The sequence below is a fragment of the Lotus japonicus genome, chromosome 4 (assembly GCF_012489685.1).
Source record: "Lotus japonicus ecotype B-129 chromosome 4, LjGifu_v1.2".
NCBI lineage: Eukaryota > Viridiplantae > Streptophyta > Magnoliopsida > Fabales > Fabaceae > Lotus > Lotus japonicus.
In genome coordinates, this window is record NC_080044.1 from 24,624,714 (window position 1) to 24,768,892 (window position 144,179).

General features: G+C 37.0%; 5 protein-coding genes and 3 pseudogenes across 5 annotated transcripts; 5 read left to right on the forward strand and 3 right to left on the reverse strand.

Annotated features, from left to right (window-relative positions):
• Positions 1-10,857: 10,857 nt before the first annotated feature.
• On the reverse strand, positions 10,858-18,911 carry LOC130714220 (uncharacterized). The gene is made up of 15 exons (XM_057564114.1): positions 18,687-18,911; positions 14,857-14,973; positions 14,617-14,772; positions 14,327-14,533; positions 14,150-14,242; positions 13,942-14,061; positions 13,116-13,463; positions 12,952-13,026; positions 12,614-12,871; positions 12,163-12,533; positions 11,905-12,069; positions 11,681-11,791; positions 11,523-11,598; positions 11,352-11,447; positions 10,858-11,267 (listed from the first exon to the last, which is right to left on the reverse strand). The coding sequence occupies exons 2-15, from the start codon at positions 14,968-14,970 to the stop codon at positions 11,172-11,174; spliced, it is 2,286 nt and encodes a 761-aa protein (XP_057420097.1). The 5' UTR covers positions 14,971-14,973; positions 18,687-18,911; the 3' UTR covers positions 10,858-11,171.
• LOC130712526 (uncharacterized) lies at positions 15,071-17,267 on the reverse strand. The gene is made up of 2 exons (XM_057562359.1): positions 16,697-17,267; positions 15,071-16,389 (listed from the first exon to the last, which is right to left on the reverse strand). The coding sequence occupies exons 1-2, from the start codon at positions 17,265-17,267 to the stop codon at positions 15,071-15,073; spliced, it is 1,890 nt and encodes a 629-aa protein (XP_057418342.1).
• Positions 18,686-29,335, reverse strand: LOC130714219 (uncharacterized; annotated as a pseudogene).
• Positions 29,336-52,017: 22,682 nt separating this feature from the next.
• On the forward strand, positions 52,018-54,939 carry LOC130714859 (replication protein A 70 kDa DNA-binding subunit C-like). Its single transcript, XM_057564827.1, has 9 exons — positions 52,018-52,426; positions 52,523-52,790; positions 52,924-53,403; positions 53,507-53,636; positions 53,752-53,906; positions 54,036-54,156; positions 54,263-54,445; positions 54,533-54,607; positions 54,682-54,939. Exons 3-9 carry the CDS (start codon positions 53,294-53,296, stop codon positions 54,886-54,888), a joined length of 981 nt encoding a protein of 326 aa, XP_057420810.1. The 5' UTR covers positions 52,018-52,426; positions 52,523-52,790; positions 52,924-53,293; the 3' UTR covers positions 54,889-54,939.
• On the forward strand, positions 52,289-53,254 carry LOC130712527 (uncharacterized). The gene is made up of 4 exons (XM_057562360.1): positions 52,289-52,426; positions 52,523-52,727; positions 52,924-53,020; positions 53,110-53,254. The coding sequence occupies exons 1-4, from the start codon at positions 52,289-52,291 to the stop codon at positions 53,252-53,254; spliced, it is 585 nt and encodes a 194-aa protein (XP_057418343.1).
• Positions 54,940-58,266: 3,327 nt separating the features above from the next.
• Positions 58,267-60,224, forward strand: LOC130713992 (uncharacterized). Its single transcript, XM_057563844.1, has 4 exons — positions 58,267-59,042; positions 59,220-59,315; positions 59,526-59,609; positions 59,755-60,224. The coding sequence occupies exons 1-4, from the start codon at positions 58,907-58,909 to the stop codon at positions 59,886-59,888; spliced, it is 450 nt and encodes a 149-aa protein (XP_057419827.1). The 5' UTR covers positions 58,267-58,906; the 3' UTR covers positions 59,889-60,224.
• LOC130712528 (uncharacterized) lies at positions 59,934-65,068 on the forward strand (annotated as a pseudogene).
• A 26,388-nt stretch (positions 65,069-91,456) lies between these two features.
• On the forward strand, positions 91,457-100,346 carry LOC130712529 (putative disease resistance protein RGA3; annotated as a pseudogene).
• The last annotated feature ends 43,833 nt before the right edge of the window (positions 100,347-144,179 follow it).

Sequence of the window (144,179 nt, forward strand, 5' to 3'; positions counted from 1 at the left end):
AACAATGATCCTATATATAGCAATACTTAAAAGATAAAAAGTTTATGCGATTGGTAAATAATATACTTGGAAGATTTGCTGGAAGAGAAAGTTCTTCAAATCCTCGAAAAAAGCATTTGAAGGTTGTGATGAAGGTTGTTTATAATTCCAAGAAGTTTGGAAAGCCTTAAAATTGTGTCAGTGATCGAATGATTGCTTTTGGGTAAATAGTCAAGTTGGTCCCTGAATGTGTCAACCGCCTTCATGTTGGTCCCTAAACTTCTAAAATGCATCTCACGGTCCCTAGATGTGGTAAAATGCATTCAAGTTAGTCCATGGCGTTAAAAATCTTAACAGACGTTAACGGAGTAGCTGACATGTCATATTTTTTTCCACTTGGAAATTCCATGTTGGAAAAGAGATTTGACCGAAACATAAATTTTCAATTTAGTCCCTATGGTTAAAAAAAATACCTTTCTCTCCCTCATCTTCCTCCTCTCCCCACCACCATCACCCTCTCTCCCTTCCACCTTCCTCCTCAGCCGTCCACCCACTGCACTACCACCACTTTAAAATCCCAACTCAAAATCCATAAACCAAAAAACCCCCAAATTGCGGAATGTATTTTGCCACATCCAAGGATTGCGGAATGCATTTTAGAAGTTTAGGGACCAACTTGAAGGCGGTTGACACATTCAGGGACCAACTTGGCTATTTACCCATGCTTTTGCTAAAGAAGGTTTTGATGATGCAGTTGCAGACCTTGATGATAAGATGGTGATCTCAGCTGCTATTGCTGATGCAGAGATACTACATTGTTTGTATATCTTGAAGTTATGCTGATATAATGGGTTACAAATGCTTCAAAGCTTTGGAGTTTATTGACGATGATCTTATTCCTTATTGAACTGTTTTGGTCGGTTTTACAAATGGTCGGATTTTGCCTAAGGGGTATGTTGAGATAATGAAGTTTCTCTGCAGAGATAATTAAATTGAGTAAGACCGTCAAGATTTGTTTTCTAGTAGCTTATTGTCCAACTACTTCCAACATTTTAGTTAGTTGTCAGTCTCTAAATGATCTTGGTGAAGTCATTTCAACTCGTCATCTCTTGATAAAATTTGCAAATAGAGATTTTTATTTTGAAACTGAATTTGCAAATAGAGATTCAAAGATCATTTCAATTCGAGGGAATCAAGAAGTAGCAAGGGGTTGTTATAACATGAATTTGAGGCTAGATAGAGAAGAAGGTTTGAAGCTAACTTTGGAAAAGTGCTAGTCGACTTGCACAATGTGATATTGCTAGAGTTGGATGCAAGGATTGATGCTAATGGAAATATTGAGGTTGATGGTCCTCATCCTGAGGGTGAATTTGTTAGTTTCCAAAACCAGAGATTCTAAAAATAAGTATATTCGAATTACATAAATTTGGAGGTTGAACTTGAAGAAATGAAGAGGAGATTAGAGGACTTGTTGACTTTCAAGGAGATTAGAGCACTTGTTGACTTTCAAGGAGAAACATGGGACCCAAGCGTCAAACAGTGATTGAAGAGCAAGTGGATAAGTTGTTAAAGGTGGATCCATCAAGGAGATTCAATATGGTTCTTTTTTCGCAAACCTAGTCTTGGTGAAGAAAGCAAACAAGTGTCGAGTATGTATTGACTACATAGATTTGAACAAGTCATGCCCTAGGGATCCATTTCTTTTACCTAATGTTTCCAAGTTAGTGGACCAATTCTGTAGCTTTCATGTCTTGTCTTTCATGGATGCTTATTTTTATTTTAATAATATCACCATGTATCGCCTGGACGAAGAGAAAATTACTCTCATAATAGAAGAAACAATTTTCTGTTACAAGATGATGCATTTTGGTTTAAAGAATGTTGGGGAACTTATTAGAGAATGGCGAAGAAGGTGTTTTAGAGAACTTGGAGAGAAGTTGAAAGTTTATATCGATAATATGATCATGAGGAATGTGATAACTTGGGATCATGTGACCAACTTGGATGTAATTTTTTAGCAATCATAAAGGCATAATATAAGGTTGAATTCTCATAAGTGTGTGTTTAGTGTTCAAGTAGGAAAGTTCCCCATGTTCATGTTTACTTGAAGAGGAATTGAAGTGAATTCAGACAGTGTAAGGTAGTTCTAGAAATGGAAAGTTGATATCACGGCAAGTGCACGGTTATAGTATAGTAATAAAATACCGATCTCACTATGACTAACTAACTACTAATTACCTCACTTAAATAATTATCTAGACTATTGTTTAGTTAAGATTGTTATGTTAGTCTTAAATAATAAAACGCAAAAAAAAAAGATGAAGATGAAACTAGTAATTAAGATGAAGATGTAGAATAAAAGATGGTTGAAGTTTAATGTAGACGGCTTCGTGAGACGCACCAATGAAGCTAGTTGTGGAGGGGTTTTGAGGGACAATGACCACATATGGATTAGTGGTGTTTGCCAGCGGCTAGGTACTTCTAACATTCTCTTAGCAAAACTCCGGACTATTTGGACTGCGGTTGATATTAGTGTTCGACACAAGTATCAACGGGTTGTTATTGAGAGTGATCCGCTGATGCGGTTGATAGTTTGATTATGTACGAGCATTTAGCACCTCCTTATTTTGATATGGTGCGTGGTATTCGACGTGTGATCCCTCCTCAGATGGTGGTGACGTTCCTGTCTATCCTCTGTGAGACGAATAGTGTTGCAGACTGCCTAGCTTAGCATGCTCATGTGTTTGGCTTTAATTTGGAGTTCACATTCTGGATGTCCCTTTATTTGAATGTCGTAATCTCTTGTACCAGGACGCGGTTGAGGTTTGGGTTCCCTTAGTGTTCCTATAGCTTCTTTCTTTTTTGGGGCTTGCCCCTCCATGTAAAAAAAAAAGAATAAAAAGAATAAAATAAAAAATTCATAAACAGAGAAGGGGATTTCTCCTTTTCAAAAAATCATTCACAAAAATTATAATTCAATCATTCACATTAACAAAGAAAAATAGATTTTTTGAAAAGCAAAAATTCATTTATGTTTGTCTATAAATATAATAAGTGTTTTTCATTTTAAGAAGTGATTTTAAATTGATCCGATAAAAAAAATCAAATATAAATTAGGGACATTTTTTACCATGTAAAAGTTTGAAGAGAGTATTCTGTTCCTCCATTTTCACGAAAACAAAGTTGTTTGTGTGTGTTTTGATAAGCACGTTTGGTTGAAATTAAAAAAAATAATGATTTCTAACTTTCTAAAAGAAGAGATGAAATTTTAGAGGTTTTGAGAAAAACATAAGTTAATTTGTGTCTTTTTTTTTTGCTTCATCGGAAAAGGAAGTTAATTTGTGCTTTTTTTTTTGTTACATCGGAAAATAAACAACAACAACAACAACAAGTTAATTTGTGCTGGACTACACTAAATAATTTTTTTTTTATTTTCTCTCGTTTATCATAAATCATTTTCTTGATAACCTAATAAAGTGAGTTTGTTTTAGATTTTAAAAAAAGGGATCATTTTTTACTTTTGAAAAATTTGATTTGATTTAAGTGATTTTTTTGGAAAGCAGAAGTTTATTTCTGTTTGTCACTATAATAAGTGATTTTCACTTTAAGAAGTGATTTTAAATTGATCCGATACAAAATATTTCAAATTGATGCCTACTTGAAAATGGAAAGGTTCAACGATGCGGTGAGGGTATTCCGCAGAATGACGGATGCTCGTCTGAGGGTGGTTGCTAGCTTTGGTAACAGGGTGTTTGATGAATTGATTAAGAATGGCAAAGCTATTGATTGTGCGCAGATTTTGAGAAAAATGGGAGAAGAAGAGGTCAAACCAGACCCCACTTGCTATGTGGTTGTAATCAAGGGACTGTGTGCTCAAGGTTTGTTGGATACAGTGTTAAGGTTGGTGAACGAGGTTAGGAGGTATGGTGTTATGATTGCTTTTTCTTGCTTAGATTATGTGTATGAGGTTTTCGAGGAAGCTGGAAGAGGTGAAGAGGTTGAGAGACTGCTAGAAATGATCAGATATGGACACAAGCCTGGTGTTATGGTTACTTTTCCTTTCTTAGACATGTGTCTGAGGTTTTCAAGAATGCTGGAAGAGGTGAGGAGATTGAGAGACTGCTAGCACCAATAAGGCCTCCTTCTCAAATGACAGGACAACATTACCCACCATCTGAGCCTCCTCCACAACAAATGGCAGCCCATATGCCATCAGCTGGACCTATACCTCATACCTTGGGACATGCTTACTACTCCCTCCGTTCCAGAAAGTTTGTAGTTTAAGGTTGTGGCACAAAGAGTAAGAAATCAATTATTGATAGTATAATTTGACTAAATTGCCCTTATTTAATTTTACTAGTATAATGTGCAACTATTAAATTATACTTAGATAGAGAAGAATGTAATTAATAGATAAGAGTTGTGGTTGGTTAATATGAAAGGTGATAGGTGAGAGAAAATGTATTAAATGAGGGTATAGGTGGAAAAAAATGGGTAAAAATGCATTGACATTCTAAAACAACAAACTATTTGAGATATTGAAATTATACCCAAAACTAAAAACTTTATGGAACGGAGGGAGTTCCTTCCATCTGAATCTCCTCCTCGCATGAAAGGGGTAGCCCATCAAATGACAACTAATCATTATACACCATCTGGAACTTCACCTCTAATGCCAGGGCATCAACCTTATGGAGCACTGATTGGGCCCCAACAAACAAAAGAACATCTATATCCCCCATCAGGATGGACTCCTCCATGGGCAGGGCAACATCATCCACAGTCATGGTCGTCTATTCCGTCACATGGTGATGGAACATCTGCTACAATGTCAGCACCATATAATACAGCCCCAGGAGCATATTTTCATTTGACAGGACCATACAACCCAGCATCAAGGACCCCTCGTTAATTTGTAGTATGATGCTAATTACTGGTGTTCGGAAGAATCACTAGGTATTTCTGAACTTATATATCTAATGAAGCTATTTAAATTTTTGTAGTGACATTTATATTCTTCCCATTTTATGGTGTTGTGTTATATTCATCTTTCTATAAATGTCTATTAGTTGTGGGTTATGATTCAATTACACTTTCAATTTCGTTTACATCTTTTTTTATAACTATTTTTCTCTTTTCTTTCAACCGGATTACCAATTACATCACTTATTTTGCATTGATTTTATGGACTTACATATTTTGCTTGCTGGTATTGTGTTATGTTATCTGTTGGTATTGTGATGTTGCATAGCTTTGTTGTTGATATCACAGTGAGCCTGTGATCTGAGTTTGCTACAATTTGGGGTTCAGATGTTAAATTTATATGATTTATTTCCACGAGTTTATATTTGAATTCTATAAAAGTATCATCACTTTCACTAAACTGACTTGCCACCTCATTCTTTTTTGTAATATCTTAATAAATGTTATATATCTCCATGTTTCCGTGTGAAGGAGGGTGATCATGTTATTATTGGGCAGTGCAGGTTGTTGACTGACGCTCCTCTCCTGTGAATGTGTCTCTTGAAATGCAGTCTACAACTTCTGTGACTTCACTTTGTTTTAGTTTTGTATCTAACTTTTTTTTTTTTGAAGTTTATCTCTCTTACAGGCCATTGTCAACTAACTGTCGTTTAACGTATTAGAAAATTAATGACGGGCCATTGTTTATAAAGAATAGGACTTTGGTTCAGTTCTAAGTTACAGTTCGCAAAAGATTAATGATTCTGAGGAATCTAGAGTTTAGGGGTTCAGAAGTAACCTTTCAGAAATAAATGGTTGGTATCCGTGGGTACTTTCTAATTTTGTGATTAATCAGCACTGTTGTTACTATCTGAAATTTTCACTGTGATCAAGTTTTAGAATTCGACCATGACAACAGACAAGACCTGGATTCTTAGAAGAATGGATCATTAAAAAATTGATTGAATTTGTTTCTGAAGCAGCTGCCTATAAGTTCCTCCCTCGATGGAACTGGAGAAGTTAGTGGACAGCTTATAGGACAGGCAAAAAAGTGAGTCTATCTTATGGAATTTTTAGTTTTAAAAAGGATTTTCTCATTATCTATGTACTCAAGATTGAGCTAGCAAAGGAGTCTGAGTAAAGAAGCTTGGAGAATTATTTGAAAGAGCTGAATGAAGAGTTGTGTGTTAGAAGGGAATCTCTGAAGATTGCAACTGAGAATGCTAAGAAAGCCTAAAGAAGGAAAGTTAGCTGTAGAACAAGAGTTAAGAACATGGAAAGCTGAACAAGAGAAACAAGGGAAGGAGTTAACTGTGGCTGTGCATGATTCATTAAGCTCAGAGGAAAAAGCTCCTCCAAATGACACTGATTCTGGATCAGCCTCGGATGCAACCGGCAAAAAGAAGAAGTCATTGTTTCCTTCAAAGGTTGTCATGTTCTTTGCCAAGAGAAAAACACACCCAACCAAGTGAATTCAATCCTTCAACTGCTGAAATTAAAGCACCAAGTCTTAACAAAGTCCTACTTAGCTTCTGAAGGGGTTATTTGTTGCTACTTGCTAGCTTGCCAATTGTGTCGACAATTTGTATTAAGTTTTTGCAAGAAGAAAAAAATACTCCCTCCGTTCCAGAAAGTTTGTAGTTTAAGGTTGTGGCACAAAGACTAATAAAACAATTATTGATAGTATAATTTGACTAGATTGTCCTTATTTAATTTTACTAGTATGATATGCGACTATTAAATTATACTTAGATAGAGAAGAATGTAATTAATAGAGAAGAGTTGTGGTTGGTTAATATGAAATGTGATAAGTGAGAAAAAATGTATTAAATGATGGTATAGGTGGAAAAAATTAGCAAAACATGCATTGGTTTTCTAAAACAACTAACTATTTGGGATATTGAAAGATGGTCCAAAACAACAAGAGTATCATTTATTTGGTGCTTGCTTGGGTACCCATAAACTTAAATGAGTGTAGCATACACTAGTGACATGTACCAATAAAATTAGTATATTTAAGATGATATGGATAAGTGAGTGATCACTTGACACTATTTTCTAATTTATCTTTATTCATTAAGTATTTGCTTAAAGTCCCACTTTTATTTAGTTAACTCAATAATGACCCCACTTTTATTTGTGTTCTTCATGTTTTTCATCTTCTTCAAACCTTCTTTACCAGAAATCCAGAACCCAACACACTCAACCTCACCTTATTTTCCATTTTCTCAATCTTCTTCGTTTTCAATTCAACCCCAAACGAGAACCCAGAAACCATTCAAACCCACTATCACCCCCAAAACAGAAAAGAAAAAAAAGCATAATCCCTCCCCTGCGTAGCAAAATCTTCTTGGGATCCATTGTTCTTTCTTCCAATTCTCTTTGTTTTTTCAGAAGGCCAAAAATGAATATATTAATAGTAGCAAAGAGGGTGCTATGGCCCAATTGTACAAGAGAAACGAAAAATCAGATTTACAATAGAATTCCAACATCAGTGGGGAAATAGAGAGAAACCCAACAGTGGAGGCGTGGAGCCAAAGACCCTCAAAGCTTAGGCACAGCAAGGAACACCAACAGCAGGGTGAAATTTCAGCAACAACAAATCTACCAATCGAAGCATGGACCCAGCCAACACGGAGGCTGAAAAAGAAGGGGTGCTAACTGGAAATTCTACACACGCCAAAGGTTACCTGCACCCAAACAGATCAGAGGATTTGAACCCCACTCATACGAGGAGCACTTGAAGTTATTATATTTGCATTCTTTGTGCTTTCATGTAATCTGTAACTCATTTGGATTTTAAGAAGAAATGTAGAATTGAAGTTGGGACAGATTTTGGGTATTCCTCGAACCCAAGCACTCTGAACCCTAACTGAAACCTTTTTATGGAGCCCCAATCCACGAAATAGATGTAGATGCAGTAAATTGCCTGGAAAAACAACAACGTATTAATCAAAATTCGAAAATCTGAGGCAAAATTGGGAAGAACAGAAGGAACCCTAAAACAGAGGCAGAATGAATAAAGGGATGAACATATGTGAAATGAAGGTGAAAATATTAATCTCATTCAAGATCCATATCACTTAACAAAAGGAGTGAATTTGAAAAACAAAAGGTTATGGGGGTTAGTTTATAATTATAATAAACCTATAGGGTTGATTCAGTATTTCATGAAGTCCACAGTATTATTAATCAATAAATCCAAGTGTAATTTTCCTAATGGTACATGTCACTCCTGTACTTGACCCATAATTTTTTTGCTTGTACCAGAGGAAATGCCCATTTATTGTATATAAGCTGTAGCTGATCTATCATTCAATATTTCAATCTCCATTTTCGAAATTACCATTCTGAAGAGAAAAAGGCACAAGAGTCCACTTTTTAGGACACATATACTACAGTAACAATAAATAAATAAATAAATAAAATATATATATATATATATATATATATTCTAAAGATTTGCTTGACTTATTCTCAAATGGAAATACATTTTGTACCATATTTCGTCATGATTTGCTTATGTTGCTAATGAGAAATACGACAACATAAGAGGTTCAACAACGAAATTAGAATGATATCTAATTATTGAGAAACGTTGCGGTGCAATTTGCCTTGGTTAAGAAACATTGGTTAGGCCAGTGAAGCCGTTCTTAAAAACAGGTTCTGGTTCTAGTTTTTGAAGGTTTGTTCAGGTTTGATTATCAATTCAATCTGGATAACAACAAACCATGAACTGTCCGACTTTAACACTTATTTTTTAACAGTCAATTTTTTATTGGTTAAAATTTATTTAAGTTCCAATCAAATCGACAGTAATGAATAATGTTATGTTGACACCTTTAAAATGAGGTGGAGAGATGTGAAGGAGAAGAGAGATAGAAATAAAAAGAAAAAGTAAGAGAGAGAAAATATGAGATGTGATAAATGATAAGAGGAGAGAGATAAAAATAAAAATGAGTGGAAATGAAGTGTTTAGAAAATAAGGTGCGTATATATAACTAGTTTTATACCCGTGCATTCACGGGTGACATTTGGCATATATTAGTATTCATTTGATATAGTTTATAAAATTACAAACTATAGACAACAATGCAAGTTTGACTGCTATAGTAGAAATTATATTATACATAAACATCTAAGCTATTTGTACTAATTAGACATGTTGTCTTTAAAATTAAAAGTTAATGTTAATGAACTATTCCTTGTACATTAAAACATTAGTAGCCTATTTGAAAGACTTTTTTTGTAAATAAAGTATAAAATGTGTCACATGGATTATCTAAAGATATCGAAATTAGAAGACACCATAATAGGTCCAAATAAGCACATTGTCACATTCCAAAGTTTAAATCCAAAGTTGTCATGATATTGAAATCAATGCACATTTATAAGCAATAAAAACATCATGTTGGCTTTCATAGTGTGATAATGAATTTAAAGAAAAAGACTCTTTCTGCTACATGTTTTAAAAGCCTCATCATTATGAATTTAACATTGTTTGACATGATCACTGGACAGTGGCCGGTTCTTCCTTGATACACAACTCTGCAGTAGATTGAAAATACCTGAAATTAAAGAAGATAGTATATAAGAGAATGATTGTGTAAGAGATAGTTTATGTGTTGTGTCTTTATTATGTAGTATAAGATCAATAATCATTTAATGCATTTAAATAACTCCATCGTGTCACTGCTACAGCTTGATGTCTTTCATCATCTATTTGGAATAATGATTTAATTTATGAATTCTATTTAGGCTATTATAATTGTAGATAAGAATGATGTTGCATGATGAAGTGCAGGGTGGCTTGTGCCTAGGTAGAGAAGTTTCTTACTCTGATTTTCTTTTCCGTTTTCCTATAATGGTACTGTGTAATTCCTATTAGGCAGAACATTCAAAGCTAGTCTCTCAAATATTCATATCAAGTGAAATAATTCATTCAGTTCCTATCAGCAAGTGATTGGGTTGACTAATGAAAATAGCTTATGAGTTTGACCTGTCTATGCTCTAATCTGGACTGTTATAATTGTAGATAAGAATGGTATTGCTTGATGATTTGGTTTAAGAATAAGATGTCTTGCTGCGTAATAATCACTAAATGAATGAGTTGTAAGGAAGTGACAGTATAATTAAACTATTCTAATAATTAGAACCCAAGCAAAAGATAAGGAACTCACAACACGTAGTAAGACAGAAGAGTAGGCACATGGAGATCTATTTCGTTACCAATCAATTTAAGTTGCAACCATCCAAGTCCATTGTTTTTCATCATGCTAAATGCCTTACCTGTAATATAAATTAAATTCGTCATTGCAATGTAGGATAGAACCATGTGGAACAATTTTCCAGCAATCATAAGAAGGAGAAGATGAAATCTAACCTGTATAGAGTGCCAGCAAATTTGTTGTATCTAGTACAGTAGTCAAATGTTTCCAAATTCTTCTTTCACTACTACAGAAAAGGCTTTTCGCCACGGTTCCGCACACCCTTTAGCCACGGTTTAACCGTGGCGATAGCGAGCGTGGCAATTGCTCTATTGCCACGGTTCAAGGTTGAACCGTGTCAATTGGTTAGCCTATTGCCACAGGTCATCAAGTGTAACCGTGGCAATAGAGTCCACATATGGCCACGATTACGTACTTAACCGTGGCAATAGGGTACACATATGGCCACGGCTACGCGCTTAACCGTGGCAATAGAGACCTTATTGCCACGGTCCAGTGCCTAACAGTCTATTGCCACGGTCCAGTGCCTAACCGTGGCAATATGTAGACTCTATTGCCTAACCGTGGCAATATGTGGTTCACCTGGTCTGGGAAATTGCAACATCCAGATTTTTTTTTTTTTATTTGACCTGTTCTATGCATAAATTGCAGTACATTTTTTAAGAAATAAATTACTTAAAATCTCATGTTCAGAATAACATTAACATATTCTAGAAGATAATTACTCAAATGTGCCAACAACAAAACAATACTAAAACCCATGTCACTTAACAAATTTGTCTAAAAATACTAATTGTTGTTGAGAACACACTCTCTCAAGAACTTAAACCAAATAAGCTACATCAGTTAAAAGCATGAATTAATAATGACAAAACATGCAGCTGGAACAACAACAAACAGCAATGAGGTTGACTCATCATCAACTTCTTTTATTGATGAAAAAACAGCAGCTTGACAAACCCCCGGCCACTACTTGAAATCACCAAAGCTTAGCAGTCCACACTAGGCAAAATTCTTTAACACATAAGTAGCCCACTCTTCTTTAATTTCATTTAGTTGATACTCATCGTAGAAGCCAAATTGACAATCAGAGAAGTACTGCAAAATGATGGTAAAAGTAAAAAAATTTAGAGTCACACTAAAAAATAGGAAAAATCAAGAAAGTTAGTCAAAGTTCCATACCGCTTGTGGAATTGTAGATTTTTTGTGCGCAATTATCTCCTTTAGAAAGCTTAGTACATAGTACCCACAATCTATTTCATTAGTTTGAGCAGGGCACTACAAAAAACAAATATAAATTTATATAAGTGATTTGGTAGATCTAATTGATTTCTGTAATGTAAATATACATACCTTTATCGTATTCCATTTGGCTTTGGACCATGTAATCCTCTTGTCATTGCAATTAGCACGGTAGATCATCATTGCGCTAACAAATTGAATGAAAAACTCATGATTAAATATGTTGAATAGCATTTCTAACATAGCATGATAGATCTATATATGCTTACTTATCAAACATCTCTTTCATGACTTTGCGTTGTTTCAAACTACCATGTATAGGATCCAAGTAAAATAAGGTCCCTGTAGTGGCATTGATCACAACCAACACCCAATATCTCCTACAAGCAAGACATGTTAAATTACCAAATAAAAAATGCAGTAACTAAGCTTCATATAAATTAATCAAGTAACTATGAATTAATATTTACAAATTTCATCCAATATTTCTCACCCTATATTGATCGGTGCAAGATATAATTGGTTTGGGTGTGCATTTGCCATAATTGTATCCGAAACATATTGGCTTTGATGGTTGACCCCATATGCCGTTCGATGAGGACTCAAAAAGGCAAATTTCTCACACAAATTTTCAGCCACACAATGATCAAATAAGTACCTTAAATAAGAATATACAAATCAAATACAATGTTAAAAATTTGTTTATTTAAGAAAATGAAAAACTTGTTCTCACTAAAGTTTAGAAAAGTACCTGATATAAACACAAACGACTGAAGCACCTAATTCACCATGCTGAATGATTTGATGGAGTTCCTCACAACCAATATGCTCATACCCCATATTAATATCATGAAACATTTTTGGATCAATTGGTATTTTAATTTGTTTGCCATCGATAACTACCTTTTCTGAATATATGTTGAGAAAGTTACAACTGTTAAGTTGATCGGCACTTATCCCAATGCGAGATTTGTGTTGTTTTGGCGATGCAAAAGATTCCCTTGTGCATCTTGTTTCCATCACCTTCTCTTTCACAATCTCCTTCTCTTCCACCTTGTCTTTGTCATTCTCTTTTGCCTTGCTTTTATCCTTCATTTCATTCCCTTTAGATGATGGACAATTCTGAAAATTGTAAATTTATGTATCATCAGTGATTGCAAATATATTTTAGCTAGCTTTGTAAAATTATAACATATACATACCGTGCAATCCAGTTGAATGAGGCTGATAGGCCACGCCACAAAATTACCAATTGCGTCGTGGATGCTAATCAAATCATCATACTCATCGGGCACTGGTAGTTCTGCATCATCCTCAATCACAGCATCAATACCAACTTTTACACAACCGATTGGAAGTGGGCGGTTATGAATTGTATCACCAAGTGTGTTATACACTTTTCCCTTAGCAACCACGCGCCAATGAGGCAACTCCAACCACAAGGAACAAGATGTAATACCCTAAATCAATGATAAAAAAAAGTAAATTCTTGAAGAAAATTACATTCAATAACAAATCACAACATTGATAAACAAGTTACCTTAGGGATGTCATTAGGTGTTAGTGGTGTAAACATATCCATGTCAACGAATGGCTCCTCCTCAACCTTCTTCCCCTACACGAATGAAAAAATTATTAATGTTGAACTACACTTAAAGAAGTATCATTATCAATGTATTAAAAAATACAAACAAAGTCAATTACCTCATGAATCTCAACAGGTGATGCAGGTGATACATTAGGCGTGCAACTATCTCTTCCACTGGCGTAGTGTACGGCCCCTATGTCCTTGGTGATCTCCCTCTCATGCAACAATATATTGACTTGTTTCTGTAATGTCTGCACCAAATTTGTCAAGTGTGCAACTTCTGCTGGAGTCTCCTTTTGGTTTGGCTTCTTTTGAACTTTCTTGAAGAAGGTTTTCTGACATATTGGAAAGGTTGCACCCCTTACACGACCTGGGTGCTCAGCCGTCTTTAGTGCTTGACCGAGGATATCATTTGGTGTACATTTATCTTTGCCCTCTTGTGATGCAGATTGTGTGAGAATCTCCTAAAATATATAAAATTACTTAAGTACAAAACAATCACACAAACTTTTCCAAAACACACAATTTTACAACTAAGTTAAGTTTAGACTTCAAGCATGTCCCTATTCCAAATAGCTAAGGGAATCTTGCACTTGGGCAGAATAATATAAACTTCCACTAAATGAAAAAGAAGATCATATAGAACAGTGTTCTAACTACCATATGAAACATTAAGCCATCATGACAGTGCATTAAAATTAGTGAATAATATCATATTCTATAATCCGAGACATGCAATCTAAACATATGATACACAATTCACTGCACATAAAGGGAACTATAGTAAAATGCCAACTACAGGATATGAATTCATGAAAACTAGTCAATTCATGGCCAAATAAAACTATCAACAAAAGATACAACTAGAAAACAGCAAAACCAACATTCTTACTAATAAATAAGAATTAACCTTTCATTTTACTTGTGAATTCATATACTTACACATGTACTCAAAACTTCTTGAACATCTTCATTTTGAATCTTGGCCTTCTTTGACACACGAGCACGCTTCCACAAGCAATGGCGAGGAACGGATGTCTCGCTTGATCCAGACTCCTGCAACTGTTAAGACAACCAAAATAATCACAAATAACACTTGACAATGAGATTTTTGTCTAGAGAGGAAAGTGCATTATGTGTGTTTGTATACCATCTTTTGCTGAAGGCAAGCATATCCCGTACGCCTTAGATTGTGAGGGTACTTAGGCTTCAATACTCTTTTCCTATTCTCTTCACTTAGTTTCTGTTTCAAAACATTGTACATGTATCATGTCATATTTATTCAAATGCAATGAAAACAAGGCACACCACACAAATGACTCTTCACCTGGAATTCTTTAGATTGATGTTGAGCAACAAATTGCATCCAGACATCATGATCAATCACAAGTTCATAAGACAGCGGTGGATGTTCTATCACATTACCATCTTTATCCAAAAAAAAATTCCTTAGAGTTTTCCTAAAATATCTAGCCAAAGCACCTGCTTCTTTAAGTACATAGTCTTTGCGCAATGGGTCAATCACAAAAGCAACCTACAATATCGCAAGTTCGATTAATGTTAAATATGTTTACATAGATAATTTCAATGTGCAAATATTAAGAGTATGTATCTAACCTCTACTTTTTCCCATATGATGCCTTTGATTTGTTCATCAACATCGGGCCACCAATTACAAGTAATTGGAACTTCTGTCCGAGCAAGAAACCCAATATACCCAACAAATTTTTGTTTGTTGGGCTCAATTGGGACACCATCCGGATCCCAACCAACCTAATACATTTAAATATTAAACATATAAATCTATGTATGAATTTAAAGAATAAACAAAAAACAACAGGTGTATTAAAATGTTACCTCAAATTTTATTCCTTGACTTGTTGCACGGCGAACTTCTTTCATAATGGTCCTTCCACGCCTATTTAACTTAATCCCACCGGTGTCACCACTACTTTGCTTTGAAGGAGTCATTTCCTGAAACAACATGTCAATTGATCATGAGACAGATATAAGAATGTGATATATAAAAGATATTTAAACATAAAATCATTGAAAGAAAATGCATACTTTTTTAACTTGTTTTAGTAGTTCTTTTCCTTTTTTTCAATATGCGCATACGTGTGTTTTCAATTTTATTATGGAAGGCTATATTCATCCAAATTCCCTCATCATGATCATCTCTAACATAGTAACTATCATCTTCATCTGAATCAGTGTCAACTGGTTGTGATATCCCCAAGAAAGGGTCATCTTCAATAGCATTATCTTCCTGAATGTATTGTCCATCATCGTTGTTGACATTTATTTTATTTGATAATAAAACAATGGACCTTTTACTGTCAGCAGGATCAGGGACATAGAATATTTGCTCTGCTTGAGAGGCCAAAATAAAAGGATCATCTTTGAACCCCACCCTTTTAAAGTCAACCTGAATGAACCCTGAATCATCAATTTGTACACCGGCATTATTGTCAACCCACCTACAACCGAACACAGGAACCCGGAATGTTGTGTAATCTAGCTCCCATATGTGTTGAATTACCCCAAAGTATGACATGTCTGCATATATAGGGTTCCTATCGTTGGCGCTAGAGACATGCATAGATCTAGCAACAAGAGTCACCCCACTGTTTTGGATTGTACTCCGATCATCTTGGGCTTCTGTATAAAATGTATAACCATTAATTACATAGCCGTTGAAAGAAAAGACATGTATACTTGGACCCCTCGACAACCATTTCAACCTCTTTGAAACCGAGGTAGGATCTTCTTGCCACTCCTTATAAACATGATTCTCGAGCCATTTTATAAAAGTCCGATTGTGCTCCTTTGCTAACCAATTATCAGACCTATTGAGGTTCAACCCCTTAATCACTTCCTTGTGCTTGTCAACATATGGAACAACTTCAGCTGCATTGTGCAAAACATATAAGTGTGCTTGTTGCCATTCTTTGGCTTGTATTGTTAATATCTCGCTTTTAAAGAGCCCTTCCCCTTCTATACTTCGTATGTGATGAGACTTCGGAAGCCCTATAGGTTCAACATTGGACAGGTATTCGGTACAAAATTCAATAGCTTCTTCGACTACATACCGTTCAACCATACACCCCTCAGGTCTGCTTCGGTTTTTTACATAACCTTTTAAAACCTTCATATAACGCTCAAAAGGGTACATCCATCTCATATAAGTTGGCCCGCACATTTGTATCTCTTTCACCAAGTGAATGGTTAGATGAACCATTATGTCGAAAAATGAAGGTGGAAAGTACATCTCAAGATCACACAAAGTTGTAGCAATTTGTCTTTGCAATGCTGATAACTTAGAAGGGTCAATCACTTTGCTGCAAATTTCCTTGAAGAAGAGACACAATCTTGTAATGGCATCTCGCACTTTTTATGGCAAAATGGAGCGTAAAGCCACAGGTAATAAGTTCTCCATAAGAACATGACAATCATGAGTCTTCAATCCCTTTAACTTAAGGTCTTTCATTGATACGAGGTTCTTAATATTTGAAGAATAGCCGTGCAGAACTTTAACCCCACTAAGAAATTTACACAAAGCAATTTTCTCTTTCCTGCTTAGGGTATAGGCTGCTGGAGGTAGATACGTACATTTCCCCTTCTTCACCGGTCTTAATTCATTTCTTATGCCCATGCTAACCAAATCAAGTCTTGCCCGGCACATTTAGCAAAGTACCAATAACACTTTCAAAAACATTCTTCTCAATATGCATCACATCAAGAAAATGTCTCACATGAAGTGACTCCCAATATGGAACCTCAAAGAAAATTGACTTTTTCTTCCATCCACATTTAGGAATCTGTTTTTTGAAAGTCTTACCAAATTTACACTTCACGTTCTTCACCTTGGCAAACAGATCACTACCCTTCAATGGCTTTCTAGCTCTACCTTCTTCTTTTTTACCATTGAAAGCTTTTGTCCACCTCCGATAACGATGTGTTGTTCGCAAGAATCTACGATGCCCGAGGAAAACATTCTTCTTACAATGTTCTAATCGCATTGAAGTTGTATCCTCTTCACATATAGGGCATGCAAGTTTTCCTTTTACACTATATCCCGACAAGTTGCCATATGCCGGAAAATCATTGATCGTACCAAACAACATTGCCCTCAACCTGAAAGTTTCTTCCCTTGACCCATCAAACACCTCCACCCCTACCTCCCATAATTTCTTCAGATCTTCAATTAAAGGAGATAAGTATATGTCTATATCATTTCCCGGTTGTTGAGGCCCAGAAATTAACATTGATAACATCATATACTTGCGCTTCATACAAAGCCAAGGAGGTAGGTTATAGATCACTAGTATCGCCGGTCACGTACTGTGAGTGCTACTTTGGAGGCTATGTGGATTTATTCCATCGGTAGACAATGCAAGCCGTAGGTTTCTTTCCTCTTTGCCAAATTCAGAATAGTCAAAATCAATTTTGCTCCATTGGGGAGAATCTGCCGGGTGTCGAAGCATTCCATCTCCTTCTCCTCTATATTTATGCCAAGTCAATTGTTTTGCAACTTCTGCACTGCGGTACATGCGCCTAAATCTAGGTATTATAGGGAAATATCATAACACTTTTGAAGGACTTGAATTTTCCTTCTTATATCGTGGAGCTTTACATTTGGGACATGACTTAAGAGATTCATATTCATTTCAAAATAATATGCAATCATTAGGACATGCATAAATCTTCTCATAACTCATTCCAATAGAGCACAACATTTGTTTAGCCTCATATGCTCGACCGGGAAGAACGTTTTCCGCTGGAAGCATATCTTTTAAGAGTGTTAGTAGGTTGGTGAAGCTCGTATCAGTCCATCCATTGGCAGCTTTCAAGTTGTACAGCTTTAAGACCGCAGATAGTCTTGTGTATTTAGTGCATCCGTCATAAAGAGGTGTCTCCGCATCATTTTTTAGCCTCTCGAACATTTGAGGACAATCACGAAGATCCTCTTCAACCGCCTTTGCCATTTCATCAACACGGTCACCCTCACATGCATCTTCCTCTGCTCCAAATGAGGCAGATCTCACACTATCTGCTGCATCACTAGAATCAAATCTGGACTCGCCATGATTTGACCAACATATATAGTTTTTATCAATTCCCTTGCGAATTAGATGGTCTTCTAATTCAAGTGGATTAACTCGAATACCATGCCAACAAACTAAACAAGGGCATAACAAACTATTTGGGTTCTTTGCATTTTGAACCGCAAATTTAACAAACTCTTTCACCCCGGCAGCGTATTCATCGGATAAGCGATTAGCAAACATCCATTTACGGTCTATACCTACGTGGTGGACAAAGGTTAATGTCTACATGCTCAAAAAACTCTTTAGTTTGGGTGAAAACATTGATATTTAACAATCCATCCATCCATAAAGATAAAAAATAAAAATAAAAAACTAACCATGTGATTGACCTCTATGAGCTCATTTAGTGAACATTATTGCAAAAGTTAAAAAAGAAAAGAAATATTCACTCCTCTCCTATTCTGTTTTTGATAATATTAAACTTGCACATCAATTATAGCAATAAACTAATTCACTCATCTCCCATTCCAACACAGTCAAAATTCAAAAGAAAAGATATACATGCCCAATTACAGATAAAGTATTCACTATGAGTTAACTGCTAAAAAAAGTAGGGTGTAGAGGAAAGAGTGAAACCTGGATATTTAGAATCAGATTGGTCCTCCAAGTCAGTGGAAACCAGTTTGGCTCTTCAATCTACAACTTTGAATAAATCTATTCAACAGAGCCAAAAGCAATAATCAAGGCACAGAGCAGCACAAAATAACACATCAGCAACATCAAAATAAGGTCATCAGCAACATCAAAATAATGCCAGCAGCAACATAAAACTGGGAAAAAACAGTGCCATTGACAGCAGCAACATTAAATCTATTTGTTAGTTTTTTGGGTATCATATCTATAGAGTATTGTTACCAGCTTAAATTAGAGTTGACATGCACTGAAAAGTCTTCAAACGATAAGGGAAAATTACAAGTTAGAGTAGAAAAATATTTTTCACAATTTGAAAGAAATAACAATCTCTAAATACATGAAAATAATAGTTATACTCTTCTTTTGTAAGAGGAGAATTACATCCTAAGAGAATTTCTCTTGAGACTCAATGGCTATTGGGCAACTTATTCCTCTTGAGACTCACAAAGCAAGGCCCAAATGTACAGTAGGCTAGAAGGCTTGCAAATTTTATTCAGTGTTTTATTTATACTATCACAGCAGCCTTAAACTTTTATTCAGTCTTCAAGCATAATGAGTATTGAGTGAGAGAGGATCAAAAATCAAACATCCTAATTGAAGAAGAACAATGAGTATTGAGTGAGTGAGGAACTGAAATAAAAAAACCTATACACTATCTTGCAAGGAACATGCTTAAGAATGTTTCAGGAGTAAAAATGAAGAGAGAATACAGAGAATTCATTGATGAATCGAATACATAACAAAATACATAAAAACAAAGAGTACTGCTTTAACCAGAAGAGTTCTTTTTTTTAAGGCCAGAAGGGGGTTGACACAGCAGAATGTTTCTTATATCTGACAGCTATACATATGACTATATATTTCAGAGAAAACTTGCACATTATCTTGTAACTTGTACGATGTGCAAGGTGGTTAAATCTAGTTTTATTCTTTTCTCAATAAATCTGGGTTTTGAATTAAAGTGGGTACTAGGTGTACCCAAAAACCAAATACAAAGATATATACCCAAAAAACAGGGCCAACAAAGACTTACAAGATGTTCCTAAGTCTGCTGCTAAAAAGAAAAGCCTACCCCTCTAAGACTACGTGACAGCAGACATCACTAGAGAGTGCAGGGGGAAATACATGACAGATTCTCAAAACAGCAGTTACAAGCAAAAAATGCAGGGGAATAAACACATAGAGCCAGTCATCAGATGTTGTTTCCATACTCCAATCTGAGCAGTGAAACACAACAGCACAAGGCTAGGCAAGGCTAACCAATTCAATCTGAAAACATAAAAACATTGGAGGGTGAAACCCCAATTATGTGATTCAATTTTGTTATCCTTATTGCAAAAAAACTAGAAGGGCTGTGATGAAGGAGTACAATACAATTAAATTCAATTAAGAGATTCAAGGACATACTGAAAAGTATAACAAAACATAAGATTACCTGACTGTAGTTAGAACGAATAGGCTCCAGTTCAGCTGTGGGTGCAGCTGCCTCAACATCTGCCAAAGATGAGTAACCAAGATGGACGGCTGCCCATCGCAGGAATGCCCGAAGGTCCAGCTTACTTATACTGCCAATAGGATTTATATCTGCTGAGCTGCAATCGTACTATAAGGAGGGATAAACTTTGTAAACTAGGGTGTAATGGACCACAAACATGAAAAAGTAGAGAAATTAATTGACAAACTACAAGCATATTCATGAAATACATTTTCTGTTTCAATTTCCTATTTTCACCCATAATTACAAAAATAAAACATGGTTTTCACTTTATTTCCTATTTTCAAAGATTTAGCAGTTTTCGCCATTTCTCGTACAAATCTTTTTAATCAGACCGAAAGAAAGCCAGAAATTAAAGCTACATATAGATACCTTTGCAATTTTGACAACTATTCATGACTAACTGATTGCAACTTCATAGATTGTACATGTAGAGATACCAATCTTGCAAGGAACATAACAAGAGGGAGATGAGAAAGGTACCTGTGGATGGTACTTGCAGTGAGAACGGTGAAAGAGTACGAAGACGGCGGAGGAGAAGAGGGAAATCGAACAGCTACTGTGAACGACAGCGAACAACTACTGTGAAATCGAACAGCTACGGTATCTGACAGCGAGCAGCTACTGTGAACGACGAAGCAAGAGAGAGATCATTGAGAACGAGAGGGAGAGGAAAAGAGGGAAATCGTGTTCTCATACGTGTTCTTGAACTGAGTCGAGGCGGAGGAGAAGAGGGAAATCGTGTTCAAGTGAGTCTTTGCTTGGGTTTCTAACTGAGGAGAAGAGGGAACTGAGGGTTAGGGTTCTGTTGGGGTGGAGAGTGCGTGTGGGGAGGGAAAAAATTTGGAGTACTGGAGCCAATTTGCTGGGGTTTCTAAAAAACATAGCCTATTGCCACGGTTCATAAAAATAATAATAAAATATTTCCCCATTTTGCCACGGTTCCGTGTATAACCGTGGCAACTGACCTTTAGCCACGGTTCCGCCTATAACCGTGGCAATTGGGGCGTGGCGAAAAGCCATTTCTGTAGTAGTGTTTGTACACCACATTCTTGGTACAATTCATTACTTTCTGTTCTTCATCTAGAATTAAAATTTTGAGACCCTTTCTTGATTTCACCCGTGAGAGAGCCACATATAATTGCCCATGCGTAAAAACAGGTCGAGGAAGGAAAAGTCCAACATGTGATAAAGATTGTCCCTGACTTTTGTTGATCGTCATAGCAAAACAGGTACAAATTGGGAATTGTCGTCTTTCAAATTTAAATGGGTAGCCCGAATCATTAGGCACCATACTCATTCTTCCAATGAATATTTTTTCACCAATATTAGTTCCTGTTAACACAGTGGCACCAATAACATTCGGCAAAAGATCATTAACTATGAGGCGGGTTCCATTGCATAACCCAGCTGACTGGTCTATATTTCTCAATAACATTATTGGAGCCCCTTTCTTCAAACTCAACTTGTGATTTGGAATTCCAGAGCACTTTATATCATTTAAAAACTCAGAAGTAAACCACTCAGAGTGTATCTCTAAATCTGCATCAGACCTGCAAGTTGTATCTGAACTGAAGTACTCTTTTGGTTCACCAGGAATTAAGTTCAGGATAAAATCATTCATCATCTGAACTGATTCAAGAGTCGGACATAGTATGCATCTCTCTTCAAAAAACTTGTAATCCTTCATGTTACTCAAAAGATCTGGATATGCAAAATTAACCAAATCATGAATAGGATTATCACCTGGCTCAACTAATAGATCAGTAGGTATGTCTACATTAGCTTCTCCACTCTCATCTGATTCAAATTCACCATTGCCAATCTGAAGAATCCAATCAGCAAATGCCTTTATATCGGCTGCAAGTTCCGGGGATCCAGCAGTTCTTAATCTCATATTTGCAGTTAACTTCAACACCTTACAGTGCTTCCATAATTGAGATGAATTGATGGTAGCTTTAACAATATCTTGTCTTGACCCTTTCGGGATAACAGGCAGGATCTGCCTAAAGTCACCTCCAAGCACTACCACTTTGCCACCAAATGGTTTTTCTGCGTTGCTTTCATCCTGTACTCTCATCAAATCCCTCAATGTTCTGTCCAGGGCTTCAAAACAAAACTTGTTCAACATGGGCGCTTCATCCCATATAATCAACTTAGTCTGCAAAAGCAAATTTGCCCGTAAGCTTCCTTGTTTAATATTACATGTAGATACATCATTCACCTGTAGTGGAATACACAATCTTGAATGAGTAGTTCTCCCCCTGGTAGTAATAACGAAGCAATACCACTGGAAGCTACATTCAGAACAATCAATCCTTGGGACCGTAGAGATGCTGACAATGCGTTCCAAATAAATTTTTTCCATGTTCCTCCGTATCCATATAAAAAGAAAAAACCACCACAGTCAGACAAAACAGATTCCAATATCTGATTGTAGACCTGCTTTTGCTCATGTGTCATTAAATTTAGCAAATTTGTGCACTTGGCAGACATCTCATCTCTATCGTAGTTAAGTTCATCTACTATGAACCTGTTTTCAAATAGATGTAGATCGGAAGATTCAGGATAAGGTAAACAATCAAACTCCTTGAGAGATCTCCCGTTACTCTGGAGCAATTTTTCAATCTCTATCAGACACATGTTTCTTAAGTCATCATCACTAATTTCCAAGTCTGAAAAAATAAGATTCGAATATAAAATTACTTGTGGAAGAAATGTACATTAGTAGTTACTTATTTAAAAAAACTAATTTCATATGGTTTAAATGAGTTCCTTAAGTTACATACCTGGTATTTGAAGAAGTCTCCTTCTTTGATATAAAATGTCGTCTGCTAGCAATTTCCATGTAGCTTCCCACACTACATCTGGTTTGCTGATGGTTTTCACTAACAATAACATGACAAATAATCGTCTTAATTGGTGTCCAGACCCAAGATCACTTGCCTCTTTTATTCCATCTATGTATTCTCTATCATCTTTCAACAATCCCAAGATGTAGCACGCTTCCTTGTAGGTCTGGTATAGTATCCCATTAACAGTTTTTATGCTGTCAAAACTTGTACATCCCTTTTGAATTGTAAGAAGGACCCGCATATAGAATAGTTCTCCGGTACCCATGGGAATATAATTCAACCTCCCAATTGAAAATCCTTTCTTTCGGACAGTCCATATTCTTTTGTCTTCATCATAAACAAACCTTTGGGGAAACTCTGCATATGTTAGGTCCTTCCCAAGATCGGATTCCTGATTTGCTTTGAACCACGCTGTAAACTCAGTGTCCATATCCTGGTTCCTTTCAACTACAGTGTCAATCCATTCATGATCCTTGAAAGTAACAGACTGCTCATTGGGAAGGTGAAATGATAATCTGTTAACAGGAGGCCACTTGTCATGAATATAAAATCCAAATATTCTCCACGCTGCTTCACAGGGAGACAAATACCTGCAGTCGTAATACTGCTTTATCTCATCAACACCTTTTTCTTTATTTGAATCTTTATCTCTATTAGAAATTTCAACAGAAACTCTATCTGGACCTTTGTTTACATATTTAAACAAATATTTTATGGAGTTTGACTTGTTACAGTACTCCACGTTGATATGGGCCTGATACCTCATGAGGAGATCTGGATTATAAGGTACAACATACCTATTATCCATCACAATGTCTTTCTTTGTAACACTAACTCCAGTATCTCTTCTCCTGTATTTAGGATAGCCTTCCTCATCAATTGTAGTTGAGTTCTGAAATTGTTTTGGGAAAAATTTCTCACACTTTCCATTTTTCATACAGCCAGAATTCATATTAGCAAACCCACATGGACCATGCATCATATAATTTGAAACTGCTGCTGACAAAGCAGGATATAACACAGGATCCGGTAACTCAGCTGATATTACCTTATCAATGTCATCCCCTGTTTTAAGCTTCCCTTCACCTTGCAACCATATTAAGATGTGGGCATGTGGAAGCCCTCTTTTTTGGAACTCAATTGTGTACGTACCTGCAGTTAAAGGTTTTGAAAGATGTATGTAATTAACATAACAATTAGTTAATTACATGAAAAAATAAAACATAGAAAAAGAAGAAAAAAAAAATGCTTGCCTGCTTGTACTTCTCCAAATATTTTTCCTTTCTTCAAATTGGACATCAAATCATTCAACTTCATTTTGAAAACTCTAGCCACAATGTCAGGTCGGTCATCTGCCCTGAGACCTCTTGGAGTTACAAAATCCTGAATTTCTTTCCAGTTTGCATTGCAGGTCATGGTTATAAATAAATCTGGATACCCAAATCTTTTGCAAATAGCCATGGCATCTTGACAATTGTTGAACATGTATCGCATCCCACCCGTGAAGGAAGGAGGTAAAATGATACGTTTTCCAGCAGAGGAGGGTTGGACATCTCCTCTAGTTACAGCTTCTTGTAAGCCTTTAAAAATATCTGAACGAAACTTCTGTTGATTATTTCTGTAAAAAGACATTCTATCTGATTCAATCATAGTGTAGCAGTCTACAATAAATTACTGAAATAATCGACCTGTGCTCACTAAATGCCCATGCTCTATGTCCCTTTGTTGGATCCGGTAAGAAATAAATTCCCTGATTGCAACTTTGTATCTCTTTCGGGAATCGTCTTGCATGTGATCTTCTCGTAGTGGTATATTTTCCTTAAAACCATCTTCTCCATATGGAAATAATAAAGGATATTGAAGAGGAATGTAAGAAGGGTGTTTTTCAGGAAGTCGTTGAAAACCTCCATCGGTACCCTTGACAATAATATCTCTACCTTCATTCACAGAGTCTAGATCGCCTACAATTAAAGATGCCACCTCATCAGCTGTGGGCATATTATAAGTTCTTGGATCCTTAGTTCTGTTACGATACAATTTGAGATAGAAATTTGAAGAACCATCACTCTCGACAAAGTCTCTAACTCTTCGAAACATCTTTGCCAATTCATTGTCTTTGTCAATCATTGCAGTCAAGTCCTTCAGTAAGGAAGGATCAAGTGGACTTTTCCTTGTACTTGAACTGATGTAAAAAATGAAAGTAAGAATTTAGCATCAGCAACCATAACTTCAAGGTATAGTTTTTGTTTAAAAAATTTTAAATAATTCACAAAATACCTGAAATATTTCATTCTATTTGAAGACTCATTCTGAGTGTCATATATATAGAGTTGAGCAAACTTAGGAGGAGCTCCTTCAGGAGGTATCAGACTTCCAATCCGATGATAATTTTGACCACTTAGTATAAACTGAGGAGGGCCATTTCCATCATTTATACCTGATTCTACCTTGCCTCCAAGTGAAGTGAACGAAAATAAACTGTTGTACGCTCTGATATTCTCCTTGAAATTCTTGTATCTGTCATCTATCTCATTCATCAAATTATATAGTAGCTGAGGAGGTTTTCTTAGGAATGGAAGTGTAATTTTTCCTTTCATGCAGCAAATCTTGAATTTTGGAATTTTGCTATGATCAGATTTAACTGCCCTCTCTTCATACCACATAATAGATTGACAATTAGAGCATACATAAGATGCATCACCCAAATAAAACACCTCTGCAGCACAAACTTTCTTAAAATTAGCTGACTGCAATGAAAGGGTATTATTAAAGTACCATACAATGTAAGAATTTTACCTGTCGTTTCAGCCTTTGCATACAATTGTGAATGCCTTTCTGTAGTTTGGTTATCAGGTAATGTACTCGTCTCACCTTGCTCCATGTCTTCTGAATTGAAGCCGAAACTCCTTCTTGAAACTTGTTCAATAATAGTAGAAGGAATTCTCAAGGTACTTTTCCTTTGACGTCTACGTGAGGTGCTAGCAGCAACTGATGATGTGAGTATGGTACTTTGATCTGAAATGGAACTTTCTTGTGGTTGTGTAGATGATCCTGTACAATAAATAATATTTTTTGAGAATGTGAAACTGATATTGACATAAATGTCATCTATTAGGCCATTTTGAAAATGAAGTTTAGTTTACCAACTCCATGCGATGAACCATTATCTGAATTGGACGGATTTGAAATACTGCCTGTATGCATAACTACATGTGCAACTATATTAAAATTGCTGAAATTAAGTTGAATAATTTTTTGAGGTTATCAGGTAATGGACTCGTCTCACCTTGCTCCGTGTCTTCTGAATCATTATCAAAACTCCTTCTTGAAACTTGTTCAATGATAGTAGAAGGTATTATCAAGCTACTTTTCCTTTGATGTCTACGTGAGGTGCTAGTTCCAACTGATGATGTAAGTATGGTACTTTGATATGAAATGGAACTTTGTTTAGGTGGTGTAGATGATCCTGAACAATTAAAAATAATGGTTGAGAATGTGAAAGTGATATTGACATAAATGTCATATATTAGGCCATGTTGAAAAATGAAGTTTATTTTACCAACTCCATATGATGAACTGTTATCTGTATTGGACATATTTGAACTATTTCCTGTATGCATACCTACATGTGCAAGCATATTAAAATTGTTGATATTAAGTTGAATAATTTATGGAGAACAATTTCACTATTTAATTTAAACATTTTAATACAATGCATAAATTACCTAAAGGAGAACAATAGGTTAATACAGTCCACGATGTATTTTGAGTTGGGCTAGCATACACATATTGCATTTGGGAAAAGCTCGGAAATGCATCTGGAGTTAAAAAAACTTGATCAACGCCTGCAAACTCAGTGACAACGCAAAGTTATCAAAAATATCGTACTTTTATATTGGATTAGTTGATAAAACTAATATCATTATACAACCTTGTGCGTGATTATTCATTTCAGATTTGTTCTTCATGATAGCTTTCCTTCTCAATCTTGCATAAGACGCAGCTTGGGCCTTATAGGTCGCAAAAACATCATTTCTTTGTCCAATAGGGCCTAAAAAGGATTGAAAATTATGTATGAAGATTCCTGAAGCAATTAAGAATATAGAAAAGTAGAGTTAAGATTATAGACCTGGAAAATAACCAACATTATTTACTCCTGGTGAAGGAATTTGAATATTAGTGTTCAATACTGACAATGGTGAAACTTCACTACATGGATCTGCAATGTTAAAATTATGTTTCAATTGAAAGTGATTAGAGATAACAAAGACTCATGCTTTCAAGTATGAAGTGATTACTAAAATGAAACTCAATAAAAGAAGCAAGCTGCCAAATTCCTACTATGGAATTTTAAACTGGTTAAGATGCTTCTATCCTTGACATATAAAAATGGAGTTAAACATGTTTCTATCCTTGAGATATATTAAATAAGTAAATTATAATAGTAGAAAAAAGAAAGCAAACACATATTTTGATTTAGAATTGAAAAATGATCTAGACTCTTAAATCAATTATAATAGGATCTTTCAATCATGCAGTAAACTACCTTTATTCTTATGATGAAAAGTCGACGTTAAACAAACCTTTTCTTTTTCTTGTTTTTTGATAAGTTGTCTTTGTCTGAATGTTTGATAAAGAACTTTGTTGAGTAGATGAATCTCCTGCAATGATATTTTGTACTGCAGAAAAAATAAAAATCATGTCAACACTTTTCACAATATGGCAAGCTTTATTAATTTAGTGAAGTGTGTTCAAATGCAGAAAATGTTCCTCAAAATGTGGCATATGAAGAAAAGGAAAAAGAATCTGATCATTCACACTACTATAGGTGTTGATGCTCAAAGTACACTATATCAGGAAGATGATTGTCTACTTATTGTTTTTTTTTTTGCAATATTAAATGAACATTATATTCATGATGGGTCAAGTGGCATTACTAAGAATAGCATACAGATCCTCAAAAGAGGAATTACTAACCAACATGTGTTTCTTACCTAACAGCCCCAGTTAATAGTAGATACCATTAGAAACAAACTATCCCAAAGGACTTAGGAAAGAAAAGAAAGTCAAAAGTCAATTCAAATAAGCACCCTTCTATTAAGGGTACTCCTGCAAGATGCCATGGCCAAGGCAGAGTCACTTTATAATTCATAGAAATAGATGACACTCATCCCAGACGTATGCAAGTTGAATTTTGTCATTATGCAATTGGTAATTCACTGCACCTGAAAGCAATACTTGTGCCTACTTCCTTCTCATATTATCAGTTCAAAAAAACAAAGGGTAAATCATCTTTGAATACCCAAAATCATCCTCATTATATATTATATGCAGTTCTTGAATTGAGCACCCGATTGTCTACTTATTGTTGTTGAAGCCTCGAATGGAGTTACTATAGATATTCATATTCTATTCATCACTAATGTGATCAAACCATAAAATAAAGCTATTCAGGTTTGTACTAACTTGATCTCATACCTGAATCCAAAGATGCCAGTGGAGACCTCATGGACTTTGATCCCTGGTGGAACTCTGTATGTTTCAAAGCTTCATCATTGTAATTCAAGGGGATTCGCAACGGATCCATGTGCAACGGTGCTGTATTTTCATCAACTGAAAAACAAATAAATGTTTAATAAAATGTTAAATTAACTTGCATTATTGAATCTAAAAAGCAATTTTTATTCAATTCAACACTACCTTGTATTGAAGTAGTTTTTCTATTGCTGCTATTGTTTTTCATTATAATCATTCTTCTCATTCGCGCATGTCTAGCCCGCTCCTTATCCATTGGCTTTACTTATAACTTGAAGTTCAGGAAAAATGCTAATGATTCAGGAATGCTAATGATTCAGGAATGCAGTTAAGATAGAGGAAAAAATATGGCACTGATGAAAGAGTAACTCAGTAATGGAAGCAAGATTAATTGTATAAGATCAATGCAAACTAACGATTCTTGGATGTATAATTAAAAACCAACTTACCTGTCTTGCTAAATTTCAAAGCACTGCCTTCAAAAGTCCATCTTACAAAATCAAGGGTTTCAGTCCTTTCTATTATTGCCCAAATCAAAATCGAAACCAAGCATTCAAGATGATCATCAACCTCCTGTTTAAGTTCTGTATGTTTCGCAGCCGATTTGTGGAGAAATAATTAAGATCAAGGAGAATTGCATAGATGATCAGGTATCTGCAAAAGCTTGAACCGTGATTGAAGAACGAAAAACGCGTTAGAGAAGACAACCTGATTTTTTGCTTTTTGAATTAAATATTTTAATGTAATTAATTTAATATGTTGACCATTCACCAAAATCAACCTGATTATATTATAATAATTTTTTTGAAAGTATTTAATATGTTTGTTTGAAATTGAAAGTATTTAATAGTTTGACCAAGGCATGATGTCGTTGCTTTTAATTTTGAAATAGATATCACTTGATTTTTTTTTAATTTCCTTATCATTATTAGTTTTTGAACGTCCTTGTCATTGTTACTATTTTTTTTTTAAATGATATTATCACTAAATCAACTATTCAATATGTTGTTTTAAAAAAAAAACATAATCAATATATTATTGGGTGGCAAATCAGTTTTTATATTTGGAATTTTTTTTATATACCAAATATAATATATTAATAACAGAGTTAATACAAAATTAAATATAAATTTCCTATTTTGAAACTAATTCATGTTAATATTCCAAACTAATCGGGGTTTCTATTTTTATGCAGAAAAATCTAAAAAATCTGTTTTTGATTTAGGGGATCCTAGTGAGAGAAAGAGAAGATTTTTTTTAGAGATAGAAACTGAGTCTGTGAACAATCTAACAATATATTATTTGTTAAAAAAATATGTCCAAAGGCATTGCTTTTGCTCTATAAACCTCCGACCGAGTTAAAAAGATAATTAAAAAGCCTCAAAGGAAACAAACTGATATGGGGTTGTTAATATATTGGTGATTTATATATAATTTCTTCCTTATTTAAATCTTGTTAGGGTGAGTAATTTCAGGTGAATCACGTAGTATTAATTGAGGAATAAAGGAGAAAGAGTTTAATTTTGAATATAAGTTGTTACAGAAAATTAAACTCTTTCAATATTAAAATATGTTGGGTATTAACCATTTAACAAAACTACATGATAGTGCTGTTGTTTCGCCAACAAATTGAAGAGTTCAACAACAACTATAATTTGGCTTCAATTGAGGTGTGAAAAAAGAGCTGAATCATAGTCAATTAAAATCACCAAAGTTATCCGAAAACAAATCCCATGAACAAAACAGCACTTAATTATCCAAACTTAACTAAAAACCATAAAATAATTGTTTGAGACTAAAATGATTAAAAATCCAACATAATATGAAAGCAAATGTAAATTGATGAAAGTCCATCTTCAATCCTTCTCCTGTTTGATGACCTTCTTCAGCTTGTTTGTAGTCTTCTCCCGGGGATGCAAAGTATCTATCTCATCCACCAATCGTTTTGCAGGAGTAAGAACCTTCTTCTTAGAGCATTCTTCGGATTGTGCAGAAGTAGCAGAATCAACGATCTTAGTAGCATCAATATCCTCAAAAGTTTGTGAAAGGTCCTGTAGTTAATATAGTGTTATCAACAGTTGGATGAAAACAAATTTAAATTAATTATATATTGTTAAAAGATTTTTGTGAAAAAACCTTTGAAAGGGAAACCAATTTGTCATCTGCCACGTTAACAACATTCACGCCAGAGGCAGGTTTTGAAATTGAGTCTGATCCTTTTTTGGCAGCAGATTCCTTTAAAAAAAAAAACAAAATTAAAACGCTATACAACAACAATGCTAAAGCTGAAAGATATATGAGTGCTTTTATTAATATTCATGTACCTGACTCAAGAGCAAAGTAGCTGAAGTATCCAATCCTTCGGAATCAGACAAAGGGACTTGATTACTGACAACTTTTGTCTTCAAAAGATCAGCACTACACGGACTTTGATCTAACTGTTGAGTTAGCAGAGTAAAAGATTAGAAGCTAAGTGTAATGAATATAAGCATACAAAATTTGCACATTGAAAAATATAACAGACCTCAGATCCAATCTTATCATGTGAAACTGAACTCCCAGAACATTCGACAGCCTTAAAAAACGGTAAGGATAGTGAGATCTAATGCAAACAACACTTTTAATCAAAGTAAACTTTGATACAAAAACAAATAGAAAACTAACATTTGCAGTTTCAATTGAGCTTACAAACTTTGCAATGTTATCAGGATTGCTACAAATCTTCTTCACACGGTAAGTTGACTCATATCTAAAGTTGACTGCATCGCTACCCTCAACTTTGAAAAGCAATTTCATTCCCAACAAACCCTTAACCTCAGGAGGGGTTGGAATAGGCTCGTTGGGCTGTCAATTGTAATTAAAATCAATGAGAAAATATGACGGTAAGACTAATGGAGTATGACTGTTTTAAATTCCAGCAAACTACCTTTTTGTAGATATCAATTAGGGCTTGACACGTTGTTTTCAAAAGGGAAGCAGCATCCCGATCAAATATTACAAAGGTCGCCGATTCAGAGTCATCAACAACAGACACTCGTATGCAGAACCTTTGTATTTCGACAACACATTATTAATAGATCAATGTCATTGATCACAATAATAACATAATGAAAACCATTAAAGTTTTAGAAGGCTAAAAAGACATATGTAAATACCTAGATGTGACACTGGCTCTGACCACGTGCCTGTTACAGTTTGCACAAAAATATAGTTTAGAGTCCTCTGATACAGACTTGTTGCACTTGCAAGCAATGTAATACCAAGAACCACTTTCCTCAATATCGCTGATTGTGGCTATGACAATGCAGATAGAACGTTGGAAAAATTAATGAAGGTTATAATCTACATAGCAAACATAATACTATATTAATGAAAAAGGGTTGTGCACAAAGAAACGTTACCATCTTCCATTGCTTAACTTCAGAAATTGTCTTTCTGGGTCCTCCTTTCAGAAACTCATCTTCCTCTGAAATTTTTTCTGGATCACTCAATTGAGTTAGAGACATTTTCTGAATTGTCTATGAAGCTGGAAGTTGAAAAGGAAAATTACTTTGTCAGTGATTTAAAATAATATCAAAAGTATAAATAATGAAAGAGAAAAGCTTGAAACCGTTGTTTGTACTCTACTGCCTCTGGAAAATCAGGATTGAACGGAAGTTTTGTGGTGTTGTATGCATTCTGCAAGTTGATCTTACCTGTGAATTTAAAAAGGATAATAATAACATAAATATTATATATACAATGTCATGGAAAACACTTTTGTAAAAAATAAAATAGATTGAAACTATACCATTAAACATGTTGACTTTTGCCATGTGAAGAACTACTACAACATTGTCACCATTTCCAGAACTTAAGAAAGCATTCAGCGAATCAACATACGATCCGAATAGAGTACATTTAATTGTTTTTCTGCAGATCGTCGTAATCTCACAATATAAGTCAAGATATTTCATATGAAAGCAAACACATGCCATAAATACAAATCCCTTACCCTTCAGATTCAATCTCAATATGATTCTGTTTATTAATTTGCCCATAACGTTCAAATGTCTTCTCCGTACCGTATCCTATTAACACACCCATGAAATCTGCCACAATAAAATAATTAGAGATGGAAAAGGTGAAAGATCAATGTTTATGGAAATAACGAATGTATTAAGACTTACCAACTAAATAATTGACATCAAATCCTGGAGAAAAAATATCTTCCAGGCGTGTGAAACTGTTGAACACAGAATGTGTTACCCTGTTGGCAGGCACAGGGATGACTTTTGTATCCAATTCAAAAGTCAATTTGTGTGCATGTCGAGCAGGTCTGAATGGGCCAGTTGAATCGGTAACATTAAATTTGCTTATTGAGTACACCGATCCTTCAACAATTGCTGAATCGAACTTGTAAACGCGTTCCCGTTTGACAGATGCATGAATTTTAGATCCCTGTTAAAAGAAACATAGAATAAGTTATTCTCATGAAAAAGAACTTAAGAAATAAATTTAAATCATAAGTCTATCAAACCTTATTATCCATTAAGACAAAGTCCATCAGCAGAGGAAGCCTTGAGCCATCGTTGCTTGGTACAAACCATTTGTGTACCACCTTAGCAACAATTGTGGCTGAACGGGATGATGATTTTGTTAAGTCTGAAATAGGTAAATATGCCATGACTGAATGAGTTGCGTTTCGCTCAAAGAAGAGGAATGAATCGTTCACAGAATGCAGTAACATATATAGGGTTTTGTAGTCCTAATTTCTGATTAAATTATAACTTATTTAATAATTGATAGTACTAATTCAAAATTTAAATTTACAATTTCCACTTCTAACAAATCAGGTTTGATTTGTTACCAATTTAAGAGGGAAATTTGATTTACCATGATTAGTCAAACGTATATGGCCAAAATTTAAGCAGTATGCATATCACAATTAAGGGTGAATTTCCTAATTTGAAATGGAGTAATTTAAGGGCATGGTAAAACATGTGAAATTAACTGACAATTAGGTGTTGAAATGGAAGCAGTTTCGAAATTCCCTAATTTGAAGCAGTTTTGAAATTCCCTAATTTGAAGCAGTTTTGAAATTCCCTAATATGCAGTTGGAGATAATAATTTAAATTTTTGAAAATTTTCCTAATATGTACTCATTAGTCATGCATATGATTGTTAGAGAGTATATGTCAAGTAATCCCATCTTTTAATTTCAAGTATATATTTATACTTATACTGCTCAAATTTATATACAACAAAGTCAATCAAAAGTTCAATGGGGAACAAATGAAACTAACCAAAAATAGAAGCATGACCGTAATAAAAAATCAACCCATGTATGAAGCTTCAGCATGTATATTGCCATTGTTAATAAAAAATAAAAAATCCCTAAATGCTACATGAAGAACAAAATCCCTAAATTAAGGCATGAAGAACAAAATCCATAAATAAAGTGTTCATACCTGAGTTTCTTCATCCAGCAGTGGATTGGTGTGAAGACTAAAATTGATGCAAGCATCTGAAGATCTGGACATCGGTGAATAAAATGAACAATTGGAAGAACATGACGCTATGCTGTCAGAAAAATCAAATTAAACAAAAGGGGTTTTAGAGTGCTTATAGAGAGAGAGAAAAAAAAGCATTGAATCAATGAGAGAAGAGAGAAGAAAGCAAACCACGGTGAAGTGAGATATTACTGCAGAGAAAAGCGCAGATTCGCATGCTTGGAGACTCGGGTAGGAGATTTGTAGACCATAATCGCATGATCTTCCAGTTCGCCATTGATTGAATCTTGTGCCGGATTGATTTGGGGCTCCGGATAAGAATTGAGTGATTCGTTGATAATCATTAACGATGAATGTTTAGAGGAGATGGGTTTTATGTGGATCTGCTTTAACTCTAACTTACAGCATAACCTGTAGAAAATAATCCCAAAATCAAGGGTTGAAGAACAATAATCCAATCCCAAAATCAAGGATTGAAGAACTAAAAACCCTAAAATTGCACCAGTAATGAATATACCTGAGTAGATGAGGCCGTGAGAAACAAAATCAAGAGAAGGAGAGGGAGAGAAAAGGAAAAATTGAAAAAAAGAAAAAAGAAAATTTCTTGGAATCTGCCACGTGGAATATGGTGAAAATAGGTTAGTGAAATGCCACCTGGATTGGTGGGACCCTGAACTATTCCTATTTCTATATATTATGGATTGTTGGACAGTAATACCAATATAATTTAATAGACCCTATATGAATTTTAACCTATCAAGAAGAGTGTTTGAAAGAGAGTGTAAAAGAGTGTGTTTCTAGCAGTGACATCATACACCTTCCGGTCACATATATAAACAAAAAAGACATTTTAGGTTCATTCATTTAATGAAGGTGAAATTCTGGTTCTCGCACAGGACAGATGTCGAACGCGATGTTGGGACAATCGGTTCGACAATTGCACAACAGTACCGAAATTACGCCACAACGTTTAATATAGTAGAAACAACACAGTAGCAACAATAAATCACTAAAAAACACAGAGAATTGTTAACCCAGTTCAGTGTCAAACCACCTACGTTTGGAGGATACCAATCCAGGAGTCAATTCACTATCAAATAATAGCTCTCAGGTCACATGAAAGTCCCTCATATACATAAGTACTCCCCCTTAGTATAGAGCCTCTTCAATGTCTACCACTATTACATAAGTGAATCTAGCTTAGCCCTTCTCCTCTATGCTATGAGAAAACTTCTCCTAACTCCGAATAATCACTGCCACAACGACCGATCCCTTACAAGAGATTGAAAGATAGATCTCATGATCAAACAACAATTTGAAGAGATTACAACTCAACTAAACAAACCAACTCTAAGCCATATGATTATCAATGGAGGCAGTAGAGAGGTGTACAAAATAACAGAACAAGGACTCACAAAACAAAACCCTAAAAACTCAATCCTTGGGTGCCCAACGCACACTTTGCAACTAGGGTTAAGCCTCCTTAAATAGTCATTCTTCAGGTCTTGATTTTCAATGGGCTTGCACGAAAATGGAGTCCACAAAACAGATATGGAACAAATCTTTTAAATCAGTAACAAATCTTATTAAATAAGATTTGAACAAAAGATAACAACTTTCACAATTTAAACCAAATCAAATCCTCTTCAACAGATTTGATTCCACTATATTATATTCCAGATAGCACAGAGAAGCTTCTTCAATAACCCTAACTTGATTATCACGAAATCCATCCAAAGCTTCTAGAAAAATCAGCCAAACACACAGCAGATCTGCAGGGACAAATGTCACAGCACGATGTTACAACATCTGGTCTCACATCTTGGCACACACATACATTAGCTAAAATGCAGACAACATAAAAAAAGGAACAACAGAAGGAAAATGCCGTGTGGCACGAGGTGGGGTCTCGTGCACCACGCACGAGGTAGTTTCTAGCGGTTTCAAACCGCCAGAAATGTGAAAAGCTTGCGGTTATTTTAGCACCGCATGTTAGTGGCGGTTTTAAACTGCCAGAATTGTATTAAATTTGGGTTTTTTCCTGGCACCGCAAGTCAGTGGCGGTTTAAAACCGCCACTAATTGCTACTCGTGCACTCTCGTGCCTAAGTCCTTCGTACCAAATAGCACTGCTCTTTAATGAATGTATCTAGTCATTAATATGTATCTAGGACGTCACTCATAACAATATATTTTATTTAAATTCACCTTTTTAGTCAAAATTATATATTAAATTCAAATTATTATTTTAATTTCGAGAAAACCAGAACTTTTCATTCTCATAAGTACATCACTACATGGGTGTTTGTGTTTTACATGGCATGATATGCTTTATTAGTGCACATATGGAATGAAAATAAATCAATATTAAATTTACTTGAATTAACAAACTGTTCAACTTGAGGACTTTTTATTTTTTCTAATTTGGCTTAGTTCCAGTTTGGGCCCCTGATGTTTCAGAAATGTGCGATTTGCGTCCCCCGTGTTTAAAACGTGCGGTCAAGCTCCCTAACGTTTCTAAAACATGCGATCGAAGCCCTTCCGTCCATATCCGTTTGGTTCCGTCTGTTGACCAAATGGAGCTGCGTCCACGTGTAATAAAACGAGCGAATTTACCCCCTGATCTTTCATCTTTGTGCAATTTGTCTCTCTAATGTTTAAAACGAGCGAATTTACTCCCTCATGTTTCAATAAAATTTAAAATAAAACAATTTAATTAAAAAACTAAATAATATCAGAATATAACTAAATATAAATTATAAAAAATCCAAATCAGTTCATCTTTTTCACCTGTAATCTCACTCTCTTCACCATAGCCATTTATGTGTTTTTTGTTTGTGCTGGATCTGTTTTTTCATGAAAAATGGAGAGAAATGTGTGTGTTTGAAAGTGGAAGATGAACTAGGGAGAAAATTGTTATTACTATTCTTGATAAATGTGTTGTTTTGTTAACGAACAAGAATTGAAGGTTCAATTTTTTTTTCTTGAATTGTTGTTGATTTGAATCTGTTTCAGGTTGTGTTACTTTGATAATGAATGATTTGTTTTCATTCAAGATTAATGATATGTTTTTTTTCTGAAACAAATTAATGATTTTTTTTGTTACAATCTTTTAAAGATTTATTTTTTGAAATTCTGTTTTAAAACATTAGGGAGGCAAATTGCACAAAGATGAAAGATCAGGGAGTAAATTCGCTCGTTTTATTACACGTGGACGCAGCTTCATTTACTACTTGTCTTGTTCATTGGTGTGAATATAATACCAAAAACAAACAGAGTAGAGAAACAGAGTGAGACCCAATCTTCTTCGTTGGGCATTCTTCATCTTCTTCTCCTCTCGACTCCACTGAAGATAATCAATTTCAAGTCAAAAGATGAGCTCGATCAATGAAATCCCAAAACCGAAACTGAAGCCGATGATGATCCGAGAAGTGTGGGCCTTCAATTTAGAATCTGAATTCCAACTCATCCACGAACTCATCCATCATTACCCTTTCATAGTTGCCCAGCGTCATCTTCAAGCCTGCCGAACCGCACAACCTTCGCCCCACTGATACCTATCGTCTCATTAAGGCCAATGTTGACGTGCTCAGCCTCATTCAAGTTGGCCTCACCCTCTCCGATGCGGTCGGCAACCTACCCGAGTGCAATCAAAACCGGAGAAAAAACCACGGCCGTTGTCAAAACCGACAACCTGAGAATAAATACTATGTGAAAATTGTAACACCCCGATTTCGGTGGCGTCACTTTAGTAACCAAAAGTAAACTTAATGCGGAAAAACGTGAAATATTTTTTTTCGATAATAACTAAGACAAGACTGAATTAAATAAAACCCAAAAGCGAAAAGCAATAGAACTAATATACAAAATATAAACAGCCCCCGCTGTAAGTAACAACCTCGTCACGAGTAACCTCCAGTGACGGAAAGAAAAGTGCAACGCCCGTAGGCAATATATACAAACCAAATGAAAAGGGTGAAGTGCCCGCAACACCATCCCTCAAAACTGAGAATCAGCTGACCCAATGGCCTGAAAATAAGACCTCCTAAGTCCAACCAACTCTCTGTGATTCCCGTAAGGAAACCACACAAAAAGCTATAGGCGGATCTACCCTGTCCCCTAAGTAACAAATGAAGCAAGACTGTCAGAGCTAAAACTCTACTCCTACACTAATCCTAACTCGAGGAGCTCATACCAACACTCAAAACTATGTGCTAGCATGATCGTCGTCTGAATCAGAATCCAGAACGACCAAGTCTACCAGCCCTATCCGTCCTCCCCTCGCAACCGCAGTGCGCTCCGATGCTGGACTCACGGGCTTAGGGCCCGAACCCTGATCATCAATGATCGCAACAGAGGGTGCACTAGACCCTGCCGAAGGCACTCCCATTGGAATCTCCTCTGAGGGATCCTCCTCCTCTGAAGATGACGGTGGCGGCGGTGCTCCTCCGAATCCTGGTCCACAGTGAACGCCCAGTGGCAAGTTGAAGCTGATAGAGCATCGCCTCAACACTCCTGACCTCAAGAGTCCTCCACTGTCCACGTGGTCCTCCATGATGCGCCCCGAATACGTCGCTCGATGGCTCGCGGGGTCAACCACCCACGACCCGGGGTCGTCCTGATCGATCATCTCATACCTAATCCCCCCCGAAGGGTGGACCATGGTGAACCAGTCCGCAATACTCATCTGACAAAAGGCGTTGTCCGCCAAAACACACACAGAAGACGCGAGGGTCAACTCTAAAGAACTATGTAGATAATAAACCCAATAGGTACAAATAATAGATAGCCACTTAGGCTTATAGCTAAAGATGTCATTCCTAGGGTTGCATGTTCCACAATAACATAAACACAATAATAGCAGATAGCATGTTCCAAATAGGTTTAACAATTACCAATCACACTCAACAACTAAATTAGTATGCATGTTGCATGATATGTATGCAAGTTAACCCAGTCAACCACATGCATTCCGGAAAGGGATGGACATCAAACGGATCAGCCCTTACACCAGCCACGGTGGAGCCATTTCGGCCCGCGTGCCTCTTACTCCAACAGGGGTAGTCAGATCAGCAGTAAAGCCGTAGGTCTGCCATTTCGGTCTGCTACAAGAGACGTCTACAAACGCTCTTTCACGGCATTCCGGGTCTTATGACCATTTTGGAAACCGACGAGGTCCAGAGTACGTCCTGTGTTAATACCTCATTAATGTTGCATGTATGCAAAATGATTAGTCAAACAACGTCTCCGTCCTCACTCGACACGTCGCCACGTGTTCTAGGGAAGTTAAAGTCTCTAAAAGCTTACCTTAAGGTAAAGTCGATTCTGCGACCAAAAGACACACTTCATAACGACACATAGCTGCTCCAACAGCACCACAACAAACGCTGCTCCAACAGCACAATAACAAACGCTGCTCCAACAGCACAACAATAAACGCTGCTCCAGCAGCACAACAACAAACGCTGCTCCAACAGCACAACAACAAACTCAACACTTGGATCCGACGACACTCCTCGTTTTTCCAAAACTATGATTTGACTTCCAATGCCTTCCTTCGAGGTTGTTATCATTACTTAAAGATTTTGAGGTTATTTAAGGTCTTATGAATTTTCTTTATAAAATAGATTTCATTTTGTCTTATCGCAAGTCTTATACATTTTCAGGATCTCCCAATCCCAAGTCGCTTCCAGAGGATGTCTCGATCCACTAAACAAAATTAAGGCCCGAACCTCGTTCGTCCTATCAAACTTTCTCAAAACTCTCAAAATAAAATCGGCATGACCTGCCCGCTATTCTCACCATTCAGAAACTCAGATTCCAGTACAGAGCATATTTAAATTATCACAATCAACAACATGTCATATATCAATAAATCGCATCATAAACACTTAGCACTTAGCATATAAAGCATGCACCACACATCCTAGATTACCCACATAGCACATAGCATGTAAGACAATCTCAAAAACATTCAGTAGATGAATCATCTACATTGTCAGCCGAAGCCTCAGAAAACATTTTCCAATCACACACAATTCCAGTGCATAAACAGTAAACAATGTCGAAACATCGACCCTAAGCATTAACTAGAGATTCAGTGAGAAGCCCTCACCTGAAAGTTCTCCAGAATGATCAACTAGTGCTTCCTCGCTCTCAAAGTGTTGGTCCTCGGGGAAATCCTCAAAAGCACCTTTACAATAAAATCACAGAATACTATCAGAATCTATCGGAAACTAAGCTATCGATACTTACTAAGGTTACTCGAAGTAATCTATACCCTAAGGTACGATAAACTAGCGCGAAAGTCAAGTTTTCGGAAAAGGAAATTTTCCTCCTCCCCCCTAATAGGGCTCGGCCACTTTGCGCAATTATGGGGCTCGATTTTTCTTCGATCAACCTTGGTTGCTATGCTTTCATAAGCCGTAACTAAGGGTATTCTGAACTCGGAAAAATTATCGGATCAAAAACTGTCGCAGGGGTATTTTGGTCATGATTTTTAACTTAGGATTTTTCAAAACTGAAATCCCAAAAATAAAATTTTGCAGGGACGTCACCAACGACGTTTATGACAACTAATCCTACTAGCACTAAGCTAAGACGATAGTTTTCAGCCTAAAGGTTGAAGCTTTACACCAAAAGCTCCAAAAATGGGTATTTTAGGCTCAAATTGATTCCGGCGGAATTCCGGCGACATAACGGAAAATCTAACCCGACAGAAGTGATCTTGGGCGCATAGGGAAGAGGTTTAGAATCAGAAATGAAAGATTCAGGATAGTTTTGCAAAAACCCATAAACTATCCGCTCAGAAAATTCTACAGAAAAGCTATGGAAAAAGCGATCAGAGGTAAGGATTAGCGACTATACCTCGAAGCCTTGAAGTAGCAACTGATTGATCGACGATCAAGCAAACGATGAAGAAAATCTTCTCTTCTCCCTCCCTTGTAGAACTCGCGGCCTTGATGAAGAAAATGGAGGAAAATTTGAGTTTTTCTTCCTTTCTTTGCTATATATAAAGGTTGGAAATTCGCGGGAAAATGAAAGTTTCGCGAATCTGATTTTTCCGGCGTCATTCTCCGTGAATTAATAGATATGTTTTGGCAAAAGAATTCCAAAACTATAAAGAGGTCTCCTTGTATTTTTGGCAACTAATGCATAGTCGGTATAAAACTATTTTACCCGATAAGTTGCTTTTTGCATCGAATGTCGGAATAGAAAACTTCATTCGGAAGAAAGATTGAAATCATCAAGAGAAATGGGTGTACGCGTGTAGAATATTCATTTGAAGCTCTGAATAGATAAAGTCTTCATTGTCGAGAAATTCTAGGGTTTTGAAATACCAGGGATTCGGTTTCGGCAAACTTCCGATGATTGGAATCGGACGTTCGTAGATCCTAGAGTTTCGCCTCGAAATGATGGTGATATATGGAAAAAGAGAAGTTCTAACATTTCTCTGAAGATTTTTGGAATTAACTGCCAGCTTGCCTAAAAGTGAAAATTAGCTATATACTAGGGTTTCTGACCTAGGTTTAAGCGTGTAACGATCGTGCTATAACTTTTATCGATCATAATGAAATCCTTGAACTTTTCCTGAACTTTCTCCTTCATAAATATATTTCATTTAATAAACTTTCGTTCAGGTTTCCCTTCACATTACATCAACCCTAATCGTGAATAAGAAGTTTATTCACCTAGCATAAACTTAAAAACTCGGGCCTTGGGTTCTTGCTTGACTAATTCAGTTCTAATCAACCTATTCTATCCACAAAACTCTGAGTCTCTCCTTGATGTTCTATCCTAATCAATCATCTATCGATGCCTCGCATAGACAATCCTCTCAAGCCAAAAGATAGGCACAATTCCTTGATAACCTAAACATTTGCTAAAGGCATTAAGAATGCAATTCAGACCAACAAACCCCAACCCTTCCTCTATTCCTAGTAGCAAGTATAGAAGAGGTAATCCCACAACAAGTCCCTAATCTATAACAAACTTCCGTTCTATTATAGAAAAGTATAAAGCTAGCACATGTTCTAACTTGAAACATAAAGCATGGATATGGGATTCAAGGGTTTACTCAGAGGATTCATGAATAGAAATAGGAATTAAGATTAAAACATCATAAGTCTTACAAAGAACCCAAAGCAAAAAGGGGTTTTAGCCAAACATGGCTATGAAATCCATACAAGAAGATAAAGATGAAACCTGAAACATAGGGCTTAGAGAAAGCTCCTGAAGCTCCAGAACTCAAACCCTCTCTTCTAACTTATGAAAATATGATAAAATGACAAAAGGTTCCAAGAGAAATGTCTAAAAACCAATTTATAGGCAAAACAGTCGAGTCTGGGCGCTCAGGCGCCAATTCAGAGCGCCTGAGCGCCAATTCCAGCCCAGAAACATGCTCTCTGGAGGTGTCTGGCCCCTAGGCGCCAATTCCCAGCGCCTAAGCGCCAATTCCAGGAGGTTCAGAAAAATATAACTAGCGCCTAGGCGCCAATTCCCAGCGCCTAGGCGCTCCAAGCTCGCTGAAAAGACTTTTTAGCTTCTTTGTAACTCCTCTTCAAGCCTCTTTAACCCCTCCTTCAATTCCATGCTTCTTGGCCTTCCTCATCTATCAGTTTCAGACCTGGTAACTTAGGCACAAAGTAAAAGAGATATCTAGAAGCTTCAAAGAGTTAATTAGCAAGGAGAACCTTCAATTAAAATAGAAAAGATATGCAAGTCCTCTAGCTAATCAAAATGCATGAAAGGTCCTTATAAAACTACAAAAATAAAAAAACAAAATAAAAACACAAAGAAAGATAAAAATGCATGATAGTGCATGAAACACTACATGAGACTCAACAAAAAGACTCAAAACAAACTAAGAAATGACCCTAAAAACACTACTAAACTAGGGTCATCAGTCATCCAATGAGAAAGTCGGCTCCAAAATGGACTAAACAAAAGACCCCTATAGTCCGACAGACTCTCTGTGATTCCTCATCAAGAGAACCACACAAAAAGCCATGCATCGGGAACCTACCCTGTCCCAAAAGTAAGACGAATCAGAGGTCTACACAAAATATGACGCTGCCTAACCTACCCTCCCAGTACCGCTCAAAGCTCCTCCTCCTCTCCCTCGTCGCTCGGCGAGTAGCTGTCCACATCGTTGTCGGAGTCCGAGTCGGAATCCACCGTGATCATCTCGGTGTCCAAGTCCACGACCTCCCTCCTAACTATCCTGCGCACCGTCCTAGTCAAGCCCGTCTCAACATCCACCTCTCCAGTAAGAACATCCTCATCCACCACCCGAACCAGGGGTTCCACACGATAGCCGCGCGGTGGAGTAAAAGGAAAACAACGTGAGGCAGATGGAACAACAAACTCCCTCTTCGGCTCCACAAGCCTCGAGGACGACGCCACGTCGGTAGGATCGATAGCAGTAGCAGGAGGTGGCGCAACAGGTGCAGCAACATCAACCTCGATCTCGGATGGGTCCTCGTCATCGGAAGAAGATGAAGTCGGAGGTGGTGCAGGTGGTCCTCGACCAGTACCTGGTCCACAGCGAACTGAAGGCGGCAAGTGAAAGCTCAGCTCCATGCGTCGTAGCACTCCCCTCATCAAACGTCCACGCTCGTCTGTCCGGTCCCCCATGACCCTTCCCCGGTACGTCGCTCGATGATCCACCGCATCGATCACCCAAGCGGTGGGGGCATGACGGTCCACCAACTCAAACCTGATCCCCCCCGAGGGAGAGACCATCGAAAACCACTCCGCCATCGACATCTGGCAGCAGGCCGACCGCCCAAACACAAACATGAAACCAAAGCCAAGGCGCTAGGGTCAACTCACGGAATAAAGTAATTATACACTCAACATGTGATTGAGGTATAGATATATATGTTGATATATATATATTAATAATCCTAGCATGTTATTGGCTCTAACAATGCTTCAATAATTCAAACAGCATACAATTCCAGTCAGAGTGAATGTATGCGTGAAATGCAATTCAATATGATCCGGATAATTCAATTTGGGATGGGCACCACGAGTCTGCTCGACACAGGCCTAGTGTCGACAACTCTGCTCGGGTGTCGCTTACAAACCCATGCATAGTCGGATCAGCCCCAACCACCCTAGGTCGTGCCACTCTGCCCGCTATGCCGAAGATACATCTATGTGTTCTTCGATGAAGGCATTCCCCAACCTTTGTGAAGCTTTCCCGTTCTTCACCGAGGCTCAATCTTTCGATCGTACAAACCTCGAATGATGCATGATGCAATATGGTTAGCCAAACATCGATTCGTCCTCACAACGCAGGTGTTTAGCTCAAAACTCAATCTCAAAACTCAAGAGTTTAGTGTCGGTCAATACAACACAACTCCAACAACAAGAGTACTAAAGTACTCGGTAACTTTCACTTGTCACCGTGGCTCACCCCCCTGGTGTCCAGCAATTCTCCAGAACCCACAACAAAAGTCGACTTTTCCCCGTCTTTCGCAATTATTTTCCCCTTTAGTTTTCCTATGTTTTATTCGTTAATAAAAATGTTTCGAATTGAATTAGTCAAGTTATGAGTTTAGTTCTTGAATACTAAATTCTCTAAAGTCTCTAGATTTCGAAAATTCTATTCATTCTAAGTTTTCCAAAAACCCACCAATGTAAATCCCGGGGAAAGTCTAAGTATACCAACGAACGGCTAAGTCTCAAACCCCTGTTTGTACTTGCCTAGGGTTGTTTCCCCAACCCGAAAGATCAAAAATAACCAGTTCAGTGATTCTCCACTCCGAAGTCACGTCAAAACGCACAATTCAATAACATCTCAATATCATAAGTTATGGAAAACATCATAACATTAATTCATCATCATAATCAATATCAAAGTAAAGCATAAGTCGACTTTATCGACGCCTATCATGCAGTCTTAGCTAATAGGTAAGTTGCCCTAACCTAGAGTTGCTCCAGCCTCTTGGTCTAGGTTCTCTTCACACAAATGCTCTGAAAAACCCAAAGTTCCTTCAACTGAACCTCGGAGAAAACAAAGCAGAAATCCAAACAAAATCGATTAGCTCGATCACAACACAACTAATTAACGATAGACAAAGAATTGAAGCTTCAGAATACAACAATCGAGTACGAAAGGATGGGTTTTCGCAAACGAAAAACTCCCCCCCCACACAAACATGCTCTCGGCCACAAGAGGAAAAAGGCTCCGGCTCTTTTTCTTCGATCTAATTTAATTACAAGGTAGTTTTAGGGTAAAACTAGGGTAAAGAAACTTTCGGAAAAATTTTAGAACAACCGGGTCAAAATACAGCTATTCAGGGGCGTTTTGGTCCAAAATAAAAGCTCAAAAACTCAAAGTTAAAACTTCGGAAAACAAATTTGATAGCGATGTTCCTAACGACATTTGTAGCAACTAATCCTAAAGGCACTAAGTCGGATTGCGACTTTTCGACATTAAAGTTTCGATATGTGCACAAATGGGTTTTCTAAGCAGTTTTTCAGATCTTTGCCAACTCGATCAAAATCGGCGAACAACGGTGAGTGTTCTAGCTTGTTGGGCAAGTATAGAAGATATCCCAACAGAAAAATCAGGAAAATCGGACAGTTTTACGAAAAGCTCGAAACTTTGAGCACAGAAAGAGATATAGAAACGCAGTAGAAACAATGATCAGAGGTAAGAATCAAGCTAGTTACCTCGATACCTTGAAGTAAGGACAAACAGCTCGAAGATCGGTCGAGTTTCGACGAAAATCTCCTTCCTCCTTTCTCTCCTCAAACTCGCGGCTTCAATGGGATAGAATGGAAGATATTTTTGATTTTTTTACTACTTATAGGAAGGTGAAATCGCGGGAAAATGAAAATTTCGCGATTCCGATTTTTGCAGCACGTTCATCGGTGAATTCTAAGCGAGATTCTGGCGACATAATCCCAGAACTCAAAACAAATCTCCAGAATTAGGGGAAAACGATCCAAAAGCGGTACAAGTTAATTTGCCCCGAAAAACTACTTTTTGCTGTGAAGGTCGGATGACAAAACTTCGTTCTGAAGAAAGATTGGAAACATCGAAACAAATCTGGCAACGCGGATGGAAACTTCGTTAAAAGCTCCGAATAGAAAAAGTCTTCATTCAGTGATTGAATTTAGGGTTTTTGAAGAAAAGAAATTAGCGTCGTCGGTCTTCCGAGAATTGAAACCTATCGTACGTACAGTCCAGAGTTCCGAAATGAAACACTGGTCGAAGGAAAAATAAAGAGAACTTCTTATTTTTCCAAGGATTTGGAATCTCACTTAAACGTTGCTTTAAGAGCGAAATTAGCCTATTCTGGACACTCTCGCCATAAGGCAGGTGTGCAAACGACTCGTACTAACTCTTAAAACAACTATGAAACATTCCTCAAGCAATTCCTGAACTTTCTTCTTCATTAATCTTTCCCAAACAGCAAACTCCTGTCACGCTTACACTGATCATACGCGTGAGTCGGAAAAGTAACTAGTTCTGTAAATCCAGGTCTTACAATCATCAACTTTTGGCCTTTAGTGGTTGTATTATGTATAGCATGCTTTCACCTAGGAAAGTTTCTTGTTTAGAATTAGAAAGCTAAGATACATATTTAGCATTGACTGGTCAGTATATATAATCAACATTTTATGGTATTGTGTTATATTCATCTTTCTATAAATGTCTTTGTGGGTTATGATTCAATTACACTTTCGATTTCGTTTATATCTTTTTTTTATAACTATTTTTCTCTTTTCTTTCAAATGGATTACCAATTTCATCACTTATTGTTTCTTTCTTTTCTTCCCATAACTCTTCTCTTACTCTATCTTCTTGTATAGTGAAGTGTTGGTGAAACTTAATGCTGAAATTAATTGACCTAAATAGATCGTATAGATATAGATACAGATTACAGCATGTTCTGATTCAATAATGTAAAATGAATTGTGCACCTGAAAGAATTGAAGAATACATGTGAGTCTGTTGTTTGACCGTGAAAAGACATCAGAGGGGTGGAACTGCTCTCTGCACCTAATAATACGTTCTCTGGATAAATTGTCTAATGGAGCAACAGTTTATATATTACCAGTTGAGACCAGGGTCCCCTCATTAGACAAAGTTAACTGATCTAACCCATCATAGGACGGTTAATAACAAAAGTCTAATCTACCATCCATCATAATACATGTAATTGAATTAAATTAATAATTCACATAATTGATATTAATAACCAAAACAAAATATATCTTAGTTAATTGATAATGTTAATCCACATAACAAAAGAGATAGTTAATCATAAATAAATCTAACATTCTCCCACTTGGATTAACATTGTCAATTAATATAAAATATATGTATCATTAAACGAAATATCAATTATGGCAAAATACATGTAAGCCAAAGAAATACAAGTTGTGCACCAAAAGTTACTCAACAAAAGATCATATCCGATAGGGATAATAATCATATGTAACAAAAGCTTATATTTCAATTATGGCAAAATACATGTAAACCAAAGAAATATAAGCTGTGCACCAAAAGTTACTCAACAAAAGATCATACCCGATAGGGATAATAATCATATGCAACAAAAGCTTATATTTCAATTATAAAACAAAGATGGATATATGAAGCACAATAATGACCAGAAGTGCTAATTACCCAAGCATCTAAAATGCTATAAGAGATATGATAACGAAACCAACAACATATCTCATAAATTACAATTCAGACTCCCACTGATCCTGAACATCAAAAGACTTTAACCACATGAGTTATGTGATTCCAACAATAAAGTCTTAGATCAGTGAATATACCATTATTAATAATGTATCTCAATACGAGTTTGAAATTTTATCACAGAAGTTCTTTAGGTACCATCAAAGCCACATACAAAATTCCACAAAGGTCTAAGTGCATTTTAGCCCAACAAAAGTAAACATTACATGTTGGCTAAACAACAAAATGCTCTGCAGAAATCGACATATAATTAATTCAAGATTTCCTAAACAAGTGACTATAAATCCATGTGAAGCTAGAGTTTAACAATAGCATGGACAATACTTGTTTAAACAAAAGGATATCTTGAACTAATAAATCACAAAATGTCAATAATAAGCAAGCACTTATGACCATTGGTCTAAAACAAGAGTATAAGTACCTTAAGAATGCAAGAAATCATACTCGATAGGAGTAGTGATCCTATGCATCTAAGTTACTTTTACATTTTACCATACAGAATGTGGAATGTTGGCAAGGATCACAAGCACAGTAAAAATACATGTCAATGTGCTGTACCAACAAAATAATGTTGGCCTAAATTGAAAGCACCTCAAAATTGCATGCCAAATGTGCTGTACCAACCGAATAATGTTGGCCAAAATCAAAAGCACCGTAAAATTGCATGCCAAATGTGATGTACCAACAAAATAGCCCCAAACCCTTATTAAAAGTGCTTACTGAGATCCAACATAATATATATATATATATAAATATATATATATATATGGGGGTTGTTAATTTACACCCACTAGGATTTTAGAAGGAGTAAGTTAACAAGCTACACCTTTTTTCTATGGACTAAAAAACCAAATTGTTTAATTTTAAAATAACAAACGTACGGGGTATAATTGTAAATTGATTTTCACTTTTTTTTTTCTGCAACGCCCCCTAACTGCTTGCATCTGTTCGTGCCCTATTCCGTTTCACTATCTTCAACCAGTATCAAAGTGGTACCCTCTCGCCTATGCCTAATTTTCTGGAGAATCACATGAAAAGGATAGAAATATGTGAATTCCTCTTGCTGATTGTTTTTTTTTCATCATATAATTGTTTATAACATTATACAATTTGTACGTGTGTTTATCATTTTCCGTTTGTAGTTATACTTTTGCTCATGAATAAATCAACTTTGAACTATGATCAAGATGACATCTCAAGAAAGTGATCACGTCACATATTGACCTAGAGAACTTTATGCGAGAAATTTTGAGGTTTTTTTTTTAAAAGAGTTGCAGAGATGAAAAACGGAGGAGAGAAAAAAGAGGAAAAAGAAGCTATTTAATTTGAAATTAATGAGAGAGATTAATGAGGAGAGAAATTGTTATTTTTTAAATTTAATAAAATTGAATTACATAAATAGCCCTGAAGTTAATTATCTTTAAGAACAAATTGGTGGAGTTTATTGTCCATCAGAAAAGGTGTTGAATGTTAACTTACTCCTTCTAAAAAACAAGTGGGAGTAAGTTAACAAACCCCTATATATATATATATATATATCGGTACACTAGAATGAGAATGAGTACCAAAATCTCCAAAAGAGTATGTCATATAATTATCAAAGTACGCATAAGAGCATATGACAATAAAATAGCTCCAAAAATATACCATTATAACACAAAAGTGGACACAAAATATATGGTATAAATATATTAATAAGTAATCTGAAAAAAAAAAACAATTGTGTGCACACTTCCACTAATCTAATATACCATTGATAATATTAGAAATTCATTAGAGCCAACTCGTACCAAAAATGCTCTTAATGATACAACTTTTAATAGTGGGTTAATGACTTCATGGCAAAGTCAATGTAAGTCTGGAACTCACAGTCTTTCTCTCTTCTAGGATAATTAATTAGAGAGAAGTACAATAATGCAGAGTTATCACGAGAAGTGATTACTAAAGAATCACAAGATGAAGCTCAACATATATACCACAAATTCTTATGATATTTGTGATGAAACTAACCACAAACTCAGCATATGAGATTAAAGAGATTATAAACGTCCATTTAACATTTCTCAACATAAAACCTCCTTATATTATCACATACATAAAATCGTTAAGAGGTTTTATCAAAGAGGCAACCCACAATTTATAAACAAATGAGTGAGATTAACATCCCTAATATTTTAAATAAAATATGAGATCACTTGTATGTTTTCAACAAACTCACTCAAAGTTCAAGTGCTACAATATAGACAATCACTAAACACACTTGATCACAAAGTTGGGTTACCACTAACAACAGCGGAAGCATATAGGACCTATTGTTAATCATTGTAGAGGATATGGTAACATGTAGTCTCTAACTCCCACTGTCACTATATATTGTGGATAAGAAGCAATAGGTCAATGCCAATATGCTAATTTAATAGTTTGACAAATTATCTTAACAATCATAGGGAGTTAATTGTATTCCAATATTCCTTTTGAAAGATTGTATTCCAATATTCTTAAAAGAGACTTAATAATATCCTCAGTATAGGTCCCACTATAAAGTGATATCTAGTAGTATATCACACATAAGTGTGTCAATTTTCAAATTTAACTAATTGAGCAATTAATGGAGTGAGAGACATTGCATAACTTTCAGTTGGAAAAAAAATGAGAGCAAACAAGTCTCTCCCACTTGATAGAGAAAAATAGTTGAGTTAATCATACCGAAATAAAACAACAGGATACTTTAAGTATTTTTAAATTAAAAGAATAGTCAAAACTATTTTCTCTAACACACAATGATCATGTCAAGCAATGTCATACCGATAGGGTATATCCATTACTTACACAATGCAATAATAAGGAAAAATATATCAATATATATTTTATTTAATATAAATTTGCTTTGCGATAGGCAAATGCAAATCTTTAAGATAAATATTGTAAAAAATAAATTTTCCAATTAATGTAATGTATCTAATCTTATGTCCCAAAAATTCTAATACCGATAGGGTAGTGGAATGAATTGACATATGTTAACAACGCATAATACATTACAAACAAAACCACACATTACACTAATCATAATATACCGATAGGGTACATTATCATTAATGTAAATATACACAAAACTCCATGAAAATTCTTTAAAGAATTTAGATAATATAATTTCCCCAAATTCTGAATAACTGCGCCCACGATAGGTGAGATCGCAATTACACAAAATATAATAAAGCGCATGTAATCACATCAAAGTATTATGAATAACTGCGCTCACGATAGGTGAGATCACAATCACACAAAATATAATAAAGTGCATGTAATCACACCAAAGTTTGTATAAACCATAAGATGTAATTTATATACAAAGATTATAGGTTTTAATTATATAAAGACCTAGAATATTAGTTCCACATACAAACAAACTAGCAAATAGATTATATTAAAAATATTGCTAGCAAACTAAAGAACTTTCTCCATAATTTTAAGGTCCATGAGCCTATAGCATAGTAATAAAAAATTACTATTCAATATTTGGTTTAAAAATAGGAGCGCACAAAAGAATTTTAAATTTTTAACATGAAATATATATGTCAAAATTTAACCATGAGAAAAAAGATAGCTAATCACAATTTATATTTAACTGCACTTTAATAAGAAAAGTAATAACCAAATATTACAATGGTTAAATAGTTAATTAATTGTCCAATAAATATTATTTTAATAATATCTTAACAAAATGGACAATTAAAGTATTTTGAATTAATCATTTACTATAAAAAAGCAATCCCTTGGCTCTACACGTGTCACATTCCTAACACTCCCTCACAATGCTATCCTACGTGGCACGTTCTTATCACCCACCAAAAACACCCTCTTCAACCAATTCTTACGTGCCTAACAATCATTTACATTAAAAAAAAAACAAAAAAAAATATTAATCTAATCATACTAGATTATTTTCAAATACAAACTACTATGCCTAAAACTACTCCGCAAATAAGTCGAGACTCCTGTTACTTCAACATAGTAGTTCAAATTCAAACAATCATCACTGTGCCACGTGTCAAACACATGTTGCTTCAAAAAATTCTCTCACCAACCAATTCTTACGTGTCCGTACAACATCTATGCTAAAATTAAATCAAATTTATTCAATCATTTTCAATTTAACTAAAACACCAGTTATCAATTAGCAGACTCTCACACACATAAAAACTGCAAAATCAGTTATCAATTATTGAGAACAAATAAAAAATCTGACACCATCCCGCCTATCTTTCCTCAGCAGTTAAATTTTGAATTACAATCCCTATAAACATAACACCACCAACAATTTGTTCATAAATTCTCAAACAAAAATTTCTCTTCTCCCTCTGTATTTCCTTCTACACATGAATGCATACCCATTTTATCTGCTTCATGAATAAGAAATTAGCCATACATTCTGCCCTAGACATGGACAGAATATCTTCCATAAGTCCAGAAAAGGAAGAATGCAAATTTAATGCTAGAATCTTACGCTTATGGACACTCCCATCATACAACAATCCTGAAATCACTTCAACCATGGAATTGGTGTTAATGGATGCCGAAGTATGTAAATCTATCTACTCAATCTACTCATATGGTTTACAATACCAAATTCAATTTTTAACCAGTATCACTAATTGTCTTCTTCTATTTTTCCAGACCAATAAGATCCATGCATCAATACCAAACAAACTGTTAGATGAATTCATTGGGAAATTGCGGGAAGGCCTGGTATACAGTTTCAGATTCTTTGATGTCGGAAACAACGTTGGAAAATACAGAACAACTCGCCATCAATATCGTCTAAATTTTCAGACTGAAACTGAGGTTGACCTTATACCAGACAAAGAAATACCCTTCTACGGTTTTTCATTCGTCAACTCAAACGAATTTACCAAGCCAAACTTTAACTACAACAATCTAATTGGTGACTATTCTTCACAACGTGCTATTGTTTTTAACCTTCTTAAATTTTTCATATTTAACTTTATTTGTCTTCTGCTAAATTTTTTCTAATTTAAATTTTCCATTTTTAACTATTATCTTACTAAACTCTGTAGATATCATTGGAATAATTGTTGGCTGTTATCCTGTTATTGAATTCGAAAAAAATGGAGACAAATGCAAAAGGATGGTAATTGATCTTCTTATTGACGGGTAAGTTCTATCTTAGTTTTCCGATTAGTGCTTTTATTATACAAAATGTTCAATATACAAATCATAACTCTGATTAACACATGGTACAGGAAAAAGTTTGATTTTACTCTATTTGGTCACTATGTCGATGAATTCAATTCATACTTTGATAATGATGCATCTAAAAACAATGTTCTGGTGGTACAATATGCAAGGGTTAAAACTTTTAGAGGTATTAAAAAATCTCATACTTAACATCTATTTACATCTACGCCTAAATTTTGTTTCATAATCATGTTTATTCAACATGTTTGCTTCGGAAAAACTCAATTGCAAAACTCCATGTACTCCACAAAACTGTTCTTCAATCCAGAAATTCCAGAAGTGAATGAGTTAAGAAATTGGTATGATACATAACTGTTAAATTAAGTTAGTACAAAAAATTGATTATAAAAGTAAATCTTAGTTTTCAAAATAATCTAATTAATTCTTTTTCTTTTATGCAAGCAAAAATGAAAATCAGGTCAAAACTCACAGCCTATCCCAGAAATCTAACTATGCACAGACATCTGCTGAGGAAGATTTTCTTCATAAAAACAAAAGAATGTTAATTGAGCAACTTCAGGATTGTGAACATGTATGTATCTATTTATAAAACATTAATATGATTTGATTTTCTTGTCAATATTTTCAACAATCTGTTTTTTAACACATTAATTAAAATCTAATAATTGGAGTCAAATTATCAACAGGAAAAGTATGTAGTGATTAAGGCCACCATTAAACACATTGAAGACTCTGATGATTGGTGGTATCCTGCGTGCAAATGCAATCGGTCACTTATTCAACGGAGCAAGTTGTACTATTGTGAAAGTTGCAAACACCACCTTTTGACAGCAATCCCAAGGTATTTTTCATTAACTAAAATTTTTGTACACTGAATCTTGAAAAAATTCTAACCTTCAATACATGTTGTTACATTTGACATTACTGTTTAGTCACATCACATCTAACGTATAAATTAATCTCAACCTAGATACCGAATAAAGATCCGGGCTACTGATGAAAGTGACTTTGTATCCTTGGTTATATTTGATGAAGAGGGATCTCTGATATTAAACAGAACATGTTCTGAGTTCATTGACATACTTGATAAGGTATAATTACAATACTAATGCAATTAAAAATCATATTATTCTTTAAATTAAATTCATTATAATATTAAAAATTACTAACAAATATGAAATTAATTTTTTTTTTCAGAACAATACCTTGCACATTCCTCCGGCACAACTGCTTGAATTGGTGGATAAGACATTCTTATTCAAGGTTGAGATAAAAAAAGAAAAAAACTCTAAGTATGAAGCATGCTATCGTGTTAACAGACTTACAGATGATGCTTCAATTATCAAAAAGTTCACTGAACTCTTGAGTCCAAAAAATTTGGTAATTTATCTATGTCTACATGTTATATACTAATTTATAATTTAATATCAAAACAAACATTAAACTTATTAGAATATTTCTCATTAGGAGGTTGACGAATCATTCCCAGAAGTCATCAAAACAAATCCACAAAAAACTGAAATTGCAAAAATGAACTCAAAGGTATATAACATGACTTTGAAATTTATAACTTTGAATAATTCTTATTTAAGTAATATGATCTTTCAATATTTCAGGATTTGATGACTGATTTTACTGCTTCAATTGATGACGAGCTTAAGTCTGAAGAAGTTAAACAAAAGAGAAAATATCACAGCCCAAGTGTAACTAAGAAAGCTCCTTTCAAGAAGACTTATACCCGCAAAAAGGGTACTGCTGATGGAGAAGCATCTGATGTTCCTAACAACAAAATCATCCAGAAAATCAAAAAAGAGAAGATCTAATGTCATTTCTAAATATCTGGAACATGATAAAATAACCATTTATTTGTGCTTCTACGTTTATATTTTATTGCCAATTGTATGTTTTAAAAATACTTCAAACATACTTACTTAATGTGTTTATAATGTTTTAATTATATTTTGATTAAATATGTATTATTTTATTATTTGGAATCTTTATTGTTATATATCTGTTATGCCCCCCACCAATATATTGTTACGTGTCCCCTCCAATTTATTATCATGTTTATGTTTTCACTATATCTTATAAAAGTTATAACTTAAAAGTAAATGGTTATCCAAATATCTTTCAGTTAATCTATAGAAAATTCAAAAAAAAAATATTATACTTTTTTTATAAATAGATGAGGTAGACTTTTTATTGATACGAGTTTTCACCAATCTAAATTTCAAAATTTAAACTAAATAAACAGCAAAAAATGAATATTCAAAATTAAAATAAACAATGTAGATTTCCACATACGAGTAAAATTTCAAAAAAAATTAACAACAAATAATGATACTTATTTTTAGCACACACAAAAATTAATATTTGCATACCCAACATTATTTTTTCAATATATTTTTTAAACATAAATTAACAATAAACTAATATTTAAAATTAAATTATATGTTAATTTAAAGGTCAACTTAGTTTTCGGTCAAAAAAAAAGTTTGGGTTAGTTAGAAAATGGTCTTCACCATTAAAAATTAGGGTAAAGTCCGACTATTTCAAAAAAAAAATAAAGGGGAAAGTTTATAAAAAAGAAATGTTGCTTATAGTTGTTTAAAATTTTTTATCAATAAACTTTTTAAAATAGCTTATATGGAAAGTTTATGAATAACGCCTTAATTAAGTTGTTTACCTAAACAAGGCCTTAATCAATTCAACACATTTTCACTTCATCACATTCTTATCCCATTTCATCCCCCTCACTCACTCGGTTCCTAATCTTATTCTTCTTCTCTTTCATACCATCAAAGCAAAACCCAAAGATTCACCAATTTAATTAAAAGTCAACCGTTGGAGTGATGATAGAGAAATATCTGATGTTTCAAAAAACAAACTCATTAAAAAGATAAAAAAGGATAAGATCTAATGATGTTTCCAAAGATATTGGGCCCGGAAGAAAATAACCAATTATTAGTACTTCTATGTTTATATTTCATTGTCTGTTATATATTTTACAAAAAAAAAAAAATTGTACCCATATATATTTTAATTACATATATTATGTTATGATTTCTCTTTATCATTATACATCTCAATGTCCCCACCAATATTTAATTCATATAATCTCTATATATGCTAAAATTATTTAAGAAACACTATCTTTTAACAGATTTCTTTGAACGAGCACTATCTTTTAAAAGTTTTTTTTTTTTTTGAAAAAACTATCTTTTAAAAGATACAAGTAACAATCATTTTCGGAGTTCTTAATAGAATAAGTAATTAGGGGAGCGTTTTGGGTGTATTTAGTTCAGTTTAAAACTTATTTAGTGTTAAGTTAGGTCAGAAACATATCTAAAAATAGGATATTGTGAGGGCAATATATACATAAATTCGTAAAAAATATTAACATTTATTATTGGAAGTTAAAGCATTTTTTAACCTAAGGAGACACAATTGATAAATTTTAATAAAAGGAGCCATAAAAAACCACATATTTTACACTCAAGTGAGAGCATTTAGTAATATGACAAACAAGTGGGTGCAAATTTTAACGAAAAATACCATTGAAAAATACATACATTTACTAATCAATTTTTTCACTAATGATTTTTTTTCAAAAATCAAATGAGGACACATGCCCTCGCACCCTTTAACCTGTGTTAGGTTAATTTAATTAAGTGTTATTGAAGTTAATTACGATGTGAAAATTGGAAAAAGAATTCAAAAAAAAAATACTTTTAACCTAAATCCCTATCATTTCACTCTGGCAAATCCAAATGGATACCACCACCTACGACAAATCCTAAAATTAATGCATAATTATATCTTTACACCTAAAAGATAAGGTGTGGAAATGTGTAAAAAGAGAGAGATATGAAGAAGACAAATATAAATAAAAAAAAAACATAGGTAATTTGATTGTTAGAAAAAAAGAGAAATAAGTAAAAATGAAGGTAGGAAATAAATGCAGATAAGTGTATACATCATAACTTTAAAAATTAATTAATTTACAAATACTATAGACTAAATCAAAAATTTACTCCAACTATGGACCGTTTTGAAACCTCACCTATTATACATTAACCAAAATAAAATATATCCCAAGAGTTAAAAAAAATAAAAAAAATTTAATATCTACTAATTCAAAACCACAACTTATCTATTATGATAATATTGAAAATTGAATAATACGATTGTTTGAATAACAACCATCTATTTTAAAAAAAAAAAAACAATCTTACCTTGAAAAAAAATCATAGTATTCAACTTTTTTTGTTTGTTTACGGTCTTCCATCTTTCTTAAAAAAAAAACAAAAAAAAAATCTTATTTTAATATATCTTTAAATCTCATAATCCAATCAAACAAAATTCAACTCTCTCTGACAAACAAAGGATTTACCGATGAAATACCACATCCTCCACCACAACATCATCATCGCATCTGCCTATTTCATTGCTACTAATAAACTCTTCATCAATTTCTGAATAGAAAATCTGATATATCATTATGGGGTACTTCATCTATGTCATCACATGGTCTTAGATTTTAATCTAAGCAGCAACAAACTTGGCTTACTCAGCACCAATTTCACTCTATTTATGTTGACCGGTGGTCAATTTCGTTCTTTTTTGTACAGTTAAGATGTTAAGGCATCAACAGATGGAGAAGAAGCAAAATGGTTCGATGAGGGCTTGTGCTGATCTGCAAAGGCAGAGAGACCAGATAGAACAAAACAAAGGAAGAAACAACAACATCAGCAATCGGGTTGATGGTGGCATCATGGATTTGACTGCATCTTCATGGACTCCTCTACAAAACTCCAAGCACCATCAATTCGGATCTGGCATGAAAGCAAATTTTCTTGAGAATCCCTCTATCAAAAGGAAAGAACCATCATATACAATTTGATGTGCATCCCCCTATTTTCATCATCACGCTGCCTGCTCTAGCACCATGTCACAGACTATCTCTCAGAAGGGTTGACTTCCTGCATCAAGGTCTGTTTTAGAACTTAGTATGAATAAAAAAAATTAACAACAATCATATTAATGAAAAATAAAATATACTAATTAAACAACAACACAACTAACTCGGTATTTTTTTTTTTAGAAATTATATTAACAATCTATTATATAAATTGAATTTTACATTACTCCATAAATTAAACAGTTATCACATTCCTTCCTTGTGATAACTAATTCATAACAAAACTGGTTTTCAACATTCAAATTTTAAAACACTTAAAGACACAAAAACAATGAACTATGTTCCCTCTTCCTAAACAATTAATCCATGCCTTTGTTCTATCATTCAATGAACTCCATTCTCTCAAAAATTTGTTTCCCTTATGTCTGAATCATCTAAATCAAATTACATATAACATACGAAGATCCCTCAAATGCAACTAAAATGATATGGAAACTGGTTGTTCTTCCACATCAAGTTCACACTTTAAAAGGAAAAAACCACATCACCCTTCTCATGACAAACTTGCACATTCATCTCCAGGTATGCCCAATTAAAGCCATTATTCTTTTCCAAACAACAATACATATTTGGTATAATTTATTTTGTTAAATTTTGTATTCTGAATATATGAAATGTCATACTCACGCAGATGAAAACAATGGTCCAAGAAGAATGTTCAAATACTCCAATAAAAGCAATAACACAAATTACCAGACTATTAACTCCCATTCAGGTATGTTTTTCATAGATTAAATTATATTCATTACACTTATTCATATTACAAACAGTTCCTACAAACCATTGTCATTAAATTCAATTTAGTAGGCTGGCTCGTGTTGGATAATCAGCATAAATCTATACCACCAAACCAAACTCCTATGCTTTCATCCACTCATATCAGTAACCCCACCAATTCAAATTCAAATGCACAAAATGCAAAACTTGAAGTCTATAGGGCTGCAAGAATGAGGAGGACAGCAAATTTAAAGTCCAAACGCACACCAAATACCACAGGTACTAATATCATTCTTTTCTAAAAAAAATCATAAGTAAAAAAGAGAATATTATCATTAAACATAAAATTTAATGCAAATTCTAATGACAACTAATTGTGTCATTGTTATGTCCACACATGTAACAGAATCATGTACTAAATTGTACTAATTTTTTTCCTGCTTAACCTTGACACAGGATCTCAAATTGATAAAACTAACACTGCCAGACCAAATGAATCTGAATCTGTAGTCAATCATTCAGGCAATCCAAACTATAATAAAAGAAAACGAGGTAAACAAGACTCTATAATTCAAGGCTTACACTGTAACATAGAGAGTGAAAAGAATGTGCAACCAATAAGAGGTTCGATTTTACTCATGTATTATTATCAACACTTACTACATCTCAAAATTTAACAAAAGACCGTTATGATATAACTAATTACTTAATGATAATTATACTAACCAACGTATTATTGATTTTTTTTAATTGTTCTTTCAGGTCATCTACAAGACAGCACACATACACAAACAAGCATTGACTCAGAAACAATTATCATCACTAAGAAGAAACCAAAAAACAAAGGTAAATTAAAATGTAATATTTAAATAAACTTTACATGTAAATATGTTATTTGAAACTTTTCTTAAATTATAATTGATGTGGATTAAAAGATATCATATTTTTTTCTATGATGCTTTCATATTCATATATTTAATGCAATGATCAGTTGAAACCGATGACAATCCAAATGAAGGAACCTCACAACAGTCTGTTCTAAACTTAGCTAAACAAGCAAGATGTCGAAGGAAGACGACATTGAAAACAAGGAGAACTTCAAAGAAAGCAACAGTTTCAGGTTAGATCATACTTAACATCAAAAATTAAAGATCACCACTCATGATTACTATGCAGGTATATAAACACAAACTAACACAGTTTAAAAATCTAGACAAATCTAAGGAAAATGTATCAGATTCGTCGCACATAAGACCCCCTGCATTCTGTTTACAAGCATTAGAATCTGTGCCAAGTTCATCCAACACTACTTGTGATGGAATCCATTCATTCCATTTACAACCAATACAATTCACACAAAGTTCATCAAACACTATCTGTGATGGAATTCATTTTGAAAGAAACAAAGCTTCACATCAAAATATTCATAGCCCGAATGAATCATATTTACACAGTAAAGGTGAAAATGAAGGTACACTATTAATAGACCTATATTATTATTTAATTGAGTTAACATTATATTAATTAGCAAATATTAAATTTATATGTCCAAATTAACAAGATTATGTTTTTGCAATCCTAATATTGCCAGCAATCTTCTGCCTTGGAAAACCATCATACAACTGCACCTACTGTTATGCATCTGTCTGGTATGAAGAGAGGTCTGACAAGTCCAAAAATAGTAGAAATCCTGATTTCTCTATATGTTGTATGAAAGGAAAGGTGCAGCTTCCATTACTAAAAAAACCTCCCAAGCTTCTATATGATTTAATTAATGACATTGACCCTAGAAGCAGGAATTTCAAGAAGAATATCAGAGCTTACAACAGCATGTTCTCATTTACTTCTATTGGTGGAAAGATTGATACATCTCTTAATAATGGAACTGCGCCTCCACAATTCATATTGGGTGGACAGAATTATCACCGTATAGGAAGTTTGGTACCATCCAATGGTGAAAGACCAAAATTTGCACAATTGTACATTTATGACACTGAAAATGAAATAGAAAATAGAATGTGTCATTTTCGGTTAGTTAAATCCATGCATATTTAATTATTTCAGTCAAATTTTCATCTTAAGCTTTATGGATATGTGTCATTCACTAATTTCACAACTACATCCAATTATATTGCAGGTCAGATAATGCAAATGACAAATTTGATGTCTCATTAATTCAAGATCTAAAGAACATGATTGACAACGACAATGAGCTTGCAAAAATATGGAGAAGAGTTAGAGACGTCTTCAATGATAACCAAACATCAGACTTCTGTCTTAGATTATATAGAGGTAGGTCAAAGGATCCAAGGACCTATAACCTACCTTCATGCAATGAAATTGCAGCTTTAATAGTTGGGGATATAGCTGAGGTTGATCCAGGACGAGATATAATTGTAAGAAAGATTTCAGGCCGCTTGACAAGGATCCCAGAAACACATATCTCCTTCATTCCACTACAATATCCATTATTATTCCCTTATGGCGAAGATGGATTCCAAGATAACATTCCAATCAGAAACACAAATGGAAACAGAAAAAGAGTAAAAGTTGCCCTTATAGAATTTATCTCTTTCAGAATTCAAGAAAGAAATGTTGAGTATGGGACTATTGTCAATGCTGGAAGACTATTTCAACAATTTGTAGTAGATTGTTACACCATGATAGAATCTCAAAGACTCTCATTCTTGAGGTTTAATCAGAAACTGATAAGATCTGATGTTCTAAATGGTTTGAAAGAAGCAATTAACAGAGGCGATACAGATCCAGCATCTATAGGTCAGCGTATCATACTACCATCTTCTTTCACTGGAGGAGTCAGATATATGTTCAACAATTGTCAGGATGCTATGGCAATTTGTAAAAAAATGGGATTTCCCGATCTGTTTATCACAATTACCTGCAATTCAAATTGGAGTGAGATTAAAGAATTTGTACAATCCAGACAATTGAATTCAGAAGACCGACCAGATATAGTTTCTCGGGTCTTCAAGATGAAACTTGATAACCTCATGGTTGATTTCAGGAAGAATAAAATATTTGGACAAATTAATGCTGGTGAGTTTCATTATATATTTCATTTTCCTACCTAATAATATTTACTCATCTTTCTCTGAATATGTTTCAGCTTTATATATGATTATAAAGGTATAATACTTTATTTTTTAAAAAACAGGAATGTACACTATTGAGTTTCAAAAGAGAGGTCTTCCACATGCTCACATACTTCTTTGGTTACATGGTGAAAATAAGCTAATGACACCAAGTGACATTGATGGAATAATATCAGCAGAGTTACCAGATCCTATGTTATATCCCAAATTGTATGAATTAGTTTCTACTTACATGATCCATGGTCCTTGTGGTGCATCCAATCCTCATTGTGCTTGCATGAAGGATCGCAAGTGTAGTAAGTACTTTCCAAAGAAATATGCAGCAAAAACTACAATTGATGAACACGGTTATCCAAACTATAGAAGACGGAAGACTGACATAACAGTTTCAAAGAATGGAATTGAACTTGATAATCGCAATGTTGTCCCTTATAACCCATAGTTATTGATGAAGTATCAGGCACACATAAATGTGGAATACTGCAACAAGTCAAACTCCATAAAATATCCGTTCAAATATGTAAACAAGGGACAAGACAGGGTCACTGCTGAAATTTCAAATTCTGCGAATGCCTCTGGTTCTTAACGTGTTGTGGATGAAATAAAGCAATACTATGACTGTAGATACCTTTCACCATGTGAAGCAATATGGCGAACTTTTACTTGGAAAATCCATAAAAGGTGGCCATCCGTTAAAAGATTGAAATTCCACCTTCAGAATGAACAAACCATTATATTTAGAGATGACCAGCCTATTGATGAAGTCTTTGAACTTAAAAAGGACGATAGAACTATGTTCATAGCATGGATGGATGCCAACAGAAGATATCAAGAAGCAAGAAGCTTGACTTATTCTGAATTTCCTAACAAGTTTGTTTATGATAAACAGAGCAGAACTTGGCACTTAAGGGAGCAAGGATATTCAATTGGAAGACTAACATATATTCCTCCTGGCACCGGTGAACTATATTATATGAGGATGTTACTCACTATTCAGAAAGGGTGCACTAGCTTTGAGAGTATAAGGACAGTGAATGGTTTACTCTTACAAACTTTTCAAGATGCATGTCAAGCACTAGGTTTACTAGCTGATGATAAAGAGTTCACTGCAGCAATCAATGAGACAAGTGAGTTAGGATCAGGTCACCAAATCCGTAAGTTATTTGTTTATCTTCTAATTACAAACACTATGAGCAGACCACTCCATGTTTGGTCTAGGACTTGGAAGCTGCTAGCTGATGGAATTGAATACAATCTGAGAAAGTTAAATCATAATTGTGGTAAGACTAACACATATTCTTTTACTATAACATGCTCTTCAATACATGCCATGAGTTACATGCACATCATTCCTCAAGTACACACATGTATATCATTCTATATATGAAATTGCATACCTCAATTTCATTATCCCCAAAAACGTTTTTCATTTGCATTCAAATTTGTAATATTTTAAAATTAATATGAACTCCATATATGGTTTTACTTGCAATTTTATAAATTCCTAATTTAAATATTGATTACCTTACAACACTACATATTGGAGATGATAATCTACAGAAATTGTGCCTCAAAGAAATTGACAAACTTTTGCGGAGAAATGGTAGAAGGTTGGCAGATTGTTCAGGGTTCACTAATTATGAACCACCAGATGACGACATCTTTGAAAACCAGTTAATACTTGAAGAAATATCATACAACAAAGAAGAGATGCGTGTATTGCATGAAAACTTGATTAATTCATTGACTTTGGAACAAAGGAATGTCTATGACGAAATAATTAAGTTAGTATCCAGCTTTTGTGGCACATTTTTCTTTGTCTATGGCTACGGTGGGACAGGCAAAACACACATTTGGAAGACTTTATCTGCGAGACTTCGATCAAAAGAAAAAATTGTGCTGAATGTAGCCTCAAGTGGAATTGCATCATTACTTCTCCCTGGGGGTAGGACTGCACATTCAAGATTCTCACTTCCATTGAATCTTAACGAGAACTCAACATGTAATATTAAACAAGGAAGTTTGAAGGCAAACTTGCTACGCCAAAGTTCTTTGATAATTTGGGATGAAGCACCAATGATGAACAAATATTGCTTTGAAGCCCTTGACAGGACACTAAGAGATATAATGTCTTTGGAAAATAAAGACAATGCTAAAAGGCCATTTGGAGGTAAAACAGTTGTCTTGGGAGGAGACTTTCGCCAAATACTTCCTGTAATCCAAAAAGGTAGTAGGCAAGATATTGTTTCAGCAACCATAAACTCATCATATTTATGGAGACACTGCAAAGTACTTTCCTTGACTAAAAATATGAGATTACAAAGTGTAAATGAACATCAAGATCAGAATGAAATCAAGCATTTTTCTGACTGGATTATGAAGATAGGAAATGGTAATTCTGATATGAACGACGATGGAGAAATGGACATTGAAGTTCCTAAAGATCTTTTGATTAACAATTCAGGTGATCCTTTGGATCAACTAATTGATTTTGTATATCCTAATTTAGCTCTTAATATGTCAAATCATAATTTTTGGGAGCAAAGAGCTATTTTGGCACCTACATGTGAATCAGTTGAAAAAGTTAATCAATATATACTGTCCAAAGTTGAAGGAAACGAAAGGCAATATTTTAGTTGTGATACATCTTGCAAATCAGATGAAGATAAGAACTTTGAAGCAAAATGGATAACCACAGAATTCCTTAATGAAGTCAAATGTTCAGGACTTCCAAATCACAATTTAGTTCTAAAGGTTGGTGTCCCAATCATGCTTCTAAGAAACATTGACCAGTCCTCAGGTTTATGCAATGGAACCCGACTAATTGTCAAACATTTGAGTGATAATGTCATTGGTGCCATTGTTGTAACTGGCAGAAACAAAGGGGAAAAGGTTTTCATTTCAAGAATGGACTTAATTCCTCAAGATTCTGGACTTCCATTCAAATTCCAAAGAAGACAATTTCCCTTCACACTTTGTTTTGCAATGACAATCAACAAAAGTCAAGGACAATCTCTTAGTCATGTTGGTTTATACCTACCTAGACCAGTTTTCACTCATGGACAGTTCTATGTCGCCATTTCACGAGTCAAAAGTAGAAAAGGATTAAAAATCCTAATTTTAGACGATAAAGACAAAATAAACACATCAACAAAGAATGTTGTTTATAGAGAAGTCTTTCAGAATATATGAGGTAAGCTTAAACATCTCTTTTACTCCAAATATTGAAATCATTTATATTTGATTATTATTTTCTGCAAATTTAATTTTGATGTCAATTCAACTATATAGATACTTAAATCTGCATGATCCTGATTTTTTCCTGTATTAGTTTGATCCATATTTAGTTTTTGATGTCATTACTATCACCTAAAAAATTTACTTTTCCAAGAAAGTATTTGCAAGTTGTTACAAGTACCATTTACACATCAAATGCTGGACCTGGAATCACTCATTCTGTAACATATGCTACAAATGTGGAATATTTTATTAACTGAGAAATTTGTACATTTCAGTCTTACTTATGTGTGATGTTAAAATGCTTACTCCTGCTAACATTTTACCAAACTTCTTTAGAGTTTTAATTCATTGTCTTTTACCTTGGACTGAAGTCCAATACAATTGGACAATACCAACTGGGTATGGGTATACATTATATAAGGGGATGTTTTTTTTATTTATCTTTTTAACCTTATTATCTCTTACAATGTATATGCTGAAATATATTTTCTAAACAGTTCTATTTCATTTGTGCGCAGTAGACTTTTGTGAAATTGTCATATGTATTGGTGTATCTTTTCTTTAGTTGACTTGCTTTTACTTACATGAGGGTGTTGATCTCATGTTATGTATGATATCCAATAAATCTATTTTGCTATCAAATAAGTAAATAATCATATTTAACGTATAAGACAAAATGATATATATTTCTTCATTTACTACACCATGAAGTCACTATTGTACTGTATTTGTATGTTGTGCATTCCTCAAATTTAGACAAATTCCGTTGTTTTTAATTATTATAAGAGTATACTATGTAAAATAGTTAGTAAATATAGTTAGTAAATAGTTAGTTAAGTGCAGATAGCTTCTAGGAGAAGCTACTGTATCTGAACCTATATAAAGGTGTAATGTTCTCAGAGTTGGTTAGGTTGAAAATAACAATCTCATTGTTCAGTTACAATTTCTGTTATGATTCAGTTTGTTTGTTATGTTATTAGAGATCTCCTAACCAAAGTTGGAATAACTGAAGTTAAATCTATCTCTTCCCCCATGGCAGCATGTTATTTCCAATTCCAACAAAGAGGCAGAGTATCGCAGCATGGCATTAATTACTACTGAGCTTCTGTGGATACATTCTCTTTTAACTGAGTTGCATCTGCAGTTCAAGCCTCCCACTATATACTGTGACAATCAAAGTGCAGTGGCACATACTCATAATCCAGTATGACATGCTCGCACAAAGAATCTTGAATTGGATCTTTACTTTGTCAGAAAGAAAGTTCTCAGCAAAACAATTCAATTTCGTCATGTTATAGCTGACTATGAGTTTGCAGATATACTGACAAAGGCTTTGTCTCCTACTAAGTTTCTTTTTCTTAGATCCAACCTCCAAGTGTGTGAAGCCTCAGAACTTCACCCCACTTGAGCTTGCAGGGGAGTATAAAAGTATACTATGTAAAATAGTTAGTAAATAGTTAGTTAAGTGAAGATAGCTACTAGGAGAAGCTACTGTATCTGAACCTATATAAAGGTGTAATGTTATCAGAGTTGATTAGGTTGAAAATGTAAGGCCCGAGTTTTTAAGTTTATGATAAGTGAATAAACTTCTTATTCACGATTAGGGTTGATGTAATGTGAAGGGAAACCTGAACGAAAGTTTATTAAATGAAATATATTTATGAAGGAGAAAGTTCAGGAAAAGTCAAAGGATTGTATCGAAGTCGATTTAAGTTATAGCACGACTAATATTCGCATTTAAAACCTAGGACAAGAACCTTAGGAAACAAAACTATGTTCCAGCTTTGGAACACTATAGGAATATAATTTCCAACAAACTTCCAGCTTTGGAACACTGTAGGAATTTAGTCCAAAAATCTTTAGAGAAATATTATAACTTCTCTTTTTCCATATATCACAATCATTTCGAGGCGAAACTCTAGGATCTACGAACGTCCGATTCCAATCAACGGAAGTTTGCCGAAACCGAATCCCTGGTTTTTCAAGACCCTAGAATCAACCGTCAATGAAGACTTTTTCTATTCAGAGCTTCAAATGAAGATTCTACACGCGTACACCCATTTCTCTTGATGATTTCAATCTTTCTTCAGAAGGAAGTTTTCCATTCCGACATTCGATGCAAAAAGTAACTTATCGGGTAAAATAGTTTTACACCGACTTTGCATTAGTCACCTAAAATATAAGGAGACCTCATTTTAGTTTTGGAATTCTTTCGCCAAAACCTATCTTAGAATTCATGGAGAATGAAGCCGGAAAAACCAGATTCGCGAAACTTTCATTTTACCGCGTTTTGCCAACCTCTATATATAGCCAAGAAATGAGAAAATATCACAAATTTCCACCATTTCTCTCCAAAACCTGCGAATTTGCTAAGAGGAAGAAGGAAGAAGAGCTTTTGTTCATTTCTTGCTTGATCATCGATCAATCAGTTGCTACTTCAAGGCTTTGAGGTATAGTCGCTAATCCTTCATAGCTTTTCTGTAGAGTTTTCTGAGCGGATAGTTTATGGGTTTTTGCAAAACTATCCTGAATCTTTCATTTATGATTCTAAACCTCTTCCTTATGCGCCCAAGATCACTTCTGCCGGGTTAGATTTTCCGTTATGTCGCCGGAATTCCGCCGGAATCAATTTGAACCTAAAATACCCATTTTTGGAGTTTTTGGTGTAAAGCTTCAACCTTTAGGCTGAAAACTATCGCCTTAGCTTAGTGCTAGTAGGATTAGTTGTCATAAACGTCGTTGGTGACGTCCCTGCAAAATTTTATTTTTGGGATTTCAGTTTTGAAAAATCCTAAGTTAAAAATCATGACCAAAATACCCCTGCGACAGTTTTTGATCCGATAATTTTTCCGAGTTCAGAATACCCTTAGTTACGGCTTATGAAAGCATAGGAACCAAGTTTGATCGAAGAAAAATCGAGCCCCACAATTACCAAAAGTGGCCGAGCCCTATTAGGGGGGGAGGAGGAAAATTTCCTTTTCCGAAAACTTGTCTTTCGCGCTAGTTTATCGTACCTTAGGGTATAGATTACTTCGAGTAACCTTAGTAATTATCGATAGCTTAGTTTCCAATAGATTCTGATAGTATTCTGTGATTTTATTGTAAAGGTGCTTTTGAGGATTTCCCCGAGGACCAACACTTTGAGAGCGAGGAAGCACTAGTTGATCATTCTGGAGAACTTTCAGGTGAGGGCTTCTCACTGAATCTCTAGTTAATGCTTAGGGTCGATGTTTCGACATTGTTTACTGTTTATGCACTGGAATTGTGTGTGATTGGAAAATGTTTTCTGAGGCTTCGGCTGACAATGTAGATGATTCATCTACTGAATGTTTTTGAGATTGTCTTACATGCTATGTGCTATGTGGGTAATCTAGGATGTGTGGTGCATGCTTTATATGCTAAGTGCTAAGTGTTTATGATGCGATTTATTGATATATGACATGTTGTTGATTATGATGATTTAAATGTGCTCTGTACTGGAATCTGAGATTCTGAATGGTGAGAATAGCGGGCAGGTCATGCCGATTTTATTTTGAGAGTTTTGAGAAAGTTTGATAGGACGAACGAGGTTCGGGCCTTAATTTTGTTTAGTGGATCGAGACATCCTCTGGAAGCGACTTGGGATTGGGAGATCCTGAAAATGCATAAGACTTGCGATAAGACAAAATGGAATCTATTTTATAAAGAAAATTCATAAGACCTTAAATAACCTCAAAATCTTTAAGTAATGATAACAACCTCGAAGGAAGGCATTGGAAGTCAAATCATAGTTTTGGAAAAACGAGGAGTGTCGTCGGATCCAAGTGTTGAGTTTGTTGTTGTGCTGTTGGAGCAGCGTTTGTTGTTGTGCTGTTGGAGCAGCGTTTATTGTTGTGCTGTTGGAGCAGCGTTTGTTATTGTGCTGTTGGAGCAGCGTTTGTTGTGGTGCTGTTGGAGCAGCTATGTGTCGTTATGAAGTGTGTCTTTTGGTCGCAGAATCGACTTTACCTTAGGGTAAGCTTTTAGAGACTTTAACTTCCCTAGAACACGTGGCGACGTGTCGAGTGAGGACGGAGACGTTGTTTGACTAATCATTTTGCATACATGCAACATTAATGAGGTATTAACACAGGACGTACTCTGGACCTCGTCGGTTTCCAAAATGGTCATAAGACCCGGAATGCCGTGAAAGAGCGTTTGTAGACGTCTCTTGTAGCAGACCGAAATGGCAGACCTACGGGTTTACTGCTGATCTGACTACCCCTGTTGGAGTAAGAGGCACGAGGGCCGAAATGGCTCCACCGTGGCTGGTGTTAGGGCTGATCCGTTTGATGTCCATCCCTTTCCGGAATGCATGTGGTTGACTGGGTTAACCTGCATACATATCATGCAACATGCATACTAATTTAGTTGTTGAGTGTGATTGGTAATTGTTAAACCTATTTGGAACATGCTATCTGCTATTATTGTGTTTATGTTATTGTGGAACATGCAACCCTAGGAATGACATCTTTAGCTATAAGCCTAAGTGGCTATCTATTATTTGTACCTATTGGGTTTATTATCTACATAGTTCTTTAGAGTTGACCCTCGCGTCTTCTGTGTGTGTTTTGGCGGACAACGCCTTTTGTCAGATGAGTATTGCGGATTGGTTCACCATGGTCCACCCTTCGGGGGGGATTAGGTATGAGATGATCGATCAGGACGACCCCGGGTCGTGGGTGGTTGACCCCGCGAGCCATCGAGCGACGTATTCGGGGCGCATCATGGAGGACCACGTGGACAGTGGAGGACTCTTGAGGTCAGGAGTGTTGAGGCGATGCTCTATCAGCTTCAACTTGCCACCGGGCGTTCACTGCGGACCAGGATTCGGAGGAGCACCGCCGCCACCGTCATCTTCAGAGGAGGAGGATCCCTCAGAGGAGATTCCAGTGGGAGTGCCTTCGGCAGGGTCTAGTGCACCCTCTGTTGCGATCATTGATGATCAGGGTTCGGGCCCTAAGCCCGTGAGTCCAGCATCGGAGCGCACTGCGGTTGCGAGGGGAGGACGGATAGGGCTGGTAGACTTGGTCGTTCTGGATTCTGATTCAGACGACGATCATGCTAGCACATAGTTTTGAGTGTTGGTATGAGCTCCTCGAGTTAGGATTAGTGTAGGAGTAGAGTTTTAGCTCTGACAGTCTTGCTTCATTTGTTACTTAGGGGACAGGGTAGATCCGCCTATAGCTTTTTGTGTGGTTTCCTTACAGGAATCACAGAGAGTTGGTTGGACTTAGGAGGTCTTATTTTCAGGCCATTGGGTCAGCTGATTCTCAGTTTTGAGGGATGGTGTTGCGGGCACTTCACCCTTTTCATTTGGTTTGTATATATTGCCTACGGGCGTTGCACTTTTCTTTCCGTCACTGGAGGTTACTCGTGACGAGGTTGTTACTTACAGCGGGGGCTGTTTATATATTGTATATTAGTTCTTTTGCTTTTCGCTTTTGGGTTTTATTTAATTCAGTCTTGTCTTAGTCATTATCGAAAAAAATATTTCACGTTTTTCCGCATTAAGTTTACTTTTGGTTACTAAAGTGACGCCACCGAAATCGGGGTGTTACAGAAAATAACAATCTCATTGTTCAGTTGCAATTTCAGTTATAATTCAGTTTGATTGTTAATTATAAATAATAATTCTTTGTTTCCAATTATAACACATAAATCAAGTTTTAGTAAGGATTGCACCGAACTATCTGGTTGCAGTGATTGTTATTTGGCCCCTAAACTGTGTGTTTCTGTCGATCCACTACTTACCTCTATTATCCAAGTACGATGACCCTGCTACTTTTATGCTGTTTCTGATCTTCTTTTATTATTGTTTGTAACGTTTCCTTTAGTATTTTTTTTTCTCTGTGCAACTGGGCACCTGGGTTATATCCCTTGTCCTTATGGTACTACTCTTCCTGGGGTGTTATCCAATCTTACTAATATATTACGATTTAATTAAAAAAAAAAAATACACTTTACCATTTCTCATTTTATTAGCAATATCTTATTTACTACTTACAGGTCAAAAATTATATAGCCCAATATGGTTAGTCAAATTATTACTCTAATGAATGTTTGACAATTTATTTTGAACACCATTCTTAAACTATGACTTTCTTTACTCATGATATCTCAAAATCTAAGGATTATTAACTAAATGTGCATTTGCTAGATGGTAAAATCGTAATTCACACTAGATACACAAATAAAATCCAAGCTTTACAATCAAAGTAATGTAACCCAATTATTCAATATTACGTACTAGCAAAATTTTAATTTTATTTTTACTTAGCACATTCATACTACGCACTAGGACCCGTGCATTATTGCACGGGTATAAGTACTAGTAGTGAGACAAAATAAAACTTCAATCCAAATTTTGAATGGATTCTTTGCCAACATATAAATTTATTTTAATATACATATATATTAAACCAACGGCCCCATAATTGCCAATTTTTTTTTTCTTTCTAAAAGGGCTTAGAAGCCACGGACTTGCAACTTGCACACATGTTATGACTAACATCATCCCATGGTCATACACATATGATACATGATCACATTGCCATACTAATATCATCCCATTGTGCCACGTCCAGAGAGAGAAAAGAAAGCAGACACAAGCAGTAAAACAATTTAAAACGTGTCATTGTGCCACGTCCGGGAGAGAGAAAAGCAAGGAAAATAACCAACACTTTTTTTTTTAATTAATACAGAAAAAAACAGAATTGCTTGTCTCTCTCCAAGAACAACTCTGGAATCGTAAACATACATTCATGGCAGTCCCAATTCAATTTCAATGCACATGCCAAGTCATGAAATAATCTCTAAGTATGTTAATTGAAAATCTAAACAGACTAATAACCCTCAAACAATTTTCAAAACCATACATCATATAGGGAGAAATTAGATCTACAAGTTCTAGGTTGATGAAACCCAAAACGGAAAAAAAAAATTATTAATTTTTCACAAAGTACTCAATGAAATCATCCCAAATTTCAGTATGTTGATCGGACAACAACAAGGATCAAATCCCTCCAACAATTTTCGAAATCACCCACCAAATTCCCTAAATCGAAATGAACCTTACGGTTTCAACAAAAACGAACAGAATGGATGCATTGAATAGGCACACATACAAAACAACAATAATCCATATCTATTAAGCTCTGATACCAATTGCTGAAATTAATTGACCTAAATAGATTGTATAGATATAAATACAGATTACAGCATGTTCTGATTCAATAATGTAAAATGAATTATGCACCTGAAAGAATTGAAGAATACATGTGAGTCTGTTGTTTGACCGTGAAAAGACGTCAGAGGGGTGGAACTGCTCTCTGCACCTAATAATACGTTCTCTGGATAAACTGTCTAAGAGCATCTCCAATAAGAGTTGCTTAAATCCAGTTGACAAATTAAACAACGTTGCTTATTTTGCCTTATAGCACAACTCTTGTTAAAAAAGTTAATTTACTTATGATTTAATTTTATTTAATATGTGCACTAATGAAACATATCATACCAATAAAAGGACACATACACTTATGAGATTGAAAAGTATGACGTGGTTTCCTCAAAATTAAGAATAAGAATTTGAATTTATTATATAATTTGGACTAATAAGGGTGAATTGAAAATAAATATTGATAGCTTATTTAATTAGTTAATAATAATATGCATTTGGTACTCCTTCCGTTCTAGAAAAGTTGTCGTTTAAGGTTGTGGCATAAAGAGTAAGATAATAAGTATTGATAATACAATGTTACTAAAACACCCCTATTTAATTTCACTAGTAAGAGATGCAACTATTAAATTTTACCTTGGACAAAGATGAATATACTATATAGTTTTCTTTTTTTTGAAATCAAAGATGAATGTAGTTGATGCAACCTCCTGAGAACATAGAGGACAATTCATATCAGAATTAGCTAAAAGGACCCCCCCCCCCTCTTACTTAGATTTTCCTTCGTTTGAACTCGATTAAGGAGAATCTTCCAGGCCAACGCAAGAGAGTTTGAAGGGACCTTCAAGGACCACAATTTCTGAAAAGCACCACCTACTAAGTCACTTCTCAACCCCTGCAACAGTTCATATGCAGAACTTGTTGAATATACACCATTGCTCTCCTTGGACCAAATCCACTCATCAATCCTTCCTTCAATAGGAGAAAAATTACTCACCGGACAACGGAGGTTCATTTCCATATCAGTTTCCTTACAGAACAAGTTTCTAAGCCAAGTGAAATCCCAATGCCACATGCCATCAGACCAGTATCCCATCTCCTTTATACTACAAAGTTGCTGGTTGGACACATTAAATAGGCGTTGAAACTGCATCTGTAAGTAAGGGAAATTGATGGATAGCTTGAATGATTATTAGACGAAACAGACGAATAAATTTATGTCGTTTATTTGTTGTGATTTACTCCTCTTTTGATTTTTTTAGACAGTAATTTTTTCAGCTTTTGTATAAATGTATCTGTACTATATAGCAACAATCACCAATGAATTAAGTGTTAGATTTATTTATGATTAACTATCTCTTTTTTTTATGTGGATTAACATTATCAATTAACTAAGATATATTTTGTTTTGGTTATTAATATCAATTATGTGAATTATTAATTTAATTCAATTACATGTATTATGATGGATGGTAGATTAGACTTTTGTTATTAACTGTCCTATGATGGGTTAGATCAGTTAACTTTGTCTAATGAGGAGACCTGGTCTCAACTGGTAATATATAAACTGTTGCTCCATTAGAGCATCTCCAATGCATAGTTGCTAGTTGGGTTGCTTAAAAACTATTTCGGTGGGTCCGGACTGACACATAGAATTTAAGCAACCCAAGCAGAATTCGCTCCAACCACGATTGCTTAGTTTACTTTTAGTTGGGTCCCATTATACCTCTTATATTTATATTATTTGAAGGTAATGACACTATACAAGTACATGAATGAAAGAGAAAATATGATTTTTTAGTTAAAAAGTAAGGAGAGAGAAAATAAGCAACCGTTGCTTAAATTTAAGCAACCCAACTGTCACGTCATGTTGCTCCAGTGGTACTCCATAACTTTCATGCACGAGCACACCACAACCTATTGTTTAATTGTTTTGAAAATACACTAATCGTGTGTGGTGTGCATTGATCTAGTCATGCCACACAAAAATCACATTTTGCAAACAATTAAACAATAGGGTGTGTTGTGATCGTGCATGAAACCTTCGTGCTTTATAGCACAACTCTTATCCTATAAAAATAATAGAACGGAAAAAAAAAGTAACTCTAAACTACCGTTGGGATTTTACTGAACCCAGTGAATTTGAACCTTCGACTTATGAGGATGCGAAAGTTAAACCAAAAGTCTGTGGTCGGTTGTGTCAACCCAACAAACATTAAATAATTTTTTTTTGTACAATTAAATCAATTTTCTAGTACCCACAAATAATAATAAAACATTTATGAATCTCCTTAAAATGATTTGTTATCCTATCAAAAAAATTTATTTGTTATGTAATGAATTAATTTATGTAAATTTAAAATGATTTTTTATGAATTAAATTAGGTTTAAAAAATTGAGTTTAATATTTATGGATTTATCCGTTAAATGGCTGATTTGATATGATTTAGAAAAGATTTGTTTAGATTGAAATATTTTTTACTTCCTTCATTTACTACCAAAAACAAACACTTAAGGCACTGATAATCGAAGAACAACACAACAAAGTTCATATCTTTCTTTGAAACAGAGTGAGACCCTTGACTTGGTGACTAAGTAACTCGATCATTGATCTCTCTCAGCCTCTTTATTCTCTCATAATCGAAGAAGAATTCAAGAAAGTTCATATCTTTGAACAAGAATCTCCCATGGCGGAAGATAACAATGCTCTGTTTCACTGGCCCTCCACATGGAAATGGCATCACAAGGTCAAGAGCAACAACAAAGATCATTTTCATGCTACTGGCTCACATGGATTACGCATCAAGATCATAGGTCCCTCTCCACCCAATAACAACAGCAACAATGTGCAATGCCATGTTTGCAATCAACGGTTCACCTCTTCAAAATCTCTGGCTGGACACATGAGAATCCACAATGTCAGAAAAAGAAAAGTTTCTTGCTGCGTTGAAAAACCCAGTTGTTACATTTGCGGAAAAACATTCTCTTCCAACAAGTCCTTGTTTGGTCACATGAGGGTTCACTCTGACACTGTGAGGAAGGGGATTGAAACCCCAACATCCTTTGATTCCTCTGAATCTCTTTGGGGACGGAGCCCAACTGGTAAAAGAAGCCGCAGAAGGGACAAGGGTTTGGAACAAGGGTTTCAAGTTGATTCTCTAATGCAAGAAGCTGCATACACACTCATGTTGATGTCAAAAGGGAAGAATCTTGGAGATGAAGTTGCTAGTGATCATGTTGATTTGGTGCCGCCATCAACCAAGAAGCGTAGAATGGAACAGAAATCACTGGCATTGGTGGGTAATGAGAAATCGAAGGGTTCATTTCAGTCCAATTTTGAAGATCATATGCAGCATTATGCTAACAAGCAAGTGGGTGGAATAAAAGCTACTGCAGAAGAAGAACATGATCAAGCTGACAGGGCAAAAACTCAGTCTAAGGAAAAGGGTCAGAACCGTTTTCAGATTTTTATTGGTCATTATGATAAGCCTGTAACTAAGGAAAAGGGAAAGGGTATTCAACCAGAGGTGCTTGTTTCTGCTTGTGTTATGGCATCATCAACTTTTGGCCTTTAGTGGTTTTATTATGTATAGCATGCTTTCAGTTAGGAAAGTTTCTTGTTTAGAATTAGAAAGCAGATACAAATTTTACATTGATTGGTCAGTATATATAATCAACATTTTATGGTATTGTGTTAGTTTGGGTTATGATTCAATTACACTTTCAATTTCGTTTACATCTTTTTTATAACTATTTTTCACTTTTCTTTCAATCAAATTACCAATTACATCACTTATTTTGCATTGATTTTATGGACTTACATATTTTGCTTGCTGGTATTGTGTTATGTTATCTGTTGGTCTTGTGATGTTACATAGCTTTGTTGTTGATATCACTGTGAGCCTGTGACTGAACTTGCTACAATTTGGGGTTCAGATGTTAAATTTATATAATTTATTTCTCGAGTTTATAGTTGAATTCTATAAAAGTATCATCACTTTCAGTAAACTGACTTGCCACCTCATTCCTTTTTGTAATATCTTAATAAATGTGATCTGAGCTGCATCCTTATAAGTTATATTTACTTTATTCTTTATGCCCGAATGCTTAACTTAAGAGGATAGAAGTACTAAATGTCTTTATTTTGACTCACCAATTTCTGGCTTCTGCTCCTGCTATCTCATATCTTGCTGATAAATTTATAGCTACTGAATTTGGATCTTAGATTTCTGAATCTTATGCAGATAAGTAACTTTTCCAGCATGCAGTTTGTTCTCCTTTTCGTCTCCATTTTTTTTACTGCTATTCTTGATCTATATGTGGACTGGGATTGGCATAGTAGCTAGATTAGTGGAAGAGTGAACAGTCCAAAGGCTTCTAAAAGTGCTAGACAGGCCAAACTGCGGGAAGCTTTTTCAGAATATGGTGCTGTTATTGAGGGTAAATGTTTAGATTTTACGATATTTTTGTCAACATTTAGATTCATGTGAAATCTTCAATGTTAATTTAGTTTCATCTCAGGAATAACTACTCTTTAATGCCTGCCATGTTCTTTGTAGCAATTAGAATTTGGAGCAGAGGATTTGCCTTTGTCACATTTTGGTCCCTTGACGACGCAATGAGGGCGGTTCAGGGCATGGATGGTCAGGTAATGCAGGCTTGTTACTCTTAGTATTATAATTTTTATGAATAACATCTGTTGTGGTGGTCACTGCAACAGATCAGGATCATGTCTATATGCAATGCAAGCTTTGTTCACTTAACTTTCTTTGTTTTAATTTGTTGAAAGTTTGAAATAGTATTGCTTTTAAGTCCTGTACTTAACAAGTTTGTTAATTTTGATCATGATGGTCACATTGTAGCTTTATTTGTAGTTTTTCTAATAAATAAGGATTTGTTCCTAACCACATGCTTTTCTACCCATATAGAAAATAGGAGCATAATCCTAAACCACACTTGATTAACCCATACCCGAAAAACATGATGAAGATCTAGAGCGGAAGCGTACCTGAATGAGCCATGGGAATCGCTGAAGGATCTGGGGTTGTGATCTTCCAATTGTAGATCACCCTTAGGGTTTCCTGATGTTCTCCTCTGATGGGGATGAGGAGAAACTTTTTACGTTGTTACGTTGTTGTGTCTACAATTGGGGACCATAACCCTATAAGTAACTGCATCAGTTACAATTCTGTTTTCAATATTTCTAATTTGGCCCCTCATCAAATTAGAATATTGCCTTATGGTATCCGCACAATACCTTTTCATAACACATATGCCCTTAGCCATAAGATCAATATTAAATAGACCACTTTAGTTTTGGCTAATTAAATAATGGCCCTAACACAATTAAAAGTTACATTTGTGACCCAAAATTCTAACAATCTCCCACTGGTCACATATGTAACTCTACACATGTGTTAGACTTTATGAGCTCAAAAAATGCCATTATATACCTTAAGCATATCCAAATAATCTCGTCCATTAGCCATGCCAGTGCATAGAACCAAAGTGATTTTCGTTATATCAATCATAACTAAACCCATCAATGATTACTAGTACTGACATAACTAAATGACATAGATTCATTATGAAATGTGCAGCATGAAAATCACAAGAAGGTGGCCTGTACTTGTCAATTTTCAACTGGTCCTACTTTACTTTAGTGAGATCATTCAATAACCTTATTGTACAAAGCATAAATAACAGAATATCAAACTTTATAATTAACCAAAAAATATCCAAATACTAGAGTATGCATGCATAATACCAAACATAGAACACAAAATTTATATATGAGTAACTCCCACTAAACTAAGCATTCCTCACACTGCAAAACACCCATGTGAGCAGTGTGCTCATGAAAGACCTTGGGCGGAAGACCTTTTGTAAGAGGATCCGCTATCATGGAGTTTGTCCCTATGTGTTCTATAGAAATCTGTCCACTTTGTACCCTTTCCTTAACAACTAGGAACTTGATGTCAATATGTTTTGACTTGGTCGAGCTCCTATTATTGTTGGAAAATAAGACGGCTGATTTGTTGTCACAGTATAACTTAAGCGGTCTTTCAATTCCTTCCACAATTCGCAGCCCAGTGACAAGATTCCTCAGCCAAATCCCATGGTTAGATGCCTCAAAACATGCTACAAATTCTGCTGCCATGGTGGATGAAGCTATGAGAGTTTGCTTGGCACTACGCCAAGAAACTGCACCACCAGCCAACATGTAGATATAGCCTGAAGTGGATCTCTTACTATCTTGGCATCCAGCAAAATCAGAGTCAGAATATCCAATGATCTCCAATTGGTCTGACCTCCTATATGTGAGCATATAATCTTTTGTTCTCTGTAAATACCTCATAACCCTTTTGGCTGCTTTCCAATGATCCATTCCTGGATTGCTCAAATATCTGCCTAACATCCCAACTATGAACGCTATATCTGGACGCGTACAAACTTGGGCATACATAAGACTCCCTACAGCTGATGCATAAGGAATCTTTTGCATTTCCTGAATTTCTAAGTTTCCTTTTGGGCATTGACTGAGACTAAATTTGTCTCCCTTAGCAACTGGAGTATCCCCTGATGTACAATTCTGCATGCCAAACCTTTTAAGTACCTTTTCGATATAGCTCTTTTGTGACAATCCCAGAATACCCCGAGATCGGTCTCGGTGTATCTGAATTCCTAATACAAAGGAAGCGTCACCAAGATCATTCATTTCAAATTTTCTTGATAGAAATCTCTTGGTTTCGTGCAACATGCCTATATCATTAGTGGCAAGCAGTATGTCATCAACATACAAAACCAGGAAAATATATTTGCTCCCACTGAATTTGTGATACACACAATCTTCAACAACATTCACCTCAAAACCGAATGAGAAAATTACTTCATGAAATTTGTGGTACCACTGACGAGATGCCTGCTTTAGTCCATAAATGGATTTTGTCAATTTGCAAACCGTATTCTTTGGGTCTCCTGACACAAAGTTTTCTGGTTGCACCATATAGATTGTCTCATCAATGTTTCCATTGAGAAACGCTGTCTTGACATCCATTTGATGGAGTTCCAAATCATAATGTGCAACAAGAGCCATGATTGTCCTAAAAGAGTCTTTCGATGAAACCGGAGAGAAAGTCTCTTTAAAGTCAATCCCTTCCTTTTGAGTATAACCCTTAGCCACAAGACGAGCCTTATACCTCTCCACATTACCATTAGAATCCCGCTTGGTCTTAAATATCCATTTGCAACCAATGGGTTTCACACCTTCCGGTAATGGGACAAGTTCCCAAACCTTATTGTCTTGCATGGACTTATACTCTTCCTTCATTGCTTCAATCCACTTTTCAGAGTTGGAATCCTGCATGGCTTGCTGGAAGTTGATTGGATCAGCTTCCATCATACCATTATTTTCCTCATGTTCTTGGAGAAAGACTATGTAATCATCTGGAATAGCATTTCTCTTTTCTCTAGTGGATCTCCGCAAAGGTATTGGTTCTTGTAACACTTGTTCTTGAGGATCTTGAGTTTGTTCTTCATGAACCACCATATCATCTTGAGTAGGAGGAGATTCAACAACAATGTCTTGTAGAGGTTCCGTACTTGCTTCATCAGAAGCAACTGTATGAATCAGTTTTGGAATTGTTACTGACTCTTCCTCTAAAGCAAAGTCTCTAATCTTGTTCTCCCCTCCAAACTCAATTTCCTCAAAGAACATGGCTGTTCCCGTCTCAAAAATTGTCTTTAATTTGGGATCATAAAATTTATATCCCCTGGATCTTTCAGAATAACCAATAAAGTAGCTGCTCACTGTTCGGGATTCCAATTTCTTTTCATTTGGCCTATAAGGCCTTGCCTCAGCTGGACATCCCCATACATGAAAATGTTTCAAACTAGGCTTTCGCCCAGTCCAAAGCTCATAAGGTGTTTTGGCAGCTGCTTTAGTTGGCACTCTATTTAGAATGTAAGCTGCAGTCTTTAGTGCCTTTCCCCAGAGTGACTCTGGCAAAGTAGAATGACAAATCATACTCCTTACCATATCCTTAAGAGTCCGGTTTCGTCTTTCAGCCACACCATTCATGCTAGGTGACCCTGGCATGGTGTACTGTGGGACGATTCCGCATTCCTCTAGGTATTTGGCAAAAGGCCCTGGACGTTGTTCACCTGAACCATCATATCTACCGTAATATTCACCACCACGGTCAGATTTGATGCTCTTAATTCTTTTGTTGAGTTGGTTCTCAACTTCAGCCTTAAATGATTTGAACACATCCAATGATTGAGACTTTTCATGTATAAGAAATAAGTATGCATATCTCGAATAATCATCTATGAATGATATAAAATATTGTTGACCATTCCAAGAAGGTGTTGGAAATGGTCCACAAATATCCGTATGTATCAATTCCAAGACGCCTGTAGCTCTATATGCACCAAATTTCTTTGTTTTGGTCTGTTTACCTTTAACGCATTCAACACAAACATCAAAGTTTGTGAAGTCAATGGAATCCAAAATTCCATCTGACACTAGCCGCTCAACTCTATTTTTAGAGATGTGACCTAGGCGCTTGTGCCATAATGCTCCTGAATCGTTATTATCAATTTTACGCTTAGTACCACGTGATTCCACATTCAGGGATTCACTATAGGTGGCTACAGTGCTCAGCAAATACAGATTATCATATCCAATAAGTGAACCGGTTCCAACAATATTTGAATTAAAAGACAACTCGGCTTTACTGTTTCCAAATGAACATGAATAACCTGATTTGTCCAAATTAGAAACTGAAATTAAATTCCGTCTAAATGACGGTACCACAAAAGTGTCTTTCAAATCCAAATAAAATCCAGTACACAATAATAATCTAAAATGCCCTATAGCTTCCACCTCCACCGTCTTGCCATCTCCAACATAGATGTATCTTTCAACATCATTTGGCTTCCGGTAGCTTAGGCAACCCTGCATTGAAACACTGATGTTAGTAGTTGCACCAGAGTCTAACCACCAAGTGTTTCTAGGTACTGAAGCTAAATTGACCTCAGAACAGACCAAAGCAAAAAATGTACCTTTCCTTGCACGCCAAGCGTGATATTTAGTACATTTCTTTTTCATATGCCCAGACACATTGCAAAAGTAACAGGTATCATCCTCTTTCTGTTTCTTTTGTGCTGGAGCATCTGCAGCTTCATTCTTGGGCTCAACAGTTTTCTTTCTTTTGCCCTTGTCTTTAGAGGTGCTAACAAAATGAGCACTTTCTTTCCTTTCTTGCTTCAACCTTTCCTCTTCTTGCACACAAAATGAAATGAGCTCGTTAAGAGACCATTTCTCCTTTTGACAGTTATAAGATATCTTAAACTGACTGAATTGTGCAGGAAGAGAAAGCAATACTAAATGAATGAGCAAGTCATCCGACAGCTCAAGCTTTAGCGCCTTAAGTTTTGAAGCAATATTTGACATGCCCATAATGTATTCCCTTATATTTCCTTTGCCCTGATATTTCATGGAAATCAAGTTCTGAAGAAGAGTACTTGTTTCCGCCTTATCGCTTTTTGCAAAGCGCTTTTCGATTTCAGCAAGGAAATCTTTGGCACCTTTTATCTCTTCCGAGATAGTACCCCTAAAGACCTCAGGAATGCCGCGCTTAATGATCATAAGACTCATGCGATTGGAGCGATCCCACTTCTCATAATCTTTCCTCTGTTCAGAGGTACTAGATTCCGTAGGAGAAGCGGGTTTCTCCACCCTTAGTGCAAGGTCAAGATCCATGCAGCCAAGAACAATTTCCATGTTCTCTTTCCAATCCTTAAAATTTGTTCCATCAAGGATCGGAACCGAATTCAGATTAGCAGATATCGAACCGATAGTAGCTGAAAATAGAACAAAAACAAATGCTATAAATATACTCACATTAAGAAAAATTGAATCATCAATACGTTCAAATAATGGCATAACCCATCTCAAGATACCTAGTGCACCATCAATATCATGTCTTTTGACAGTAATACTAATTGCTAGTGGTACTCTTGTTGTAATGATCAAACATTGATAATAAATCATGTCAAATAACAAACCCTTCTTTGGATTGATTTATCATTCACATGTAAACCCTTAAAATTATCACATGTTTATCATCACAGGTGTGTATGAAATCCGGCCAAGCATTAACTTTTCCTTTGGGGTCCATTAATACTCGCATGGATAAACATACACACTCACAAACTTTTAATATTTCTTATGAGTAATCTCCATAAAAAGAGGTCACTTTTGTGACTTTCTTATTTTAATTGACTCATTTAAAATATTAAACAATTGTATAAAAATACAATCCATAGCCAAAATTTAAAAACACACTAATAATTTTACTTTTCTTTAGCCTAAAATTCATTCTTAATAAAAGAATGATGACATGTCTTCAACTGAAATGTCTGAATGTGTTTGATTCCAAACCATCAAATATATTCCAAAACTTAAAGATCTTCTAAACAAAGTTTTGGATTCAAAAACAGAACTGAATGTATATACATACAAACTGGCATAAATTGAGTGAGCATATACATACAAAAACTACTGAATTTTCATGATATTTAAATTGCACTTGTTGAAACCAAACCATCATATATAATGCGTGAAACCAAAAAAGCATATATAATTTCTGTCGCTGTCTGTACTTGTTGAAACCAATAACAACAATTACGCATATCAACGAAATTAAAGTTACATATAGCATATATAATATGTGAAATCAAAACACATATATACTAATTCCGTTGAAACTGAAAACACAAATTCTCACAGCCACAGTACTGATAACCACGCATGTTACATGAATCTGAATTGATAAATTGCATATTAATTCATAGTCATTCAATGAAACTGAATCGAGTATATGCAATCCGAAGAACTGAACTTACAAATCATTAAAAAAAACCCAATAATCCCAAAATGCAAATTCTCATGAAACTGTACAATGAATATAATTCCCAATATCACAAAATTGGAACCCTAATCTCAAGAAATACCAAATTTCATGCATGAATCAAGTATGGGTGGCTCTGATACCACTTGTAGTTTTTCTAATAAATAAGGATTTGTTCCTAACCACATGCTTTTCTACCCATATAGAAAATAGGAGCATAATCCTAAACCACACTTGATTAACCCATACCCGAAAAACATGATGAAGATCTAGAGCGGAAGCGTACCTGAATGAGCCATGGGAATCGCTGAAGGATCTGGGGTTGTGATCTTCCAATTGTAGATCACCCTTAGGGTTTCCTGATGTTCTCCTCTGATGGGGATGAGGAGAAACTTTTTACGTTGTTACGTTGTTGTGTCTACAATTGGGGACCATAACCCTATAAGTAACTGCATCAGTTACAATTCTGTTTTCAATATTTCTAATTTGGCCCCTCATCAAATTAGAATATTGCCTTATGGTATCCGCACAATACCTTTTCATAACACATATGCCCTTAGCCATAAGATCAATATTAAATAGACCACTTTAGTTTTGGCTAATTAAATAATGGCCCTAACACAATTAAAAGTTACATTTGTGACCCAAAATTCTAACATTATTCACACCTCAGTTGCAGAGTGAGGTGGTATGATGTCTGTATCAGGTGATTGGACAAATATTGAAATCCCTTGTTTTTGAAATGTGGTGGTTATTTATGAGGTATAGATCTATGTTGTCAATTCCAGATCTCGGCGCAGCCCCAAAAATAGTATAGCGGATAGTGAGATGGCTGGGATAGTATACCGTATTCATATATACTAAATCAATGTTAAATATTGCTTGAAATTCAGAACTTATTCATACATTCATAGTAGCAAACTAGCTATAAAAGTCAGGTCCTTATAGAGCTAGGCCAAAGAGAGCAGGAGAAGTGAGGAGAGAGTCAAACCCTTTCTTCCATTTAGGTTTTTTTTCATTGCGGAAACAAGGAAATGTCCCAATAAAACAACCCCAACATTTAAAACTGGAAAACATTTTTTGAAAATGTCAAACCCTAAATTGTCCCGCTGGGATCAGGAGCGCAAGAAATGCTGGGAAATGGGATGGTGAAGTAGGATGGGATGGTGGTGGTCGTCCCAGTACTTGGCCGAGATGAGATGAGACACTATAATCCCACAAGATCTTGTTGGGATTGACAACCTAGGTATAAATACCTGCCATCATTTTCAGCATATCATGATGTTGGATGATTTCTTTCCAGGCTGTTTCATTTACTGTCCCTATTGTCTTCTGATATCATTTGATTGTGCCACTACACCTTCACTTTTAGCATGGGATCTTATTAAAGTTATGTGAATAATTTTCGGTTATTCTTTTCAAATGAAAGACATATTTTAGTTAATCACTAGAAAGTCCATTAAAGAGTAGAACAATCATCCGTATGTTTGTTTTCCTTCACTTGATAGTTACATGCAATGGAAGATTTCAGGGGTATCCAGTCAAGAATTAGGCCTATACAACATATCCTCCTGCTAGTATTTTATTTGGGTGAATTTTCTGTGACTCAGTTATCGATGATGTGTACTCCATTCATGGTGATGCTTGTGATCATGTAGTTCGTGAACCTTTTCTTTTGATTTTGCACATTTTGATTAGTAGCAATATGATATTATTGTTGCCTATTGTTTCATTATTTTCATGTGACATTTTCAGGTCCTTAATGGTAGTCAAATTAGGGTAGATTACGCTGATGATAGGAGTCGTGCAGGTTACGGTTTTGACTACCTGTATCTTGTAAGCGGGCTATGGAGGTGGGGCTGACTATGGAGGTCATTATGGAAGCGCTCCATCTGGGGGTGCTGCAAGTGGTTGTGGCAACTATGGTAGAGGTGGCTATGGAACTGGTGGCAATTATGGGGGCGGTGCTGGTGCTGGCAAGGACAGTTTTGGAACTAGCAGCCTTGGTGGCAGTTTCAGTGGAAGTGGAATGAATTATTTGTATGATGGTAACTTTACAAGTGGAGGTCGGAATTTTGGTGGTGCTGGGCTGGAGGTGTTGGCAGTCATGAAAGTTCTGTTGGTTTTCCTGGTCGTGATAATTATGTTAGTGGTGGATTTGGCGATTCTTATGGTGGAGGCGGCTATGGAGGTGGTGCTGGCCATGGAGATGAGGGGTGCTGGCCATGGAGATGATTGTGGTAGCTTTCCATATGCGGGTGCTCCAAGTACATAATTTTTTATCTGTTCTTCATTGTTGCCTTGTTGGTACTCCTCCTGGGAAAAACTCATGCTTAGATTATGCAAACTTGTACACGAAGGTTTATGTGTGATATAAAGGATTCTCTTGGCTTTTTTCTCCTTCTTCAATGGTGTTGCGAATGAAATATTGGCTAAGTGCAAGAATACATTATGTGGCAAAACATAGAATCCGTTCTTTGACAGAAAACACAGATGTTTAATGGCATAATTAGTGCATTTGTGCATTTCGTATCCATAACTTTTAGTTCTTTTTTCTTTTTCTTTCTAAAGAGTATGTATACAGTGAGTAACCTAGTTTGTGAGTAGCCTAATTTCACATAGTTGCATATGTTTAAGAGTCAGGACTTTGTATAAAGCATACTTATCTGTTGAAAAGAATGCACAAATGAATTGATATTATGTTCCTGTGTTTAGAACTTCTTCTCCCTGACGGAGGTGGATGGTGAACCAAAACGAATATCCCATAAATAATGAAGAAAGTTTGTGAGATGTATACTAATAAAATTATGGCTTAAATAAGTTTTTGGTCCCTAACCTTTACTAAATGCTTGATTTTCGTCTCTCGCCGGAGCAAAGGTGGGTTTTAGTCCCTAACCTTTGTCAAAAGGTTTGGTTTTGATCTCTTCGGAACTCTGGGTCAACGCCGGAGCTCCGGTGACCCATGTGACATGGCCACGTCAGTTTAACGAGCAGACATGAAATTTTTTTTCTTTTCATTTAAAATATTAAAAAAAACATAATCAAATAAAAAAGTCTCAACCTCCTTCTCTTCTTCTTCTTCTCCTCTCACCAATCACGCTCAAAACCCCATAGCCAAAAGCTTAAACCCAGAATGCAACCCTACCTTCTTCTTCCCCTCCACCATTTTCTTCTTCTCCTTCCCTCCCACAACTGCAATAACAAGATTCATAAGAAACACAAAACTCAGATCCTAATTCACTTTCCTTGCAGGTACAACAACACATAGTGATCAAAAAAATGTGAAGAAAAAATGTGAGAAGAGAATCAAAATTCAAAACCCAAAAACGAGCCATATTACATCCAGAAATTTCAAAAGGATGAAAATCATTAAGCAGAGGGGTGGAAAATAAAAATAACACAAACTAATCATATTTACACGAGAAATCAAGAAGGGGAAAATCATTAATCAAAATGAATTCGAATTAAAAATAGCAAAAACACTAACATACATTGCAACACTAGTAAAACACTAACCGCAGGAGGAGCCTAAGAAGAACAACACTAGTAATTACAACCAATAAAAAGCATACACAAGCCCAAAGCTCAGTTTTTTTCCTTTTCAATGGAAGATGAACACTAACAGACATTGCAATACAAAGATCAAGACACTGCCAGATAAAGAAACAAGATGAAACAAGTGGATATCAGAGAATCCACCTCAAGGACGATGAAGGCAACTCAAAAACGAAAACCCCATGGAAAGGTATTTCCTTTGAGGGAAATTGTGGTGGGGGAGCAGATTTGGTAGATAACTGGGGAAAAATTTGTCTGTGTTCGCACGGAGTGGAAGGGAGATGTGGGTTTGTCATGGCGTTGGGATGGAGAAGAGGAAGAAGAAGATGGGTGTCAGGAGGAGGAGTGCGGTGGCATGGGACTGGAGGGTTGGAGGTTGAAGATGAATACGGATCTGATCCACAGCCTTTTTGGTTTTTTTATTTAATTTAAATGAGATGTTTTTTTTAATATTTTAAATGAAAAGGAAAAAAAATTCCACGTCCCCCATTAATCCCGCGTGGCCATGCCACATGGGCCATCGGAGCTCCGGCGTTGACCCAGAGCTCCGGAGGGACCAAAACCAAATATTTTGACAAATGTTAGGGACTAAAACCCACCTTTGCTCCGGCGAGGGACGAAAACCAAACATTTGGTAAAGGTTAGAGACCAAAAACTTATTTAAGCCTAAAACTATCTCATTTGCATAAACTAATGAGTCTATTTGAGAAGCAAACACTATAGACACGCTATTCAACAAAGAACAAATACAAACCCACGACTAATGCTCAACAGTGATAACAATGAAACAAACACTTTTAACTCACCACCACAGACTGTCACCACCACCACCAACAACAGAGATGATGTGAGGATGATCGCGGCGACGACAAAGGTGATGGTAGGGGCAATGGAGGTGGTGATGGCAGTGGTTTGGTGGCGACGACGATTGCAACGGTGCTGGTGGCGGTACTGGAGGAGGTGGTGGCGGTGGTAAGTGCAAAGGCGGCGAAGGTTGTGGGGGCGGCAACCACAATAGTAAAAATGAAAACAAACATGTTTTCTATATTTAAAAATGAAAACTATTTTCATAAAATATTTTCTCAATCTAAATAGGTTTTAAGATTTTGAAGTCACATTTTCAAAAACGTTTAGTATACACATTCATCAACTTCAGATGATCATGATATCTTGAAACAGAAGTGCATATAATTTAGTTTCCATCCTTCCCATCATATGTATGCTATGAAAATTTGCCATGTCCAATTTGGTACCACATCTTGTGCATACTAGAAGAATGTGGTTACTCTAGTGATAAGAGCAATGAAGCTATCAATTTCCATTCGAGAAACTCCACCTTCATCCATGGACACATGGATGGCCTTTCGAAGGTTCATTGCTCTCTCGTGCATCTCGTCGCCTTCCTCTATTTTCATCAACTTCCTCACAACATTCTCAATAACTAAAGCAGTGACCAACTCATCTCTTTGAGCCCAACCCAGTCCTTCTTCACAAACAAACCAACCTTCAACACGTGAGTTATGTAAACACTGTTTATTGGCTAGTCAGAGTGCATAGGCCATGCTGCTATTGGCACCCCCATGGTGATGCTTTCAATGCAGGAGTTCCATCCACAGTGACTCATTGTAACGTTCTGTTTTTTTTTTTTATTTTACAAATTATAATAATAGAAAAAAAAAAGATAACCTAGTAATTAAAAATAGGAGATAACCACCAGATCCTAACTCCAAATTGTAGTTCTCTCTCTCACGCTGAGTTTACACTATGGATGAAAACCCTAAACACCCTACGCACGTTAATCTCCTCCACGCACGTCGCGAACTCCCTGCGGCCTGCACCCTTCATCTTCTTCACCAAGTGAAGCCAAAACGTTTCCTTTTTCCTTGGCCTGCTCCACGCTCTATCCTTCTTCAGTTCCATCGCCAACACATTGAAGAGCGAGTGCAACCGAAGTGCCGAAACATGGCAGAGATGTTGAAGTTCTTTGCCGCAAAGGAGAGGGGCAGTGCCTATAACGTTGAATGAAGCCAGTGAACTGCAAAACCTCATTCGTTTGTCGCCACGGAAGCAGAGTAATCAAGTTGGCTTGAAGTGGAGCATGTAATGGACAATGAGAAGGTAATTGCTTGTCATAAGAGGAAGATTATGGTTTGTCATTGTCCCATTATGTGGATCACATAAATATAAGTCTAGATCTCTTATTGCTTTTATTTTTCCCACTAACTCAGTAAGCAATTGAACGAGAATGGAGTTTTTGGTGACAGAGTGAGAAATCATGGCCCTTGAAAGGTCTATTTGGCAGCCTGAGTATAGTGCTCCCCAAGTCGTGTTGTGTCAGCACAAGGTACTGTACCAAGTCAAGTGAATTCTAGAGTTGTGCATTGTCTTTTAGTGATTATGGGGTCATGATGCTTTTTCATGCTATATTGCTCTAGCTCATGAACTGAAAGTGAAATCTATGTTTGGTTATGTTTAGCTATAGATGACACACAAGAAAGATGCAAATGCCTTGAGTTGGATTTGATCATGCAAAGAATTGTTAGCTATTGGCTCATTTGAGTATACTGGAGGTGTTGGCAGCAATCGTATTGATTCTTCATTGTTGTGAGTGGTTTTCAATCATTATGACGTATTTTTAATTATTCTATCACCGATGATTTAATTGTTTTACCTCATTGCCTATTTATTTAAATTGGGGAAACATGTTTTTATCATTCTTGAGTTCCTTCAAAGCTGAGTTTTATTAAATTGATTCGAGCATGTTTTATGTTTTGATATGAGAAGGGAATTTACAGTGACTTGAGTTTGGAATTATTTGATATTGAGAATATTATAAAAAGGTGTTATTGAGTATGATATTTTGAAAGCTTTGAAGAGTGTTGGAAAACTGATGTTGGGATTGTTGATAACAATTGAATTGGTTTGAAAGGACTTGATGAATACTGAAATATTATATTTTAGACTATCGATATGGATTTACTGTGGTTTTGAAAGACTGTTTTGGGAATCCTTGTTAGAACTACGTAGCCGTTAGCGGGGGTAACGGCCTAAGTGCACTTAGCTATTTGATTCCGGGAGGAGAGGGCTATCTGTTAGATGGAGCCGCCAGTGCACGGAGAGGGCTATCAACGAGATGTAGCTTCCCCCGATGATACGATATGACATACTATATTAGAGAGGAAAGGGCTATCCGTTAGATGGAGCCGCCCCTATCGGATAGGCCATCCTATAGGAGGAGAGGGCTATCAACGAGATGGAGCCGCCTCATGGTTCTACATGTGTGACCCTACTACTATATTAAATTTTAGATTTTACTGCTTCATAAATTGCCATGATTTTATTTAATTTCTTTGAAGTGATTATTTGCAAATCTTACAATTGGAAATTAACTTTGTTGGTGCTATAAATGGTTTCTGTTGATCTGAGAACGAAAAACCCGTGCCTGATATGTTTCCCCTTTTTGTTCATGGTAGTTGCTAAATCCTCACTAAGTCTGTGTGACTTACCCCCTCATTATTTCCCTCCACAGATTCTCAGACAGCTGAGTAGCAGGTTGTTTTCAGATTCAGATCATTCGGTTTCTTTGTTGGAGTTTGGTCATTCTGCAGCTATAGGGAGTCTTAGGTTGAGTTTTTTATGATTTTTAACTTGTATTTTATTGTAAGAATTTGCACTTAGTGCTGTACTTTGAAGATCACATCAATGAAATTCTGCTTATGAAGAATTACATATTTGACAGATTCTGTTTTTATGAAAACTATTTGGGAAATATTGTTTTGTGAAATAGGCTTGCCAGACTAAGGTGATAGTCTGTGCGCGGTTGCGACTTAGGATTTTGGGTCGTGACACTCATAAACCCTCTTGTTGAAGAGTGGCTTAGAATTTCCAATTGGGGTGACCACTCTCTCACAACTAAACCCATGCCTTTAACTCTTTCTTCAAAATCAAACCCATTCACAATGACCTCATGATGATGTCTTCTAACTTGATTATTTCCGTCAAAGTTGTCTCCTTGATCAGCATCTCTTAACACCCAGATGAATTTTTGCTTGCTCTGTTGCAATCCAATTGCAATCTGCTCATGCATGTACTGCATGTTAAATTATTCTATAGCAATTTTGCTCTGCATTGCATTAAATTGTTAATAACTATAAATTGTGTACTAATAGTCATTTTTTAAAATACTTCAAAAAAATTCACATAAGACCCATGCTAATCTACTAGTTATCATTATATCTTGTTGAATAATAAAACGGATTTGGATGACAGTACCTTTCTTTGCGCTATATCTAATGGCTGCAAAAAAATGATTACTCAACCGATTTAATATTACTTAAGTTTATTTTAACCATCCTTCACATTCACCGATTGGTCTAAGAAGTACTATTAAAATATGAAAATGAAAAAAAAAAAGGAGGAAATGTGCAGGAAGCATCCTGCGGATATAAACTTGCAGGATGTAAATTGTCTCGCAAACTTGCAGTTGTAAATTTCCACCAACTTTCATATTTGGTTTTTTCAAAGCATTTTCTATATATAAGCTTCAATCATGTAGGAAACAACATCTTTCCATGTGCGATCAAAAGTCCTTAAGAATTTCTAGTTTATTTTAACAATCCTTCATATTCACTTACGCCTGAAGCATTAAAATATGGAAATAAAAATGAAGAAATGGGAAGGAACCATCATCTTTTGGGGAAAAAGACAGAGCTGGTAAACACCCAACTTGTCTCCCAAACTGTGCGTAGACTTGGAGCCAATAATAATAATTAATAAATAGTTGTCCTAATAATAATAAAAATAGAGCACATATTAAACACTTGACTCGTGAGTTCAGAGCACATACTGCAAGCGACTCTTTTCCATTTGTTGAATCTTCTCTGAATTATAATCTATTCACTTGTTCTTGTGATCATGGCAGCAGTAATGGTGGGTGGAGCTTTCCTCGGTGCTTTCCTTAATGTTGTTTCGACAAGCTTGCTTCACCTGAGGTTGTCAACTTCATTCGAGGCAAGAACCTTGGCCCCATACTTGACAGGATAAAGACAACTCTCACAGTGGTCAGAGCTGTGCTCAATGATGCTGAGAAGAGACAGATCAGCGACTCTGATGTCAAAGATTGGCTCAGTGATCTCAAACATGTTGTCTACATGACTGATGACTTGTTGGATCAAGTTTCTACCAAAGCTGCAACTCAAAAGAAGGTAACTACTTCTAACTTGCTCTCTCGCTGTTACAATGCACAATATCGGAAGATGGCTACTAGATCTTGCCTTTTCAATACACAAGATGGGAGGAAGATAGCTACTAGGTTGGAAGAAATAGTTGACAAGCTAGAGCATATCTTAGAACTAAAAGAGTCTTAATCTCAAAGATTTTACAACTGATAATTCCTTATCTATAGTTGAGTCAACATCTGTGCCAGATGGAAAAATATGTGGAAGGGAGGAAGACAAGAAGGCCATAATCAAGTTACTCTTAAATGGTAATAATAATGAAGGTGAAGAAATATCTGTGATCTCTATTGTGGGCATGGGTGGTGTCGGAAAGACCACTCTAGCCCAAATGGTCTACAATGATAAAGATTTCCAGAAAAAATTTCATCTCAAAGCATGGGCTTGTGTTTCTCAACCATTTGATATCATGAAGGTTACAAAAACTTTAACAGAGGCACTTATTTCAAAACAAGCTTCTAAACTCACTAATCTAAATTCACTTCAAGAAAAATTGGTGGAAGGGCTGAAGGGAAAAAAAATTCTTTATTATTTTGGACGATGTTTGGAACGAAGATTATAATCATTGGAATCTTTTTAAAAAACCATTCCAATCTGGGGCGAGGGGAAGTGTAATTCTTGTAACAACCCGTCAACAAAAGGTTGCTTTTATAGTCTAGACTGTTCAAACTTACCCTTTAAGTCAACTATCAAATGAAGATTGTTGGTCAGTGTTTGCAAACCATGCATGTCTTTCCCCAGGATCATGCGATAATACAACAGCTCTGGAGAAAATTGGCTTAGAGATTGTTAAGAAGTGTAAGGGGTTGCCTTTAGCTGCACAATCACTTGGAGGTTTATTGAGAAGAAAGCGTGACATTAAGGATTGGAATAATGTATTGAAATGTGAGTTTTGGGAATTATCTGAAAGTGAAATCAACATTATTCCATCATTGAGAATTAGTTATCATTATCTTCCTCCTTATTTGAAGCGTTGCTTTGTTTATTGTTCGTTATTTCCAAAAGATTTTGAATTGGAAAAAAAAATGTAATTATGCTTTGGATGGCCGAAGATCTTTTACCACCACCCAAAAAAGGAAAGACTTTAGAAGATGTCGGTGATGAGTGTTTTGATTATCTAGTTTCGAGCTCATTTATTCAACGCTCATGTATTCGGTTGGATGAGGACTGTTTTCTGATGCATGATCTCATGCATGATTTGGCAACATTTCTTGGTGGGGAATTCTACTTTACAACAGATAATCTTGGGGACGAAACTATAATTGGTAGCAAGACTCGCCATTTGTCATTCATCAATATCAGTAGTCCTAGCTCGGAGAGTTTTGCAGTCTTAGATAGTTCTAAATTTCTAAGAACGTTTTTGAGAACCAAGAAATATTCTCATTATGGGAGTGAGGAGGTAATGTGTACTGAGGTGTTGAGTCTTGAGTGCTTGAGAGTTTTATCATTTTGTTGCTTCCAAAACTTTCGTGTATTGCCTGATTCTATCGGTGAAATGATCCATTTGCGTTATTTGGATCTTTCTCGGACAGAAATAAAGTCGTTGCCGAAGTCAGTGTGTAATTTGTACAATCTGCAAACATTAAAGCTGGAAGGTTGTGAGAAGCTGACTATGCTACCTAGTGGGATGCAAAATCTTGTCAACTTGCACTATCTTGGTATTGATGGAACTCCTAATATAGAGGAGATGCCGAAAGGCATGGGCAAATTAAAGCAGTTGCAACATTTACCTTACTTCATTGTGGGCAAGCATAAAGAGGTCAAGATCAAGGAACTAGGAGGGCTTTCAAATCTTGGTGGATCGATTACAATTTACCCATTGGAGAATGTTGAGAATGGTAGTGAAGCATCTGAGTAGGGATGGCAATGGGTCTTGGACCCATTGGGTACCCGCTTAAATTACCCACAATGGGTAGGGTAAAAACCCGCAAGATGGGTATGAGGTTGGGTATGGGTAATTACCCGCAAAAATTAGTGGGTACGGGTGCGGGTATGGGTACTATAGTACCCAACCCGCCCCATACCCGCACACACTTTATTAATTATTTTTATTATATGTATACCCACTTGAAAGTATATATATCAACAAACTTAGTTAAAGTTTCAAACTTTCTAACTTACTGTAACAAAAGAAAAACTTTCTAACATACTCTTTTAAAAATGAATGATTTTACTTATGTTAGAGAATGGAAATTGCATTTCCGTTAACTAAATTGCGGGTAATGGGCATGGGTACGGGCATATAGGTACCCAGAGGATACGGGGACGGGCATTCAAATTGCTACCCACGCGGGTATGGGGACGGGTACGGGTATATTTTGATAACGCGGGTACGGGGACGGGTAATATAGTACCCTACCCAGACCCTACCCATTGCCATCCTTACATCTGAGGCAAGAATGATGGATAAGAAGCACATTCAACATTTAGAATTAAGTTGGTCTTGGTATTCCAATGAGGGTTTAATGGATTCCCAAAATTGATATACTTTGCAAGTTAGAGCCTCACCAAGACCTTCAGTCCTTGAAGATAGACGGCTACAGGGGTGCCAGATATCCGGATTGGGTTGGAAAGCCTTGCTTCCCCAATATGACTTACCTAAAGCTGTTTGATTGCAAGAATTGTTCTACGCTCCCTACACTTGGACATCTCCCATCTCTTAGGGAACTGATTATTTTTTATATGAAGTCGTTGGTGACTATTGATGCCAGTTTTTTCAAGGATAGTAAGGGCCCGTTTGGTGACCAGGACAGGATATGATAGGACAGGATAATAATCATATCCTGTTGTTATCTGTTGTTTGTTGCACCAGCAGGATATGATAACACTATTCTGTCTCCTATCCTATCCTGTCAATCATGTGTAAAAGTTATCCTGAGGGGGGAGCTAGGATGGAGCTAGGATAGGATACCAGTTATATATTTTCTTTCAGTATCCTAACTCCAAATTAATTTATTTTAATATTATATAATTTATAATAATATTAATTAATAAATATAAAAATATTAATTTAACTAAAATAAAAAATAAATAAAATTATTATTCATAAATAGTAAAATAGACTACTTACTTATAAATATTGATTTATTAATAATAATAATAGACTAATTTAATATTTTCATCTCCTATTATTTAAAAATTATTTATTTACTTATATAATAATTTAAATATAAAGTATTTTTGAAATAATAATATTTTTAATTTAGTTAATTTTTATTGTTTATCACGTGTCACAATTAAGTGAAAAACATTGATTACAAATATTGATTTTTTAATAGTAATAGATTAATTTTTTATTTTCATCTCCTATTATTTAAAACTACTTATCTACTTATCTAATAATTTACAATTCAAATATAAAGTACTTTTAAAATAATAATATTCTTAATTTAGTTAACTTTTATTGTTAATTATCACGTGTCACAACTAAGTGAAAACCAATCGGATAACTGCATAATTTTATTTAAAATATAGGGTATCTTCAAAACAATAAAATAGGCTAATTAATAAAATTTAAATTAATTTTATATATTTTAAAATATAGACTCATTCATGAAAATGTAAAGAAATTAAATTTAATAGAATGATGAATTTTAAATGTATTTTTTATTCAAATATAAATCTGATACACTTTTCCTTATCATATCCTGTCCTTATCATATGCACCTCAAACACAGGATATGATAAGAGTCTATCCTGCTCTTATCCTATCCTGTTGATATCCTGTTCACATATCATATTCTATCATATCCTATCCTGACCACCAAACGGGCCCTAATAATAGTGACGACGACTCTTTGTTGACAGTACCGTTTCCCTCACTTGAATCTCTTAAATTTGAAAATATGCCTTGTTGGGAGGCGTGGAGTTGTTTTGAGCACCCACGTGCTTTTCCTCAGCTCAAGCATCTTACCATAGCAAGATGTCCAAAATTGAAGGGAGATTTGCCAAGTGACCTCCCTGCTCTTGAAGAACTTGAGATAAAAGATTATAACCAACTTGCCTGTTCTCTCCCGAGGGCTCCTGCCATGCGGCAAATAAGAATCTACAAAACAAATAAAATTTGGAAATTGTCGGATTGCTCGACTATGGAAATACAGAGCAGCAGTAGCAGCAGCGACTCGCTCACGTCACTGGCACTGGATACTTATCCAAATCTCGAACATTTATCCATCTCATACTGTGAAAATTTGGAATCTGTTTCGGTGTCACAATCAGGAGATGGAGATGCCGCTCTTCAAAATCTGACTCGTCTTGAGATCTACAATTGCCCGAATCTAGTATCATTGGCAAGAGAAGGATTGGCTACGCCCAAAATGACACGCTTCGTCGTCTCCGATTGCGACCAGTTAGAGTCATTGCCACCTCGGATGAATACTCTTCTCCCAAACATGGAAACTCTTGAGATACATGACTGCCCAAGAATTGAGTCGTTTCCTGAAGAAGGTATCCCGCCAAGCTTGAGATCAATTTGGATCAGTAATTGCGAGAAGCTACTGAGCAGCCTAGCATGGCCATCCATGGACACGCTTACCGAAGTCACGATCTGGGGTCCATGTGATAGGTTCAAGAAGTTCCCAAAAGAGGGTTTGCTGCTTCCCTCCCTGAAGAAGTTATCGCTACTTTATTTCTCGAGTCTGGAGACGTTGGATTGCAAGGGGCTTCTCCACCTCACCTCCCTCCAAGACTTAAGAATTCAGGGTTGTCCAAAGCTGGAGAACGTGGCGGGAGAAAGGCTGCCTGCATCTCTAACTGGACTGCACATCTATGGATGCCCTTTGCTGAGAGAACAGTGTCGCACGAAGCACCCTCAAATTTGGCCCAAAATTTCCCACATCCACCGCATTGAGGTTGATTGGAAAGTAATTTCATGAGCCAGGTCGTGATTATCAATAGGTAATTCTTCTGCTTTCACCCACTTTTCTTCATTATCTCCTCTACAAACCAAACCTACTTACCTTAACATCTCTTCTTCATCTTCTTTACAGTTGCTATGTGAAACTGTCCACAACAATGATTTGTTTACATACTTACCAATTACCATCATGAGGTAATGGTTATCAAACAATTGATCTATTTGCAGCATATAAAACTTTGATGTTAAAAAAATACACTCTTTTTTTGCGTAATACAAATACGATGGAAATAGTCTTGAAATATTAGTGTTTTTTTTTTTTTTTGTTTTCGGTAAGGAATTTTTTGTGTTTTCTCTTTGAAGAGTATTAGTGTTTTCTTCATTGGCTTGTTTGTTGGTTGATTCGAAGTGTACAATTCAGAAAATTCATTTGTTTCTGATGTTCTTTATGTTGAACATTTGAGTATCTTTTAACCAAACAAACTGCAGATTCTTATTTAGTGATCTTCATCTTGTTTTTGCAGATTGTTATGTGGGCAGATGGTCATGCCGTTGAACTGTGCAGCTAGAGCAAAGATTTTTTTGTTTACTATCATCAGGTAGAATTATCCTACAAAAGATCTCTTTGCAGAATATCAATCTCTTTAGTAATAAAGAAAGATATGTTCGGAAATAGTCTTGAAATATTGGTGTTTCCTATTTTTCATTAGTCTACTAGGGAAGGACCTGCTTTTTAATGAACATCATATGTGTTCTACTCCCTGAATTAAATTATATATTTAATGAAAACTGATTTAGTATATACGGTACTGAATCTTCAGGAAATTAGCATATTTTCAAAGGAAATACGGGGCAAAAGGTTGCTTACCATTCTCAAGATTGGAAGAAGAAATATAAAATACAGGTATTACTTGTGTGTCATAATTAAATACTTCAATATAAAGCAAACTGTGTGTAACGCAAGCATTATTAATCTGTGGCATTTTATTTGAAATTTCTCAGTATACTAGCAATCACCACTGGTGCTGGTTTCTTCATATTACATAAATTTAGCAATTGAATTAGCTGTAGTTAGTTCAGTGTACATACTAATGTTCGGCTTATTGAGGTCAGAATGGAATTTCTGATTCTTGGTATCTGGTTTTTATTTTTCAGATCTGTTATGGAGTATGAAATTATAATTGTATTTCTTTTCTCACAAATCTGCCATGCATGATATTTTAGGAACTTTTTCCCTTCCTAGACTCCTAAGAGACATGGGCTTCTCCATTTTGAAAAGTTCCCCATTTATTAACAATTCTTTACATCAGAGACTCTGCCATCCATCAAGCTTATCAAAATATCCTCCCAGCAAGGAGATTGGCACTTGAATTGCAGGGATGAAGCAACCAGAAGGTACCTCGTATAGATTGATTCTTTTTAAGTTATGGCAAAAATAATTATATTAGTATTTAGTTTTATGATAATGACTTCAATTACTATTTGTGTAACCACATTGATTCCATGTTGATTACAAATTTGAATTTTGCATGTTGACATCTCTGTCATGAAGAAAACATCATTCATTGAATCTCCTATCTTTTAAAAGTATGAGAAATATGTATATCATTGGTGGTTGAAGGTTTGCATCCTCAAAGACAGTTACATCTAAGCCTTCTAAAACAAATACAGCTTTTTATGATGTTATTTGTTTCATCAGGACGGTTGGCTATGTTGTCTGTGCCACTTTATTCATCCATCTGTGGCAAAAGGGTGCCTTGTTAGATAAATAATATGCATTCAATTTTTTTACCATATCAGGCAAGGAGCTGCTGGAGGAAGGGAGCAAGAAGTTGGCTCCAGGGTTAGATAAGAAAAAGGAACTAGGTCCCATGTCACAGCAAAAGGCAATGTGGAGTTAGGCGTATCGATACAGGTATTTCAAACAAGATTTATTGAATGTCTGCCTCTATTTTATATCTTTTACGTACCATTTAGACCATGTACAATGGTCACAACAATTTTCAACAATTTAACACCATTTTTTCTCTACCCAACACTCTACATCATTTTCTCTCTCCAATTCAACAAACTCTCAACAATTACTACTCCAATGGTTTTCATTCAACATCCTACCCCACCACTTTTTTATTTCATTTTTTTATTTAATTTTATATTTTTGTTTTATTATTTACATAAAATTACCATTATTATCTTAAATTAAATTAAAACAATAAACACTTAAAAAATTAATTTTGGTGAAAAACTTGGTTTTTTTTCTGTGTCCAAATCAAACGAACCAAGTCTCTATTTATAGAGAAAAAAAATCATGAATTTTGGTATAATTTTTTTTTCAGAAAATATTTTTTTTGATGAAATAATTGAGTTCAAAAGATAAGGGTAAAAGAAATCCGGCCAACCAGTCAGAAATTGACACGTGGCAAAGCAAAAAAAAAAAGGTTTCTCTCTCCTGCAGACAAGGCGCGCGTGCACGCGCCTAACGGTGGCCACTGGCCTCGCGCCACGTGGCACACCGCAGGCAGCTCAACATTGTTGAACATTTTCAACATTTTTCCCCTCTCTCCTCACTCTCAACAACCTTCAACAACCATTACAACCATTCAACAATCTTCAACAATTTTCAACACCAATTTTCATCAACCATTGCACTTGGTATTAGTGTAGTGACCCTGAAAGTGGGAAAATAAAGGGAAAGTTTTACACTTCACTGTCTTTTATTTTATAATATTGGGGGCATCAGTCCAACAGACAGAAACTACACAAGTCTGGGGAAAAGTAATTCCCATTTCTACAGTGTCTTCTTTCAACTACAACTTATTAGCTTATCTTATTATTGTCTGATGCAGCAAGGGAAACGTCAGGTAAGATGGCTTAAACCGGGGCATGAAATATTTAAGCTTAATTTGGATGAGAGTAATCTTGGCAATCCTGGAAATGCAGCAAGGGCTAACTTTTTTGGCATTTGCTTGAATAACGAAGCTGAGTTACGCGCTATTCTTGAAGGCTTACTTGTGTGTAAGCAATTGGGGTATGCTGGTATTGGCATGGAATGTGATTCTAATGTTGTTGTTAGCTGGTCTCGGTCTCGTTCTTGCAAGCTTTGGTATCTTTGGGACTTTTGGGAATCACTTAAGGGGTTATTGGATGTTATGGATTACTCTATTCATCATATTTTTTGAGAGGGAAACTAGGAGGCAAATGCTTTGGCTCGTATTGGTGCTAGTGGAATCAACTTGTTATTTACCAATGTGAAACATCTCCCTAGGCTTATAAAAGGTTTGATTAGGTTAGAGAAAATGGGTATTGTTTATGTTAAGACTTGTTTAATTTGTTCTTTTGTGTTTGCTTTTTTGTATTTTGTTTGTTTTGATACTTGGGATATTGTTTTGCTTTTGTAAATCCCTAGTGTTTGGTTGTTACCACGGTTTTTCTCCGCCATAAGTGAGGTTTCTTAATAGAGTTTGGAGGTTCCGCACTCTTTTTCTTAAAAACCATTCCAGCTCAAATAATTGCTTATCAAAACTATCTAGGCTTGTGGCATCTAAAACGTTGTCTGAAGATCAGGGTGAAGATATATTTGAATTTAATTAATTAGTATTAAAGTATTAATTTAATATAATACTTGAATTCAAGAGTTAAAAACTTTCAAAAGTAAAAATTGTCTTATGTTTGTTTCCAAATCTAATAATTTTTTTAACACCTAAAAATCCACTATAAATAATTTATTATTTCAAAAGAAGCTAGAAATAAGTTAAAGAAATATTGAGTTATCAAATGCATAAAAAACAACTTAAAAATACATAAATGATTATTTTTTAAAAATAAGTATTCACTTCATGAAATAAGCGAGACGAAGAAGCTCTCAATGGACCTTAGAGTGTTAAAATGAGTGTTGTAAGCATTTCTTCTCCCCTTCGGTGCTGGTTGGAACTCACCTCCGCCTCCACAACCGCGTCGTATCCCTTATTAGGGATGACAACGGGTCGGGTCAGGCTCGAGTTTTACGTATTCCAAACTCAAACTCTCATATTAAACCCAAACCTGTCGGATTTCGGGTTTACCAAAACCCGTTGTAGTCTCAAATTCACGTCCTAACCTAACTTAATGTATAAATGTTTTTGCAAAACAAAATCTAACTTGTATTATTTTGTTGTGAAAAAACCTTTTATATCTTTTTTGCCAAAAAAATATGATACCTTAATGTTCAAATATGATTAAATTGTAAATAAATTAAGTTGTTAACCTGATATGTAATAGTAGTTTTGCAATTTAATATATATTGTTCGGGTGCGGGTTTCACCAAACCCAAACCCAATCATATCGGGTTTTACACGTAATATCGGGTTTGGGTTCGGTCCTTCCCTTGTTACCTATCGAAACCTCACCAAGGGTTTGATCGACGCCAGTCGAATCGATAAAGCCCTTGAACTCTCGCGTGAGATGTTGGATAGAGGTCTTGGTGCTAATTCGTTTGTTTATAACAACCTCAGTTCAGGTTTTCTCCAACTGGGTAATCTAGACAAGGCCAATGAGTTGTTTGATGAGCTTAAGCAGTGTTCGTTGTATGATGGGGTTGTCAATGCTACTTATATGGAATGGTTCTTTTACAATGGGAAATATAAGGAGGCCATGGATTTCTTCAAGTCCTTGTTGGACCGTCGGTTTAGGATGAACCGTGCAACTTGCAATGTCTTGTTGGAGGTCTTGCTTAAACATGGGAAAAAGAAACAAGCTTTGGTTCTGTTTGATCAGATGTTAGATAATCACACCCCGCCTGATTTTCAAGCATTAAACTTGGAAGAGTGCTTTGATCTTGGGAATTTTGATGAAGTGTGATGAAAGAATATTTAATGAAGAGGTTTTCCTCTGCCTAGGCTCCATGGCCAAAAAAAAATTATTTGGACCGCAGGCCTCTTTTGGGGACTTATTTTTGAAAGATTTGGGAAAAAAATGAGGGCAAGAAAGAGGGACAATGAGTTCAACCTATACGTTCTCTTCCTTTCATTCTCGCACGAGGCACCCACTGCCCATCTGCACGAGGCACGCCCCAGCCTTCAATTTCTGTTTGCCCTCTGATCTCTGTTTTCAATCGCTGGACGCTGGGAAGTGGGAAGGGTAGGGATTTTCAATTTATGTTTCCCCTCTTTTTTCTCCTACAGATTAGGAAGATTTGTAAATTTCAAGTAAATTTTTGTAATTTTGAACCCTAGGAATCATACACCCTTTCTAAGTCAGCTTCTGAATGTTGATAATCTACTAATGCCTGCAGTAGCACTATAACTGATTTGCTGGAACTGGTATGCTAATTCAGTCTAGGTCGTGTGTATTTGATCTGGTGAGGTATTATAAAGGCTTCTCTTTTCTGGTATCAGTCCAGAAGTTGGGATTCAAACAGTGAGAATTTTTAAACATAATGATTTTCCAATATATGGTTGTTGTCATTTTATGTTAGACGAATTAAAATAGGTTGACGATGAAAGGTTTCAGGCATTAGAATACAAATCCTGATAGAAGGACACAGTTTAGAAAGTATTGGGTTTTCTTGCTTTTCATCCTTTGCCGCTGGAAGTTAGTGGTTTGTATTTGGTTTAGCTTGTTGTTGCAATCAGCTTTTGGGTTGTTGTGGATGTTACAGAGCATGTTTTGGTGACTGTTCTGGGTTGTTAGTGGCATTTTGGGTCTTCTTGCTTTCTTTTCTTTGTAATTTTTTGGCTTGTTGTATTAAGGGTTGGAATACCTCTTGCACTCCTTTTAATGCATTCATTTTGTTTTCTTCTGTTGGAAAAATGGCAAGTCTTTTTTTTATTTCGGTTTATAACTTTATATATTGTGTCAAGTGTGGATTTACGGTTCTAAAATTTGACCGGGCTTCACAAAATTCCTGGTTCCGCCACTGAGTATGGTATCGGGTTTTATCGTCTCCACATAGATTGTGTTGCTACGCATTAGTCTCACTAGCTAGACATTGTTTGAACAGTTTAAACGTGATGTGATTTATTTAGATTTAAATAAAGGAAAATGGTAAATAAAGCGATAAAAGAAGTTCACATGGGCAAGCAAAGAAGAAAACATATTTGAAAAATGAGTTCACTTGATTTACAATTTATTCTCTACCAATATACTTTTTTAAGATGATAAGAGCTATTAACCTACTAATTCCTTAGGGAAGTGAATCTACTAATTAAGAACCTAGTCTTAATTCCTTAAGCCCTAGTGATCATAAAAGGAGCATTATAACACATACCTACTCGATAAGACATTCCCAAGCTCTGTTCCTAACCCAAGAAGTTTATGTCCTAGTGGATAGAATCTCTAACTGTCACTCAAGAAATTCTAATAGTTCCTACTAGATAATCTACCGTAGAGAGGTGAGTATCTCGACTTGTCACTCAGTTTATACCCATTCCCAACTAATGATATTTATACCTAAAGGTCAATGTCTCATATTCTCACCTAGAAACCCCAACCCAACCTAAGACAATCCTTTCTTAAGGTGACTGATGCAAGGGTGGTTCCTCTCATTAACTAAATTCACACCAACTTCTCATTTGTCATGCAAATCCTAACAATCATCACATTGACAGAAGATACATGAACGCGCAAAGAGAATTATTAAACCTAAGACATATGTGTTTTTCCCTTTCTATAAACTAAGCCTACATTAACCATATCAATTTCTCAATCTACTTATGAATTAATATAAACTCTTTAAATCACCAATTGACCAATTGAAGCATTAAGCATAGAGAGAAACGTCAAATAAAGAACATTCATAATTATAATTGCATAAAGAAGTATTAAATAAGAGTAAAATCAAACTATATCATGAAAAAACTAAAATATAGTCAAAAGACGACAAAAAGTGGTAAAGAGAAAAGTGAAACCCAAGCCAAAACAGAATCATGGACGTTCGGAAAAGCTGTCACCTTCCTCCATGACCCTGCCCTCAAGGGCCTAGCTTCCTCCCCACCAAGAACTTGCCTCCAAGAGTCTCCCAAGAGTGTTTATTAGGTTTAGAAGAAGAGAAAGATGAAAAGTTCCCTAAAAAATAGGTCAAAAACGGAATTTATAATGATTTTCGTGTTTTGCGCGTTTTTTGTCTATCTGATGCAGAAAATAATCTGGCATAGTCAGGCGCACCGTAACACAGTGAACCCGTGTGAATCTGGCGCATTCTCTTTAGCATCTGCCACGTGTCGCGATATAATTTAATAGACCCTATATGAATTTTAACCTATCATGAAGAGTCTTTGAAAGAGAGTGTAAAAAATGTTTTTCCTGCATTTCTCGTGACATCATATGTATTTAAGTTAAAATGCGTGACTCCAATATAGGACGTCACTCATAACAATATATTTTATTTAAATTCATCTTTTTAGTCAAAATTATATATTAAATTCAAATTATTATTTTAATTTCGAGAAAACTACAACTTTTCATTCTCATAAGTACATTAGTACATGGGTGTTTTACATGGCATGATATGATTTATTAGTGCACATATGAAATAAAAATAGATCAATATTAAATTTACTTTAATTAACAAACTGTTTAACTTGAGCACTTTTTACTTTTTACAGCGAACACAGCGGTGCTTGGCAAGTCAGTGTGGTCGCTCCTCCATCATCAGGAGAAATTATGGGTGCAGGTATTGTCCCATAAATATCTTAAGTATAAATCGATTCTGAATGTAGTTGTTGCTCCCAATGCTTCTTCTCTTTGGAAAGGTTTGTTGAAAGCGTGTGATCAGTTAAAGGAGGGATTTGCGTTCAAGCTTGGTGATGGAGAGTCTTCGCTGTGGTTTGCGGATTGGTCTGGTGGAGAGGCCTTGGGTAAGGTGGTGCCTGCAGTGCATATTTCAGATACAGTGTATCGATTGAAGGACATTATTCAGAATGGGAAATGGGATTTTTCAGCGCTTTATACTCCCATGCCAGAGTTTTATTAGGAAAAATTGCGGCAAATTTCCCCTGTGGTTGATGTGCGCTTTGCAGAGGTCTGGACATGGCAACCGTGTACTTCTGGTGTTTATTCAGCTGCTTCAGCGTATAGGTAGTTACAGCAACCGGTTATGGGTCCTCATTTGGTTACAGATTGGACGAATATTTGGAAATTAAAGGCTCCCGAGAAGATTAAGGTTTTTGTGTGGTTGTTGCTGAATGATGCCACGCAAGTAAATGAACATAGGTTCCGTTGTCATCTCGCAACATCCCCACGTTACTCTCGGTGCTCCCATGAGGTTGAGGACAATTTACATGCTCTTCGTGACTGTCCGCATGCTCGAGAGGTGTGGATCAGATTTAATGCTCAGACTTGGCCCGGGTTCTTTGCGACGACAGTGCAGAATTGGACACAGATGCTGCTTCGTGGATCTCATGCAGCATTGTTCCTTGCCGTGCTCTGAAGACAATGGCGGTGGCAAAACGAAATGGTCATTGGGGATTGCCGCTGGACAGTTTCTTACGTGTGTGATGAAATTAGAAAAGACTTGGTGGAGAATGATCGCTGGCTGGGTTGTGAGGCGCTGCAGATCCCAAAGTTGCGGACTCGGGCTAGTTGGAAGCCACCTCCAATTGGGTTAGTTTCGTGTATGGTGGATGGGGCTTTCAATCATGTTCAGCTTCATATGGGAATGGGGGGTGTCGTACGTGATTCCACAAGGACCTGGCTTGGAGGTTTTTATGCGGGTGCTGATGGTGGGGATCCTTTTTATGCGGAAACACAAGCTATGTTGTTGGGTTTGAAGTTTCTCTGGCGTCACAATTGGAAGAAGGTTATTTTTGGAGTTGATTGCTTAGAGTTGGTTCGAGCAGTGGCGAAAGGTCACTATGACTTTCATCAGTATGGTAGTTTGTTGATGGATATTCATCTCTTGCTTTCGCGAAGTTGGGAGGTGAAGATTTGTCATGTTCCTTGTGAAGGGAATGCACCAGCAGATTGGCTAGCAAGTCAGGGAGCGTGATTGCAATGTGTGGCGACTGATTTAGTATATCCTCCGGCGGAGTTGTTGCCGTTTCTTCAGGAGGATTTGATTAGCTTGTAGTTTCGTTGTTTAATTTTCCTATTTATCCAAAAAAAATATAATAATAATCGAACATTTATGAATCTCCTTAAAATGATTTGTTAGGTAATCAATTAAGTAATTTATGTGAATTTAATTATTGTCATTAAAATGATTTTTCATGAATTAAATTAGCTTTAAAAAATTCAGTTTATTATTTATGTTTTTCCTTTTAATGGATGTATCCGTTAAATTCGTGATGGGATATGATTTAGAAAAGATTTGATTTGATTCTAATCATTTTTACTTCCTTCACTGTGTGATATTTAACCTTCATCATTTACTTGTCTTGTTCGTGTCAATATAATACCAAACACAGTGCAGAGAAACAGAGTGAGACTCTTGCTTGGTGACTAAGTTACCCAATCTTTCTTTGATCTCTCTTCCCTCAGGCTCTCTGTTCTCTGATAATCGAAGAAGAATTCAAGAAAGTTCATCTCTTTCAACCGAAATCTCCTATGGAGAAAGATAACAACAACGCTCTGTTTCACTGGCCCTCCACATGGAAATGGCATCACAAGAACAACAATGATCATGGTGGTAGCTATGTTGCTGTTGCTAGAGACACCGACAGCAACAGCAACATCAATCAGAGTGCAAATGTTTCACAGGGATTAGGATTACGCATCAAGATCAAAGGTCCTTCTCCAAAAGCAGCACCCAACAACAACGATCATGGAAGCTGTTTGCAAAATCAAAGGTCTCAAATTACTGGAGACACCAACACCAACAGCAACCAGAGTGCAAATGTTTCACATGGATTACGCATCAAGATCATAGGTCCCTCTCCACCCAACAACAACAACAACAGCAACAATGTGCAATGCCATGTTTGCAATCAAGGGTTTACCTCTGCAAAATCTCTGGCTGGACACATGAGAGTGCACTCCCTTTCCAGAAAGCAAGATCACAATGTTAGAAATAGAAAAGTCTCAAAACCCTCTTGTTACATTTGTGGAAAAACATTCTCTTCCGACAAGTCCTTGTTTGGTCACATGAGGGTTCACCCTGAAAGTGTTAGGAAGGGAACTGAAACCCCAACATCCTTTGATTCCTCTGAATCTCTTTGGGGACGGAGCCCAACTGGTAAAAGAAGGCGCATAAGGGACAAGGGTTTGGATCAAGGGTTTCAAGTTGATTCACTAATGCAAGAAGCTGCATACACACTCATCTTGATGTCAAAAGGGAAGAATCTTCGAGATGAAGTTGCTAGTGATCATGTTGATTTGGTGCCGCCATCAACCAAGAAGCGTAGAATAGAACAGAAATCACTGGCCATGGTGGTGGGTAACGAGAAGGGCTCATTTCAGTCCAATTTTGGAGATTCTGATGGCAGAAGCAATCAAATTATGGATCAGTTTGGGTCTAATTTTTCAACCCCATATCAGATGCAGCATTATGCTAACAACACAACAATGCAAGTAGGTGGAATAAAAGCTTCTGCAGATGAAGATAATAATATCATTAGACATGATCAGGGTAAAATTTGCAACAAGACTTCCTCAACTGGTCAAGCTAACATGGCAGAAACTCAGTCAGCAAAAGCTATGGAAAAGGGTCAGAACCGTTTTCAGATTTTTATTGGTCATTATCAGCCTCCAACTATGGACAAGGGAAAGAGTATTCAACCAGAGGTGCTTGTTTCTGCTTGTGTTATGGCATCATCAACTTTTGGCCTTTAGTGGTTTTATTATGTATAGCATAGCATGCTTTCAGTTAGAATTAGAAAGCTCAGATACAAATTTAGCATTGATTTGTCAGTATATATAATCAACATTTTATGGTATTGTGTTATATTCATCTTTCTATAAATGTCTATTAGTTGTGGGTTATGATTCAATTACACTTTCAATTTCGTTTACATCCTTTTTTTATAACTATTTTTCTCAATTTCTTTCAATCGGATTACCAATTACATCACTTATTTTGCATTGATTTTATGGACTTACATATTTTGCTTGCTGGTATTGTGTTATGTTATCTGTTGGTATTGTGATGTTACATAGCTTTGTTGTTGATATCACTGTGAGCCTGTGACTGAGTTTGCTACAATTTGGGGTTCAGATGTTAAATTTATATAATTTATTTCTCGAGTTTATAGTTGAATTCTATAAAAGTATCATCACTTTCAGTACACTGACTTGCCACCTCATTCTTTTTTGTAATATCTTAATAAATGTGACCTGAGCTGCATCCTTATAAGTTATATTTACTTTTTGCTTTATGCCCGAATACTAAACTTTAGAGGATAGAAGTACTAAATGTCTTTATTTTGACTCACCAATTTCTGGCTTCTGCTCCTGCTATCTCATATCTTGCTGATAAATTTATAGCTACTGAATTTGGATCTTAGATTTCTGGATCTTATGCAGATAAGTAACTTTTCCAGCATGTGGTTTGTTCTCCTTTTCATCTCCTTTTTTTTTACTGCTATTCTTGATCTATATGTGGACTGGGATTGGCATAGTAGCTAGATTGGTGGAAAGGTGAACAGTCCAAAGGCTTCTAAAAGTGCTAGACAGGCCAAACTGCGGGAAGCTTTTTCAGAATATGGTGCTGATATTGAGGGTAAATATTTAGATTTTAGGATACTTTTGTCAACATTTAGATTCATGTGAAATCTTCAATGTTAATTTAGTTTCATCTCAGGAATAACTACTCTTTAATGCCTGCCATGTTCTTTGTAGCAACTAGAATTTGGAGCAGAGGATTTGCCTTTGTCACATTCTGGTCCCTTGACGACGCAATGAGGGCGGTTCAGGGCATGGATGGTCAGGTAATGCAGGCTTGTTACTCTTAGTATTATACTCCCTCCGTCCCTAATTATAAGCTAACATTGAGACTTTTTTTGTGTCACTAAATATAAGCTAACCTTGCAAAAGTTAATATTTCTTTCCATATTCACCCTTGCATTTATTGGTAGTGGAGCACCACCATTAGTAGTACAATGATGAAAAAGTGTTATCATAAATAGGGGTAAACATAGAAAGTTGTACATTTTTTTTGAAAACCAATGCATCAATTAAGGCTTTCTTAATAAGTGTGATTTTTACAACTTTAGCTTATAATTAGGGATGGAGGGAGTAATTTTTATGAATAACATCTGTTGTGGTGGTCACTGCAACAGATCAGGATCATGTCTATATGCAATGCAAGCTTTGTTCACTTAACTTTCTTTGTTTTAATTTGTTGAAAGTTTGAAATAGTATTGCTTTTAAGTCCTGTACTTAACAAGTTTGTTAATTTTGATCATGATGGTCACATTGTAGCTTTATTCACACCTCAGTTGCAGAGTGAGGTGGTATGATGTCTGTATCAGGTGATTGGACAAATATTGAAATCCCTTGTTTTGAAATGTGGTGGTTATTTATGAGGTATAGATCTATGTTGTCAATTCCAGATCTCGGCGCAGCCCCAAAAGTAGTATAGGGGATAGTGAGATGGCTGGGATAGTATACCATATTCATATATACTAAGGGCCCGTTTGGTGGTCAGGATAGGATATGATATGATATGATATGTGAACATGATATCAACAGGATAGGATAAGAGCAGGATAGACTCTTATCATATCCTGTGTTTGAGGTGCACATGATAAGGACAGGATATGATAAGGAAAAATGTATCAGATTTATATTTGAATAAAAAATACATTTAAAATTGATCATTCTATTAAATTTAATTTCTTTACATTTTCATGAATGAGTATATTTTATTATAAATTAAATTAATTTAAATTTTAATAATTAGCCTATTTTATTGTTTTGAAGATACCCTATATTTCAAATAAAATTATGCAGTTAACCGATTGGTTTTCACTTAGTTGTGAGACGTGATAATTAACAATAAAAGTTAACTTAATTAAGAATATTATTTCAAAAGTACTTTATATTTGAATTATAAATTATTATATAAGTAGATAAGTAGTTTTAAATAATAGGAGATGAAAATAAAAAATTAATCTTTTACTATTAAAAAAATCAATATTTATAATCAATGTTTTTCACTTAGTTGTGACACGTGATAAACAATAAAAATTAACTAAATTAAAAATATTATTATTTTAAAAATACTTTATATTTAAATTTTTATATAAGTAGATAAATAATTTTTAAATAATAGGAGATGAAAATATTAAATTAGTCATATATTATTATTAATAAATCAATATTTGTAAGTGAGTAGTCTATTTTACTATTTATGAATAATAATTTTATTTATTTTTTATTTTAGTTAAATTAATATTTTTATATTTATTAATTAATATTATTATAAATTATAAATTATATAATAATAAAATAAATTAATTTGGAGTTAGGATACTGAAAGAAAATATATAACTGGTATCCTATCCTGCTCTATCCTAGCTCCCCCCTCAGGATAACTTTTACACATGACTGACAGGATAGGATAGGAGACATGATAGTGTTTTCATATCCTGCTGGCGCAACAAACAACAGATAACAACAGGATATGATTATTATCCTGTCTTATCCTATCCTGTCCTGGTCACCAAACGGGCCCTAAATCAATGTTAAATATTGCTTGAAATTCATAACATATTCATACATTCATAGTAGCAAACTAGCTATAAAATTCAGGTCCTTATAGAGCTAGGCCAAAGAGAGCAGGAGAAGTGAGCAGAGAGTCAAACCCTTTCTTCCATTTAGGTTTTTTTTTTTTTCATTGCGAAAACAAGGAAATGTCCCAATAAAACACCCCCAACATTTAAAAATGGAAAACATTTTTTGAAAATGTCGAACCCTAAATTGTCCCGCTGGGATCAGGAGCACAAGAAATGCTGGGAAATGGGATGGTGAAGTAGGATGGGATGGTGGTGGTCGTCCCAGTACTTGGCCGAGATGAGATGAGACACTATGATCCCACAAGATCTTGTTGGGATTGACAACCTAGGTATAAATACCTGCCATCATTTTCAGCATATCATGATGTTGGATGATTTCTTTCCAGGCTGTCTCATTTACTGTCCCTATTGTCTTCTGATATCATTTGATTGTGCCACTACACCTTCAATTTTAGCATGGGATCTTATTAAAGTTATGTGAATAATTTTCGGTTATTCTTTTCAAATGAAAGACATATTTTAGTTAATCACTAGAAAGTCCATTAAAGAGTAGAACAATCATCCGTATGTTTGTTTTCCTTCACTTGATAGTTACATGCAATGGAAGATTTCAGGGGTATCCAGTCAAGAATTAGGCCTATACAACATATCCTCCTGCTAGTATTTTATTTGGGTGAATTTTCTGTGACTCAGTTATTGATGATGTGTACTCCATTCATGGTGATGCTTGTGATCTTGTAGTTCATGAACCTTTTCTTTTGATTTTGCAAATTTTGTTTAGTATGGGGGTGCTCCAGGTACTTAAAACTTTTATCTGTTTTTTGTTGATTCTGACTTGAAGTCTGCATTTTGAATATATGACTAGGGAAATCCTGGTGGGAAAAACTCATGCTTATACTGGTTTTCTTGTACCCGAAGGTTTATGTGTGATACAAAGGTTTCTCTTGGCTTTTTTTCTTGTTCAATAATGTTGTGAATGAAATATAGGCGAAATGCAAGAATGCATTGTGTGGCAAACATAGAATCCGTTCTTTGACAGAAAACACAGATGTTTAATGGCATAATTAGTGCATTTGTGCATTTCGTATCCATAACTCTTAGTTCTTTTTTCTTATTCTTTCTAAAGAGTATGTATACAGTGAGTAACCTAGTTTGTGAGTAGCCTAATTTCACATAGTTGCATATGTTTAAGAGTCAGGACTTTGTATAAAGCATACTTATCTGTTGAAAAGAATGCACAAATGAATTGATATTATGTTCCGGTGTTTAAAACTTCTTCTCCCTGACGTTGGTGTATGGTGAACCAAAACTATCTCATTTGCATAAAACTAAAATGAGTCTATTTGATAAGCAAACACTATAGACACGCTATTCAACAAAGAACAAATCTCAAAGTGATCACAATGAAACAAACACTTTTAACTCACCACCACCACCAACTACTGAGATGAAAAGCAGTGATTGTGGTGGTGACGGCGGTGGTGGCAACAGTGCCGGGGGCGATAGTGGAGGAGGTGGTGGCGGGGGCAGAGGCTGCGAAGGTTGTGGGGGTGGCGACCACAACAGTAAAAATGAAAACAAAAAGTCGAAACAAACATGTTTTCTAAATTTCTAAATTTAAATATGAAAACATAAAGTATTTTCCCAAACCAAACAAGTTTAAAGGTTTTGAAGTCACGTTTTCAAAAACGTTTAGCAATAGCATACACATTCATCAACTTCAGATGATCATGATATCTTGAAACAGAAGTGCATATTATTTCGTTTCCATCCCATCATATATATGCTATGAGAATTTGCCATGTCCTATTTGGTACCACATCTTGTGCATACTAGAAGAATGTGGCTACTCTAGTGATATGAGCAATAAAGGTATCAATTTCCATTCGAGAAACTCCACCTTCATCCATGGACACATGGATGGCCTTTTGAAGGTCCATTGCTCTCTCTGTAAGATTGGATACTCTCACCACAAATTGTGTGTGAGGTAGACAGTATTATTTATAATAATGAAAGTACAGAATATGCTATGAATATTCTGAGGCATATTACAAAATAAGTCAATAAATAAATAAAGAAATATGTCTATTTATCTCTAACACCCCCCGTCAAGCTTAGCATTGTATTAAGACCAACGCGAAGCTTGGATCTAAAAAGGTCAAACAACGGACGAGGCAACGCCTTAGTGAAAATATCAGCAAGCTGGAGAGAAGTGGGCACGTGGCGAACAGCTAAACGACCAGAGGAAACCAGCTCACGAACGAAGTGACAATCCAAGTCAATGTGTTTGGCATGCTTATGAGCAACGGGATTTTGAGCCATAAACAAGGCACTCTGGTTGTCACTAAGAAGAAGAGGAGCCGCTGATAACCGAACACGAAGCTCATGAAGAAGATTAAGCAACCAAACTAGCTCAGAAGCAGTATTAGCCATAGCGCGGTACTCAGATTCACAACTAGAGCGAGCAACAGTAGGTTGTTTCTTGGCACTCCAAGACAAGAGATAGTCACCAAGAAAAATAGCGTAGCCATAAGTAGAGCGGCGAGTCTCCGTGCAGCGAGCCCAATCAGCATCACTATAACCAAGTACAGCGGGGGAAGAGGTACGACGAAACGTAAGACCAAAGTGTTGCGTGCCACAGACATAACGAAGAATGTGTTTGACAGCCTGAAAATGATCCACCGTCGGAGCCTGAAGGAACTGACTAACAGTATTAACAGCATATGACAAGTCAGGGCGAGTAATAGTCAAGTACTGCAAGGCCCCAACCAAAGAGCGATAATGCGTAGGATCTGAGTAAGCATCACCGGAACTGACAAGATGAGAACCAGCAGCCAAGGGCGTCGAAACATGACTGGCCTCAAGCATCAGAGCACGAGAAAGAAAATCATGGGCATATTTGGCCTGTCCCAAGAACAAACCATCAGCAGTATAAGTGATCTCAAGACCAAGGAAGTAACCAAGCTTACCCAGATATTTAATGGCGAACTCATCATTAAGACGAGTAATAAACTGAGTCAGAAGTGAGGGATCACTACCAGTAAGAATGATGTCATCCACGTACACAAGAAGATAAAGAGTAATATGTCCTTTGTAGAAAAAGAACAAGGATGGATCAGCCCGACTACACGAAAAACCATTACGCATGAGAAAAGAGCTCAAGCGTTGAAACCAAGCGCGAGGCGCCTGTTTGAGGCCGTAGAGAGCCTTGTTCAACCGACACACATGAGTCGGGAAACGAGGATCAACAAATCCAGGAGGCTGCTCCATATAAACAGTTTCAGTGAGATGACCATGAAGGAATGCATTTTTGACATCCAACTGATGAAGCTGCCAATCATTAAGCACGGCAAGAGATAAAATAAGGCGTACAGTAGTAGCTTTGACAACAGGACTAAAAGTAAGAGAGTAATCAAACCCTGGAATCTGCGTGAAACCCTGAGCTACCAAACGCGCTTTTAAGCGCTCAACAGTGCCGTCACTATGAAATTTAGTGCGAAAGACCCATTTACTTCCAACAACATTGGTAGTGGAAGGACGAGGAACCAAAGTCCAAGTACGATTCTTATGAAGAGCAGAAAGTTCATCCTCCATTGCGGCCAACCAGTGAGGATGCTTCATAGCAGATTTGAATCCCTTAGGCTCAGTAACAGTATGCAAAGCAGTGAGAAGACCAGTAGGCTGAGCATGAACCAAAGCATAACGCGGATTCGGCTTTGAAATACCATTCTAAGAGCGAGTCCGCGGACGAGCATCAACAGGAGCAAGTGGAACCGGAGCCACAGCAGGAGGTGTGGTAGGCGGTGAAGCAGGTGGAGCCTGAGTCGCAACAGGAGGGGTGACCGGCTGTGCTGGGGAAGTAGGAGCCGGGGAAGGTGGAGCATCATTGTGAGGAACCGGCGAAGGTGGTGCATCAACAGCAGGAGCCAGCTGAACATCTGGGTCAACACACGATGGACAAGGCAGAGGACCAGTCGATGGAGAACTCTCCGGAACAACAGGGATAACAGGTGGTGAAGATGGAGGAGATCCTGCAGCCGGTTCATAAAACGTAGAGACCACCAAGTCATTGGGAGAAGATTTTGAACCTGCAAACGGGAAGCAAAATTCATCAAATTGAGCATGACGGGACACATACGTGCGAGAAGTAGTTGGATCGAAGCATTTGAATCCTTTGTGATGACTGCTGTATCCCAGAAATATGCAAGGAGTACTCCAAGGACTAAATTTATTTTTCATGTAGGGACGCAAGCACGGAAACACTCGACATCCAAAAGGATGGAAATTTGCATATGTAGGGGCAACCTGAAATAGGAGCTGAAAAGGAATCTGATTTGATAACACCTTAGAGGGCACACAATTAATAATATATACTGCAGTACTGAAAGCATCAACCCAATAGCAAGTAGAGACATGTGAGTGATACAACATAGCAAGACCAAGCTCAAGAACATGTCTGTGTTTCCGTTCAACCCGACCATTCTGTGCCTGAGTATGAGGGCATGAAAACCGATGAAGCACACCAGAAGAAGAAAATAAAGCCTGGACTTTGTTATTGGTGAACTTGGTGCCATTGTCACTTTGGAAAACTTTGATCGACCGGGAGAATTGATTTTCCACAAATGCTTTGAAGCGAACAAGGACATCATAAAAGTCAGACTTGCGCTTCAATGAATAAAACCAAGTAAACCGGGAAAAGTCATCCACAAAAATAACAAAGTAAGAGAAATCACCAACAGAGGCAACAGGAGATGGTCCCCACTGAAGGTATGAAAAACGGTAGAAAGGGGGGGTTTGAATAACGTTTTCAGTATAAAACTTCCACCTTAAAGATTTTGACAAATCTTTCGAGAACTTAAGTGCTAAAGATAAGAGATAGAAAAGCACACAAGGATTTTATCCTTGTTCACTTGATAAATCACTCAAGCTACTCCAGTCCACCCGTTAAGGTGATTTCTTCCTTCTTAGAATGAAGGCAATCCACTAATCAGGTAAGAGTTACAACTGCACTTGAAACCTACAAGTGACTAACAATTACACTGACTTAGCTCACACTAAGATTCACTCTCTTAGTCTTCTCTAGGATCCGATCAGCCTTGATCTCCTAAAGGAACTAAACAAACTGTTTATCAAAGAATTGTTTACAAGAGATTTGCTTCTAAAAAGCTAATAGTAAACTCAATGAATTTTCAGATGAAAGAAAGCTTAGAAGAATTTAAGTTTGTCTTGCGCGTATGTGAATGCTTCTAGCCGTTTCTTTCAGTCTTCAGCCTCTTTATATACTCCAAGGATTAGGGTTGAGCATTGCATGGGAAATGCTACCGTTGGAGGGCAGTTCTGGAAAATCCAGCTTCTGCTGTGTCTGAGACTGTTAGGTAGGTCGTCAGGAAGGTACAGTTGCTTTTGTACTTGGATAGCGACTTGACCTTTAAACCTAGGAGACTTCTGATCAGGGGAATGCTTCATGTTGGAACTTGTGAAGCCGGTTGATCAGAGTCAGAGGGAAAGCCTAGATCCTCTGACCATTGTTTCTTCTGGTTCTGAACTTAGAGGGAAGAACATGGTCTTCAGAGTATCTTGCTTCTGGACAACAGAATTTCACTAATCAGCTTCTAGATCTTCAGAGTCTTCTACACCATCAGAATATCTGAGCCTTCAGTGTTTCTTGGTTATCAGACTTTCTGGATCTTCAGAACTTCTAGTGACTGAGTCCACATCAGAGTTTGTATAACTTCATAACTTCTGAAGCTTTTCCACTGTTCATACTGAACATGGTGAATGCGAAAGCGTTGCTTGGGTTGCTCTTTATACACAGTGCTTCTGATTTGTGTGAGATTGAGTTGAGGTCAGAACCTGTAAATAGCACACTCAGAGAAACACGTTAGAGTACCACAATTGTTCATATCAAAAGGTTAACTTGTAATCATCAAAACATAGAGTTGTACTACTAGATCAAAACTTGATCTTACAATCTCCCCCTTTTTGATGATGACAAAACTAAGATTTTTGATGAACAATTCTTAAACATTAAACTAAATTCACTCAGAGTTTAGAGATATAGAATAATACTTATCCTGATGTGAATAGTTTATCTTGCTCATTCTGAATTCAAGTCACTGCTTGATTCTGAGCTTAGCTCCCCCTGAATCTAATACTTGATGAAAGCGTTAGGAAAGTCTAGATTCTGAGCTAAACGATATAAGAGTTCAGAGTGAAAAACTTATGACATAGATGAAAATCGAGTAATCAAAGCGCATAAGTAATCAGAGTCACGGACAGGGTATCAGAGTCTTGGGTATCAGAGTCAACTAGAATCACTTTAGAAGAAGTGAAATGTATTCCTTGTATTTGCCCAGTGACACATCTATGGTCATGAAGGTGGAACTCTTAAATTCTCCAAAAGAAAAAATAAATCACACTAACACATCTTACACATCAAAAACTGGGTGTACTCCCCCTTTTTGTCATAAGCAAAAAGCTTGGGGTGTGAAAAACTTAGCTTGAAGTACAAGGTACTCCCCCTTAGAGAAGGTCTAAGTTTAAAGAAAATGAAAACTATGCAAGAATCAGAGTTAGGCGAAATAAATAGAAGAGTTAATGCAAGAGAAGAACGTTTACCACCGGTCAAGGGAGTAAAGAGAAGGGTCAGTTACCAAGAACTTAACCTCGAGAAACCGTAGGAGCATTAACGTTCAGAGAGAAAGTGAAGCCTATATAAAGCGTTGGAGAGAGAGGTAAGCTTCATACCTCGAACAATTTTCAGTAAGGAAAAAAAATGACATCATACATCGTAGCATTAGAAGAGCTGAGGAAGAAGGCCTTCGAGGAGGACTTGTTCCTGAACATCAGGCATCCAGAGGGTACAACGACCATCTCGGAGCTAACACGGACACTGCTGGAGGAGGACCTGCGTCCAGAGTTGAAGAGAGACCTGAGGGAATTTCTTGCCTTCGTGGAGGAGGTGCAAGAACTCAGTCGGCTTGAACTCAAGCTGCTGGAAGAAAAAGAGAGTTTGGAAGAGAAGCTCAAGACTGCAGAAGAGATTCTGGAGAGGGATGAGCTAAAGGACAGGCTCAGCAACATCCAGTATGCACTGGAGCGTCTGGAGAAGGATAGGTCAGAGCAGCGCCAGGAGTGCAGAAGAATGAGGAGGGATCCTCCATTCTAGACATTTAGGGAAAGAATGTATGATGTAAACATAAAGAGATTATGAATAAAAAGATTTTTGCAAACACATGTGACAAAAAAAAAATATATATATATAGATATGCATAGATAATCACAAGCGAGCAAAGTAGAATAAATAAGTAAAAAGAAACAGAAGTTAACAAAATAAAACAACGTTAAAGAAAAAGAAAAACGAAGAGATCCTAAAACTAAGGTTTATCAGTTCGACACAGAAGTTCCATCATCATGTGCTTCATTTCAATTAGCATGGATTTATGAGTGTCAAGACGCTGTTCCATGATGTCGAGTCTGGATGAGCTTGACTGAGTAGAACCGGAAGGAACATTCTGAGCAGCTTGAGGATCTGGAATGGAAGCAGAAGCAGCAGGAGTAAACACTACTGGTGCAAGTGCTTGGCATCTAAGAGCTTCAGCCTCAGCTTCAAGTCGCTCTGCCTCTAATCTGGCTTGTTCAGCTTGAGCTGCTGCTTGACGTGCAGCTTCTTCTGCTTGAGCTTTCTTTCTCTTGGCTTCTTCAATAACTTCAAGAAGCTTATGTCTCTGTTCTTGTTCATGAAGACCACCCTTCGAGCAAACCTTTGCTTTGCAGCCTCAATCCTCTGACTTCCCTCTGCATGCAGGAGCTGCATCATAATTGGAACTTGAGCCATTGAATGTGCTGATGATCTTGTCACTCTGGCAGGAGGTTCAGTCCTTCTGATCACTTCAGCAGCTGGTTCCACCCGAGTAGGCTTCACCACAATTCTGACCTGCTTCTTCTTCTTCTTCTGAGGAGGACCATCCTCATTATCACCATCATCACCATCATCAGGCTTGCTGGTTTCATCTTGCTTTCTCTTGGATTGACCAGCCTTCTTCTTTTTTATCAAAGGGACATCTGATTCCTCAGAAGATTCTTCTAGGATCATCTTCCTCTGAACTTTCATCTTGGGAGGAGAAGGAAACTCTGGAGCTGGCGGCAGTCTGCTGAAGAAGTCATCGAGATCAATTTCGAATCCTTGAGCCCTTAGGTCTTCAACATAGCACCTAATGGCGTCAGGATTGTCTGCCTGTGTCCATAGAGGGTAGTCATTCAGAGGCATCCTTCTACTTCTGATCTCAGAAGATGTGTCTTCATGGGCAGGAGCAATCTTCTTCTTCATTAGGCCCATCTTCTTTAGAGAATTTGCCGTGAAGACATCACTGACAATGGTGGTCAGATCCTCTGTGCATCCAGCATTTATCAGATCTTGAATGAGGCCACTCTCAATGAAGAGATCAGACAAAAGTCTCCCGAAGGGAATATACTTGATCGCTGACTTGATGGAGGCAGTGGTACGAGACTTCCGGATACATTCCTTCAAGTAGGAGAACAGGAAGTAGGGAAGGCAGATCTTCTTCTGGTCTTGGATGAAGAACAACATCACCTTCTGGTTGAAGTTGATGTAGTCTGGGGAACTGCCCTTTGGTCTCTGGTTTATGCAATGGAGCAAAATTTTGTGCCAGATCCTAAGCTTGGGATGAAGGTCCATCACCTTGTAATTCGTCTTGCCCGGTTTGTAATTGGTGTACAGGGCCTTGTTGATCTCATCCTTCGTCTTGGGTTTCAGCTTCGATTCCGTGAATTGGAAACGATACCCAAAAGCAGTTTCTGCACCCAGCAATTTCACGAAGGACTTCTCTGTGATGATGATCTTTCTTCCAAGAATGTGAGATACCACCTGAGTATCATCGCAGTCGGCGTGCTTCCAGAATTCCTTGACCAGTTTATCATACACCGGTCCTCGAAGTCTGTTGAAGTAATTTCCCCAACCTTGAACTTGGACTTCAGGACGAAGATCATACCCATTTGTAGCCAGGTTGTCGAGGTCGAATCTCCATTCTGCCAGGACTTGAAGTTCCTCAGGAGCATATACGCAGTGAACGGCACAGCCCCGTTCTGCAATTGGAATAATCTGCTCTTGAGCTTGACCTTGATCTTGTGTCGGATTCTCAGGGCCCCTTTGACCCGTTGCTAGACCAACTACCATGTGAGGGAACTGGGTTGCATCTGCAGTAGCTCTTCTGGTTTGACTCACCATTTTTTGAAGCGGTTGAAGGTTTGAGGTAGAAGATGAAGGTTGAAAGATGAAGAGAGATCGAGAGAGAAAACGAGGATAAGCGGTTTCGAAATAGCAGAGAGAGAGAGTAAAAACCGGAAGTGAAAGAGATCGTGTGTGTATAGTGGGTTTTGACAAATAACCGTTGTTGATTCAAAAAGCAATTTAAGATCAACGGTTGAAAATTAAAGATAGATAGTAACAGTAAATACACAAATCACACACAGGAGAGAAGCACATCTACACGCAATCATAACAGACTGTCACACGGGCACAAGGAACTATGCATCAGAAGTACTGACACACGTGTTGCTGTCTCAGCTTCAGAGTCAGTACCAGTGGGTACACACACTCTGATTGAGTTACCTTCTGGACTAGACATCTTCTGATCAAGAAGTATCATAGTCAGAGGTTCTGATCCATCTTCACTCTGGACAAAAGTCCATGTTCAGATTTTTCAGAATAAAATTAAATCTATCCTCTGCTAAGGGCTTTGTAAAGATATCTGCCCATTGATGGTCAGTATCAACAAACTTCAGAAGAAGTACGCCCTTCTGTACATAATCTCTAATAAAGTGATACTTTACCTCAATGTGCTTTGCCCTTGAATGCAAGATAGGATTCTTACTCAATGAGATTGCAGCAGTGTTATCACAATAGATTGGGATATTGCTCTCAAGGATCTGATAATCCTCCAGCTGATGTTTCATCCAGAGCATCTGAGTGCTGCATGTTGCTGCTGAGATATATTCTGCCTCTGCAGTTGATAGTGCAATGGTTGATTGCCTCTTACTTGCCCATGAGACTAGATTGCTTCCCAGAAATTGACAATTTCCAGAAGTACTTTTTCTCTCTGTTCTATCTCCAGCATAATCAGCATCACAGTAACCTGAAAGCTTATACTCTGATGTTTTCTTATACATCAAGCCAAGGTTAGTGGTGCCTTTCAGATACCTTAGGATCCTCTTAACAGCAGTTAAGTGGGTTTCCCTTGGATCTGATTGGAAACGAGCACATAAATGAACACTAAATAGTATGTCTGGCCTAGATGCAGTTAAGTATAGAAGTGAACCTATCATGCCACGATAGAGCTTCTAACATACTTTACCACTTTTATCTTCTTTCTCCAGAATGCATGTAGGATGCATTGGAGTCTTGGCCACTGTAGATTCCAGCATATTGAACTTCTTCAGAAGTTCTTTAGTGTACTTGCTCTGATGGATATATGTTCCTTCTGGTGTTTGATCAACTTGTATTCCCAGAAAGTACTTTAATTCTCCCATCATACTCATCTCAAATTCAGCCTGCATCATCTCAGAAAATTCTTTGCATAGAGATTGATTAGCAGAACCAAATATAATATCATCAACATAAATTTGCACAATTAAGATATCATCTTTATAAGTCTTGCAAAAAAGAGTTGTATCTACTTTACCCCTTACAAACTCATTCTCCAGAAGGAATGAGCTAAGTCTCTCATACCATGCTCTGGGAGCTTGCTTCAGACCGTAGAGTGATTTCTTCAATTTGAACACATGGTCTGGTTTCTTCTCATCTTCAAAACCTGGGGGTTGATGAACATAGACTTCCTCTGAAATATAACCATTTAGGAAGGCACTCTTCACGTCCATCTGATGTAGAACTATGTTGTGATTTACTGAAAAAGAGATCAACAGTCTGATTGCCTCCAGTCTTGCTACTGGAGCAAAAGTTTCAGTGTAGTCTATTCCTTCCTGCTGGCTGTAGCCTTGAGCAACTAGCCTTGCCTTGTTTCTGACTACATCTCCTTTCTCATTCAGCTTGTTTCTGAATACCCATTTCGTTCCAATAACATGGACACTCTCAGGCTTCTTCACTAAGCTCCAAACATCGTTCTTGGAGAATTGATTCAATTCTTCTTCCATGGCCAGAATCCAATCCTTGTCCTGAAGAGCTTCATCTATGGACTTGGGTTCAATTAAGGACACCAATCCTTTCAGACTGAGCAAGGTCTCTTCAGAGGGTCTGAAGGCAGATCTGGTTCTGACTGGTTCGTCTTTGTTGCCCAAAATCAATTCCTTAGGGTGAGCTGCAGTGATTCTGCTCTTCTTCAGAGTTTGTGAGTTAGAGGGACCAGCTTCTTCCTCTGGTTCATCTTCCTCTGGCTCAACTTCCTCTGGAGCTTTGCCTTTGTCAGAAACATTAATGCTTAAATCTGCAAACTTTTCAACTAGCTTTGACTGGTCAGAGTCAAGCTTATCGTCAAATCTAACATGAATAGATTCTTCAATAGTCTTAGCATCAGTATTATAAAATATAAAACCTTTAGATCTCTCAGAATAACCAAGTAATAGACATTTAGAAGACTTAGCATCAAATTTATGCAATCTATCCTTAGTATTGAGAACATAACAAACACAGCCAAAAGGATGAAAATAAGAAATGTTGGGTTTTATGTTCTTCCACAATTCATAAGGAGTCTTATTCAGAATTGGTCTCACAGAGATTCTGTTCTGAATGTAACATGCTGTATTTACTGCCTCTGCCCAAAAGTGCTTAGCCATGCCAGTTTCTTGGAGCATGGTTCTAGCCATCTCCTGAAGAGTTCTGTTCTTCCTCTCAACAACACCATTTTGTTGAGGAGTTCTGGGACAAGAGAAATCATGTGCAATTCCATAGGAATCAAACAGACTCTCAAACTTGTCATTCTCAAACTCTCCACCATGGTCACTTCTGACACGCACAATCCTACAAGCCTTCTCGTTTTGCACTTGAGCAATGAAGGTAGAGAACACAGCATGAGACTCATCCTTGCGGGTTAGAAACTTTACCCATGTCCAGCGGCTATAGTCATCAACGATAACCATCCCATATCTCTTGCCACCTATAGACTCAGTTTTCACTGGTCCAAAAAGGTCGATATGCAGAAGTTCTAACGGCCTTGAGGTTGAGACAACATTCTTAGCCTTGAAAGGGACTTTTGTGAATTTTCCTTTCTGACATGCTTCACAAAGAGCGTCTGAAGCGAACTTCAGATTGGGTAAGCCCCTGACAAGGTTTAGCTTGCTCAGCTGAGAAATCTTTCTCATACTGGCATGCCCTAACCGTCTATGCCATACCCACTGCTCTTCATTAACAGACAGAAGGCACTTCACATTCTGAGCCTCCAACTCAGATAATCTGATCTTATAAATGTTGTTCTTCCTCTTGCTGTTAAATAGAACAGAGCCATCGATTTGACTTACAGCCCGGCAGGACTTTTGATTGAATATAACATCATAACCCTTGTCAGCTAATTGACTTATAGACAATAAGTTATGTGTTAAGCCGTCTACCAATAACACATTATCAATGCATGGACTACTATCTACACAAATAGTACCAGTACCAACAATTTTACCCTTTTCATTTCCTCCAAAGCCAACTTCGCCTCCAGGCTTAAGTTTCAGCTCTCGGAACATACGCCTTTCTCCCGTCATGTGACGCGAGCATCCACTGTCCAGATACCATGATTGGTGTTTCAGTGGAGCTATCAAGGATATCTGCAACATAGATAATCTTGTCCTTAGGTACCCACTTTCTGGGTCCTCTCTTGTTAGTTACCCCAGAGGTTCTGATCACCTTGGGTGTCTCAACATGATATTTTAAAGGAATATTTGCATGATATTTAGTCATAGAGAAAGATCCCTTTTTAAGAGGGTTTTTAGCAACTTTAGCAGGTACAGGATCAGGCAATATGGTACCAGAGGGAACAAAGCATTCATACAAGGATTTAGCTTTAGACACAGAGGGCTCATTTCTAATTGGTTTAGAATAGCCAATGCCATGCATTCCATTTCTGCTTACGCCATAGATCATTGAAGCCATTAAGCTTCTATCCACGCTTTTAGCTAGGAATCTTTGAAAAGACTTTTCATACTTAGATTCATTTCTACAATCAGAGGCATCACAGGCAACAATTTCTTCTAACTTAGCAATCTGGTTCTTAAGCACAGAGTTAGAATTGATCAAGGCATGATTATCATTTTTCAAATCAGAAATAATTTTCTCATGTTCAGAAGGAGTCTTGGAAACAGCAGATAAGTTCTTTTTCAGCTTCTTATGCTTAGACAATAAGGAGTTATACTTATCCATAATATCAGACAATGCATGTTTCAGTTCAGAGGTAGAGAAAGAAGCGAATACCTCATTTTCATCGTCTGAGTTAGGATCAGGCAATATGGTACCAGAGGGAACAAAGCATTCATACAAGGATTTAGCTTTAGACACAGAGGGCTCATTTCTAATTGGTTTAGAATAGCCAATGCCATGCATTCCATTTCTGCTTACGCCATAGATCATTGAAGCCATTAAGCTTCTATCCACGCTTTTAGCTAGGAATCTTTGAAAAGACTTTTCATACTTAGATTCATTTCTACAATCAGAGGCATCACAGGCAACAATTTCTTCTAACTTAGCAATCTGGTTCTTAAGCACAGAGTTAGAATTGATCAAGGCATGATTATCATTTTTCAAATCATAAATAATTTTCTCATGTTCAGAAGGAGTCTTGGAAACAACAGATAAGTTCTTTTTCAGCTTCTTATGCTTAGACAATAAGGAGTTATACTTATCCATAATATCAGACAATGCATGTTTCAGTTCAGAGGTAGAGAAAGAAGCGAATACCTCATTTTCATCGTCTGAGTTAGGATTTCCTTCTGACTCTGAGTTAGAGTCAACATCTCCCTTTGACTCTGCTTCCTTGTCCTTGACAATAGCCATGAGTCCTTGGACTTCACCATCAGAGTCAACATCCTCTGACTCTGATTCATCAAATGTCACCATCAGACTCTTCTTTGTCTTGAAGTGCTTCTTTGGCTTCTTGTCCTTCTTCAATTTTGGACAGTCACTTTTGTAGTGCCCTGATTCTTTGCACTCAAAGCATGTGACTTCCTTAAGTGAGGACTTCTTCTGACCTGAGGATTCAGACTTTCCTTTTGTCTTTCCAGAGCCTTTGTATTTGCTCTGCCTGTGCTTCCAGATGCGATTGAGTCTCTTGGAGATCAGAGTCAGCTCATCTTCATCAGAATCTTCTGACGCTTCTTCAGATTCCTCTTCTTCAGCTTGAAGAGCTTTTGACTTCTCAACCTTAGCCTTTTCAGATTTAGATTTCAAGGCTATGGACTTTTTCCTCAGATCTTGCATCTCTGAGCGCTTCAGCTCATGGCATTTCAAAATGCTGATGAGTTCTTCTAAACTCATATTCTCAACGTCTCTCGTGAGCTCTATTGAAGTCACTAAAGGCATCCAACTTTCAGGAAGACACCTGATGACCCTTATGACATGATCTTTTGTTGTGTAGCTCTTGTTGAGAGGTCGTATGCCAGCTACAAGCAACTGAAATCTGGAGAACATTTCTTCAATGGACTCATTTGGCTCCATGATGAAGGATTCATACTTTTGGATCAAAGACAATGCCTTTGATTCTTTGACTTTCTTGTTTCCTTCATGAGACATCTTCAGAGATTCGAAAATGCCTTTCGCAAACTCACGATCTGTAATCTTCTGGTACTCTTCATAGGAAATAACACTTAGAAGAATTGCTCTTGCTTTGTGATGTTGTGAGTACAACTTCTTTTGATATGCAGTCATCTCTGACCTTGGGATCTGCTTGCCATCTGCATCAACTGGACGCTCGTAGCCATCCACAATAATATCCCAGAGATCTGCATCGAAACCCAGAAAGAAACTTTCCAGTCTATCTTTCCAATATTCGAACCTTTGACCGTCGAACATAGGAGGCTTTGCATTGTAACCATCTCTTTGAGTTTCACTGGTGGTGACAGCCATTGTTTTTCACACCGGCCCGGATCACTGAACACTGTTAGGTGTGGTAATCAGAACTTGCTCTCTGATACCAATTGAAGGTATGAAAAACGGTAGAAGGGGGGTTTGAATAACGTTTTCAGTATAAAACTTCCACCTTAAAGATTTTGACAAATCTTTCGAGAACTTAAGTGCTAAAGATAAGAGATAGAAAAGCACACAAGGATTTTATCCTGGTTCACTTGATAAATCACTCAAGCTACTCCAGTCCACCCGTTAAGGTGATTTCTTCCTTCTTAGAATGAAGGCAATCCACTAATCAGGTAAGAGTTACAACTGCACTTGAAACCTACAAGTGACTAACAATTACACTGACTTAGCTCACACTAAGATTCACTCTCTTAGTCTTCTCTAGGATCCGATCAGCCTTGATCTCCTAAAGGAACTAAACAAATTGTTTATCAAAGAATTGTTTACAAGAGATTTGCTTCTAAAAAGCTAATAGTAAACTCAATGAATTTTCAGATGAAAGAAAGCTTAGAAGAATTTAAGTTTGTCTTGCGCGTATGTGAATGCTTCTAGCCGTTTCTTTCAGTCTTCAGCCTCTTTATATACTCCAAGGATTAGGGTTGAGCGTTGCATGGGAAATGCTACCGTTGGAGGGCAGTTCTGGAAAATCCAGCTTCTGCTGTGTCTGAGACTGTTAGGTAGGTCGTCAGGAAGGTACAGTTGCTTTTGTACTTGGATAGCGACTTGACCTTTAAACCTAGGAGACTTCTGATCAGGGGAATGCTTCATGTTGGAACTTGTGAAGCCGGTTGATCAGAGTCAGAGGGAAAGCCCAGATCCTCTGACCATTGTTTCTTCTGGTTCTGAACTCAGAGGGAAGAACATGGTCTTCAGAGTATCTTGCTTCTGGACAACAGAATTTCACTAATCAGCTTCTAGATCTTCAGAGTCTTCTACACCATCAGAATATCTGAGCCTTTAGTGTTTCTTGGTTATCAGACTTTCTGGATCTTCAGAACTTCTAGTGACTGAGTCCACATCAGAGTTTGTATAACTTCAGAACTTCTGAAGCTTTTCCACTGTTCATACTGAACATGGTGAATGCGAAAGCGTTGCTTGGGTTGCTCTTTATACACAGTGCTTCTGATTTGTGTGAGATTGAGTTGAGGTCAGAACCTGTAAATAGCACACTCAGAGAAACACGTTAGAGTACCACAATTGTTCATATCAAAAGGTTAACTTGTAATCATCAAAACATAGAGTTGTACTACTAGATCAAAACTTGATCTTACACCCACAAGTCACAATGGACGAGGTCCAAAACGGCAGAAGCTCGTTTATGATTATCATAAAAGACTAAGCGTTTACTCTTAGCCATCTGACAAGAAGTACAACAGATAGGCTTAGGCAAAATGGAGGAAACGTTGAAACAACGAAGTTTATGCAATTGTTGAATAATATCAAAATTAACATGGCCTAACCGTGAGTGCCATAATTCAAATGAGGCACGAGGTAATGAAGAACTGGTAGCAAACAGCGCCTGCGATCCTTGGTCAAGAACATAAAGTCCTTTGTCACATGGGCCCTTTCCCAGAACGGCCCCCGTCTGTCGGTTCTGAATAACAAAAGAATCGGCCTCAAATATAGCTCTAGCATTATGGTCACGAGTCAATTTGCTAACAGAGACAAGATTGTTGGTTAGCCGAGGTACAACCAAAACATTAGATAAAGGAACAGAATGAGAAGCAGAACGAGAACCAATATGAGTAATAGGTAAACCAGCTCCATTACCGACAAGAACACGATCATTACCAGAGTAGTCATGAGAGTCCGTCAGCTGAGATAGAGAATGAGTCATATGTGAGGTAGCACCTGTATCCATATACCAGTCAGAACGGTTGGAGTTGTTCAACGAACAACCTGCAGCAAACGATTGTGCCAAATTTGCAGACTCGGAAGGACGATCCCAGCGAACCAGACATTTATCAGCATAGTGACCCTGCTTACGGCAAAGTTGACAAAGAGGAGGATAAAAGCCACGACCACGAGAGCCACCATTGTCGCGACGCGGACGAGAGCCGCCGTTAGAAGACTGAGAGCCAGAAGAGCGAGTCTGATTGCTCGCATGAAAGGCAGCAAATTCTGATGGATCCAAATTCTGATGGATGAAATCCCAAGAAGTGGCGGCTGCACAAAAAACAATAGAAAGGTAGCAGGCGCGAAGCACGAGACGCTGCTACACGGAATCCAGAGAAGATGACCGGCGGCTAAACACGTGAACAGGTGCTGGCGGTGCAATGATGATGTCGGTGCTGGCGCAAGAATAAAGACAGGGAAAGGAAGATGCTGGCAACGCGCGCGTGAAGCACGAGGAAACGTGTCGGTTGCAGAAGGAGCAAGAACAAGCTGACGGCGCGGACAGCAAGGCGAGAATGCACAGAAAAAGCTGACGCTCGTGATTGAGGTTGGCGGCTGCACAAACAGAACTGGCGGCGCACGGAACACGCTGCAGCACAAAAGTCAGAAAGACAGCTGCACATAAAAAAATAGGACAACGGCACGGAAAAGAACGGCGGTTGCACAGAAATTGAGGGAGAAAAAGGTGGCGGCACAGGGAGAGTTTGGAGGCTAGGATTTCAACCTAAACCTGATACCATGTAAGATTGGATACTCTCACCACAAATTGTGTGTGAGGTAGACAGTATTATTTATAATAATGAAAGTACAGAATATGCTAAGAATATTCTGAGGCATATTACAAAATAAGTCAATAAATAAATAAAGAAATATGCCTATTTATCTCTAACACTCTCGCATCTCTTCACCTTCCTTAGTTGCTTTGATTCCATCAACCTCCTCACAACATTCTCAATAACTAAAGCAGTCACCAACTCATCTCTATGGTCCCAGCACAACCAAACCAACCTTCAACACTTGAGTCATGTAAACACTGTTTATTGGCTGGTCAGAGTGCATAGGCCATGCTGCTATTGGCACCCCCATGGTGATGCTCTCAGTGCAGGAGTTTCATCAATAATGACTCATAAACCCTCTTGTTGAAGAGTGGCTTAGAATTTCCAATTGGGGGGCCCACTCTCTCACAACTAAACCCATGCCTTTAGCTTTAACTCACTCTTCAAAATCAAACCCATAACTCACTCTTCAAAATCAAACCCATTTACAATTACCTCATGATGTCTTCTAACTTGATTACTTCCATCAAAGATGTCTCCTTTATCAGCATCTCTTAACACCAGATGAATTTTTGCTTGCTCTATTGCAATCCAATTGCAATCTGCTCAATTTGCTCCTCTCTCAAGGTTGTTGTTTACCCAAAAGACAAAAAGATAACTGATCTTGGCTCTTGTTTATCAAGCCACTCCAAGCTGAAGTGCCTTGAATATCCCTTGGAAGTAATTTTAATCTTCTCAATGGTTAAAGGGTTGAAAAGCCCTAATGCCCGGTGCTTAATCTTCAAAACCTGGGGGTTGATGAACATAGACTTCCTCTGAAATATAACCATTTAGGAAGGCACTCTTCACGTCCATCTGATGTAGAACTATGTTGTGATTTACTGAAAAAGAAATCAACAGTCTGATTGCCTCCAGTCTTGCTACTGGAGCAAAAGTTTCAGTGTAGTCTATTCCTTCCTGCTGGCTGTAGCCTTGAGCAACTAGCCTTGCCTTGTTTCTGACTACATCTCCTTTCTCATTCAGCTTGTTTCTGAATACCCATTTCGTTCCAATAACATGGACACTCTCAGGCTTCTTCACTAAGCTCCAAACATCGTTCTTGGAGAATTGATTCAATTCTTCTTCCATGGCCAGAATCCAATCCTTGTCCTGAAGAGCTTCATCTATGGACTTGGGTTCAATTAAGGACACCAATCCTTTCAGACTGAGCAAGGTCTCTTCAGAGGGTCTGAAGGCAGATCTGGTTCTGACTGGTTCGTCTTTGTTGCCCAAAATCAATTCCTTAGGGTGAGCTGCAGTGATTCTGCTCTTCTTCAGAGTTTGTGAGTTAGAGGGACCAGCTTCTTCCTCTGGTTCATCTTCCTCTGGCTCAACTTCCTCTGGAGCTTTGCCTTTGTCAGAAACATTAATGCTTAAATCTGCAAACTTTTCAACTAGCTTTGACTGGTCAGAGTCAAGCTTATCGTCAAATCTAACATGAATAGATTCTTCAATAGTCTTAGCATCAGTATTATAAAATATAAAACCTTTAGATCTCTCAGAATAACCAAGTAATAGACATTTAGAAGACTTAGCATCAAATTTATGCAATCTATCCTTAGTATTGAGAACATAACAAACACAGCCAAAAGGATGAAAATAAGAAATGTTGGGTTTTATGTTCTTCCACAATTCATAAGGAGTCTTATTCAGAATTGGTCTCACAGAGATTCTGTTCTGAATGTAACATGCTGTATTTACTGCCTCTGCCCAAAAGTGCTTAGCCATGCCAGTTTCTTGGAGCATGGTTCTAGCCATCTCCTGAAGAGTTCTGTTCTTCCTCTCAACAACACCATTTTGTTGAGGAGTTCTGGGACAAGAGAAATCATGTGCAATTCCATAGGAATCAAACAGACTCTCAAACTTGTCATTCTCAAACTCTCCACCATGGTCACTTCTGACACGCACAATCCTACAAGCCTTCTCGTTTTGCACTTGAGCAATGAAGGTAGAGAACACAGCATGAGACTCATCCTTGCGGGTTAGAAACTTTACCCATGTCCAGCGGCTATAGTCATCAACGATAACCATCCCATATCTCTTGCCACCTATAGACTCAGTTTTCACTGGTCCAAAAAGGTCGATATGCAGAAGTTCTAACGGCCTTGAGGTTGAGACAACATTCTTAGCCTTGAAAGGGACTTTTGTGAATTTTCCTTTCTGACATGCTTCACAAAGAGCGTCTGAAGCGAACTTCAGATTGGGTAAGCCCCTGACAAGGTTTAGCTTGCTCAGCTGAGAAATCTTTCTCATACTGGCATGCCCTAACCGTCTATGCCATACCCACTGCTCTTCATTAACAGACAGAAGGCACTTCACATTCTGAGCCTCCAACTCAGATAATCTGATCTTATAAATGTTGTTCTTCCTCTTGCTGTTAAATAGAACAGAGCCATCGATTTGACTTACAGCCCGGCAGGACTTTTGATTGAATATAACATCATAACCCTTGTCAGCTAATTGACTTATAGACAATAAGTTATGTGTTAAGCCGTCTACCAATAACACATTATCAATGCATGGACTACTATCTACACAAATAGTACCAGTACCAACAATTTTACCCTTTTCATTTCCTCCAAAGCCAACTTCGCCTCCAGGCTTAAGTTTCAGCTCTCGGAACATACGCCTTTCTCCCGTCATGTGACGCGAGCATCCACTGTCCAGATACCATGATTGGTGTTTCAGTGGAGCTATCAAGGATATCCGCAACATAGATAATCTTGTCCTTAGGTACCCACTTTCTGGGTCCTCTCTTGTTAGTTACCCCAGAGGTTCTGATCACCTTGGGTGTCTCAACATGATATTTTAAAGGAATATTTGCATGATATTTAGTCATAGAGAAAGATCCCTTTTTAAGAGGGTTTTTAGCAACTTTAGCAGGTACAGGATCAGGCAATATGGTACCAGAGGGAACAAAGCATTCATACAAGGATTTAGCTTTAGACACAGAGGGCTCATTTCTAATTGGTTTAGAATAGCCAATGCCATGCATTCCATTTCTGCTTACGCCATAGATCATTGAAGCCATTAAGCTTCTATCCACGCTTTTAGCTAGGAATCTTTGAAAAGACTTTTCATACTTAGATTCATTTCTACAATCAGAGGCATCACAGGCAACAATTTCTTCTAACTTAGCAATCTGGTTCTTAAGCACAGAGTTAGAATTGATCAAGGCATGATTATCATTTTTCAAATCAGAAATAATTTTCTCATGTTCAGAAGGAGTCTTGGAAACAGCAGATAAGTTCTTTTTCAGCTTCTTATGCTTAGACAATAAGGAGTTATACTTATCCATAATATCAGACAATGCATGTTTCAGTTCAGAGGTAGAGAAAGAAGCGAATACCTCATTTTCATCGTCTGAGTTAGGATCAGGCAATATGGTACCAGAGGGAACAAAGCATTCATACAAGGATTTAGCTTTAGACACAGAGGGCTCATTTCTAATTGGTTTAGAATAGCCAATGCCATGCATTCCATTTCTGCTTACGCCATAGATCATTGAAGCCATTAAGCTTCTATCCACGCTTTTAGCTAGGAATCTTTGAAAATACTTTTCATACTTAGATTCATTTCTACAATCAGAGGCATCACAGGCAACAATTTCTTCTAACTTAGCAATCTGGTTCTTAAGCACAGAGTTAGAATTGATCAAGGCATGATTATCATTTTTCAAATCAGAAATAATTTTCTCATGTTCAGAAGGAGTCTTGGAAACAACAGATAAGTTCTTTTTCAGCTTCTTATGCTTAGACAATAAGGAGTTATACTTATCCATAATATCAGACAATGCATGTTTCAGTTCAGAGGTAGAGAAAGAAGCGAATACCTCATTTTCATCGTCTGAGTTAGGATTTCCTTCTGACTCTGAGTTAGAGTCAACATCTCCCTTTGACTCTGCTTCCTTGTCCTTGACAATAGCCATGAGTCCTTGGACTTCACCATCAGAGTCAACATCCTCTGACTCTGATTCATCAAATGTCACCATCAGACTCTTCTTTGTCTTGAAGTGCTTCTTTGGCTTCTTGTCCTTCTTCAATTTTGGACAGTCACTTTTGTAGTGCCCTGATTCTTTGCACTCAAAGCATGTGACTTCCTTAAGTGAGGACTTCTTCTGACCTGAGGATTCAGACTTTCCTTTTGTCTTTCCAGAGCCTTTGTATTTGCTCTGCCTGTGCTTCCAGATGCGATTAAGTCTCTTGGAGATCAGAGTCAGCTCATCTTCATCAGAATCTTCTGACGCTTCTTCAGATTCCTCTTCTTCAGCTTGAAGAGCTTTTGACTTCTCAACCTTAGCCTTTTCAGATTTAGATTTCAAGGCTATGGACTTTTTCCTCAGATCTTGCATCTCTGAGCGCTTCAGCTCATGGCATTTCAAAATGCTGATGAGTTCTTCTAAACTCATATTCTTAACGTCTCTCGTGAGCTCTATTGAAGTCACTAAAGGCATCCAACTTTCAGGAAGACACCTGATGACCCTTATGACATGATCTTTTGTTGTGTAGCTCTTGTTGAGAGGTCGTATGCCAGCTACAAGCAACTGAAATCTGGAGAACATTTCTTCAATGGACTCATTTGGCTCCATGATGAAGGATTCATACTTTTGGATCAAAGACAATGCCTTTGATTCTTTGACTTTCTTGTTTCCTTCATGAGACATCTTCAGAGATTCGAAAATGCCTTTCGCAAACTCACGATCTGTAATCTTCTGGTACTCTTCATAGGAAATAACACTTAGAAGAATTGCTCTTGCTTTGTGATGTTGTGAGTACAACTTCTTTTGATCTGCAGTCATCTCTGACCTTGGGATCTGCTTGCCATCTGCATCAACTGGACGCTCGTAGCCATCCACAATAATATCCCAGAGATCTGCATCGAAACCCAGAAAGAAACTTTCCAGTCTATCTTTCCAATATTCGAACCTTTGACCGTCGAACATAGGAGGCTTTGCATTGTAACCATCTCTTTGAGTTTCACTGGTGGTGGCAGCCATTGTTTTTCACACCGGCCCGGATCACTGAACACTGTTAGGTGTGGTAATCAGAACTTGCTCTCTGATACCAATTGAAGGTATGAAAAACGGTAGAAGGGGGGGTTTGAATAACGTTTTCAGTATAAAACTTCCACCTTAAAGATTTTGACAAATCTTTCGAGAACTTAAGTGCTAAAGATAAGAGATAGAAAAGCACACAAGGATTTTATCCTGGTTCACTTGATAAATCACTCAAGCTACTCCAGTCCACCCGTTAAGGTGATTTCTTCCTTCTTAGAATGAAGGCAATCCACTAATCAGGTAAGAGTTACAACTGCACTTGAAACCTACAAGTGACTAACAATTACACTGACTTAGCTCACACTAAGATTCACTCTCTTAGTCTTCTCTAGGATCCGATCAGCCTTGATCTCCTAAAGGAACTAAACAAACTGTTTATCAAAGAATTGTTTACAAGAGATTTGCTTCTAAAAAGCTAATAGTAAACTCAATGAATTTTCAGATGAAAGAAAGCTTAGAAGAATTTAAGTTTGTCTTGCGCGTATGTGAATGCTTCTAGCCGTTTCTTTCAGTCTTCAGCCTCTTTATATACTCCAAGGATTAGGGTTGAGCGTTGCATGGGAAATGCTACCGTTGGAGGGCAGTTCTGGAAAATCCAGCTTCTGCTGTGTCTGAGACTGTTAGGTAGGTCGTCAGGAAGGTACAGTTGCTTTTGTACTTGGATAGCGACTTGACCTTTAAACCTAGGAGACTTCTGATCAGGGGAATGCTTCATGTTGGAACTTGTGAAGCCGGTTGATCAGAGTCAGAGGGAAAGCCCAGATCCTCTGACCATTGTTTCTTCTGGTTCTGAACTCAGAGGGAAGAACATGGTCTTCAGAGTATCTTGCTTCTGGACAACAGAATTTCACTAATCAGCTTCTAGATCTTCAGAGTCTTCTACACCATCAGAATATCTGAGCCTTTAGTGTTTCTTGGTTATCAGACTTTCTGGATCTTCAGAACTTCTAGTGACTGAGTCCACATCAGAGTTTGTATAACTTCAGAACTTCTGAAGCTTTTCCACTGTTCATACTGAACATGGTGAATGCGAAAGCGTTGCTTGGGTTGCTCTTTATACACAGTGCTTCTGATTTGTGTGAGATTGAGTTGAGGTCAGAACCTGTAAATAGCACACTCAGAGAAACACGTTAGAGTACCACAATTGTTCATATCAAAAGGTTAACTTGTAATCATCAAAACATAGAGTTGTACTACTAGATCAAAACTTGATCTTACACCCACAAGTCACAATGGACGAGGTCCAAAACGGCAGAAGCTCGTTTATGATTATCATAAAAGACTAAGCGTTTACTCTTAGCCATCTGACAAGAAGTACAACAGATAGGCTTAGGCAAAATGGAGGAAACGTTGAAACAACGAAGTTTATGCAATTGTTGAATAATATCAAAATTAACATGGCCTAACCGTGAGTGCCATAATTCAAATGAGGCACGAGGTAATGAAGAACTGGTAGCAAACAGCGCCTGCGATCCTTGGTCAAGAACATAAAGTCCTTTGTCACATGGGCCCTTTCCCAGAACGGCCCCCGTCTGTCGGTTCTGAATAACAAAAGAATCGGCCTCAAATATAGCTCTAGCATTATGGTCACGAGTCAATTTGCTAACAGAGACAAGATTGTTGGTTAGCCGAGGTACAACCAAAACATTAGATAAAGGAACAGAATGAGAAGCAGAACGAGAACCAATATGAGTAATAGGTAAACCAGCTCCATTACCGACAAGAACACGATCATTACCAGAGTAGTCATGAGAGTCCGTCAGCTGAGATAGAGAATGAGTCATATGTGAGGTAGCACCTGTATCCATATACCAGTCAGAACGGTTGGAGTTGTTCAACGAACAACCTGCAGCAAACGATTGTGCCAAATTTGCAGACTCGGAAGGACGATCCCAGCGAACCAGACATTTATCAGCATAGTGACCCTGCTTACGGCAAAGTTGACAATGAGGAGGATAAAAGCCACCACCACGAGAGCCACCATTGTCGCGACGCGGACGAGAGCCGCCGTTAGAAGACTGAGAGCCAGAAGAGCGAGTCTGATTGCTCGCATGAAAGGCAGCAAATTCTGATGGATCCAAATTCTGATGGATGAAATCCCAAGAAGTGGCGGCTGCACAAAAAACAATAGAAAGGTAGCAGGCGCGAAGCACGAGACGCTGCTACACGGAATCCAGAGAAGATGACCGGCGGCTAAACACGTGAACAGGTGCTGGCGGTGCAATGATGATGTCGGTGCTGGCGCAAGAATAAAGACAGGGAAAGGAAGATGCTGGCAACGCGCGCGTGAAGCACGAGGAAACGTGTCGGTTGCAGAAGGAGCAAGAACAAGCTGACGGCGCGGACAGCAAGGCGAGAATGCACAGAAAAAGCTGACGCTCGTGATTGAGGTTGGCGGCTGCACAAACAGAACTGGCGGCGCACGGAACACGCTGCAGCACAAAAGTCAGAAAGACAGCTGCACATAAAAAAATAGGACAACGGCACGGAAAAGAACGGCGGTTGCACAGAAATTGAGGGAGAAAAAGGTGGCGGCACAGGGAGAGTTTGGAGGCTAGGATTTCAACCTAAACCTGATACCATGTAAGATTGGATACTCTCACCACAAATTGTGTGTGAGGTAGACAGTATTATTTATAATAATGAAAGTACAGAATATGCTAAGAATATTCTGAGGCATATTACAAAATAAGTCAATAAATAAATAAAGAAATATGCCTATTTATCTCTAACACTCTCGCATCTCTTCACCTTCCTTAGTTGCTTTGATTCCATCAACCTCCTCACAACATTCTCAATAACTAAAGCAGTCACCAACTCATCTCTATGGTCCCAGCACAACCAAACCAACCTTCAACACTTGAGTCATGTAAACACTGTTTATTGGCTGGTCAGAGTGCATAGGCCATGCTGCTATTGGCACCCCCATGGTGATGCTCTCAGTGCAGGAGTTTCATCAATAATGACTCATAAACCCTCTTGTTGAAGAGTGGCTTAGAATTTCCAATTGGGGGGCCCACTCTCTCACAACTAAACCCATGCCTTTAGCTTTAACTCACTCTTCAAAATCAAACCCATAACTCACTCTTCAAAATCAAACCCATTTACAATTACCTCATGATGTCTTCTAACTTGATTACTTCCATCAAAGATGTCTCCTTTATCAGCATCTCTTAACACCAGATGAATTTTTGCTTGCTCTATTGCAATCCAATTGCAATCTGCTCAATTTGCTCCTCTCTCAAGGTTGTTGTTGACCCAAAAGACACAAAGATAACTGATCTTGGCTCTTGTTTATCAAGCCACTCCAAGCTGAAGTGCCTTGAATATCCCTTGGAAGTAATTTTAATCTTCTCAATGGTTAAAGGGTTGAAGGGCCCTAATGCCCGGTGCTTAATCTTGCTACCAGAAGGAGTTTAGAAGCGTTCTACATGAAGGAAATATTTTCCGTGAATATTATTGATGGGTAACCACCCTATTTATACAATTACATGGTTGACTAACAAGAAAAGCTAAATCCTAATTATAGGGATAATTACATAAGAATAAATACAAGAATATTCTATTCTATCACACCCCGCAGTCGAAGCGGGAGGTTCACCGACGCTAAGACTGGAACGAAAATCATCAAAGAGGACCCGATGAAGGCCCTTGGTATATATGTCTGCAATCTGATGGCGGGAAGGAACATGAATGACGCGAGACTGGCCACGCACGATCTTTTCCCGAACAAAGTGGATATCCATCTCTATATGTTTGGTACGCTGATGGTGCACTGGATTTCCAGAGAGGTAGATGGCACTAACATTGTCATAGTGAACCAATGCTGCTTGAGATAGAGGAAAGTGAAGCTCCAAAAGTAAATTGCGGATCGAACAGGACTCAGAGACAACATTAGCAACGCCCTGGTATTCAGCTTCAGAGCTAGAGCAAGAGAGGGTGGGTTGCCGCTTGGATGACCAAGAAATGAGATTGTTAGCCAGAAGTAGAGCGTCTGGTGTCAGGACATCCCCCTAGTCGGCATCCGTATAAGAAACAAGTTTCTCAATAGGGAAGGGATACAAGTAAAGAATGTAAGTCAGAGTGCCACGAACATAGCGCCAGACACACTTGAGGGCAAGCATATGCTCGGTGCGGGGAGCATGCATATGTAAGCAGACCTGCTGAACAGCGTAGGAAATGTCAAGACGAGTGAAGGTGAGGTACTCTAAGGCACCAGCAAGACTCCGATACGAAGTGGCATCCTCACAAGGAGTCCCAAAAGAAGAACTGAGCTTCTGCTTGGTGTCAACCGGAGTAGCAGAAGGGTTGCACGACGTCATGCCGACGCGGGCAATGATCTCACTAGCATAAGTGCTCTGACTGAGGAAAATGTCATCGACATGCCGAGTGACAGCGATGCCAAGGAAATAACTCAGAGGACCCAGATCCTTCATAGTAAATTCGGATGCAAGTAGTACCATAAAGTATTTGCGGAGATCATGAGATGAAGCAACGAGGATGATGTCATCAACATATAGCAAAATGTAGGCCATGTTAGTACCCCGCTGGAAGATAAAAAGGGAATGATCTGAACTGCTGTGTTGGAATCCAATAGAGGAAAACATAGTCAGCAAACCGCTGATACCAAGCACGAAGCACCTGTTTCAGACCATAAAGAGACTTCTTCAGACGACAGACATAGTCCGGGCGCTGAGAGTCGCGGAAACCCAAAGGCTGATGCATGTAGACAGTCTAATGGAGATCACCATGCAGAAATGCATTCTGGACATCCAACTGATGAATGGGACATGATCTAGAGAAAACAATGCTGAGAACTGTCCGTATGGTAGCCGGTTTGACCACGGGGCTGAAAGTCTCGTCACAATCCACACTTGCAATCTGAGACCGACCATCACCTACAAGACGAGCCTTATAACGCTCAAACAAACCATTAGACTGTTTTTTATGGCGAAAAATCCACAAGCAACGAATAACATTAACATCACAAGGACGGGGAACCAACTCCCACGTATTATTTCTAATAAGAGCACTAAATTCAGACTGCATAACAGACTTCCAATTGGGACCAGATAAGGCTTGTTTTGGGTTACGAGGCAAGGGTGAGATGGACGGGTCATCAATAAAGACCGAAAGACTAAAAGGCTTTTTAGGTTTGGAAATGTTGTGCATGCTACGGGAAGTCATGGTCCGTACGGGTGGGACCGAAGTCAAGGGCAAAGGCGAGGGAGAAGCAGGAGGGGAGACAGGAGCTGATAAGGGAGGTGAAGAGTCAGTGGGACTCGACGATGAGACCGGAGGGTCAGGTGATCGGGAGGACACGATTTGCAAATGGTGGATCAAATAAGGAGGGAGGTCCTCGGTGAAGCACTCATAAGAAGAGGCAGGATTCAATGACAGGTCGGCAAAAGGGAATCGGGTTTCATAAAAAATGACATGCCGCGTTATTACAATTTTTCTGTTTGACAAATCATAACATTTATAACCTCTGTGATTCATCGGATACCCCAGAAAAACACACGGAGTCGATCATGGTTGCAATTTGTTAATTGTAGTGGGAGGGAAGAGAGGAAAACATAGACAACCAAATACACGTAAGTGTGAGTATGAAGGATCACGATGATACAACAACTTAGTAGGAGAATCATTATGAAGAGTCTTGCGAGGCAGAATGTTCAAAAGGTATGTTGCCATTTGAAGGACATGATGCCAAAAAGAAGGAGGAATAGAAGAATGAGCCAGGAGGGTGCTGATCATGTTGTTAATGGTGCAGATTTTTCGTTCTGCTTTGCCGTTTTGAGAAGAAGTGTGAGGGCAAGAGAATCGAAAAATAAGGTCATTAGCATTACAATACCGGTGAAAAGACTCATTGTCATATTTACGCCCATTAACACATTGGAAACATTTAATATTTGCTGAAAATTGAGTTTTTATAAGTGTAGCAAGAGTAGTAAATATTTCATTAATATGAGATTTCTTACTAATTAGAAACATCCATAAAAAATCAGTGTGATCATCCAAAAACGAAACGTAATAACGATGACCAACAATGCTTAAAACATGAGACGTCCATAAGTCACTATGCAAAATATCAAATGACCTCAAAGTAATAGTTTTAGAGGAACTAAAAGGCAACCTAACATGTTTGCCTAAAACACAAGAATCACAAACAGAACTAGAATGTGAAGGTTCACAAAAAATAAGTTAATTATTCCTAAGGTGATTTAAAGCTGAGGAAGCAGGATGACCAAGTCGATTGTGCCAGACACCAGAAGTAAGACCAGCAAAATGAGAGGAACGGATGACTGGGTAGAGGTCGTTGAGGCTGTTACTTCTCAGAAGAGGCATTCTCGTCTGGAAGTCGGACACCGAGAATCCAAATGGATCAAAAGAAACAGAAACATTATTGTCAGTAGTGAGTTGTCGCACATAAATTAAGTTTTTAATAATTCGCGGAGTGTGTAAGACATGATTGAGTGCTAGAGGTTTGTGAGGGGTAGGAATAGAAGTGTGTCCCGAACCCCGAATTGGAATGCCCTGACCACTACCAACTATCAGTTCCTGAGTTAAATGACTTGTATTAGAATAAGACGTAAGAGTACCTTGAGATGCTGCAGTATGGGACGAGGCGCCGATGTCCATGTACCACGTGTTGTCTGGAGGAGTCAAGGACATGTTGTGCATGGCAGCAGCGATATCAGTGGGTGTTGGGAAAGTAGTAACGGTGTAGGCCTGAGGACGCTGACCTAGAATGCTGGGTTGCTGCAGAGGACCCATGGGACGCGACCACTGAGATGTGGGGTAAGGACAAGGAGGCATGCCCTAAGAGGAAGGAGCCCAACCAGGGGGAAGAGCTCAACCCTAGGGATTCTAGGAGCTGCAGCAAGAGAACCAGAGGAGCCAGATGAACCAGCATAGCGGGAGCCACCTTTCTTTTTAGGTTTACCAGAACTACCCTGATAATTGTGATTGTACCCTGACCCAGAACGATTGTTGGAGTGACTCTGATTCCTGCGGGTGGTGGTGCGCTGCTGAGAAGAATCATCGGAGTCCAGTGGATGGGAAGCAGAGGTGTGCAGAGCAGTCTGAGAGGCAGGGCCCGACATCTTGGTGAGACCAGATTCCTCTAGAATCAGCATGGAGCGAACCTTGAGGAAAGGAGGCAAAGGCTCGCTCTGACGGATCAGAGTGGCAACACCACGGAAAGGCTCAGAGAGACCAGAGACCAACTGTAGAACTAGACGATGGTCACTGACTAGGGCACCAACATTCCTCAATTGATCAGAGAGATGTTTCAGACGCTGACAGTAGGCTGAAACATTAGGAAAATCTTCGATGCGAGTGTAGATGAAATCCTGGTCGAGAGAGACAGCACAGGAGTTCCGATTGTCCTCAAATATATAAGCTATAAGGTTCCAAGTAGCCATAGTAGTAGAACCTTTCTCCATAATAGTGGTGAGAAGATCGAAGGAGATGGTGGAATAAATCCATTGTTTGACAGTAGAGTCAAGAGTGGCCCACTGGGCATAGGAAGCATCGGTGCGCGCAGGAGGCTCCATGGCAACTTGAGGCATGATGTGGTGGAGCACTCGAGTGGCGTGAGCATGAGTTTCAAATAATTCAGCCCACAGAGTATAGTGATCCTTGTCGATCTCGAGTTTGAAAGGGATGCTGTTTTTTTATATTGGTGACAGTAAGGGCCGGATAAAAATCGAGCTTAGCTGGCGAGACAAGTGGAGTGACCATGGTAGTGGCAGAGTCACTAGTAGAGGTGTCGGTGATGGAGTCCGAATCTGCCATTGAAAACAATGAGAAATAAAACATTAAGGAAAATAAGGTTTTTTTTTTATTTTTGGTTGGGCGGTTCAACCGTCTGTTTGAACCGGTCCGGTCCAGTTGAGCCGCTGGGATAAGCTTCTCGGGTTGGAGAAGCGGGTCAGATCTGTTTGGAGATCCTAGCCGCGGGTTGCAAAGGAGAGTGCAAACCGTACGGGCGGCGGTGCTGGTTCGTGCTTGACGAAGGGCGGCGCGCGCGAGGGGTCAGCGGTCGGCGACGGGTCAGGCGCGGTTGGTTGCGGCCTGTGGTGGTCCGAGCTCGAGAAGTGGCGATTACAGGGGACTCGATTTTCTGCAGAGGTTTGTTGGGAACGAACGGGGAGAAGTGACGGCATTGCTGGGAGGGGCGCGGTGGCTGGTTGTGTTTGACGACTCGACAAAGGAGGCGCGGCTGGACTTCGGCGGAGGCGGCTGCACTATGTGTGGTAGCGGCTGCGGCTTGTGAAGAGAGAAGGAGAAGAAAATAATATTAAAAAATTAGATCAGATAGGAAAGGATCTGAACCTGCTCAATGATACCATAAAGGAAATATTTTCCGTGAATATTATTGATGGGTAAACACCCTATTTATACAATTACATGGTTGACTAATAAGAAAAGCTAAACCCTAATTATAGGCATAATTACATAAGAATAAATACAATAATATTATATTCTATCACTATAAGCTCCATGTAAGGACTTTCAATTGCTCTTGTTGTGTTGTAGATGCACGCATCATTATTAAGTTTTCGGAATTCCTTGTACATATTACTTGAGCTAATTAATTATCAATGTGTAAAATAAATTTTAATTAAAAATACACATGTTTTTGTCTGAGTCTCACATGTGAAGAACATCACGTAAGCGCTCAACGGACAAGTTAGAATTTCGTATTTAACTCAGTTTTAGATGATGACTAAAATGAGGACTAAAATCAAACAATAATTATTCAATCATATAAACTAAAATGCAACTTTTCTCAATAGAGGGGCCAAAATCAAAACTCACATCAATCTCATTTAAATAGGTGGACAACGCCACATATGTGCTCATCAGACACCGAAAGTGTAATCTGGTCAGTTTTAGTTTAATACAAGGACTAAAATCAAACAATTCTCTCAAATAATATAAACTAGAATTCAAGCTCGTTTGATGGACCTGTTGGAAAAATATTGTTTATTTCAAAAGTTCAAATAGATTTTACATGTGCTCACTGTCCATAATAAATGTCATCGTCCAACCTAAATTGTTCGCTCTTGTTTAGTGTGTAGCCACCCTCTACTTAAAGGATTGCCGCCCAACATTTATCTCCCACTATCTTGTTATTCACAACATCATTACCCATAAACACAAAGCTAATTTAGCATGAGGACACACGCACACACATCATACATCAACAACATTTCTTCTCCTCTCTATTTCCTTGGCATATTGAGAAATTGATCTCGCTAGTTCTGTGACCCGGTTTATTATCGGAAGAGACTGTTTAATCTTGGGTGAGTGTTCAGGATAATACCCAGATAAAACTCGAGGACAGTAAATCTAATTCACGATTAAATCCATTATCTTCTACATGTGACTTGTTTATTTAATAGTTTGTGTTCGCGTTGCTCATCCTCAACTTATCCAAAAATCTCGAAAGTTTTATGGTGGACAATGCCAAGGTAAACACAAACACAAATGATAAAGGAACTAACGCTCCAGCCTTGGTCCTACAATGGCCGTAACTCGTGTCCCATTTTGCAACTTGATCCTACATAAATAAGGTATGCCAATTTTATTTTTTTTGGACTTGACCAAGGTATCCCCACAGCCGACAGCCGTGAGACTAATCCCTCGCCCCACGGTCAGCGCACTAAGCGGTAGGGGGCTGGCCAATTTTTTTTTGACAGTGTATGCCAAATTACTTTACATATTAGCACTATTTAATATGAACCGAAATCTTGTCCCTGCTTCGGATTAAACTGTTCAATTTTTTATTTCAATATGTGAATCTTTGCCTTTGGTCATAAATATGTTTCTGCATGTTTAATTTAAGAAAGAAATTCAAATATAATTGGGTGCCTTTCTCATTAATCTGATAAGGTATATATACAAAACTAAGTCAAAACATTCCTAATATATCTAGCATAATTACAGGAATAAATGTAGCCTAATTACAAAGACTAAATAAGAATAATACATATTCATATTCTATCATACTGAAAATAGAAATCGAATTTGATTCACGCTATCAAATTTTCAGAAGAGTTTTTTTTCGTTACATACGGAATAAACAACAAGGCTACACTAAAGCGTCCTGCAGAAGTAGGGCAAAAGACCAGCTGGAGGGGAGTGCCAATCACGTCTAGGAGATGCATCTCTTACTGACTGCCGAGCAAGCGAATCCACAGCAGTATTCTTCTCGCGAGAACCACATGGATAACCACTCGCTATAGAAATTCACTGTTAGCAATAAAAGTTTTGTTTCTGCAAAGTTAATGGACACAAGTTAAATTCATGTAATATTGCTAGCTGTCTTGTGATTCCTATTAGACTAGAAGTATTCTATATGACATTTTTTGGGATTGAAACTTTACTTTAAAATCTTGAAACTATGTACTGTGTCTTGAGAAGAGACACTGCATGCACAACCTCTTATATAAAATGTACTCCATTATGGTTAAAGTCCAGCCTTTATCCTTAATGATAATTACAAAATGTTACATTGGAACTTTACTCGAATTAATGTTATTGCATGAATGCATGCGTTGGTATTTTATGGTACATAGCTGGCTGCGTTGCTAGTTTGTTCTAGAGATTAAATTATGGTTTTTAGCCTTTGTAGTGTTGAGAATAATGGCATTCAAGTCATTTCTCAACATAATTCTTTTTACGGTTACTCTATTAAAATCCTTAATAGTCTTGATGATGTAGTATTGTTTTTGGTTTGGCCGGCCGTTTCTTCCTTCTCATCGGTTCTTCCTTTATGGTTTGATTTCCATGGTTACGTTTT

Bases quoted from the DNA above. Each gene is read 5' to 3' on its own strand.
- LOC130714220 (XM_057564114.1), bottom strand. From the start codon at position 14,970: ATGACTCCTTCAAAGCAAAGTAGTGGTGACACCGGTGGGATTAAGTTA. The intron at 14,534-14,616 runs GTTAGATACATA...GCGATATTGTAG, and splicing joins TCATATGGGAAAAAGTAGAG to GTTGCTTTTGTGATTGACCC. The intron at 12,534-12,613 runs GTATGTATATGT...TACAATTTTCAG, and splicing joins TCATTCAACTGGATTGCACG to AATTGTCCATCATCTAAAGG.
- LOC130712526 (XM_057562359.1), bottom strand. From the start codon at position 17,267: ATGTTAATTTCTGGGCCTCAACAACCGGGAAATGATATAGACATATAC. The intron at 16,390-16,696 runs GTACTTTGCTAA...TGCCATAAAAAG, and splicing joins TGTTTTTGAAAGTGTTATTG to TGCGAGATGCCATTACAAGA.
- LOC130712527 (XM_057562360.1), top strand. From the start codon at position 52,289: ATGGACAGAATATCTTCCATAAGTCCAGAAAAGGAAGAATGCAAATTT. The intron at 52,427-52,522 runs GTATGTAAATCT...CTATTTTTCCAG, and splicing joins TGGTGTTAATGGATGCCGAA to ACCAATAAGATCCATGCATC. The intron at 53,021-53,109 runs GTAAGTTCTATC...CACATGGTACAG, and splicing joins ATTGATCTTCTTATTGACGG to GAAAAAGTTTGATTTTACTC.
- LOC130714859 (XM_057564827.1), top strand. From the start codon at position 53,294: ATGTTTATTCAACATGTTTGCTTCGGAAAAACTCAATTGCAAAACTCC. The intron at 53,637-53,751 runs GTATGTATCTAT...AATTATCAACAG, and splicing joins AACTTCAGGATTGTGAACAT to GAAAAGTATGTAGTGATTAA. The intron at 54,446-54,532 runs GTAATTTATCTA...ATTTCTCATTAG, and splicing joins TCTTGAGTCCAAAAAATTTG to GAGGTTGACGAATCATTCCC.
- LOC130713992 (XM_057563844.1), top strand. From the start codon at position 58,907: ATGCTTTCATCCACTCATATCAGTAACCCCACCAATTCAAATTCAAAT. The intron at 59,316-59,525 runs GTAAACAAGACT...TTGTTCTTTCAG, and splicing joins CTATAATAAAAGAAAACGAG to GTCATCTACAAGACAGCACA. The intron at 59,610-59,754 runs GTAAATTAAAAT...TGCAATGATCAG, and splicing joins GAAGAAACCAAAAAACAAAG to TTGAAACCGATGACAATCCA.